The sequence below is a fragment of the Sus scrofa genome, chromosome 17, assembly GCF_054392235.1.
Source record: "Sus scrofa isolate SSC_HxYL_T2T_F1_AM1 chromosome 17, Sscrofa_HxYL_maternal_Yorkshire_Landrace_v2.0, whole genome shotgun sequence".
NCBI lineage: Eukaryota > Metazoa > Chordata > Mammalia > Artiodactyla > Suidae > Sus > Sus scrofa.
The window spans coordinates 21,793,815-21,917,523 of record NC_139399.1 but is presented as its reverse complement, the minus strand read 5'-3'; the positions used below and the strand labels follow the sequence as shown (position 1 = coordinate 21,917,523).

General features: G+C 42.9%; 1 protein-coding gene and 3 long non-coding RNA genes across 10 annotated transcripts; 1 reads left to right on the top strand and 3 right to left on the bottom strand.

The window, feature by feature from the left end:
• Positions 1 to 27,654: 27,654 nt before the first annotated feature.
• On the bottom strand, positions 27,655 to 123,225 carry SHLD1 (shieldin complex subunit 1). Of its 7 annotated transcripts, none has more exons than XM_085004465.1 (3): positions 122,112 to 123,225; positions 114,463 to 114,644; positions 27,655 to 28,550 (listed from the first exon to the last, which is right to left on the bottom strand). In XM_085004465.1, coding segments are annotated over exons 1-3 (633 nt in total). In that variant the 5' UTR covers positions 122,114 to 123,225; the 3' UTR covers positions 27,655 to 28,101. The 7 variants fall into 7 exon arrangements, with proteins under 7 accessions (XP_084860591.1, XP_084860592.1, XP_084860593.1 ...); XM_085004466.1 differs by having other exon boundaries at positions 123,119 to 123,225; XM_085004467.1 differs by having other exon boundaries at positions 123,165 to 123,225.
• LOC146395171 (uncharacterized) lies at positions 74,005 to 79,439 on the bottom strand. Its single transcript, XR_014832796.1, has 2 exons — positions 78,016 to 79,439; positions 74,005 to 76,487 (listed from the first exon to the last, which is right to left on the bottom strand). It is a non-coding gene; the product is annotated as an uncharacterized LOC146395171 (long non-coding RNA).
• Positions 82,826 to 88,171, bottom strand: LOC146395170 (uncharacterized). Its single transcript, XR_014832790.1, has 2 exons — positions 85,522 to 88,171; positions 82,826 to 82,948 (listed from the first exon to the last, which is right to left on the bottom strand). It is a non-coding gene; the product is annotated as an uncharacterized LOC146395170 (long non-coding RNA).
• Positions 108,216 to 116,487, top strand: LOC146395169 (uncharacterized). Its single transcript, XR_014832792.1, has 3 exons — positions 108,216 to 112,558; positions 113,974 to 115,239; positions 116,081 to 116,487. It is a non-coding gene; the product is annotated as an uncharacterized LOC146395169 (long non-coding RNA).
• Positions 123,226 to 123,709: the final 484 nt, after the last annotated feature.

Below are 123,709 nucleotides of genomic sequence, written 5' to 3'. Positions count from 1 at the left end.
CTCCTTCCCTCCCCCCAACTTGAACTGGTTCCTCAGAATCTTTTGGCCATAGGAGGGGAGAATTGAACTTATATTTTAATTTTAGGTTAAGTAGACAGCTCCTTTTGATGTAATAAACATACTCTGAGCTGCTAATTAGACGTACAGGTAGATGTAGACATAAAAGATGTAGCTTATGTAGATGTAGATGCTATTATAGATGATATGGTTTATATAGATATTGTAGATGTTGCTGTCATGACATAGATGTAAATGCTAATGTAGATATATAACAAAAATACAGGTGTAGATAGATATCAACATAGATGCAGATGTGCTTGGCAGAGCTGTAAACATGGATGTAGACGATATTGATGATATAGCTAAAGTTTTCCAACCTCAGCAGTGATCTTTTGGGCTGGATAATTCTTTGCTGTCAGAGGCTGTCCTGTACATTGTCCTAGATGCCAGGGGCACTCTTTCCCCCACCCTCAAGCTGTGACAATCAAAAATGTTTCTGGATGTTACCAAATGCCTCTTGGGTGTAAGAGTTGCCTGGGTTGAGAACTAATGACATAGATGATGTAGATATTGATGTAGATAGAAGCATAGATGTATTTTTTTTTTTTACTCTTTTTAGGCACACCTGCGGCATATGAAAGTTCTCTTCCACCTGCGGCATATGGAAGTACCTGGGCTAGGGGTCAAATTGGAGCTGTAGCTGCTGGCCTAGGCCACAGCCACACAGCTATAGCCGCAGCAATGCCAGATCTGAGCCACATCTGAAATCTTGTGTTGCAGCTTATGGCAATGGTAGATCCTTAACTTCTCATCAAGGCTGGAGATCAAACCTGCATCCTCACGGACACTATGTCAAGTTCATAACCTGCTGAGCCACAGTGGGAACTCTAAGCATAGATGTAGATGATGCTGAAGATGAACATGAAAATGTAGTTGTGGATGATAAAGATGCAACATAGATGTAGGTAAAGTGTATGTAAATATAGCGATAGATGGTGATATAAGAATACATATAAATATACATACATGTAGATGACTTTTTATTTTGTTTAATTTATTTATTTTTGGGGGGGTCTTTTTGCCATTTCTTGGGCTGCTCCTGCGGCATATGGAGGTTCCTGGGATAGGGGTCAAATCGGAGCTGTAGCCACCAGCCTACACCAGAGCCATAGCAACTTGGGATCCGAGTCTCGTCTGCAACCTACACCACAGCTCACAGCAATGCCAGATCCTTAACCCACTGAGCAAGGCCAGGGATCGAACCTGCAACCTCATGGTTCCTAGTTTGATTTGTTAACCACTGAGCCACGACGGGAACCCCTAGATGACTTATTTAATGTAGATAATGTAGATGGTACAAATATAAATTTTTTGATCTGGGTAGAAAAATGTAAATGTTAATGATGAAGATATGGGAGTTCCTGTCCTGGCTCAGTGGTTAACGAACTCGACTAGGATCTGTGAGGATGCAGGTTCGATCCCTGGCCTCGCTCAGTGGGTTAAGGATCCGCTGTTGCCATGAGCTGTGGTGTAGGTTGCAGACACGGCTCTGATTCCGTGTTGCTGTGGCTCTGGCGTAGGCTGGCAGCTGTAGCTGCAATTTGACCTCCAGCCGGGGAACTTCCATATGCCGTGGGTGCGGCCATAAAAAGCAATAAAATAAAATAAAATAAAATGATGTGGATGACATAGATTAGGTATAGGTGATGTGATAGCTACCTAGATATATCAATATAAAAATAAATTTCCCAACTTGAATTTAAGTTCTTTGAAATTTGCATATTTTCATATCTTCCAGAGTAATTTGGAGGTGTTCATTAATGACCTGTTGATTGTTTAATTAGTCCTACCACTTAAGAGCTAATAAACTTCTCTTTGATATTTCAAATATGTTTTCTATGAAGAAAAGAGATTATCTTCAGGAAAGTTTGTGATAATTTAAAACTCCAAGTTATAAATAAATGCTTGTGGATATACGTTTAATACACTTAAAAATATCCTGCACATATTTTCCCAACATTCTCTTATGAAAAATTGCAAATATGCAGAAAACTTGATAAAAATTTACAAATAAAGACATATATTGGAGATCCCGTTGTGGCGAAGCAGAAATGAATCCGACTAGGAACCATGAGGTTTCGGATTCGATCCCTGGCCTCGATCAGTGGGTTAAGAATCTGGCGTTGTCATGAGCTGTGGTGTAGGTCAAAGATGCAGCTCAGATCCTGCGTTGCTGTGGCTGTGGCGTAGGCTGACAGCTGTAACTCCGATTAGACCGGTAGCCTAGGAACCTCCATATGCTGCGGGTTTGGCCCTAAAAAGCAAAAAACAAACAAACAAACAAGACATATATACACACCACTTAGATTTAACATTTACTAATCTATATCTTGCCATCTATCCACCATTTATCCATCCATTACCCCGTATTACTTACTGATGTATTTCAAAGCCTAAATACATTTTTAATTGATTTCCTGGAAGCCTAAATTCCTGAAAAGCTACTTTTGACTTTATATAATTATATACGATTACCTTACATATGATAGTCATAGGATACGTGGGGTGTTCTGCAGAACAAGTCCTTGCAGTGTTTAGGAAGTCAGCCGGACATTTGTTAAAAGTTTGGAACTGAAATTCAAGCAAGGATAAGCCCAGAGCTTATTAAGGAGAAACACTGAGAACAGAGAGGCCATGGCATTTTTCTCGCCTCTCTTTTGGGAGAGTTTTCAGACCATGACTAAGCAGCTTCCTGTCAGGAATGGTTTAGCGTAGTGTTGCCTGAAGGCAAAGACGCTTCCCTGATGATCTATTAAGGTCCTTTTCAATGGAGCCAGCCGATTCTGAGATCTCCCAGGCTCTACCAAAGGCTAATGATTGGGGTGAAAGAAGAAAAAAAAATGATCAAAACCGGAAAGACGTCAGACTTTAAGCTATCCCTTCATTAATAAGAGGTCACATCAGGCTCAGATGGCCTTTCAACTCCTTCGGTGAATCTTGGTAGGATGTTCATACACCAGACAACTGAGTAAATGTTTCTGCTTTCACCCAGGTCCCAGCCTTTCTTCGCAGGCATCATTAAGTTGCCAGCTCACAGCTGACTGACTCACAGCTTGTGCTGCGGCCATTCATAGTCCTAAAGGAATTTGACCTTTTCCTTGGAGATGAGAAATACTATATTTCATCAAGATCACAGAGAGACACCAGTGAGTGATGGCGTGGAGTGAGATCTTAATTTTCTGCTCAGGAATTGAACCTAGGCAGCCTGGTTGAAAACCAGGAATCCTAGCCACTACACCAGCTAGAGGCTGGAAGCAGAATTGCCCTGACTTTTGCCCCCCGTTGAAAGCAAGATGGTTTCAAGGAGGCAAAGACTGAAAATGGGTATAAAGTTTGTTGTTGGAGACACAGTACAATGTGTGGGAGAGCACACAGAGAAGTAGTTTAATTCAGAATTAAAGAGTAATATGCACCCTAACGAAGAGGGTGGGTGGGAGTCCCCCCCCTCAATGAGGAGCGCACCAGAGAGGTGATTTAAATTATTGATATAAGACAGTTCCTCTGGGAGTTCCCGTCTGGCGCAGTGGTTAACGAATCTGACTAGGAACCATGAGGTTGCAGGTTCGATCCCTGGCCTTGCTCAGTGGGTTAACGATCCGGCGTTGCCGTGAGCTGTGGTGTAGGTCGCAGACTCGGTTTGCATCCTGAGTTGCTGTGGCTCTGGTGTAGGCTGGTGGCTACAGCTCCGATTAGACCCCTAGCCTGGGAACCTCCATATGCCACAGGAGTGGCCCTAGAAAAGGCAAAAAGACAAAAAAAAAAAAAAAAAAAAAAAAAAAAGACAGTTCTTCTGGGTCTTTGTTTACCTTTAGCCAATTATCTTGTTTTATTTCTCACATCTGACTAGACACAGGCCCCTCCCTAATATGTGTGCACATCTTTTGGCAAAGATGGATTCCAGAGCAAAGGGTGCCAGGACGGTATCAGGACTTATTATGGCCTGGCACCCCCTCCCTTTCTGACCCCTAGGAGTCTTATTGTGCCTGTGTAATTGGGGAGATCTCCTTGACCCCAGGAATGATAGAAGTGGTCACCTTATCTTTCCACCCCAGCAGAGTTCATCTCCTGCAATTAACTTTCTCCTTGAAGTGTCAAAGAGAAACAAGGCCCCATTTGCTTGGCCTAACAAGTCCCAGCTGTTCTCAGTCCAGGGGCCCATCTACCTCCTACCTCATCTACAAGCCCCAAACTCATCATGTTTAGCAAATTGAAAATCTCTCCAAAATAAGGACCTGTCTAAATTGGAGTTGCCAAGTATCTAGAATGCTTGCCGAGTGCATGGAAATGACAGTCCTTCAGTCAGTGAGATTTATTCAGTTATTCCAAGGCTGTGGTCAGGGTCTGAGCTGCTAACATGTTACCAGGCAGGGCTGAAAGAGGTTTGCACCACAGAATGACCCCATAACTCTGGAGAGAAGAGCTACTGAACAATAAATAGTGAAATTCAGTTTGGGGGAGGCAAAGGACATACAGCTCCTGGTTGATTCTGGGAAGATTTACCCTGGGCCTTGAAGGGCTGGGGAACAGAAAGTTTGTCCACAGGTCTGGAGGATGAGAGAACACTGTGCAGCAGAGGCTCAGGAGCCCCTGCCTGTATCACCCTGGGCCTTGACATTTTGTACACACCAGCCTGACTGTCAACTGCCAGCATCTGCCTATTTGTCTAGGCTTTGTCTGGTGGTTTGGGTCTGCTCTGCCCAGACACACAGCAAGCCAGAAGTGCTGGAGATTTAGTGCCTTCCTAGCTATAGCCTTTGACCACAGACAGGGAAATGCTGCTTTTATACCCTAGTTCCCTAACTCTTTGTACCAGACAACTGCACTGGCCCCCCGAGTTTCTCCAATAGGGTCATGTTCTAGTGACCACAGTGGCAACTTCCTTAAGAATGCACCTCCTAGGAGTTGCTGGTGGCTTGACAGGTTAAGGATCCCGTGTTGTCACTGCTGTGGCTTGGGTCACTGCTGTGGCTCGGATTTGATCCCTGGCCAGGAACTTCTGCATGTTGCAGTTATAGCCAAAAAAAAGAATGCACCTCCTATTGGCTTCCTTCTCTCCCCTCTCTCAGTTCTCCACTCCCTTACTGCAATAAACCATTCAAACTTGAATTTGTGCCTCAGAGTCTGCTTCTGAGAGAACCTAAAGTAAGACACACAGGGATTTCCCATCGTGGCTCAGTGGTTAACGAATCCGACTAGGAACCATGAGGTTGCAGCTTCGATCCCTGGTCTTGCTTAGTGGGTTAAGGATCCGGTGATGCTGTGAGCTGTGGTGTAGGTTGCAGATCCCGAGTTGCTGTGGCTGTGGTGTAGACCAGTGGCTACAGCTCTGATTCGACCCCTAGCCTGGGAACCTCCATATGCCAAGGGTGCGGCCATAGAAAAGGCAAAAAAACAAAAAATAAAAATAAATAAAGTAAGACACACAGGCAGTGGACAAATGCTCTGAAGGTCCCTCTGGCTCATTATTTTCTATCTTGTAATCCCTTAAGGCAATCAGAAAGCAGAGAAGACAGGCCCTCCAAAATATCCCAACACTTTTACCTTAGCCCAGAAAACTCAAGGACATCTTTCCCTGGGTACAAAAAAATTCTGTGCCTTTGGGAACAGTGACAGCTCTGGTTTCATATTCCTTAACCCCGCAATACCACCTCCCTTCATAGACTCTGAGAGCCATCAGAAATACACTGAGAGAGAGCAGTGGCAGAACCCTAGCTGTTGCCTCAACAAATCTTCTTCAGTCTAGCTCATCTCTGCCCCAATGTGATATTGATATATAGCAACATGAAATAATTTCAAGTGCAAGTCCAATCACTAATGGAATCCTTGTCGAAGTTTTCATGCCTTGGAAGCCACTGGGCTCACACTGAACGTCTGAGAGAAAGTCAGGTGGACAGACTGATCTTTGGTTGTCCCCCCTGCCCCCCGAGAAATTAAGCCAGGAGACAAGCACTGAACCATTAGGACACAGAAGACCCTGTTTCCCCTTCAAGAGGGTTAAAGCTTTCCAAAACAGCACTTGGAATAGTGCTGTTTGTCTGGGGATGTAATCCATTTTTGAAGACAGTAGGAAATAGCTCCATGTTTTCTAGACATAAAATAACCACCATTGTCTATGTCTATACACTAACAGAGGTTCAACCCAGGAGGGGTCGTTTGCCATTGTGGGAAGATAATTAGCATCCTAAGGCCTTTTTGTCTGTGATGTGGGTCATGGAGGGAAGAAGGTTCACTTCCTGCTTAGACGTTCAGTGTGAGCCCAGTGGCTTCCAAGGCATGAAAACTTCGACAAGGATTCCATTAGTGATTGGACTTGCACTTGAAATTATTTCATGTTGCTATATATCAATATCACATTGGGGCTTAGCAAATCAGATGTTCCCACCCAGGATTTTTAATTTAGACTCAGGGACAGCTTAGAATTCCACGGCAGCAGAGGCATCAGGGGAATTGTATGACTGTCCCCTGGACAGCTTAGAATTCCATGGCAGCAGAGGCATCTCAGGTCCTGGCCTCTGCTGTGGTGATGTCCATCAGCCAGAGTGACAGCAGGGCCAGAATTGGGACATTCAAGTCAGACTGTCTCTGCAGAATGACTTTAGCTGTTTTTCTACTGCCCACCCTCTCTCTGATTCTGCCTGTTTTAAAACCTGGTTATCCAGCCTTCTGGTCAATTCTGTCAGCCACTCATTATCCTTCCTCTAGAGTCAGCCCGAGACTACTTCTGTTATATGCAATCCAGAGCCCTGAGGTTCACAGAAAGTGATATCCCCTAGTGTACAGAGTCTCTCCAGTAGGTCAGAAACCTGGCTTGGGTCCAGGGGCAACTGGCTATCCACATAACTAATCAAGGGGGCTTTACCTCCTTCCCTGCAAAATGCTTGATTGCATAATTGTTAAGTTTCCTTTCCCGTTCTAAGACTATGATTCTCCTTGAAGTATTAGACTGCAAACCCTCAAAAATGCTTGAGTTTCTGCATTCGTAGTGGTAAGGAGAAGGTTTTTTTGGGGGAGGGGGATGCCTTTATTGAAGCCCACAGGTGGATCTGGTTCAAATCAAATAATTAAAGAATATCTCAAGTCTCTATGTATGCATATGTCCCCAAAGAGGTGATTGTATTTGGTAAAGTTTATTTGGGGCATGTCAAGGCCAAGGAAATCCATGGTTCATCTAACAACGTTCATAGGTGTCTGCTATATAAATGGTCCCACCGGACACAAAGAATCGGAGATGATAATCCATCTCAGTACTCAGTACTGAACAGTTTTGTACTCAGTAATCTGAACAATTTTGTAGCCATGAAAACAGTCCAGGGAGTTGGAAATGTGGTCATAGCATGCATAGATCACTGGGTTTGGTGGAGAGAGTAGAAGTCATCTGTTTTTAAGCCCTTCCCATGGTCACCCTATAAAAAATTCAGAGAAAACCCAATTGAAATATCACTGGTCAGGGAAACGCTTGCAGTTAATGGTAAACAAACCTATTTGGAGAACGGTTCAAAACAGGTTTTAAAGGAGAGGGAGACTCTAATAGGTTGAAAGAGGCTTGAGGTATGTCACCCCAAAGCAAAGGTAGATCCTTGTTTAAATCCTGATTCAAATAAAACTGAGAACATGGGCTGTGTATTAGAGGGTATTAAGGAGATAAGGATCATTATCTTAGGGGTATTAATGTTACTGTCATGTTTTTTTCCCCCCAAGTCTTCATCCATTAGAGATACATGCTGAATTTATGGGTGAAAGAAAAGAATGTCTTGGATTTGATTTAAAATACTCTAGCACAGTACCACTCAAAGTTGGCCTGCAGATCAATGCCAGTTTGCAAATTGTGTGTTGTCTGCGTTAAGTGCAGACGTTGGCAATGAGTGTTTACACATTGTTATAACACATTGCATTGTCATGGTATCCAAGCATGGACCAGGGTAGAGCCCAGTTTGGTTATTGTTGAACTTGCCTGGTGAACTGCACATGGCATGAGCAGGAGCTTCAGGCACTGGTGCATGACAGATTGGAAATTAAATGGAAGCGTTCTCACCACTGATAGCTTAGGGAGAAGTGCTTTAAGCGATCCCATCATGGCTCAGCAGAAACGAATCCAACTAGGAACCATGACGTTTTGGGCTGGATCCCTGGCCTTGCTCAGTGGGTTAAGGATCTGGTGTCCCTGTGAGCTGTGGTGTGGGCCAGCAGCTGTAGCTCCAATTAGACCCCTAGTCTGGGAAACCTCCATTTGCCGTGAGTGTAGCCCTAAAAAAGCAAAAACAAACAAATAAAAAGTGCTTTAACTCACACACAAAGGGGGCAGGGTGGATAGAGATAGATGAAAAAGAACCACAGAAAGTTGATGACTCTAAAATTAGGTAATGGGCACATAGCACAATTCTCTTTACTTTTGTGCAAGTTTGAAAATTTACATAATTTGATTGATTAAAAAGTTTTAAAACATCCAGCCTGTTAATGGAGATATTTTAAATCTGTACATTTTCAGTGCGTATATTTATACATAAACATAAATATATATGTATAATATGTATGTATTTCAAATAAAATGATATAGAAATGACAGAGAATACATAGCTCAAATAGCTTATATAACACATGTAACTTTATTTCACAGAAGTCTTAGGCAAACAGTAATTTGCTAGATCACAAGCTTGGTGAGCTTTTATTGCATAATTATAATAAAGTGATTATATAATAAATGCCTTGAGGCCAAGGATCCTTTGAGATACCACTTCTGTGTCTCTACATTTACGGCAGAGTAAATGGTCCTTAATGAACACTGGCTGATAGGCTAAACTCAGGAAATGAATTGTTAGGAGTAGTTTAATTCTCCATGCAATCACAACACACCACCCAATCAATCTGAAAATCAGTTTCCTGAATCCACCCTCACGGAGATTTGTCATGGAACATTTGAGACTGAGTGGGACTTGGAGCTTTGCTAATGTCCTCATTTTGCAAAAGGAAATGAAGGCCAGAGAAGTTATATGAGCCTCGCTGGATATCCTGATTGTTAATGGCAGTGTTGTCGCCTTTGATGCCTACAATTGGACTGTTTCTTCTGCCATGATGTTTCTCAGAAGGTACAAATCTACTTCCCATTCCCTGATTCTTGCTCCTGGTTTAAAATTATCTTGCTCCTGGTTTAAAATGATATAGAAATGACAGAGAATACATACGGTTTCATAATGCCATTTGCAGCAACATGGATGAAACTAGACAGTCTCATACTAAGTGAAGTAAGTCAGAAAAAGAAAGACAAATACCATATAATATCACTTATATGTGGAATCTAAAATATGGCACAAATGAACCTGTCTACAAAACAGCAAGAGACCCACAGACATGGAGAACAGACTTGTGGTTGCCAAGGGGATAGGGAAGGGAGTGGGATGGATGGGGAGTTTGGGGTTAATAGATGCAAACTATTACATTTAAAATGGATAAGCAATGAGGTCCTACTGTATAGCACAGGGAACTATGTGCTAAAACATGATGGAAGATAATATGAGAAAAAGAATGTATATAAATGTATGACTGGGTCACTTTGCTGTATTGTACAGCAGAAATTGTAAATCAACTATACTTTAATAAAAACAAAAAATTATATGGTTTCAGTTGTAGGAAAGAGAAGGATGCTGTCAGCCTGGTTCTGTTACTGACCAGGGTTCTTGACCTCCTTAATCAATAGAAATGATTGATTTCTAATGGCCTCCTTAGTCAATAGGCCAGACAAGAAATTCAGGCAAGCTTTACTGGGGCTCTTGCTGTAGCAGAGGGGAAGCAAAAACAAGTAACAGATTCCCTTGCTCACTCCTTGGTGGGGAGGAGGTGAGCTTGTTCCTTATATAGAGTGAGGGTAGTGGCGAGTCCAGAGGTCAGGCTGGAGTGGTGGCTTAGATGGTCTGCCCATCCCCATGGTGGTGCTGAATGCAGGGATCATGAGCAGTACCCTGCTTTTGCTCCCAGCTGCTCAGAAGTGGCAATTGGCTTTTTGGTCTTTGTGTACCTTGCTGTTCATATTTTGCCCCAACTGCTCATGCATGTAGTTATTTTTCATCCCTTATAGTTTCTTTGTATTTTGTTGTTAGAGGAGATGTTTGTCCAGGTGCAAGCACTGCAGCAAAGTGTCCCAGGTCCCAGGTTTCAGCCTGTTTCAGCTCCACGAGGAGGCTAAATAGGAGAAGTGACTACAGGACAAGTTCGTGGCATGATCAGTATTTATCCAGCACGGATCTGTGCCTCTGGCCTTCTCTTTGGGGAAGGAAGATGTACACATGTTAATAGTCAGAAGATGGTCCTGCTGTGTAGGATTAAAGCATAAATGGGTGGCTTTTTCAGAGCCGTGCAGCTGTAGAAGGGATGGAATGCTTTGGAGGCCATAGCACTTGGATGTGAGGTCTGAGAACTGAGGAGAGGGCAGAACACCTGGGGTACAATAGCACAGACCTGGGTTCGTGCTTCACCCTGTTGGTTTTGAAGAACTTAGAGGTTTCTCTGGGGAACAGGACAGCATCCAGTACTGACTGGACTTAGAATGACCAGTATGGTAGCAATAGTGTGTGGGAGGAGGTGGCAGCAGGGAGAACCCTGAGGAGAGCCTACGGAGATGAAAGTGTGGAGCAGGTGATGGCAGTGGGAAGAGAGAAAAGGCAGATGTGAGAATATTTTCTTTCTTTTTAGTGCTGCACCTGCGGTATATGGAAATTCCCACGCTGGGGTCAAATTAGAGCTGCAGCTGCCAGCTTACACCATAGCCACAGCAACACCAGTTCCTGAGCCGCAGCTGCGACCTATACCACAGCTCAAGACAATGCCGGGTCTTTAACCCAGGGATTGAACCTGCATCCTCATGGATACTAGTCAGGTTTGTTTCTGATGAGCCACAACGGGAAGTCCCAGATGTGGGAATTTTGATTTTCAAGTTAAAAGAACAAAACAAAACAAAACTCTAAACCCAACACCCCCCCACCCCCGCCAAGAAGATTTTGTAATATACCGGGTGCTTTCCTAACTCCAGGCAAATCTGAAGGCATCTGAGCATCCTGAATTAGGTATTATTATTATTTCTGTTTTACAGATGAAGAAATTGAGGCAAAGCAAGATAACATACTGATACATGCTGATAAAGGGTCAAATCAAGGTTCACACCCAAGCAGTCTGGCTGCTTGTCTCAGCTCTTCACCATGATTCAGGCTATAGTGAATTAAAGACATTGAGAGGTAAAAGTCATGACCAAGCCACACTTTAACAAGCCCAGGTGATTTAGAAAATGTTAACGCCATTGACAAGTTAGATACATTCAATGAGAATATTAGCCTGGGGGAAAGCGGGGTCTGTACACTTGGTTTTAAATACATTTTGTTTTAAGTTGGAAGGCCACGTCTGAGTAGAATGGCCTCTGGGAAACTGCAGCTATAGGACGGGAGCTCGGGAGAGATGTGGTTGTCAATTTCTTTCTGTCAGCACTTGAAAATGTTCATTCTGACCTCTGTGATTTCAGATGAGAAATCTGCTGTGGTTTGAATTGGCATTTGCCTGTAAGAAATGCATCATCTCTCTCTGGTTGCTCTTAAGATGTTTTTCTTTACTTTTCAGAAGTTTAACTATAATTCTCATTTTGGCTGCGTCTGGCATGAGAAAGTTGCTGGGCCAGGGATTGAACTTGTGCTACAACAGTGACCAGAGCTACAACAGTGACAACACCAGATCCTTAACCTGTTGTGCCACCAGGAAACTCCAATTATGATGTATTTTGATAAGGCTTTTTTTAGATTTGTTCCATTTCAGGTTCACTTAGCTCTGGAATCTGTAGGTTTCTGTCTTTCTCCATTATTTCAGCCATTGTTTCTTTTCTTTTTTCTTTTTCTTTTGTTTTTGTTTTTTAGGGTCGTACCTGTACCATATGTAAGTTCCCAGGCTAGGGCTAGGGGTCGAACTGGAGCTACAGATGCTGGCCTACGCCACAGCAATGCCATATCCAAGCCTTGTCTGTGACCTACACCACAGCTCATGGCAACGCTGGATCCCCAACCCACTAAGCAAGACCAGGGATGGAACCTGAGTCCTCATGGATACTAGTTGGATTCTTTTCCATTGCACCACAACGGGAACTCCCACAATTTTTCTTGTCTCCTGCTGGGATTATGATGATATAGATGTTAGAGCTTTTGTTACTGTCTCACAGCCCACACCTTGCTCCCAGTTCTTTTAGCTGTTTTCCAGATTGAGAAAATATGAATTGTCCTCAAGTCCAATAATTCCATCTTTTGCCATCTTCACTCTACCAATAAGCTCATCCCATGAGTTTTTTTTGTTTGTTTTGTTTTGTTTTTGTCTTTTTGTCTATTGAGGGCCGCAACCCACGGCATATGGAGATTCCCAGGCTAGGGGTCTAATCGGAGCTATAGCTGCCGCCTACGCCACAGTCACAGCAACGCCAGATCTGAGCCGCATCTGTGATCTACAACCACAGTTCACAGCGCTGGATCCTGAACCCACTAAGTGAGGTCAGGGATCAAACCCAAAACCTCATGGTTCCTAGTCGGATTCGTTTCTGCTGTGCCATGACGGGAACTCCCTTTTTTTTTTTTTTTTTGAGTTTTTTATGTTAGTGGTTGTACTTTTCAGTTCTGTAATTTTCACTTCGTTCTTTTTGTAAATTCTATTTCTTTGCTGAGGTTTTCTATTTTTTTCATGTTTCTAGGGATTTCATAATTACTTGCTGAAACCATTCTACGGTGTCTGCTTTAAAATCATTGCCAGATAATTCCAACATCTGATTCATCTCACTATTGATGTCAGTTGAATATCTCTTCTCACTCGAGTTGTGATTTTTCTGGTTCTTGGTGTGACAAGTGACTTTTTAATAGTATTCTGGACATTTTGCACACAATGTTAGGAGACTCGATCTTATATAAATCTTCTATTTTAGTAGGCAGCCATTCCATTTAGTTTCTTTGTTTTTAAGTCTTGCTTTTTTTTTTTTTCTTTCTTGGATGCGCCTATGGCATACGGAATTTCCCAGGCCAGGGATCAAATCTGAGCCACATGTGCAACCTATGCCACAGGTGCAGCAATGCTGGATCCTTAACCCACCATGCAGTGTGGGATGGCGGGGAGGGATGGAACCCACAACACCACAGAGACAAGCTGGATCATTAACCCACTCTGCTACAGCAGGAACTCCAAGGCTTACTTTTGTAGGCTATCATTTCAATGGCAGTTTAGTTTCCTGAGCCCTTGCAATGTTGTTATGGTCCACTCTGTTCTTCTGGCTCTGCTTGAGCTCCCACTAGATCCCTACATGTGATGCTTACATAGGCAAAGGTGCTTCCCTGGGCTGCTGGGTATCATTAGGCAGATGTAGGGAGATGCCCTGGGTCATGTTCTGTCACTACATGGAGGGCTGGAGCCTACTGGCACTACTGGTGCAGGTGGAGCAGCCTGCCTGCTGTCACCTGCTGTGGGGCAGTGGATGAGCTTGGTACCTGGTTTCTGGTTCCACTGATGTAGGCAGACTGAGTGCACTGCTGCTGGGGGTGGGGTTGGGCATGGGGATTGGTTGGCCCTCCTGCATTTTGCTGTTGCCACTGCTATGGGCAGATCAGTCTGATGCTGTCTGTGACTGTGGGATGGGAGAGAACTCGGAAACTCATTTTCAATTCCTGCTGCTGCTGTGAGCGGGTTGGGTCTATTGTTGCCACTGGGTGTGAGTCTCCACACTTAAGTCCTTGCTATGGTTCTCTTTTCCTGGTCCCTGCTCCAGGGAGAGAAGACTTTTCTTCTTTCCTCCTTTCCTTCCTTCCTTCCATCTCTTTCTTTCTTGGTTATTTGCTTTCTCTTATTTTTTCTTCCTCTCTCTCACTTTCTTTTTTGTCTATTATTTGGGGGTCTGTCACCTGTTGTTGGTTTCAGGTTGCAGGCTGGCTGGTGTCCGGGTTCTATGGAAAATAAAAGAACACGCAGAGAATTCACCGTGTGTTATGCTTAAGTCATGACATCCTCAGCCAGCCCACTCTCTTCGTTCCACCTTTAAGAGTTCTTGTGTGACTGTTGAATGTTCTCCATGGCTTTTAGTTATATTTAGAGGGGAAGAGCCAGGAAAAATGAGTCCATGTCATCTTCTCCTGGAACTGGAAGTTGCCTCAGGATGTTGAGCATATGTTTGTTAGTTTAAGGCACTGCTGCCTGCTGCTGTAAAAAATCGCCACAACCTTAGTGGCATAAAACAACACGAATCTATTATCTTTTGTTCTGGCGGTCAGAAGTCCCATAATGAGTCTGTGGGAAAAATCAACATATTGGCAGAGCTGCATTCCTTTGGAGGCTCTGCAAAGAACCCGTTCTTTGCTTTTCCAAGGAATGCTTTCTGAAACCCCTTCCAGCAATGGCATCACTCTGACCTCTGATTCCATCGTCACATCTTCTCTGACTCTGATACTCCTGCCTCCCCCTTATAAGGACCCTTGGGGTTTTATCAGGTTCACCTGGATAATGCAGGATGGCCTTTCCATTTCGAGATCCTTAACTTAAACCTACAAAGTACTTTTTGCCACAGAAGGTAACATATTCTCAGGTTTCAGGGATTAGGACGTGGACATCTTTAGGGGCAAGTCATCTGCGGACCACTGTCACGATATTTTTGGGTTGGCTTGTTACAAAGCTAATGGATACGCCTTTGCTCCCAGCCCCCCCAACTCTCTTCCACAGAAGCAGCTAGAGTTACGTTTCTTCTGCATGTCTCCAAGGACATTTTATGCATCTGTCGCTGAAATTCAGCCTCTCTCTGTCGGTGCCAAATTGAAACACAGGGAGAGTTTTGGGCAGAGGAGGAAAAAGATTTATTGCTTTGCCAGGCAAAGCGGGGTTTGCACTAGGCTAACACCTTAAAGACTCTGCACCCCTCTTGGAAAGAATTTCAAGGAGTTTTATAGTAAAAAGGAGAAAAACAGGTTTTCAGATAGGAATCAGGGCTGAGATAAGCATGCACTCTTCTTTCATTGGGGGAACCTTAGTCATGAAAGCTGGAGTCAGGACATCTCAGCGTGATCCTGATGGTAGCCTTCTGGGTTATTGCCTAGAAATAGAATACTTGCCAAAAAGGCATATTGATCAGAGAGTAGAACAAACCAGGAAAGTTCCTGAAAAACATCACATGCTAATAATCTTTAACCCACAGGCAACTGTGCTCAGAGTGTCTAATCTTTAGTTTACAGGTAATTGTGCTTAGGGTGCAATTAAGTCAGGGAGAACGACAAGGAAAGCCACTAAGGTGTTCCATTTTAAAGTATTCATTTCTAAAAGAAGCCCAAGGAATATAACTTTTTTCTCTTAGGTGTCTAAGACGCCTATATTATTATGTGTATCCCTTGAGAGGGAATCAGGATCCTGCCCCAAGGCTGAACTATTGCTTCTGGACTGTTCCTTCCTTGTCTTTGCATCCCCTTCCTTCTCAGATCAGCAACTGTCTGAATCTGCCCCTAGGAACTCAGGGAAGACCTTGGTGGTTGAATGAGGCCCATTTCCTAAGAACAAGAAGTATGGGACCCAGAAAGGCTTTTGTGCCCAGGAGCCCCCGGGGACCCTGCTCAGTTACACATCCACACACACTTCTCTTCTGCCTCCATTTCCTCCCACACAAATGGTAATTTACTACATAGGCTCTTTCTCCCAATTAATAAGAGCGTTCGGAGATATTTCCACATTAGAATAAAAATAGCTTCCTAAATCTTTTTATAGCTCGATGGTAGTCTGTGATGTGGATACGCCATAAATTCATTTACCCATTCCTTCCTGTGGGACATGAAAGGACCTGCTGGAATTTGGGACAGTGGTGGCTGACAATGGCCTTATTTTCAAGGGAGGTGGGTGCTAGTCACAGTCATGGCTGAGCGGGGCTTCAGCTGAGCAGCAGTGATGTAGAGACCCGATTAGAAAGGGATAACAAACTGGTGAGCATCTCACAATTTCACTGTGCTTGTAATTTACACAGTGCTTTCAGACATATTTTATATTCATACATATTGAATATAAAAAGATCACTAACGGAGTTCCCGTAGTGGCGCAGTGGTTAACGAATCCGACTAGGAACCATGAGGTTGTGGGTTCGGTCCCTGCCCTTGCTCAGTGGGTTAAGGATCCGGTGTTGCCGTGAGCTGTGGTGTAGGTCGCAGACGTGGCTCGGATCCCGCGTTGCTGTGGCTCCGGTGTAGGCTGGTGGCTACAGCTCCGATTCGACCCCTAGCCTGGGAACCTCCATATGCCGTGGGAGCAGCCCAAGAAATAGCAAAAAGACAAAAAAAAAAAAAAAAAAAAAAGATCATTAACTTATGAGAACCTCATAAAGACTGTGAGACATAACAATCACCTGTTATTTGGACTTGGAGAGTAGATGTATTGTTGCCAAGGGGGAGGGGAAGGGAGTGAGATGGATGGGGTGCTTGGGGTTAATAGATGTAGACTATTGCCTTTGGAACAGATTAGCTATGAGATCCTGCTTTGTAGCACTGGGAACTGTGTGTGATCACTTATGATGGAGCATGATAATGTGAGAAAAAAGAATGTATACATGTATGTGTAACTGTACAGCAGAAAACTGACAGAACACTGTAAACCAGTTATAATGGAAAAAAATAAAAATCATTAAAAAAAAAAATCCCCTGTTATCTACAATTTGGAGATAAGTAAATTTAGGCCCAGAGAGGTTGAGTGACATGTTTGGGGACGCACAGCAGCAGAGCCATCTCAGGGTCTTCTGCTTCCAAATTCTAGCATCGTGTGTCTTAGCTATTTCCTAGGCCCAGAAGATGGGAGCAAAGGAAGAGGAGGAGCTAGACAGAAGGTAAACAATTAAATAAAGGGTTCTGAGTTGTATGCATGGGTATATGTATATATGTGTGTAACTTTTTTTTTTTTAAGATAAAGGAAAGCTGTAAATACATGATGGAAGTGGGAGAGGGCTGAGGATACAAGACAGTGGGAAGAGAATGGGAAAAATCAGAGGAGGGTTATCCTTGCTACCAGGGTGCTTAAACCAGAGCATCTGAGACTTCCACACCTTATGTCTAAATGGGCCACACATTTTTTTTTTTTTTTTCCAGAGCTGCACCCACAGCATATGAAGGTTCCCAGGCTAGGGGTCGAATCCAAGCAGTAGCTGCCGGCCTATGCCATAGCCACAGCAATGCCAGATCCGAGCTGCGTCTGTGACCTACACCACAGCTCATGGCAACGCTAGGTCCTTAACCCACTGATCTAGGCCGGGGATCCAACCTGAAACCTCATGATTACTAGTTGGGTTCGTTAACCACTGAGCTACAATGGGAGGTTGATGCATCAAGCATCAATCAGGATCCCCGGGGCATCTTACAGGGGTAACTAGAATGCTTTCACAGCTTGAAACACAGGAATTACATTCCCATGAAATAACAAAGTGTGCTTAGGGCATCTGACATTAAGCTGCAAATGCTGAAGGAAATAAAGGAAAAAACAACAGAGGAAGGATCCTAAATCTTGTTCCATGTGAATGCACCACCTGGTGAGGCAGCAGTTGGAAAAGAGTCTCTTGGGTGGATTTGCAAAATTCTTGTTTCAGCTGCTCATAAAACCGCTTTCTCCAGTGCACAGCTTTCAGGTACTTAAGAAAAAAGCAATGAAAGAAAAAGGCCAGTGGGTTGCAAAGAGATAAAGAGAACTGACTCTGGTCCACAAGCTATTTGCTTAGAGAACAATTTATTCCCAAAGGGCTGTCATTCAGGTCTCCTTCACACGGTTTCTCTGAACTGAACTTGCTCATGGAGGTTGTGCTCTCTGACCTGTAGGGAACGTGAGTAGAAAGAAAGTGGAGTCTGAGAGAGTCGCCCCCCTGCAAAGTGACCTAGGAGAATGGGAATAGACAGGAAAGGAATTTAAAAAATATTTTGTGGCATTCCCGTCATAGCTAAGTTGTAATGAACTTGACTAGTATCTTTGAGGATGTGGGTTCAATCCCTGGTCTTGCTCAGTGGGTTAAGGATCTGGTGTTGCCATAAGCTGTGGTGTAGGTTGCAGATGCAGCTCTGATTCGACCCCTAGCCTGGGAACTTCTATATACAGCCCTAAAAAAAAAAAAAAAAAAAAAAAATTGCGTCAAAGTGCAGACAAAAGACAGCTGGTTTGTCATTTATTTGGATGTACACAAACCAACATGCAAATAGCTGCTCTGTCTTGCTTCCATTGAAGTACTTTATTTTTATTTACTTATTTTTTCTTTTTGGCCATGCCTGCTGCATGCGGAAGTGACCCGAGCTGCTGTAGTGACATCAGATCCTTAACCCACTGAACCACAGAGGAACTCCTGAAGTATTTTGAAGTTAATTACAACCATTAAGACATTACACTGCTGAATCCTTCAGTGCACAGCTCTAAACAATATGGGCATTGTCCTGCATTTTTTGTTTTATAAATATGTGAGCGCCCATGATTGCTAGCCTGGACGTGAGCCAGATAGAGCTCATGTTCCTTTGGTGGGGGTGGGAGATGGAGAAGTGCTGGTGCGGTAGGACTTTATGGAAGGTAGCCCCCCCCAACAGGTGGAGGAGGGGTGGGAGGGAGCGGTCCCAAAGCCTCTCAGAGGAAGGCCCACTGTGGGTGGCCCTGGGGTAGGAAGAAGGACAGCTTTCTGGAGCAGAGAATGAGAAGGCTCACTTGGGATTAAGTATGGGCTCTGGCACCACCTCCACTACCTGTTGGCTCTCTGCGACTCCATTTCCCCATCTGTAAAGTGGGGCCAATAATAGGGGTGTTCAAAACGATGGTTGACACTTAGGAAGAAATCCACAGTCCTACCCCAAAACCTGTTGGTTAAGAAGGTGGCATGTTGAGCAACTGAGATGCCACTGTGGCTTCAGCAAAGAGAGTAAGGGTGAAGCAACGGGATGGCCAAGACCAGCTACTAGACGGAGGGCAGCGAGATGCATGGAGAGGGTCTGTGGCAAGGTTGGGTCTATATTTTTAATTTTTCAGTTACTTATTTAATTGCAAAGGTGATACTTGCTTTTATTTTGGACTGCCCATGGCCCCACATCTTTGTTAACACTGAACAGGATTGATCTTTGCAATTTCCTGCCAATCCTATAGATTCTAAAATGGCAACACATTTTAAAACCTGCATTTCTGTGATGGCTTACATCAAGTGGCTATTCATTCATATTGTCAACTGAAAAAAAAAAATGCACAGTCTAAAAGTTGCGAGTTATGTTTGTTTTTTTCTTTTTAGGGCCACACCTGTAGCATATGGAGGTTCCCAGGCTAGGGGTCTAATCGGAGCTATAGTTGCTGGCCTACGCCACAGCCACAACCAACGCCAGATCTAAGCCGCCTCTGCGACCTACACCACAGCTCACGGCAATGCCTGATCCTTAATCCACTGAGAGAGGCCAGGGATCAAACCTGCAACCTCATGGTTCCTAGTTGGATTCATTTCTGCGGCGCCACGATGGGAATTCCTCGGTTATGTTTTATTCAGGGAACCTGCTGAGGATTATAGCCTGGGAAATAGTCTCTCAGCTCTGAGGAACTGCTCCAAAAAGGTAAGGGAGGAACAGAGATATCTAGATATAGATATAGATACAGATATAGACGTAGATATAGATATAGGCGTTTTGCTGAAAAAAATCCTTAACATGTACGAAGTTCCTGTGTGGCTGAAAACAACAACAGCAACAAACAAACAAACATGTTGAATATCAAAAGATTACTGCTAATCACAAAAAATAGGCATCTCAATGATGTTAGTGCTTTGGTACAGGAAGATGCAAGAGTCTCGGCTCATCTCTTTTGATATGCACCTTAACAATCTAGGGAGAGTATCCTGTTTTTCTCTGTTCTGAATCCCCTCAGGGCTTACTCTCAGGCTGGCTGCAGTGGCTGAGGGCTTGGCGACTGCAATAGTCATTGTTTACTAAAATGCCAGGCAGCAGGTTTTGTCCACAATATGCATTCTTCTTTTTATCTTCAATATTTATTGAAATATTTATTTGCATTTTTTCCATGAAGTACTTATTCATGTTCATAGTTCATTTTTCTGTTTGCCATTTTAGCATTTGTTTACAGAAACTCGTCATATATTAATTATGACATTAAACTCTTGTTTTTTTTTTCTTGTTTCTTATTGTCTGAGAAATTTTCTTCTCCAAGTCTGTCTCTTGTCTTTCAAGATTGTTTTTTCTTCTTTTTAAAATAAAATTCTATTATTACTATTAAGATTTCAGGAGTTCCTGTCGTGGCTCAGTGGTTAATGAACCCGAATAGTAACCATGAGGTGGCAGGTTTGATCCCCAGCCTCACTCAGTGGGTTAAGGATCTGGTGATGCTGTGAGCTGTGGTGTAGGTCACAGACTTGGCTCAGATCCCACATTGCTGTGGCTGTGGTGCAGGCTGGTGGCTACAGCTTGGCTTTGATCCCTAGCCTGGGAACCTCCATATGCTTCTGGTGTTGCCTGAGAAAAGACAAAAAAAGAAAAAAAAAATTTCATACATAGAGGAGTTCCTGCTATAGCACAGTGGGTTAAGAATCCAGCTGCAGCAGCTTGGGTTGCCGAGGAGGCAAGAGTTTGATCCCTGGCCTGGCTCGATGGGTTAAAAATCCAGTGTTGCTGCAGCTGTGGCTTAGGTTTCAGCTGTGGCTTGGATTCACTCCCTGGCCTGGGAACTTCCTTATACCATGGGTACGGTGATAAAGTTAAAGAAAATAAAATTTCATACATAGAAAAGTAGAAAGACTAGTGAATCTCCATAAATTCATTACACAGATGTGGTAACTGGTCTTTTTTTTGTTTTGTTTTGTTTTATTAGGGCCGCACCTGAAGCATGTGGGGGTTCCCAGTCTAGGGGTTGAATCGGAGCTGTAGCTGCTGGCCTACACCACAGCCATAGCAACATAGGATCTGAGCTGCATCTTCGACCTACACCACAGTTCACAGCAACGCCAGATCCTCAACCCAATGAGCGAGGCCAGGGATCGAACCTATATCCTCATTGATGCTAATCAGATTCGTTTCTGCTGAGCCATGATGGAAACTCCAAGATGCGGTAGCTGTTAACATTAGGTCATATTTGTTTTATCTTGTTTCTGTTGAAGTATTTTAAGTATTATAATTTTTTAAATTTAATTAAAAATTATAGATGTTAAGACATTTACCCCAAATTCTTCAGGATATATCTCTAAATATAAGGACTTTTTCTTATAAAACCACAAGACCCATTGTCACCTATTTATGATTTTTTTCACTCAAATTTTTTTAAATTTTTTTGTAGTCAAAGCTGTCAGTATTTTACTGTTTTGCTTTGCTATTTATTTTAGGAAAAGCTTTCTCATGCAAGATTATAAAAACACCTTTATTGTTACCTTGAGGAGCCAAATACTCTAAGACCACTTGCTAAAAACTCTAGCTTTTCCTTATGGATTTGAAATGCTACCTTCATCATATATTCAGTTTCCATCTGCATCTATATCTATATATGGGCTGAAATCTTTTTGTCTGTTTTTGTTTTCTAGTTGCTTTAAGCACTGTGGAGTTAAATTTTTTTCACATTTGACAAGGCTAGTTCTTTTTCTTTCATTTGCTGGCTATTCATGCTTATTTGGCTTTTTAAAAGGATTTGCACTATGACTGCAGGGTAAAGAGAACAGAAAAGGTAGATGTGGGTTGTCTTGATGGAAATTTCTTGCAGTATTCTAGGAGAGAGAGGGTAGAATAGAGAATAGAACGTGGAAGATACCAGAGATTGTATTCCAAATTTCAGTCTTTTTCCAGTAAGCTACTTCTATAATTACTGACACAGTTATATGCTATCTACACTATTATTAAACTTTTTCACTAATTCAATTCACTTTTTTTTTTTTTTGTCTTTTTAAGGCTGCACCCACAGCATGTGGAAGTTCCCAGGTTAGAGGTCAAATTGGAGCTACAACTGCCAGCCTATGCCACAGCCACAGCAATGCAGCATCTGAGCCATGTCTGCCACCTGATCCAGCTCATGGCAGCACCAGATCCTTAACCCACTGAGTAGGGCCAAGGATTGAACCCTCATCCTCATGGATACTAGTAGTGTTCATTACTGCTGAGCCACAACAGGAACGCCTCAATTCACTTTTAAATTTTATTTTTTTCATTTTTTAAAGTTTTATTGAAATACAGTTGATTTACTGTGTTGTGATAATTTCTGCTGTATAACAAAGTGATTCAGTTATACATATACACATATCCATTCTTTTTCAGATTCTTTTCCCATATAGATTATCACAGAATATTGGGTAGAGTTCCCTGTGCTATAGGGCAGGTCCCCATTGGCCAGTCATTCCACAGACCACACTGTGCATATGCCAGTCCCAAACCCCCAGTCCATCCCTCCTCTCCACCTGTCTCCTTTGGTAACCATAAGTTTGTTTTCTAAGTCTGTGAGTCTGTTTCTGTTCTGCAAAGAAGTTCATTTGTATCCTTTTTTAAGATTCTGCATATAAGTGACATCATTTGATGTTTGTCTTTCACTGTCCGATTAACTTCACTTAGTATGATAATCTCTTAAATTTTAAATATTTATATCAGGTGTATCCAATAATATCTGTAAAAGCATAGATCAATCAGATACAGTAGTTTTGTTTTTCTAAAATATTAAGCTGAATAGATAACAACAAAGATAAATATTGTTTGCTCAAGTAGCACCTAAAATTTTTTCATGTACTACCAGTAGTTTGAGAAATGCTGGTCTGAGCAAACCAGATCTTCATTCTTTGAACCAAATCAGTTCTTTGCAGATGCAAATCTCCACTCAGCCTGGGCTGGCTTGTAATATGTTGGATGCTGGTTGACAGGTGGGGTTCAGTTTATAAAAAACTTCCAGATGTTCATTTATAAACACTTTTCTGTGTGATCCAATCAAAAGTTTAAAAAGTAATGTCAACCAGCTATGACAGAAAAAATAAAAATCATTATAAAGAAATAAATAAAAATTAAAAGTTTGAAAAGTAAGCTTTTAAAAAGTTTTTAAAGCATTGGAGTTCCCACTGTGGCTCAGTGGATTAAGAACTTGACATAGTGTCCATGAAGATGGGGTTCAATTCCCGGCCTTGCTCAGTGGATTAAGGATCTAGAGTTGCTGCAAGCCGCGGCGTAGGTTGCTGATGTGGCTTGGATCTGGCCTTGCTGAGGCTGTGGTGTAGGCTGGCAGCTGCAGCTCTGATTCAGCGCCTAGCCTGGGAACCTCCATATGCTGCAGGTGCGGTGGTTAAAAAGGAAAAAAAAGTTTTTAAAGCATCACTACATTATTTTGTGCTAATGACTGATAATAAGATCTCTTATATGTGCCCTTACATATGTATGTAGGTCATGCAAAGAAACAGACTAATGGAGTGAACAAACTTAAACCACGGGTAGCATTTCTCTTCCTTATGGTTCTGAGGGGCCTGCAGGCAAGTCCATCCTCATGCAGACCTCTGAAAAGGGCTGCAGATGATATCCTAGATAGAATGTCCATAGGATGGTAAGATGTCGGTAAAGTGACCTGTAGGGCAGAATTAGACAATAATACCAGAGACCAGAGCCTTAATTTGTATTCCTTCGTTTTTATTAAAGGTAAACAGAGATAAACGGAAAATGCCACCCTAACCTTATGAAGATCAAATTAAAGAGTGAGATTGCAGAGAATCAAATATTTTGTACTGACCTGTCACGAGCACTTACTCAGATACAAGCAAACACATACCACACTCTTTTTTTTTTTTTTTTAAACCCTAAGGTGGTTTTGGCTTTTAGACTTCTAAATTCTCTGCTTTCAGGGTTTACCTTTTTTTCTGAGCACCCATAGCACTGATATTAACAAGAGTTACAAAGTCACAGATACTAAAATCTCACTGCCAAATGCAAGCTGCTGCTCCCCAGCATGGAGATTCAAATAACTTGTGTCTTTTGTCCACTAAAAACAGTATAAAATAATCCAGTTCCCTTCTGCTGGTAGCCATGGAAACTAATTTCTAATATTTCAGTGACTGAATAATGATAAAAACTAAAGCGTTCCAAGGGCAGTTATGGATTTGCTTCACATCAAAAAACAATAAAGTTTGGAGTTTCTGCTGTGCCACAGAGGCTCTGGTCTCTGCTGAGCTGTGGGTTCCATCCCTGGCCCAGCACCGTGGGTTAAAGGACCTGTTGTTGCTGCAGCTATGGCATAGTTTGCAGCTGCGGCTCAGATTCAGTCCCTGGCCCAGGAACCTCCATATGCCATGGGTACCGCCGTAAAACAAAAACAAAAACCCCAAACCAAAAAACAATAGACTAGCAACTTCAAAATTCAACTTTCACGTTTTCAATTATTTCACTATTATTTAGGGGCCACGTGAATAAGAGAAAGATGCAGATGACTGCTTCTCAGAGGAAGATCTTGAGTTTTGTTTTCTCTTAGGCCTGTTCATTTCCTGCTTCCTTCTATTTAGGTCTCCTTCCAGAGCCTGCATTTTGAGGTGGAAACTGTTCCTGCCTCCGAATGTCCTACAACTAGAATCCTTATTATGTAAGTCCTTTTTTTTTTTTTTTTTTTTTTGCTTTTTAGGGCTGAGCCCGAAGCATATGGAAGTTCCGAGGCTAGGGGTCAAATGGGAGCTGCAGCTGCCCGTCTACACCACAGCCATAGCAACTCGGGATCTGACCCACATCTGCAACCTATACCACAGCTCAGGGCAACACCGTATCCTTAACCCACTGAGTGAGGCCAGGGATTGAACCTGCATTCTTATAGATTATAGATACTAGTCAGGTTCATTACCACTGAGCCACAATGGGAACTCCTAATTCCTGACTTTTTTTTTTTTTTTTTTTTTTGTCTTTTTGCTATTTCTTGGGCCGCTCCCACGGCATATGGAGGTTCCCAGGCTAGGGGTCTAATTGGAGCTGTAGCCGCCGGCGTACACCAGAGCCACAGCAACGCGGGATCCGAGCCGCGTCTGCAACCTACACCACAGCTCACGGCAACGCCGGATCGTTAACCCACTGAGCAAAGCCAGGGATCGAACGCACAACCTCATGGTTTCTAGTCGGATTCGTTAACCACTGAACCACGACGGGAACTCCTGGAAATCTTATATGGAGTCTTATGCCAATTATATTTCACCTAGAGTTTCTCAAAATCTAACTGCTCAGTACTGGTCAGCTTCTCTCGCTTTCCTCCCACTCAAGCAATATAACCCTTTCCGACGTCGTGTAGTTCTGTTTGAAGGAGCTTTGAGGGAGGGATTAGCACAAGGCTTCCGATTACATTTTCAGGGAGCTCAGGGCCAGGTGATGTCCCTCCACCAGCTGAATCTCAAAAGAATGTTCAGGACACGGCCCTGGAGTAAAGCCCCCGCCAGCGCAGACCTGCGGGAGCGATTTAAAGCTGCTCACTTGGGAAGCAAGGAGAGGACAGGGTGAGGGGCCAGCTCAGAGGGTAACAGAGGGTGCTGGCAGGCAGGAGGCAAAACTAGTGAGGGGACGGAGTCTGCCTGGGCAAAGGATTCCCTTTTCTTTTCTATCACAGATTGACAGGGCCACATCTGTCGGCATAGCGAACGTAACTGAGTGTATGGAACACTTTGCGGGTGGAGTATGTTTGTATTTCCTGACCTTTCACATTTACAATCTGGTGCAGATAAATGACAAAAAAAATTGCAAATCTCTGATGTTATTTTAGATGGTTCAAATGTTCCTTCTTCACCCAGTTAGTGGTATAAAACAGGAAACTCTGGCTTTGGAAAGGCAAGGGTATGATTAAAATGTGATGCACTTTTTTTTTTTTTTTGGTTTTAGGGCTGCACTTGCAGCATATCTAAGTTCCCAGGCTAGGGGTCGAATCAGAGCTACAGATGCCAGCTTACACCACAGTCACAGCATCGTGGGATCTGAGCAGCTTCTTTGATCTACACCACAGCTGATGGCCAGATCCTCAACCCGGTGAGCGAGACCAGGGATCAAACTCTTGTCTTCATGGATGTTAGTCGGGTTCATTACCCTTGAGCCACAACGGGAACTCCCATGATGCACTTTTTGGAACCATATTTATTCATTTTTCCATTTTAAAAAAAATGGAGCATAGTTATTTACTATATTGTGTTAGTTTTAGGTGTACAGCAAAGTGTTTCAATTATAAATACATACATATGTATTTTTTTCAGATTCTTTTCCTTTGTACTCAAATACTGAGTATAGTTCCCTGTGCTATGCATTAGGTCCTTGTTGGTTATCTATTTTACATTTAGTGGTTTATATATGTTAATCCTAAACTCCTAATTTATTCCTCCCTCCTTTCCCTTTGGTAACCGTAAGTTTGTTTTCTATGCTTATGGGTCTGTTTTGAATATAAATTCATTTGTATCATTTTTTTTAGATCCCACATATAAGGAATATCATATATTTGTCTTTGTCTGGCTTACTTCACTTAGTATGATAATCTTTTTTTTTAAATTAATTTTAATATTTCTGAAGGTAAACATACAGGAGCACTAGGAGGTTTTTTTTTTTTGTCTTTTTGCCATTTCTTTGGGGCCGCTCCCACGGCATATGGAGGTTCCCAGGCTAGGGGTCCAATCGGAGCTGTAGCCACCGGCCCACGCCAGAGCCACAGCAACACGGGATCTGAGCCACATCTTCAACCTACACCACAGCTCATGGCAACGCCGGACCCGTTAACCCACTGAGCAAGGGCAGGGACCGAACTCGCAACCTCATGGTTCCTAGTCAGATTCGTTAACCACTGCGCCACGACGGGAACTCCAGTATGATAATCTTTAGGTCCATCCATGTTGCTGCAAATGGCATTATTTCATCCTTTTTATGGCTGAGTAATATTCCATTGTGTATATGTGCCACATCTTCTTTATACACTCATTTATTGATGGACATTCAGGTTGCTTCCATGTCTTAGCTGTTATAAATAGTGCTGCAGTGAACACCGGAGTGCATATATCTTTTTGAATTATAGTTTTCTCTGAATATATGCCAAGAGTGGGAGGCTAGGTCATATGGCAACTCTATTTTTCATTTTTAAAGCAACCTCCACACTGTTCTCCATAATGGCTCTACCAATTTACATTCCCACCAACAATGTAGGAGGTGGAGCCATATTTAAACCTTCGCATTATTTTGGGACATACATTCTCTCTCTCTCTCTCTCTTTTTTTTTTTTTTGTTTTTGTTTTTTTGACTTTTCTTGGGCTGCTCCCACGGCATATGGAGGTTCCCAGGCTAGGGTTCTAATCGGAGCTGTAGCTGTCAGCCTACGCCAGAGCCACAGCAACACAGGATCCGAGCCATGTCTGCAACCTACACCACAGCTCACGGCAACGCCAGATCCTTAACCCACTGAGCAAGGCCAGGGACCGAACCCACAAACCTCATGGTTCCTAGTCAGATTCGTTAATCACTGCGCCATGACAGGAACTCCGGGACATACATTCTCAATCACATGGTCACAGTTTTACAACTTGATAAAATTCTTATACTTGCTTCAGTCTAGGGCTTTATATTCCTCAAAAAAATGCATCAAACAGGAAGCCTGTTCTTTTAAGTCAGGTGCTTCCAGAAGTAGACTCTGCATCAATAGATTTATTAAGGAAAGGCTCCCAGAAGACGCAAGTAGGAGAAGGAAGACAAGGAAAGGGAAGGAGCCAGGCAAGAGTGAGGTTTCATGTGAAGCCCCAGCCCTGGTCTCATCAGGAGGGGAGATTTTGAACTTGAATTATGCCTCAGAGCTTGCCTGTCCTGGAGGCAAGGCAGCCAGGCTTTTGGACTCCCAAACTAGTCGGTCACTGGCCTTAGGTCATAGGGTGGGTGGGAGGTAGGGTGGCCATGGAGGCAACAGAATCCCAGACACTGCTGGTTCTCCATTTGGGCTGAACTTGCTCCTGGACCAGATCGCAGATGCCAGCCTTCTCTTGCAAAGCATTTACTTGGCCTGAGAACTGGGTGGAGCACCAACAGTATCCGCCTCTGGGCTCCCCTCCAAGTGCCTGCTCTCACCACCAGGCACCAGTTATAGGTCTTTCATCACGTTCTGCTGCAAGAGAAAGTGAATGATATCTTTGGAAAGTCCTGGGGTCAGTTTTCCATCCTCCAGAGATGCACTTTCTTCTCCTTCTCCTGGTGGGCAGAAGTGAGCGTCCCTGGAATGCCTCTGTAGGACGGAGCAGCCATCCCGGTTGAAGATGACCCGGGCCAGTTGAAAACTACGGAGGGTGTACTCTTGGTTCCCCTGGCTCTTCAGTTCGCTGATTTTCTGAGACAGGCACTGGCAGACAGATGTGGAGAGTGGATTTCCAGAGGCTGGCTGAGAATGGCCAAACACTTCATAGAATCTATCCAGAGATTCCCGAAGTCCATCATCCTCTGTCTGGGTCTCTGGCCAGCCCTTCACAGGATGGTTAAGCCAGAAGTTCTCAGAGGTCCAGGAATCACTCTGTTCAGTATTTAGGTTACTGGTGTCTGCAGGACAGAACACATTCCAACACTCAAACACATATTTCAAACTATCAGAAAGCAAAGCAAGAGCAGAAGCCGTTTCTTTTCAGTTTAACCCACTTAGTGTTCCTGAGTAACTGGCAATGGGCAGAATCAGCTGATTTCGGAATCTGTTCCCTCTATCCTGGGCTTGTCACTTGTTTGCTCAAAATAAGAACATCCTACTTGTATGTATCAGGGGCACTTCACGTGGGAGTCATATGGAAATTCAGGGCAGCTGTGAACTAGGCTGAAAAAAAATTATCTCTTATTTTCATTAACCTCTGCCTGAAATTAAGCATTTCACTCCATGATGAATGTAGGCAACAAACATGAGCAGCAAAACCTGTGGCTCTGTTATCAATAGTTCACAGCTGTTTTCATTCCATATTAAATTTTGTTGAAGATGTTTTAAAATACCATTTATGCTTATCACTGTGCTATGGCCCAAACTGTCTCCCTCCAAAATTCCTATGTTGAAACCCTAGACCCTAAATGTGACTCTAAATGGAGATGGGATTTTTAGGAGGTTATTAAGATTTAATGAGGAGAGGTCCCATCGTGGCTCAGTGATAACAAAACCGACTAGTATCCATGAGGATGCAGGTTTGATTCCTGGCCTCGCTCAGTGGGTTAAAGATCCGGCGTTGCTGTGAGCTGTGGTGTAGGTTGCAGACATGGCTTGTTTCTGGTGTTGCTGTGGCTGTGGTGTAGGCCAGCAGCTGTAGCTCTGATTTGACTCCTAGCCTGGGATCTTCCATATGCCGTGGCTGTGGCCCTAAAAAGCAAAAAAAAAAAAAAAAAAAAAAAAAGGTGAAATGAGGTCATAAGGGTGTGGCCCTAATCAGAAAGGACTGATGGCCTTATAAGAAGAGGAAGAGACTTGTGCCCACCTCACATATGCAGAAACCAAGGAAAGGGCCCAGGAGCATGTGAGACACAATGAACAGGTGGCCTTCTGCAAGCCAAAAAGACAGTTCTCACCCCAACCTGATCTCGGACTTCCAGCCTCCAAACTGTGAGGAAATACGTTTCTGCATGAGTCTCCAGTTTACAGTACTGCATTACAGCAGCCTGAACAGTCTAAGACACTCCACTCTGAAACTACCCGAGTTATTAGTTGTGACACGATCGTGTTGTGTAAGCATTAGCAAAAACATTCATTACAATATCAGACGCTTGATCTTTAAATATTTCATAACTACATTTCAATGTTGTCCCTTAGTAAACCTATGTATTTTACTTCATGCATTTAAAAGCATTATTCTGAGAAAGGGTTGAGAGGCTCCACCAGAGGCCAAAGGGATCCATGGCACAAACACTGCAAAGACCCGTAATGTAGGTGGTTCTGGGCATTTACATGGTTCAGACATTTTCTGCTCCCTATGGTAATCCCAGAGACCCCTTCCTCTAAACTGAAATGACTACCTTTGTGCTTCTTATTTTTTCTTATATTTCATTTCATCATGATTAAGATCAAATCATTAACTTACTTCAAAAAGAAAATTAAAAAACAAAATAACTGCTTTATGGTAAATATAATTGCTAAATCTTATATAACTACTTCATAAACAAAATCTACCTAGAGGGAGTTCCTGTCGAGGGAGCTCCCATCATGGCTCAGTGGTTATCGAATCCGACTAGGAACCATGTGGTTTCGGGTTTGATCCCTGGCTTCGCTCAGTGGGTTAAGGATCCAGCATTGTCGTGAGCTATGGTGTAGGTCGCAGACACAGCTTGGATCTGGCGTTGCTATGGCTCTGGCGTAGGCCGGCGGCTACAGCTCTGATTAGATGCCCTAGCCTGGGAACCTCCATATGCTGTGGGTGCAGCCCCTTTGTGCTTTTTAAAAGAGGAGTAACAAATAAACTCAGTGATTTAATAATAGACAACAAGAAACCAGAAATGAAGACAAGTCTAGTTCCCGATCAAACCTTCTGTACCTCTTTTGGCACCCTAATTTTTTGTTGTTGTTGCCTTTCTAGGGCCATACCCACGGCATATGGAGGTTCCCAGGCTAAGGGGTCTCTGTTGCTTGTCTCACCATAGCAAGTTATAGGAGAGAGACTGTTTAGTAAAACTCATGTTTTGTAAATGAGAAAACTGAAGCTCAGAGAGGTAACATTATCTACCTAGAGCCCAAACCCCCACATCATCCTGCCTCCTTTTCTAAAACTCCACCCACTGCATCATTCCATTTCCTTTGTCATTAGCAAGTACAAATATTTTTATTGTAACTACTAATTGAGTTAGCAAAGTTGAGAGTGTGTAGAATTAAAGCTGGTAATTTACTAAAACTTACAGCAGAATGAAAAAAGGAAAATACATTTTGATTGAAAGTATGAAATTTTAAAGAATTAAACTGGTAGCTGTATAAGGAATTCTGCAACTTGCAAATTAATTTTTTTTGTATAAAGTCTTTCCTAGAGCATATCAATAGAAACGTTCTTTATTTCAAAAGACCTAAGAGATTCTGATTCCTTAAGAATTAGGGTGCCCAGGAGTTCCTGTCGTGACTCAGCGGAAATGAATCCGACTGGTATCCATGAGGATGTCGGTTCGATCCCTGGCCTCGCTTACTGGGTCACAGACCCGACGTTGCCTTGAGCTGTGGTATAGGTCACAGATGCGGCTCAGATCCCGAGCTGCGGTGGTTGTGGCGTAGGCTGGTAGCTGTAGCTCTGATTCAACCCCTAACCTGGGAACTTCCATGTTCCCCGGGGCACGGCCCTAAAAAGAAAAAAAAAAAAAATGTTGCTACAAGATACGGAGAGGATATTGAAGACCATGGTCGTCTTTTTCTTTTCCTCCAAAGTCAAGGAGGAGCAGAGGCCAGCTCAAAGTGGATCCCCTGGCCAAATCTGGAACAACGTGAGCATCAGTATAAATAATGAGAGTTAACGGACTATTAATCCATTTATTAAAACAGAAAACTACACAACCAATAAATAATTGAAAGTTTTTTTTTGTGTGTGTGTGTGTGTGTGTGTGTCCTTTTAGGGCCACAAGTGTGGCGTATGGAAGTTCCCAGGCTAGGGGTTGAATTGGAGCTGTAGCTGCTGGTCTACACCACAGCCATGGCAACAGCGGGATCTGAGCTGCATCTGTGACCTACAGCACAGTTCATGGCAATGTTGGATCCTTTAACCCACTGAGCAAGGCCAGGGATGGAACTCGAGTCCTCATGGATATTAGTTAGGTTTGTTACTGCTGAGCCACAACGGGAACTCCATTGAAAGTTTTTTTGTTTTTGTCTTTGTCTTTTTAGGGCTGTACCCATGGCATATGGAAGTTCCTAGAATAATTAAAAGTTCAATGAGGAACAGGATATTTACAGTCTCAGAGTACCTCCCCATTGAACTTATTAGTTTAATGGGAAAAAGAATAACTTTATATACAGTGGAGAAGCGTGGCAAATGTCACCTTACACAAGTGATCTAAGTGAGACAAATCAAAGTCACATGCCACCTAAGCAGGTGCAACAGGAAGACCCAGCATCACTTCTCAGATAGTCCTGCTAAAGATGCATCACCCGAACCAAGTAGGAGAAAATGACGGACCAAACCAAATCTAGAGCCGTTCGACAAAACGACTGGCCCCGACTCTTCAGAAGTGCCAAGTTCATGAAAACCAAGACTGCTAACTGTTTCAGACTGAAGGAGACTACAGACAGGATACCTAAATGCAGCACATGAGTTCCTATGGCTCCTTCTGCTCTGCAGAGCATTCTTGGGCCTTTTGAATGGAGTCTAAGGATTAGACGGTAAAAATGCATTAATGCTAATTTCCTGATTTCAATGGTTTCATTGAGGTTATGTAGGAGAATGTCCTTGTTTGTAGGAAAATCAGGGATGGTGGGCATCAGGTTGGCAGCTTACTCAAATAATTCATGAAAAAAAGTCACTTTTGTCGTACTTGCAAGTTTTCTATGAGTTTGAGATTGTTTTGAGAAAAAAAAAAAATCAAAACAAATCCCTGAAGGGATAATTGTTAAAATTTCTTTAGGTGGCCTACTTGAATATTCAAAAAACAGCCTAAGTCCAGTTCTTGCAAATGTAGTTGCCTAACAAACGGTAGTGCTATGAGAGGGGCAGGGGGAGGAGGGAGGGGAGAGGCCCACAGGACAGGATCATCTTCTCCACAGATGATCTGGTCCTGGGGTGTAAGGCAGGAAGCCAGGGGCTGGGAAAGGTCAATGGGAAGTGTGGGAGAGAGAAGGAGAGCCCAGTGGTGACACTGGGAAAGGTGGAGAGTTCCTGAAACTGCACATCTGGGGCAGCATTTTTTTTTTTTTTTGGTCACATCTGGGGCAGGTGGAATTTCCTGGGACAGGGACTGGATCCAAGCCACAGCTGTAACCTCCGCAACAGCTGTGGCAACAATGGACTCAATGCACTGTGCTGAGCTGGGGATTGAACCCGGGTTGCCACAGAGACAATACCACCAGATGCAGCAGGAACTCCCTAGGGTGACCTTTTTTTTTTTTTAGCATATTTGGAATTTTATTTTATTTTAATTTTTTATTACTCAAATGAATTTATCACATCTGTAGTTGTAAGGGTGACCATTTTATAGAGAACGATCCAAGTAGCAGAGCATGCACTTACTGACCAGTCAATAACTTTGATATGCAGATTTACAATTTTTCATCTGTGTTTCATTTTTACATTACACCTATTTTTTTTTCTTTTTTCTTTTTTTCTTTTTAGGGCCACATCCCCAGCATATAGAAGTTCCTAGGCTAGGGGTCAAATCAGAGCTGTAGTTGCTGGCCTAAACCACAGCCATAGGAACGCCAGATCCAAGGTGCATCTGTGATCTACACCACAAACCATGGTAATGCCGGATCCCCAACCCACTAAGCAAGGCTAGGGATTGAACCTGTATTCTCATGGATACTAGTTGGATTCGTTTCTATGGAGCCACGACGGGAACTCCCTATTTCACTTAATTTTTGAAACTCAGTGTCCATCACAGAACCTAAACTAGCCTGTCTCTAGTTTTCATGCAAATGTTAAGCAGATGACAACTCATCTTCAAAGAAACCCTCCTTCCCCTTCCGAGAAGAGCAATGACAGGTAGAGTTGTGTTATTTACTACATCAGTTCTTGTGAACACTGTCTCCAGTTTGTTTCATGCTTTGATTTTCTTTTAAAATTTCCTTTACTGTACAGCATGGTGACCCAGTTACACATACATGTATATATAGTAAAGGAAATTTTAAAAGAAAATCAAAGAATGAAAGAAACCGGAGACAGTGTTCACAAGAACTGATGTAGTAAATAACACAACTCCACAGTAGAAAGCCATCTGTCTAATTCTGTGGCTATTGTGGCCATGTGGATATATCACCCTGTCTTCACCAGTATACTGAGCCGATCACTTCTCTTCCTCATGTACCTATAGGTGGACAGAATGATGGATCTTTGATAACTTAGTTCCTGCTCAGTGGTGCATCCTCACAGCTGTAATCAAACCTGTTGATAGGGCTCAGGTTTGTAGGTCTCTCAACTGAGGACAATATGTCTACTTTAGGGACAAACTGAAGATATTTTTGTGTCAGTAATAGGTAAGCGGTCCTTGCATTTAGTGAGTGGGGTCAAGGATATAAACATCCTACAATGCACAGGGCAGTCCCAGGTATCAAAGAATCACCCTTCCCTCAAATGCCAATAATGCCCTTTATCCTCAGAGAACAACACTTGCTCAAAGGATTCCAGAAGGAGTGGGGAAGGAAATGCAGAATCCCACTGCACTGTGATAGATCAGTTTGTCTCAAGCTCCCTGAGGCACCTTTGCAATTGATCCCTGTGCAGCGAATGCCCTTCTTGCTGGCACTGATTTGCACCATGCATTCCTTCCCTCTAGACCTGGAGGTGGCTTCCCCCCCCACAGTCCTAAAGGTTTTGGCATTATCTAAATTGGGTGGAATTTTCCTTTTAATTTCAATATGCTTTCTATCATGAGTAGATTTCTTTAGGCTTTGTAAGAAGAAAGTGAGAAGTAAGGGGCTTGATACCACAATGTTTCTGCATGCCTTGCTTCAGGGTACCTATCCATCAGGACATCTGTTTGTTAAATTTTCTTTTGACCAAAGAGAGACGAGATAACATATAGGATGTTTGAGATTCACATAAACCTAAAACTATTTTTAGGCTCAGCAGTAACAAACTCGATTAGTAACCATGAAGGTGCGGGTTTGATCCCTGGCCCCACTCAGTGGATTAAGGATCCGGCATTGCCGTGAGCTGTGGTGTACGTCGAAGATGCAGCTCAGATCCTGTGTTGCTGTGAGATGTGGTGTAGGCCGGCAGCTGCAGCTCTGATTCAACCCCTAGCCTGGGAACCTCCATATGCTGCAGGTGCAGCCCTAAAAAGACAAAACAAAACCAAAAAAAACTATTTTTATATCTTTAGGAATCACAGATTCCTAAATCACGCTAATTTGAGTTCAGTAATCCAAAACAATCAATTGGCCTGGAGCATTTGAGATTAATAGTTGCATTCTGCGAGATGCCATTAGCCTTCAGAAACTCAGATGTATAATGGGGGTTTCTTCCAGTAAATCTTTCATGGCTACTTCTGTGGTTGAGAAATTTCGATAAAACATTTTAGCCTTCAACTTTAACAAGTTTCCTTTAAATGGACTTGGTATTTAGAACTGTGTCTCCTTCATGCCTCAGCATCATAGCTGCCCACTCTGTCTTGTTTGTCCAGAGTTTCTTTTACCAGCAACTGCTAATTGGGAGGATGTGTGGTTTCAAGGCTGTACAGAGCAGAAAGAGATTTAAGACTTGATAAAAATATGGAGAATTATCAGGACTTAAGGACAGAAGGAATATGTGGTGTGCATAGTCTACACTGCTTGGAGGGGAAGCTGCCCCTTTCTCAAGGCGTTGCCCAGTACACTCCTAAATGTGGCCTTGCTGCCTTGGTGTGTCTGTCGGAGGCTCCCTGTGTTCTGTGTGGCTCTAAGAAAAAGTCACAGGCATGAGAGGAAGGTGAATGGGAGGCGGGGGGCATGTCCTGGTCAGCAGTGGTCACTTACTAGCACACTTTGGAGGCACTGACTCATCTCCTCATGACAGCAGTCGGAGGCCACCCAGGTCTTGAAATGGTGACACTGCCAATTTTAGCATATCCTTTGTGGCCCAAGGATCTGGGGCACCCCTCTGCTAGGCTGCCTCTTCCTACTCTGGATCTTTCTTTTCCTTCAAACCCTCTTCTCTTCCTCTCCATCCTGCCACCCCACTCCATACTCTGTGGAGGAAAAGAAGCGTAAACAGGATCACTGGACAAACAAGAATAAGTCCTACCTCCAGCCCTTTGGGCTGCAGGGAAGTCTGGAGCTGACGCGTCTGCATCCTTGCCTTAAGAAGTCTGGCTTCTGGAGTTCCCGTCGTGGCGCAGTGGTTAACGAATCCAACTAGGAACCATGAGGTTGCGGGTTCGGTCCCTGCCCTTGCTCAGTGGGTTAACGATCCGGCGTTGCCGTGAGCTGTGGTGTAGGTTGCAGACGCGGCTCGGATCCTGCGTTGCTGTGGCTCTGGCGTAGGCCAGTGGCTATAGCTCCGATTCGATCCCTAGCCTGGGAACCTCCATATGCTGTGGGAGCAGCCCAAAGAAATAGCAAAAAGACAAAAAAAAAAAAAAAAAAAGAAAGAAATCTGGCTTCTTTCCTGACCATTGACTGCATCAAGAACATTCCCTCTTCAGAAGCTTTGCACCTGCTGTTCTTCCACGTGGAACATGCTTTTTCCACATAATTACATGACTGGTTTAGGTCTCTGCTCAGGTTTTACCTTCTCAGGGAGGCCTTCTGTATTAGTCAGGACCAGCTAGGTTATGTTATGTAACAAAAAAGGCCCAAATCTCAAGGGGGCATAAAACAACAAAGAATTCTTTCTTTCTTTCCTTCCTTTTTTTTTTTTTTTTTTTTTTTTTTTTTTGTCTTTTTAGGGCTGCTCCGGTGGCATATGGAGTTTCCAAGGCTAGAGGTTGAACTGGAGCTGTAGCTGCTGGCCTACACCACAGCCACAGCAATGTGGGATCCTGAACCCACTGAAAAAGGCCAGGGATTGAACCTGTGTCCTCATGGATGCTAGTCAGTTCCTTCCCCCTGAGCCATGACGGGAACTCCACAAAGGGTTATTTCTTAGTACATGCATGCTGTGTCCTACGACAAGTAGATCTGTATCATCCTTGCATTTACCTTGAACCCAGGCCAGTGGGGCAGCCACTCAACCTTGCTTAGTGAGTACAGCAGGGGGAAAAGAGCATGGTGAAGCAGACAGTCACCAGGAGAGCTCTGTCATTTCTGTTCACATATCATTGCCAATGTTAAGGTGTATGGCCAAACCCTGATTTCAAAAGAATAAGGAAGAAAAATTCTCGTGTAGGGGGAGGTGGAGATTACTGGTGAACAAGAATTCAGTCTGCCATCCTTGAGCACACTATTTAAAACTGCATTTCCTTTACTCCTTAGACCCTGGCAGTCCCTATTTCCCTTATCTGCCTTACACTTTCTATAGAAAACTAATAGCACCTAGAAGCTCCCATTGTGGTCCAGTGGTAATGAACCCAACTAGTATCCATGAGGATGTGGGTTTGATACTTGGCCTCACTCAGTGGGTTAAGGATCTGGCATTGTTGTGAGCTGTGGTGTAGGTTGCAGATATGGCTCGGATCTTGTGTTGCTGTGGCTGTGGCGCAGGCCCGTAGCTGCAGTTCCAATTCAACCCCTAGCCTGGGTATGGCCCTAAAAAGAAGGAAAAAAAAAAAAAAAGCACCCCCCCCCCAAAAAAAAACACAACCTAATAGTATCTAATACAGGATTTGTTTATGGCCTATCTTCCCCCACTCAAGGTTTTTTGTCTCTCTTGTTACCTATTGCATCCCCAGGGCCTAGCACATCTAGATAAACTTTTAAAATTTCTGGGGTTTTGTTTTACTTGGTGAGTTTTATTTTCAGAGGAACATGTAAATGTGTATTATTACTAAGGTGACCAGTATTCACTAGGGTGACTGGGATGTTTGCCCAGGACAGACCCAGTTATCTCAATGAATTATTAACAGCACCCCTTCTCACTCTCAAAAGGGCCCTGGCTTACACACTCCATTACGTGAATACATGCATCATGATACACTGCACATATAAACTGATGCTGGAGGAGGGGGCAATAGAGATACACACATGTCTGGGTCAAGAGAGATACACACATATCGGGGTGGGGGGACTGAGTTCTGATGACAGAAATAACCCCGGTCTGTGGCATAAATAACATGTCTATGGAATTTTGTTTTGTTATTTTGCCAAACCATCTGCGGATCTGTTCTGCTGTGCTCCAAGACACTCCTCTTTCCCTTTCCCTTCTATTTCATACTTGGCATTTTTCCTACCCCTGTGCTGTCCAAGACATTCTGGATGACCATCCTGCAAGTGAAGGACCTCAGTTCACTCTATCCCATGAGCAGCCCCCACCCCAGGAATAACAGCCGCACCGGAAGCAACTTACTTCCTATCTTTTTTTTTTTCTTTTTTGGCCGCCCCAAGGCCTATGGAGTTCATCAGCCAGGGATCAGATCTGAGCCATAGTCACAAACTATTCTACAGCTGGGGCAACACTGGATCCTTAACCCACAGTGCGGGGGCAGGGATTGAACCTGTGTCTCAGTGCTCCAGAGATGCTGCTGATCCCACTGTGCCACAGTGGGAACTCCACTTCCTATCATACCCATGACAAAAGATCAGTCAGCTTCAGCCTCATTTTGCCTGAGTGCAACGTGGACAGTTTACACATTTTAGAATTTGCAACGGTTACTTTAAAGGACAAAAACCACATACTCAGAAGGGTTGTAGGGTATAGACATCAAGATATTTAACCCAAATTAATACTTCAAAGGATGGATGGTCAGGTGTTTTTGAAACCATAGTCTAGGTCTGTACTTATTTACATCTGAAAGTAAAAAACTGGGTGACTCAGCCATGCTGTCACCTTTCATCCTAATGAACAGATGCAATGGGCAGAGGACAGAAGCCTCTAAAAGGAAACAGTTGAGAAATAAAATGAGAGCTGGAAAAATACAAATATCTGCGTGATGGGTGAAGAGCCCTAAAATTAGGTGCCCAGGGCAATTAATAAAGTCAATTTCCTCTGTCTCATTTGTAAGCTGTCTTACTTTTACCTTGGCATTTGATCTTTTTTCTTTTTTGCTTTTTAAGGCTGCACTCCCAGCATATGGAAGTTCCCAGGCTAGGAATTGAATCGGAACTACAGCTGCCAGCCTATGGGATCCAAGCTGTGTCTGTGACCTACACCATAGCTTACAGCAACACTGGATCCTTAACCCCCTGAGCAAGGCCAGGGATCGAACCTGCAACCTCATAGTTTCTAGTTGGATTCATTAACCACTGTGCCACGATGGGAACTCCTGGGGTGTCTTTTCTTAAAAAATTAAAATGTTCTGGAGTTCTCGTTGTGGTGCAGTGGTTAATGAATCTGACTAGGAACCATGAGGTTTCGGGTTCGGTCCCTGGCTTTCATCAGTGGGTTAAGGATCCGGCGTTGCCGTGAGCTGTGGTGTAGGTCGCAGACGCGGTTCAGATCCCGAGTTGCTGTGGCTCTGGGTAGGCCGGTGGCTACAGCTCCGATTCAACCCTTAGCCTGGGAACCTCCATATGCCATGGGAGTGGCCCTAGAAAAGGCAAAAAGACCAAAGGGAAAAAAAAATTAAAATGTTCTGAAAATTACAGGGTGCTGTAATACCCAAGTTCACACCACTCCAAACTGACAATTAACATATTGCCATATTCGCTTCAAGTCTTTTTTCTTATTAAAGAATTAAACAATTCAATTAAAGCTGGCCACTTCTACATAGAAGTGGATTTCTTCCAGCCCATCATATACCTTACATATTTAAGTATCCAAAAGCAAGACAGCATCTTTGTGTATGATGGCTGTTTTATTTTCCATATACAAAGTTTGGCTTTTTTTCATTCAACCTTAAGATTTTTTTTACTTCTCGTTGATATATTCATACACACACACATATACATATGAATCTGCTTTATAGTAAGGATTCTAATATAGGGACCTATTGCATTGTTTTTCATCCATTCTCTTGCTGAAGGACACATAGGTTATGTCTAATTTTCCACTATCGCAAACAAGGTCTCAGTGAGCCCTTGTGCTCATAGCCCTTCTGGAAACACATCTAGAAGTGGAATTGCTGAGTTGAAGGAAACGAGAGTGAGAGTGTCCGGTTTCACCAGATCCTGCCAAATCACTCTCTAAAGTGGTTGTAGCATTTACAGTCCCACCAGCAGTGTCTAGGTTTTCCTGCTTCTCCACAGCTTTGCCAAACCCTGATACTGTTTCAAGTGGTATCTACTTTAATAGGGTCACATTTCCCTGATTACTTGTTTGGCTGAACTTCTCTTCAGAGACTTATTGGCCATTCGGGTTTCCTCACTTTGAACTGCCTGTTCATATTCTGTACCATTTTTCTTTTGGGTTTTTATCACTTTTCCATTTTCTTAATGGTGTACAAAATGCATAGCAAAGGGTATGGAGAAAAGGGAACCCTCTTATACTGTTGGTGGGAATGCAAATTAGTTCAGCCACCATGGAAAACAGTATGGAGGGTCCTCAAAACAACTAAAACTAGAATTACTATTTGATCCAGCAATTCCACTCCTGGAAATCTATCTGGAGAGAACCATGACTCGAAAATACACATGTATTCCAATGTTCATTGCAGCACTATATACAATAGCCAAGATATGGAAACAACCTAAATGTCTGACAGAGGAGTGGATAAAGAAGATGTGGTATATATACACAATGGAATATTATTCAGCCACAAAAAAGGTCTGAAATAATGGCATTTGCAGCAACATGGATGGACCTAGAAATTATCATGTTAAGTGAAGTTAGATAGTAAGACACAAATGTCATATGCTATCACTTATTTGTGGAATCTAAAAAAAAGGATATACTGAATTTGTTTGCAGAACAGATACTGACTCACAGACTTTGAAAAAATTATGGTTTCCAAAGAAGACAGGTTGGGGAGGATGGGCTGGGGGTTTGGGATGGAAATGTTGGGTTGTGATGATTGTTGTACAACTATTAATATAATAAAATTCGTTGAGTTAAAAAAAGAATTGATCTCATGATTAGATTATTCCAGTCTGAAGTGATTTTTTTTTTTTTTAATGTAAGGGTTTAAAAAAAAGACTTCATGAGAAGCTTCAAGGTCTTTTTTTGTTTGTTTGTCTGGCCATGCAGGCAGCATGCAGAAGTTCCCTGGCCAGGGATCAAACCTGGGCCACAGCAGTGACAATGCTGGATCCTTAACCACTAGGGCACCAGGGAACTCCCCTATTTTTAAGGGCAAACCTTCTCAATCAAAACAACCCTCATGGTGTCACTTATCACTACCAAAAAGTGATGCTGTTTTTCTGCTCTATTTAATAAAAAAGTCATAAACCGCGCCTGGTCCAGGGGCAGGGAACACATCTGGCTAACCAAGAATCTGAGCTAAGGACCAAGTCTCCAGAGTCACTTAATGAAGGGATTGGCAAATAGAACACAGAAAAGGCTAATCTGCTCATTAATTTTGTTAATTAAAATCATCTTCAAATGGCTATCATTTGCCATAATGAACACCAGTGATAGATAGTTTTGCATGTTGATGATAATGGGCCAGGCAGGGCCTCCCTAGATGACTGGGAACCACAGGCTTAGATCCTAAAAATGCTTAACAATTCTCTTCTTACTATGAGACTGAGGCTTTGCCTGAGGCTTGATTTAAAACGTCTCAGTTTTGGGAGTTCCTACTGTGGCTCAGCAGAAACAAATCCGACTAGTATCCCTGAGGATGCGGGCTCAATCCCTGGCCTTGCTCAGTGGGTTAAGGGATCCAGCCTTTCCACAAGCTGCAGTATAGGTCGCAGACATGGCTTGGATCTGGCATTGCTGTGGCTGTGGCGCAGGCCAGCAGCTATAGCTCCAATTCAACCCATAGCCTCAGAACTTCCACACACTGCAGGTTCGGCCCTAAAAAAGCAAACAAACAAAAAAACTCGGCTTTGCATTTTGTAAAGTAGTAACCAAGTTAATGGAACAGAACCTGACCCTTTCACAGCTAGAGAAGCTGAACCTAGTTCAATTCTCTCTTTCTGAACCAGGACTTTTAGCTAGGGCTGGAACAAGAACTGCAAGCCCTCAACCCCTGGCCATGTTCTGGGGACACAGGGCCCTAAGAAGGGACAGCGAGGGCATCAGACAGGAACCTGAGAGACAAGCTCCTTCTGGCGCCAGTGGGAATTAGGTGCTTCATGGTAACATTTAAAGCAATCAAGTGTTTTCCCCCCAAATGGTTTTAAAATCTCATTTACACGGGATGTTTCAGGAGATTTGTTTCATATCCTGGCCTAGATAGTAAGGAACAATTGTGAGCAGAAAGGAAAAGCAAATGACTGGGATTTAGGTTGCTATGGCAACACTGCTATTTTTGAATACGGCTGTTTACTGCAGCAGAGTTAAGTTAAATGTGAGCAGCTAATTAAGATGATGCTTGAAACTTTAACCTTAACCTTCACTGTAAGAAAAAAGCAGCACTTTAAAAACGAAGCTTGAAGTGTTGCTAGAGACATATTTAGCAAGATCACTCCTCTTTGCTGGGGAAGCAGAAACCTAATCCTTTTTCCTTGGAGAGAAATGAGGGCCTACTCACAGTCTGTCCAAACCTACAAGTATTTCCTAATTTTAAGATTTAGGAGTTCCCTGGTGGGTCAGTGGGTTAAGGATCTGGCATTGTCACTGCTGTGGCACGGGTTCGATTCCTGGCCTTAGAACTTCCACATGCCACAGATGTGGCAAAAAAACATTAAATATAATATGAAGATCTAAAGGAGTTCCCATTGTGGCTCAGCAGTAACAAACCTGACTAGTACCCATGATGATGCAGGTTCTATTCTTGGCCTTGATGAGTGCGTGAAGTACCTGGCATTGCGGTGAGCTGTGGTGTAGGTCCCAGACATGTCTCCAATCCCGTGTTGATGTGGCTGTGGTGTAGGCCGACAGCTACAGCTCCGATTTGACCCCTAGCCTATGATCTTTCATATGCACATGTGTGGCCTTAAAAAGCAAAAAAAAAAAAAAAAAAAATTTATAGAGAAACAGAACAGAATGCCTATCAAGACAAAGCCAGTTCTACCAGCAGTGAGTTGACACCAGCAGTAAGACTTGCTGAGTGAGACATGATAGATAGGAAAGTCTGATGTTTTTCTACACCAGCAGTATTTTTGTTAGAGGCATATTTGTGTAAACAGATTTCACTCCACATCAAATCAAAGTTATCTATGTAATAACATATTGAATTGTAAACAAATACACCAGAATGTAAATACATGGCTGAATGTTCCTCCTTCAACATAATCACCCCGGGGGAGCCAAACTCATTATTTTTAAAATCCGAACATACTAGAGCCTCTTAGAAATTGTCTTCACTGGCTCTGGAAGCTTCTTCAGGGTGTCCTCACTGGGGACAAATCTCCATCCTCAGAGGGCAGAATTACCCTTTTGGAAAATGTTAAGAGGATTAGGAATGAAATCTGATAAATAATGTGGGTGCTCATGCAGAATAACATGGCATGGGTTAAAAAGCAAGGTTTAGCTCCAAAAAGAGATTTTTATGTTTTTACATTTTATGCTTTTATGTTTCACACACTGCATCTGAAAGGGGTTCTCTCAAAGGAATTCCAAAGTCAGGTCTAAGTGATGGCAGGCAGCCTGGTTTCCATGTACATATATTTTCAAATTTGTTACCTTAAAGGACAAACTAATGCAGATTTAAGCTCTGGCCTTTGTGAAAAAGCTTAGTCATAGATGATCAGAAATCTGATTTTTTGTGTGTGTGTGTCTTTTTTAAGGCTGTACCTGGGGCATATGGAGGTTCCCAGGCTAGGGGCTGAATCGGAGCTACGGCTGTCAGCCTACACCACACCACAGCAACGTAGGATCCGAGCCACATCTTTGACCTACACCACAGCTCACAGCAATGTTGGATCCTTAACCCACTAAGCGAGGCCAGGGATCAAACCTGCATCCTCATGGCTCTTAGATTCATTTCCGATGAGCCACAACAGGAACTCCAGAAATCTGAATGTTTTTGTCCCGACAGATTAGATGCTGGTGAGTGTGGACTTGGTGTTTAGAAGACTTGAGTTCAAGTCCTACCATGGCCCATTACTGGCTCTGTGGTCTTGGGCAATTTACTGAACCTCTCTGAATCTCAATGTCCCCATCTGTTAAATGGGGATGATGGTAGCTCCTGCCCCCTAGGACTATTGTAAGAATTAAATGATTTATTAGTATAAAGGCTAGCAATGCAGTAAGTGCTCAAAAAATATAAGCTACTTTTAATTATCATAGTGACAAGAGTAGTGCCCCCAGCAGAGGTGTTACAAGTAAGTATTACAGTATTTGTCATCTAGCATCTGGGATTTTAAAGAGTGAACTGTAGGAATTCCCATTGTGGTGCAGAAGAAATGAACCCAATTAGTATCTATGAAGACATGGGTTTGAACCCTGACCTTGTCAGTGGGTTAGGGATCTGGTGTTGCTGTGAGCTGTGGTGTAGGTCACAGATTGGCTCAGACCTGCTGTTGCTGTGGCTATGGTGTAGGCCAGCAGCTGCAGCTCTGCTTTGACCCCTAGCCTAGGAGCTTCCATATGCCATGGGTGTAGCCCTAAAAAAGTAAAAAAAAAAAGAAAGATTGAACTGTAAATGCTCCTATATGTCTACTCTGCAGTGATACATGCTTATCATAAGCAAAGTCCAGACAAACAAGCATTTGTTCCTGACTGGAAGGAACAGCACCTTTACCCACAGTCCCATCTTAGTGTCAGCATTAATGGGATGAATCATAGTGAACATCACCATCCCACAGCAGTAGGACAACGACTGCAGAGAGGTCCCAAGTGCATGCTCTACAAAGCAAATATGATCCCAATGTGGGTGGAAACAGCAGGTGCCTCAGTGTGTGGGCATGACAAACCCAGAAGCCTGGGCTGGTGGAGCCCTCCAGCTGTCCCCCAGCATGTCCCCCCAAGGAGGAGCAGCACTAGAGTGTGGGTGGCAATGAAATGACTCAACCTCCAGGGAGCCGTGGTGGTGGAGGTGGTTTTGGAAGTAGATGGAAATCAAGTGAAGAGCTTCAGGGGAAGGTTTTAGCTAATAAATACATTGGAAAGAAAGGAAGCAGACTATATTAAAAAAAAAAAAAGGTTGAGAAATTAGGAAGAAAATATCTAGGGTTCACAGAATGACTGCTGGCTGAGTCAGAATTGTAGTGCTGAGTTCAGTTCTAAATGGCAAGATAAGAGTGGGAAACAGAATGAGAACAGTTATAGGAGATAATTCTCCATCTCCTTCCCTCTCCCCCCTTCTCTCACTGCACTGACTGATGAATCTGAAAAAGGTCAACACTTTGAACCTCCTCTGCTATAGCAAATAACTCCAGAGAACATGGAAAACTCAGAGGAAGTGACAAAAAAGCCATTAACACAATTTTAAAATAGCATAATATACAAGCTACGCAGAAAAGGCCTATAGACAGCAGAGAAGTCAAAGTTGGGGCTGACTAGATGACAGAAAACATGGGATATGAGGGGTTTGGGATGTATTTGTGTTGAAAATGTTTCTAACATGGGAGTTCCCATTGTGGCTCAGTGGTTAATGAATCTGACTAGGAACCATGAGGTTGTGGGTTTGATGCTTTTGTTAAAGAGAGAAAATAGGGACAAGAAAGTCTGAATAACGAACAGGAGACACCAAAAAATAAACAGGTAAACTAGAAAAGAAACAAAAAAGTTTAGAAAAAAGTAAAATTGTAATAATTGGTATTTATACCTCACTAGATGGGTAAAACATGATTAGATGCTATGGGACAGAGAATTAAAAAATGGAAATTAGATTTGAAGACATTACACAGAATTAAATGCAGAGAGGCAAAGAGGTGGAGAAAAAAATCAAGAGATGTGTAGGTCAAAATGAGATGTTATAACATGCATCTATTTGGAATTTCAGCAAGAGATCACAGAATGTGAGAAGAGCAATGCACAGTGAGTTAACGAGTGAGAATTCCTTAGAACTGATAAAAGCATGAATTCTCAAATTTAGCAATCACAATGTTTTGCAAGTGGGATAAATAAAAATAATTCTACGGCTAAACACAAGATAAAACTGTAGATTATTAGAGGCAAAAACAGAAATCCCAAACCACTCATAAAGAAAAGAGAGATTACCCATAAATGAATGATAATTAACCTGATTGTTGATGTCTCAGTAGCAGCAACACAAGCAAAGGCTGTGGAATAATATTTTCAAAGTTCTAAGAGAAAATAACTGTCAGCTGAGGGCCACCCAGGAAATGGTGAGGAAATTAAAGCAGCAGTCTCTTAACTGGCCATTTAACAAAATGATACATATGATAGCCAGACTGTCCTCATAGCCAAGGCTCATTCTCTAAGTGCTTATTAAAATGGACAATATTCCTATCACTTCAGTCCATTTCTGGAGATTGTATCTGAAGGCAGAGGAATGAGCTACATGGAATTTTCATGTTTTCTATTCCTTTGATGATTCATTAATACGGTCCAGCTATCCTTGAAACAGTATTCCAGTGCTAGATGTTGATCCCTTAAAAATACACCTTAAAGGTATAGCTCATGTCCACTCCATATTTTGTTTCCAAAAAGTTTCATTCTGTAGTGAGTTAATTACACAAAAATCATTCAACTTCAAAGTTGTTCTATGGTTTTATTAAAAAATGCAGATGCTCTTAAGATTCTGTAGATGCTATTTTCTTCTCTCTTAACCACCTGTTTCCAATTGTTTTTGAAAAAAGACATATATTTTATAAAAATTGTATCTCAATTTTTAAAAATATCTACATATACATATTCTCTGTCTTCAACAAGTCTTTAATGTGACATACAGACATTAAATTTTTTATTTTGTTTGTTTTTTTTTTTAGCCTTGCCTGATTCCTGAGCCAGGGATTGTGCCTGTACCACAACAATGACCCAAGCCACAGAAGTGACAATGCTGGATCCTATTTTTTTTTTTTTTTTTTTTTTTTTTTGGTCTTTTTAGGGCCGTGCCTGCAGCATGGAGGTTCCCAGGCTAGGGGATGAATTGGAGCTGTAGCAGGTGGCCACAGCCACAGTCACCTGGTATCCGAGCCATGTCTGCGACCTACACCACAGCTCATGGCAACGCTGGGTCCTTAACCCACTGAGCAAGGCCAGGGATTGAACCTGCATCCTCATGGATTTTAGTCAGATTTGTTTCTGCTGAGCCATGATGGGAACTCCAATGCTGAATATTTAACCACTAGGCCACCAGGGGACTCCAGACATTAAGTTGCTGGGTTTTTTTTTTTTTTTTTTTTTTGTCTTTTTGCCATTTCTTGGGCTGCTCCCACGGCATATGGAGGTTCCCAGGCTAGGGGTCGATTCGGAGCGATAGCCACTGGCCTATGCCAGAGCCACAGCAACGCGGGATCCGAGCCGCGTCTGCAACCTACACCACAGCTCACGGCAACGCCGGATCCTTAACCCACTGAGTAAGGTCAGGGATTGAACCTGCAACCTCATGGTTCCAAGTCGGATTCGTTAATCACTAAGCCACGATGGGAACTCCCAGATATTAAGTTTTTTCAAAAAAAATTCTCAAATGGTTTTAATGTTTATCTAGCATCTAAAATTCAGTTAGGTTCAGCTGCCCTAAAATAGTTGGAACATAACTTGATTATAATGGTTATTAAGCAAGTTTTTTTTTTTTTTTTTTGTCTTTTTTTGCTATTTCTTGGGCCACTCCCGCGGCATGTGGAGGTTCCCAGGCTAGGGGTCCAATCGGAGCTGTAGCCACTGGCCTACGCCAGAGCCACAGCAACGCTGGATCCGAGCCGCGTCTGCAACCTACACCACAGCTCATGGCAACGCCGGATCGTTAACCCACAAGCAAGGGCAGGGACCGAACCCGCAACCTCATGGTTCCTAGTCGGATTCGTTAACCACTGCGCCACGACGGGAACTCCCGCAAGTATTTGTTTTAATGAATGAATGAATGAACCAGCAAACTAATAAATATCTATGTTATTTATGGTTGTAGGTATACCGTCGACTAAGGCCAGAAGTATAAAAAAAGTTATAAGAATTATATAAAAAAAAACATGCCGGATGTTTTAAGCATTTTAAATGCCTTATCTTACCTCACAACTCTGTGACGTTAAGTTGACTGTTCTTGATCTTTAGTTGTAGCCAACATAACTCACTTTGGCTGGGTTAAACAGAAAGAGAGGTATTGAGAAGTACAAGACAGTTCATATCGTTGTTGGGAGAGCTGTAGAAAGAGATTCTAAGACGAACTCCTCAAATCACCCAGCAGAACTGGCCAAAGGAGCTAGGAGATACTGCTACCGATGCTGCTCCAAACTCAGTTTCTGCTTCTGTTTGGGAGCTTCTCAATCAGGAAGCTGCTGGCTGAGTAAGGAAGCTCTTACTGCAGCTGCCAGTTCTAGAACTTTGCTGCCTCTGCCCTTAACCACACCAAAGAGAAACGAATGTCTCAGGCCCCACCTTTCTTCCCAACTAATCTAGGTCTGAATTCAGAGGCTTATGGGAATGCATTTGATTGGCATGTCGAACGCATATCCAGAACATGAGATGCAAGAGATCACAGAATGAGAACTTCCACCCTCTGTAAGGTAAGAAATCATGCTAAGAGGAGGTTGAAATCAGCATTATGTGAGCTAATTGACAGACTCACAGATAATGAAACTGAGGAACAGGGATTAAGAACTTGGTCAAGGAGTTCCCTTCGTGGCTCAGCGGTTCGTTCACCAACTAGGATCCATAAGGATGTGGGTTTGATCCCTGGCCCTGCTCTGTGGGTAAAGATCTGATGTTGTCTTGAGCTGTGGTGTAGGTCACAGATGAGGCGCGGATCCCGCGTTACTGAGGTTGTGGCATAGTCTGGCGTCTGTAGTTCCGATTCAGCCCCTAGCCTGGGAACTTCTATATGTTGTGGGTTCGGCCCTAAAAGGCAAAAAAAAAGAAGAAGAAAGTATCTTGAAGGGCATATCCTGAGTTGCAGCTCAGCAGTTTAAGAATTTGACTAGAATATCTGTCAAGATGTGGGTTTGATCCCTGGTCTCATTTGGTGGGTTAAGGATAGAGCATTGCCGCAAGCTGCAGTGTAGGTCACAGGTGCAGCTTGGATGTGGCATTGCTGTGGCTGTGGCATAGGCTGGCAGCTGTAGCTCAGATTCAGTCCATAGCCTGTGAACTTCTATATGCCGTAGATACAGCCCTAAAAAGAAAAAAAAAATCCTGAAGTTATTTTAAGACTTTCTAATGGAACATCTTCCTGAGTCTACTTTCATCATAAAGTTTGAGATACACTCTTGGATGCAACAGAATGATGGTTATTTGGTCTCTGCTTAGAAGGCTGACCATTATATAGCTCTTATGGCCTGGAAACCTTAAAATTAAAACCTGTGGTGTATTCTCTGTTATCTGAAACTGGATTTTCACACATCCTTAGCACAGTTTGATCTATCAGTCAGTTTGTCTGTCTGTCTATCTGTGTATCTATCTATCTAACCATTTCTGTCCATCCACGCACTCACTCATCCATCTCTCTATGACAATGACCTAGATAGCAGAATTAAAACATTAAACTGCATCGAAAATAAATGTATCAGTAAGTACAGACTAAGGCTGAGAGGAGTGAGAAGGGTCATTTCCAAATCATAGGATGGAAATGTTGAAAGTTTCCCACAAGGGAGAATGTGTCAGCTATTTTTTAAAGACTATAATTTGGAACAGAGATGCTTCTGTGGGAGAAGAGAGAAAATGCTTCATTTGACATGACAAGTTATAAATCACCAATCTGTCAGTTTGGGAAGGGTAAATATTTGCTGAAGGTTAAGTACATGACAAAGGTACTCATTAAATCTAAAGTAATTAAAAAGCTCAATTTATCATCACATATATCTACTCTAGCTTTAATGAGCATTCAGCTTCAACCACCATGAGCCATAGTCCAATCTACCTGCTCAGTACAGAAGGAAATGATAAATGTCTTCAGCATGACTTCCAACAAAATGAGTCTGAATTAATTATTCTGTGTGCAAGTAAAAATGGATTTGGTTAAACACATGAGCCTGCCTGCCAAGGACATCAGCCAGATGCTGGACTGAATTTCATCTTAATTAAATCTATATCAGACTGAATCAGTGACATGTGCACAGAAGTGGCACTGCTTAATACTTATTTAAAATTAAAAATTTTTTTTTTGCCTTTTAGGGCTGCCACCCCCAGCATATGGAGGTTCTCAGGCTAGGGGTTGAATTGGAGCTGTAGTTGCCAGCCTATGCCACAGCCACAGCCACAGCAACGCAGGATCTGAGCCACATCTGCAACCTGCACCACAGCTCATGGCAACGCCAGATCCTTAACCCACTGATTGAAGCCGGGGATTGAAGCCACATCCTCCTGATCCTAGTCGGGTTCCTTAACTGCTGAGCCATAAAGGGAACTCCCTAAAACTTATGTTTTAATTTTTACGTATTTTTCATATTTATTAAAGTAACATGCTCAGAGATTTTATTTTTCATTTTTTTGTCTTTTCTAGGGCTGCACCCATGGCATATGGAGGCTCCCAGGCCAGGGGTCGAATTGGAGCTGTAGCCGCCAGACCACGCCAAAGCCACAGCAACGCATGATCCGAGCCACGTCCGCCACCTACACCACAGCTCAGGGCAACGGTGGATCCCCAACCCACTGAGCGAGGCCAGGGATCAAACCCAAAACCCCATGGTTTCTAGTCGGATTCGTTAACCACTGAGCCATGACGGGAACTCCGGTATGCTCTGAGATTTTAAAGTCAGGTGAGGTTAAAAGTCTGACAATGAGCAACAACAATTCTCTGCCTTCTCCCCAGTCCTCAGGGTCTACATTCCAACTTACTGTTCCTCCTGTTTTTTTTTAAACCTTTTTATGCCCAGTGGCCATGGTCTTGTATGATAATTTATCTTAGACACTATATGTTGATATCATTAAGCCTCATCACACATATATATATATATATGCTCATGTGCACAGAGGCTTATCTTCCCCTGTTCTCTAAATATAAGTATGATGATTTTTTATTAAATCAACATGCACTGTTTAAGTTATTATAACTACACAAAGTTGACCGCTGCTAAATGTACCCAGAGTATGTTTCCTTTACTGTATAGTATTATTGTTTCTGTGCTAAATAGTTATTTCTCTTTTGCATTTGCTTGCTTCACTTTGTAACTATCCCTGCCTCTACCCACACCCTCTGAGAGCCTCTCAGAGCAATTTCCATATGTCAACCTGGCAGAAGAGCCTTTCAGTTCCCCAGCCCTCCTGGGCCCTTGCCTCTGTGAACTCTCCTCCCTGCTCCATGGCTGTTGGCCTCATCTCTCCTCTGCTGCTCTCCTAAATTTTTGGTATTACTTCTATGATGATTTCCTCTACCCCATTTGCTGTTTTGCTTTTTGCAGATTTCTTCTGCTCCATCATTGTCTCTGTTTCTTCTGAGTTCTTTATTTCTTTATGGGGGATTTCCACAAATACATAGTCATCTCTGGCTATGAGTCCATAATTTAAGGGTGAGGCATTAAAACGCTAATTGGAACCTCTTGCCATGGGTTGGGCTTGTTGACTGGGTGGACTTCATATCGGGCAATTGACAGTCATTCAGGTTTTCCAGAGATGGATCTTCTCATCTCTGAACTGAAAGAGAGTGATGGATGAGGATGCTGTTTTGGACAGGAAGGTCCAGATGGTCCTCTTTGAGAAGATGGCATTTAACTGGAGCCCTGAATGCACTGAGGGAGGAAGCAGTGTGAATATCTGGGACAGATGGGTTCCAGATAGAGGAAAGGGCAAATGCAGAGTCCCTGAGACAGAAACAGGTTTAGGATGAAGACCAGCCAGGAGGCAAGGGCAGAGAAAGCAACGAGGAGACAGAAGGAGTCATGTGCGTTTACAATTTACGGAGACAATTTTCACATAGACCTTGTCAGAGACATTAAAAGCCTAATATCAAAATATTTAGTGATATTTTATAAAAATGAATCTGGATCATTTCTTACAGTATTTGACATCAGACCAAAAAAAAAAAAGAAATCACTGACTTGCCTTTGTTTAATCAGATAGGCTAACAGTTAAGTGACATTATTTATCCCTCTTCAGTCTTGTGAAGACTGTGAAAGCTGAAAAATCTATATACCTCATACACACTTACACTAGAGACTCTGAATAAGATATAAATCTGGTCACAAATCTGGGTGCAATCAAAGAAAGCAGCTCATGTTGTTGAGAAAAATTGAAAGCTTAAAAAAAAAACAGTTGCCAAGGCAACGAGAAAAAAAATTAGACAGAAAATATATTTTCCATCTCAAGCACTATTACATTCAGAAGCTAAGTATCTTCCAGCCCTGCTTTCAAAGGTTTATTTAACCTTTATTCAGTCATTCCTGGAGATGGAGCAAGAATTGAGACTCCATAGAACCCGGGCCTTTATCAAAGCTGGGCCATGGCGCGGTGCCATAGTAAAAATCACTTTAAGAGAGGAGGATAAACCCTCTGGTTCACAAGCTGAGGCAGAAGAACAACTTTCTTCACTTGAAATTATCCTGTGACTTTTCCTGTATGACACAGGTTTACAGAGAACTTCTACTTATGAGCTAGACACCAAATGATTATTGAGAGACTGGAAGGTCAAATAATGTGCTGGAGGAGTTCCAGATCCTTCCCCTCGAAGTTCTGTAATTTCAAAGGGTGACTCAGAGCTGACATTAAACACCATCTGTGCTCCCACCAGCTATTGCACTGAAAGCCCTGCTGCCTGCAGACTGCTAAGCACTGCCTGCTTCTCCCCTCCCAGAGACCCCGCTGCTCCTCGGGCACCTGGTGCCCCAGTTCTAAGGAGCCCCTGCAGGTCCCTGGGCAGAGCTGACCACCCCAGCCCAGGGCTACCTTATTCAGTGCAAGGCACCCAGCAGCTCCACCCCATCCTACTGAAAGCCTGCGCCTGGCTATTTTCTTTTCTGACTGTGGCTTCCTAGGGACCCTGTCTTATCCATAGTGCGCTGCTAGGACCAGCACCAGCCTGGGGAAAATGATTTCAGCGAATGGGACAGAATGAATTAGTACACTGCTCTAGATTTCAGTGATAAAGAACAATCCCCAAATACTATCAAAATAAGTAGCAGGAAAAATCTGGAAAGCTGGTGGTGGGTAGAGGGAGGCAACTGAATCTGGCCCCAGCTCAGGCCCTGGCCCGCCTCAGGACTACTGAACCTCTTCCGTTTTTCAAACTGTGTCTGCAGAAAGCCACCTGTGTCCTGAGAGATGGTAGCAGGGGTTCCACACAAAAGGAGGCTTGATTTTCCAATATGTTCAAGATGGTGGGGTTAACAGCATCAGAAAGGTCTCTTTTTTTTTTTTTTTCTTTTGGTTGTGCCTGTGGCATGTGGAAGTTCCCAGGCCAGAGATCAAACCCAAGCCACAGCAGCTGTCTGAACTGCTGCAGTGACACCACCAGATCCTTAACCCGTTGCGCCATGAGAGATCTTCAGGCAGGTCTTTTTTCCATAGACCTTTACACAAAATTGTCTCACCTGGAGAGGATCAAAGGAGATGATGCAGGCCAAGAGCCAGATAAATGCTGACTGTGGTTTCCATTATTGTTGCTCTTCTCATCCATCTACACTCCGCAGATTTTATTTTTAAAAATTTTTGATTATAGTTAATTTACAATGTTCTCTCAATTTTGATGTACAGCAAAGGGACCCAGTTATACATATATATATATACATTCTTTTTCTCCTATTATCCTTCATCATGTTCCAACACAAGTGACTGGATATAGTTCCCTGTGCTATACAGCAGGATCTCCTTGCTTATCCACTCCAAATGCAATAGTTTGCATCTACTAACCCCAAACTCCCAGTCCATCCCACTCCCTCTTCTTCCCCTTTGGCAACCATAAGTCTGCTCTCCAAGTCCATGAGTTTGTTTCTTTTCTATGGACAGGTTCATTTGTGCCATATTTTAGATTCCAGATATAAGTGATATCATATGGCATTTGTCTTTCTCTTTTTTACTTCACTTAGTATGAGAATCTCTAGTTGCATCTATGTTGCTGCTAATGGCATTATATGGTTCTTTTTAATGGCTGAGTAGTATTCCATTATACATATATATCACATCTTCCTAATACATTAATCTGTCAATGGCCATTTAGGTTGTTTCCATGTCCTGGCTATTGTGAATAGTGCTGCAATGAACATAGGGGTGCATGTATCTTTTTCAATGAAAGTTTTTCCTGGATATATGCCCAGGAGTAGGATTGCTGGATCATGTGGTAGTTTTATATTTAGTTTTCTGAGGTACCTCCATACAGTTTCCATAGTGGTTGTACCAATTTACATTCCACCAATAGTGTAGGAGGGTTCCCTTTTTTCCACACCCTCTCCAGCATTTGTTATTTGTAGACTTACTAATGATGGCCATTCTAACCAGTGTAAGGTGGTACCTCAATGTAGTTTTGATTTGTATTTCTCTAATAACTAGTGATATGGAGCATTTTTTCATGTGCCTGTTAGCCATCCATATGTCTTCTTTGGAGAAATGTCCATTCAGGTCTTCTGCCCATTTTTCTTTTTTTTTTTTTTTTTTTTTGTCTTTTTGCTATTTCTTTTTTTTTTTTTTATTTTTTTTTTATTTTTTATTTTTTTTTTATATTTTTTTTATTTTTATTTTTTTTTTGTCTTTTGTTGTTGTTGTTGTTGCTATTTCTTGAGCCGCTCCCCCGGCATATGGAGGTTCCCAGGCTAGGGGTCCAATCGGAGCTGTAGTCTCCGGCCTACGCCAGAGCCACAGCAAGGCGGGATCCGAGCCGCGTCTGCGACCCACGCACAACGCCGGATCATTAACCCACTGAGCAAGGGCAGGGACCGAACCCGCAACCTCATGGTTCCTAGTCGGATTCGTTAACCACTGCGCCTTGATGGGAACTCCCTTCTGCCCATGTTTCAATTAGGTTGTTTGTTTTTGTTGAGTTGTATGAGTTGTTTGTATATTTTATTTTGTAGATTAAGCCCTTGTCAGTAAGCCCTTGTCAGTTGCACTGTTTGCAACTATTTTCTCCCAGCCCTTTTGTGGTCTTTTTTTTTTTTTTTTTTTTTTTAAACGTTTCCTTTTCTGTGCAAAAACTTGTAAGTCTGATTAGGTCCCATTGGTTTATTTTTGTTTTTATTATATTGCTTTGGGAGATTGACCTAAGAAAACATTTGTAGGGTTGATGTCAGAGAATGTTTTGCCTATGTTCTCTTCTAGGAGTTTTGTGGTATCTTGTCTTAAGTCTTTAAGCCATTTTGAGTTTATTTCTGTGCATGGTGTAGGGTTGTGTTCTAGTTTCACTGATTTATATGCAGCTGTCCAGTGTTGCCAGCACCACTTGCTAAAGAGACTGTCTTTTTCCCATTTTATATTCGTGCCTCCTTTGTCAAAGGTTAATTGACCAGAGTGTCTGGGTTTATTTCTGGGTTCTCAACACTCTGTAGATTTTCTTTTCTCATAATGAGTATAGATTACTTTTAATTAAAAATTAAAGCTATTTTACTAAAAGAAAGTCAAACTAAAACATAACCTAGTTGGATGAGTTTGTATTTTTCCCCTGTGTTATTATAGAAATGGTCTCCTCCCTAGTTCTTCCTCTGCATAAAGTTACACACTATTAGGTTCTCTATCAAAAAAAAATTTTTTTGGATGTCCCGTGTGGCTCAGAGGTAATGAACCCAACTAGTATCCATGAGGACTCAGGCTCAATCCCTGGCCTTGCTCAGTCAGTTAAGGGTTTGGTGTCACTGTAAGCTTTGGTGTAGGTCGCAGATGCAGCTTGGATTCTGTGTTGCTGTGGCTGTGGTGTAGGCCAGCAGATGGAGCTCTGATTTGACCCCTGGCCTGGGAACTTCCATATGCCTTGGGTGTGGCCCTAAAAAGAAAAAAAAATTAACTTTAGAAAGCTATTATTTGAAGAAAAGGACTCAGAGAATAGGAGAACCACTCACCCTTGGGGTGGGAAGGCTCTATGACCCTCCTGCCCTCCATACCCTCCGACCCCACCCCAACTCCGGCAGACAGCACTATTCTAGCCTCCAGGAGAAGACTGGGTTTGAAGGGCGACTCCCAGTCTGCTTTCCCCAAAGTTGAGCACTGACTTTCCAACCATGGGGGCACAGATACCACATCTGCGAACTCACCCCTAAGCAGATATCTGATTTCCTCAGGTCAAAAAAGATAAATGGAATCAAATGTAAACACACATGAAATTTTGTCTCCTCAATGCCAAGGACAGCAGGCACATCTGAGATGAAGGGAGTTTCAGGCAAGAGAATGATAGGGCCACCACGGTAACTGAGCATAGGCCAAGGGTTAGAATAAAGGAAATGATAAAGATGCAAATCCAAACTTTATCCTCTTTCTCTTTTCTATAACTATTTCTACACTAGCTTTTCTATAGCTATTCTGTGTGTGTGTGTGTCGTGTTTGTGTGTGTGTTTGTCTCTCACACAGGCACACAGCACAGGACTCACATTAGATAGACTCTGTTCAGGACAATCATTTATAATAACACAGTTAAGCAGAGGCTCAGAGATAATACAAATGTCACGAGGCCTCCAACCGGAGGTGAGCTGAACAAACAATACTCCCATTAAGGTATTTTAAAAGGTCAAGAGAAACTGCCTGTCAGTGTTACGGGCATGATTTTTCTTCCTACCAATGAATAATCTCATTTAAATGAATATCATTGAAACACTTTAAGAGTCTAAGGAGAAACTAGGGACAAAACTCAGAGGAGTGTGGAGCAAAAAACTAAAAAAAGTCAGGAAAGAGAGGAGAGGAGTTTGTTTTAGGACCATTTTAAGAGGAAGAAGCAAAAGTTCAACACTGTATGGCATGTGCACCCAGGAGCCTGACAGATGGGGAGCTCTGAGTTGTGACAAGGACAGATAAGTCAGTGACACAGCACTGGCGCAGGGAAGGCAATTACCACCTGGTTCTAGAAACATAAAGAACAGCACAGCCTTGGACAACTGCCCAGAAACCTCTATCTAGAGAGGCAGATCTTCTGTAAGATTCCCAAGTAGAGAACTAGAATTAAAAAGATTTTAATGTCTGAAAGATGTTAAAGTCTAAAAGAGCTGAAAGATCTCATCCTGGAGTTTCCTGGTGGCTCAGTGGGTTAAGGATCTGGCATTATCACAGTTGTGGACAGGTTTGATCCCTGGCCTGGGAATTTCTGCATGACACAGGTGTTGACAGAAAAACAAAACAAAACCCCTCAAAACAAACTCATCCTGCTTTCAGGATGAGCTTGAGGACAATACCATTAGTAAACAGAATGGTTCTATTCTGGAAGGACTCTCATCTTTTCAGTGATTTGGAGTACAATGTATCCACCACACATGCTAATTTCAGAAATTTAAGAGAAGCTTGAGTTAAATATCATGACATACAGCAAGGCATGAAGGCCCAGCTCTTCATCTACGTTACCCCCTCACTCACAGAGAGTAAAGAAAACCAAGGCAGTTTCTACTCTACCCAAGAATCCTTTAAAAATGTGGAGAAGCCTCTCCTAGACTTACTTCCATTGCTCTTAAGAAATGAAAAAAAAAAAAAAATGGGGGAGACACAGATAGGGAACATGAAAGCGATGGCATTATAAGAAAAGCAAAAGAGGAGTTCCCATTGTGCCTCAGAGGTAACTAACTTGACTAGTATCCATGAGGATGTGGGTTTGATCCCTGACCTCACTCAGTGGGTCAAGGATCTGGCATTGCTGTGGCTGTAGCGTAAGCCTGCAGCTGCAGCTCTGATTCGACCCCTAGCCTGGGAACTTCCATAGGCTGGAGGTGTGGCCCTATAAAGACCAAAAAAAAAAAAAAAAAAAAAAAAGAGAGAGAGAGAAAGAAAAAAGAAAGAAAAGCAAAAGAAAATACAGCAACATAGAGTTTCTCTTTGAGTGGGAGGATTATGGATTACTCTTTTTCTTCTTTGTGCTTTTTTAATATTTCCTAATCTACAATAAACATGTAAGCAAGGAAATTTTTAAAGAGAGAGATCAAAGGGATTAGAGAAATCAAATTGAAACTACTCAGAGGAAGCAATACAACTACTGCCACTTAAAAGCAAATGCTTATTCTGCTTCAGGCAAGGTCTCTGTTCATTCTCCTATTTCTTCAAGGGCAATGGTCATTTGTCAAATATTTATTAAATGTGCACCAAGTGCCTGACCCTGGATGGAGAAACGAAAGGTGGGACTGTTGTCCTGTACAAACTTGTAGTCAAGAAAGTATCAAAAGAAATAAAACACCTAGTGGAGAAATAGGAACCCTTCTCCACTGTTGGTGAGAACATAAGTTGGTGCAGCCACTATGGAAAACTGTATGGAGGCTCCTAAAAAACTAAAAATGGAACTACCATATGATCCAGCAATCCTACTCCTGGGCGCATATTCAGACAAAACTACAATTCAAAAGGATTCATGCACGCCTATGTTCATAGCAGCACTATTCACAATAGCCAAGACATGGAAGAAACCTACAAGACCACCGACAGAGGAACAGATAAAGAATATGTGGTATATGTAATGGAATATCACTCAGCCATAAAAAAGAATCACATAACGCCATTAGTAGCAACATCAATGCAACTAGAGATTATCACACTAAGTGAAGTAAATCAGAAAGACAAATACCATATGGTATCACCTATATGGGGAATCCAAAATATAGCAAAAATGAACCTATCTACAAATCAGAAACAGGCTCACAGACATAGAGCACAGACTCGTGGTTGCCAAGGGGGAGAGAAGGTGGGTGAGAGATAGACTGGGAGTTTAGGGTTAGCAGACGCAAACTATTACATATAGAATGGATAGACAATAAGGTCCTACTTTATAATACAGGGAACCATACTCAATATCCTGAAATAAACCATAATGGAAAAGAATATAAAAAAGAATATATATATATTAAATATATATATTATATATATATATATACTTGAATCACTTTGCTGTACCTCAGAAATTAATCAATATTGTAAATCAATATGCTTCAGTTAAAAAAAAGAAATAAAACACGTAGAGCAATGGCTGTAATAAGAGCTTATTAGAGAACAGAGTCAGAAGTGCCATAAGAGTTCACTGAACGGGAAACCAGAGCTGGCTCCTCAAGGAAATGCAGATTTGGATTAATTCCCACAGTTCTCCACAAAATGATCACAGCAAGGTGAAGTGTCTCAGTGGTTTCTCTTGGTATTTAGTACGGTTCTGTTTAAAGACAACAGAGAACTTGCGTGCCCTTGAACCTTTCGTCAAAATCTAACTGTAAACATCTACCTTCTCTCATGAGTTGGCACAAAAATTATAGCAATATCCTATTTTCAAAGTGATACATTTTTGGAGTTCATGCTGTAGCTTAGCTGGTTAAGGACCTGACACTGTCTTTGTGAGGATACAGGTTTGATTCCTGGCCTCGCTCAGTGGGTTAAGGATCCAGTGTTGTCACAAACTGTGGCACAGTTTGCAGATGCTGCTCAGATCCGCTGTTGCCATGACTGTGGTATAGGCCTGCAGGTGCACCTCTGATTCAACTCCTAGCCTGGGAATTTCCATATGCTGCAGGTATGGCTGTAAAAAGAAAAAAAAAAAAAAAGGATACATTTTAAGCCTTTTATTAAATTTTGGAGTTCCCGTTGTGGCTCAGAGGAAACGAATCTGACTAGCATCCATGAGGATGCAAATTTGATCTCTGGCCTCGCCCAGTGGGTTAAGGATTCGGTGCTGTCATGAGCTGTGGGGTAGGCCGGCAACTACAGCTCTGATTTGACCCCTAGCCTGTGAACTTCCTTTTGCCATGGGTGCGACCCCCAAAAGATAAAAAAATAATAACAATAATTAAACTTTTTATTAAATTCTAACATATATATATATATATATATATATATACACACACACACACACACATAGTAAAGTGCCTAAATTAGAGTTCAATTTTCACAAACTGAACACATTCACGATAACAAGAGCTCAGATTACGAAACGGAAGAGCACCAGAACCCCAGAAGCCCTTCTTGTGACCCTTCTAAGGGTTACTGTCCCTCTGACCTCTAACACCTAGACTTCATCATCTTTTTCATACTGTGTACGGATGGAATGACATGGTACATACACTTGGTACCTGGCTCCTTCCACTCAGCCTTCTGTTTGTGATACTCATCCATGGTGTTGTGCAGAGTAACAGCAGCCAGTTCATCTTCAGTGAGGTACATGTTGCACTGTATGACCACACTACCATTTAACTGTCCATCTATGATGATGGACATTTGAGTAGTTTCTAGTTAGGGTGGTTACAATTAGTGCTGCTATGACTATTTCAGTGCATGCCTTTCCACCAACATAGGGATGCCTTTCTGTTAGGTCTGTATCTGGGAGTGAAACTGCTGGGATGCAGGGTATACAAAGGTTCAGTTTCTAGAAATACTGCAAGTAGGTGTCATAGCTTATCTGAGAATTAAGGGCCCATCTCTGCTTTTGCTTGTTTCTGGCTTTAATGATGAAGGCCTACACCATGCCTGGTCCAAATCTGATCTATTGCTGGAGATGGAGAGCCCCCAACCATTCTATTTTCATCTCCCTTAAAAGTATTGTCTTCATGGATTTCTCGTTGCGGCGCAGTGGAAACAAATCCAACTAGGAACCATAAGGTTGCGGGTTTGATCCCTGGCCTTGCTCAGTGGGTTAAGGTTCCAGTGTTGCCATGACCTGTGGTATAGGTCGCAGATGTGGCTTGGATCTGATATTGCTGTGGCTGTGGTGTAGGCCAGCAGCTGTAGCTCTGAATGGACCCCTAGCATGGGAACCTCCATATGCCGACAGTACTGCCCTAAAAAAAAAAAAAAAAAAAAAAAAAAAAGTATTGTCTTCATAGATGTTGCCTACACTAATTTTTTTTCCTAAAAAAGGGCTATTAACTAAGAAGTGCATAAGAAATTATACTGTTGTTAAGGGAAAATTATATTATAAAGGACAAGCTGTCTGGTAAAACACAACTTACAATTACAATTATCTTCAAAATAAATCAAATTATCCATACAAACCTAACCACTCACTGGTAAATTAATGTAAAATATGGCAATGTTGAGCTTTTAATTACTTCTATTGCAAAATCCCCAAACCTAAACTTCGGTTATCAGGCAGAAAAGAGGCAATTAGTTTGCAACAGATGCATCAGTAAAAACCTGTTATAATGTAACCCCAGAGTTAATAGTTTCCAAGTTTATGAAGTCCATCTGTCCAATTTTTTTCAGGTTTTCACTTTAGATCCTACTAAGATAGTCCCTCCAAACTAATTGCTTTTTGTTTTGCTCTTGATCAGGGCCTTCTTCTAATATTTCCAGCATATAAGCTTCATAAGAGCCCTGTGATCTCACATCCCAATTTTAATTTCTTTTCCAGAACATTTTTTTTTCCAGAATATTAAACCTAAAACCAAAACAAAACCAAACAAAACCCAGCAGATGAAGAGATGATTGAGCATGGTAGGGCTTAAATAAATTAAGCCTTCCGGGCTGTGTTGCTACTTCCTATTTCCAAAAAGTAATATTTTTCAGGTTATCGAACATCATTTGTGACCTTTAAAAAGAACTCCCTGAAGCTATTCATTCATAATAAAATCTAGTTAAACTATTACAATGGTGAATAATGTAAAATGATGCCAGTTTTCAATTATAAGACCTGATAAAGCTTATGCATTTTCAATATCACTGAAGAGGTTTGAAATGGTCCAAATAATAATCAAATATATTCTGCTTGGCACCATCAGGTAAAGAAAATGTTTATTTGTTTTTACAAATAAACACAATAAGATGAGAAATGAGAAACAGAATAATTTGAAAAATTCCTCCAATATTATATTCCCTATGGAGATTGGGAGAAAAGGGAATTTTTTCTTGGTACAAGACCTGCTCCCATTCAAGTAGAAAGGGGGGGGGGGTCACTGTACTGATGGGAGGGTGGGGTCAGAAAGAAAGGACCCCTTAAAAGAGTAAGGAATGACTTGGGCCCTCATGGCACATAGAATCCCCACTTCGCCAGCCTCCCGAGGTTATGACATGTCACAGAATATTGTGATCAATATGCTTATTCATTCAATAGGCATTTATGAAGGATCAATTATACACCAAACACTGTTCTACAGTCTAGAGATTCTGTGATGAAGAACACAGACAGAGCTAAAGATCTAGAAGAGGATGAAAAACAAGGAAAAATAACTCCACAGATAAATTCTAGTAAGTGACATAGAGTGCCTGCCCCCAGAGAATATGACAACAACTAAATCTGGATACTACAGGGAGAAGGGAGGGGGGTGATACATGTGATAGAATTAACAAGTGTAAAATATGCTGACTCCATTATTCATAACCAACATCATCTGTAGCCAGGTAGGTGATATTTATTGCATCTTTCCATTAGTCATTTTGACACAACTAATTTTTTTGAGTACTTGTTTTTATACCAACCACTTGGAGACACCATAAAGGAATGCAGAGTTGAGTAGAGTGTGCTCTCTCTTCAAAGAGTGGATGATCAAGTCTACAGAGGAAGCAGTAGTCCCACAAATAACCCTCCAGACCACAAAATGAAATGCCCGGCAGTGAAGCTGTAAGGAAATCTAACTGGAGGTGGGGAAAACTGCCGAGAGCGAGGGTATCCAGGCTGGATCCTGTGAAGACTCAGCACTTCTCCAGGCACAGAAGGAGGGAAGGGCATTCATGGGAAAGGGAATAGACGTGAAGAGCTGAAAAGAGGTGCAAAGTTCATGGCTTTTTTTTTTTTTTTTTTGTCTTTTTAGGGCCACACCTGCAGCACATGGAAGTTCCCAGGCTAGGAACTGAATTAGAGCTACAGCTGCCAGCCTACACCACGGCTACAGCAACATCAGATCTGAGCCATGTCTGTGACCTACATCACAGCTCACAGCAATGCTGGATCCTTAACCCACTGAGCAAGGCCAGGGATCAAACCTGCGTCCTCATGGATGCTAGTCAGATTCGTTTCCGCTGAGCTATGAAGAGAACTCCGGTCATGGCATTTTTGATGAGCAGCCTGGAGACTGACTAAGCAGCAGTGGAGGGTACCATAGCGATGGGCATGAGGGCCTAGGGGTGGAGAGATGGGTGTGGACCAGACCGCAACAGGCTGTGACTCAAGGCCGAGTGGGGGCTGCAGATCAGGGGTACCTCGGGGCATTATGCAGACATTTTCTGTCTATTCTCTTGTCTAGATCCACTTTTTCCTGGCTCTATCCTGCTCTGCCCTGGGAGGCTGACCACCGCACAGATGGGCACCCTTGCCCTCTGTCTTGGAATTGGGAACCAAAGAGAGGCCTGGCAGGAGATCAAGGATGGAGAAGGGTGAGGTGGGACTGCATCCCTGGCTCCCTTCCTGGGTGGTTGCCATGGCAGGCAGCATCCTTCCTCCAAGCTCGTAACTCCCATCAGGCAGCCCACTCAAGACAGTTCCTATGAGCACACTTGCTCAGGCCCCAGCCCTGCTTTCCCTCCTGGTTTCCTCACACCTGCTCACACCTTTGTACATAATCTCTTTATTAGGCTTTCCTCAAATTATCTGGTTGGACTGTGTTATCTGTTCCCAACCAGGACCTGAGCTGATGCAGTCATGCAGCAAGGAAATTGGGCATTGGTTGACGAAGGCATTAGTGGCAAATGTAGAGAGGGAGATACTTGTGGGAGAAGGAGGGGACGAGGGACAGGTCATGACAACAGTGAGGAATGGGGTGGAGGGAGGTGCACTGCCAGACTAGTCATAGCCCGAAGCATTTACATGAAACCTGCCCTCTGCCAGGCACTATTCCACAGACTCTGTTAACTCTGTAAACTCACTTAACTCTCACAGCTTCCTTATGAGGCATCCATTTAATGGATGAGGAAACTGAGGCACACAGAGGCTGAGTGACTTGCTCAAGGTCCCAGGCTAGTAGGTGGTGAAGCTTGGATTTAAACCCAGGGACGGCTAGTACCAGAGCCATGTTCTCAACCTCTGTGTTAGACTGACGGCTCTGGCTGGGGCAAAGAAGGGAACTTTAGAATTCATGATCTTGGAGGAGGAAAGGCAGTGGGGAGAACAACTCTCAGGTAGGCCATCTGTGTAGACTGCTGAAGGAAAGCTACTTGAAGAAAACCTATACAAACTGCTTCAGAGAAAAATGCAGAATCTTGTATCAGATGGTATCAGGCAGCAGAAATCTAATAAATAAATCAATCAATTAATTAAAAGACCATGTCCAAATAAATTGTAGTCAAGTCCTCCATAAAACTGTAATTATTTTATGTTCCTAAGAAACCTCCCATTATCAAAAGACTTCACATGATTATTTCAGTATGGGAAAAGGAGGACTGTGGTTAGAGCAGATAAGACTAGATAGGTCTTTTCCTTTTCCGGTAGGAGCTTCCGCAATGAAGAGCTTAATTATATTTTGTTACCATCTAAAAAGAAGAAATGACTTACTGGATCACAGACTAACTAAAAGCAAAACCTGAACAGCACAAAAAAATAGTCTTCAGGCAGGTTCGCAACCAAGGAAGATAAAGAAAAGTTCTGGATGTCTGGTGGCCGCAGGCTACTCACATAGTGCAACCCGGTGACCTGTGCTCCCTGGGCAGCCGCTTCCTTCCTCCAGGCCCAGGGCTCCCTCCCCCGGCGCTCACATCAAAATGCCCAGTGGTCCAGGAAACGCAAACCATGCTTCCCACACACTCAGATGCATAATAACCAGAAACTGAATTCAGTAAGAACAAAAACTTATACTGAAAGGAAAATACTGATCAATAATGTTTGTTTAGGGTCTCCTGCAGCAGCAAAGATAATGAAATCAGCAGTGCTCTGGCAATCAGGAGTGTTGTGATATGTAACTATAGCCTGGTGTGTCCCTGACTTCTTTTCAACGGTATCTCATCATCTTAACTCACTATCTTAATTTATTTTTTAAAATCTTTTTTACTGCCGCACCTGCGGCTTAGGAAAGTTCCCGGGTCAGGGGTCGAATCTGAGCTGCAGCTGCAGGCCTAAGCCATAGCCCAGCAACACCAGATCCTTAACCCACTGAGCGAGGCCAGGGATCGAACCCCCATCCTCACAGAGACAACGTTGGGTCCTTAACTGGCTGGGCCACAACAGGAACTTTTTAACTCATAATCTTAAATAACTCCAACAGCAATGAATTCCTTTCCTTAGGGAGGAAGAGAGGAAGGGAAAATCCTCCTTAGTCAGACTCGCCTATTTTTCATTTGCACGGTGGGCTTAGAGGTTGTAATGAGGAATCCAGTAAGGAGCTCTTAGAAACGTTGCCAGGGGCCTGCGGCCACACAGTGGGTGTCCAGTGAGAGTGGCTCACTGCATGCCTCTGCCTATCCTGTTCTTCCTGCACATCCTCAGGTGGGGTTTCATGCACAGTAAAGATGGGGCTGCAGAGAACCCTCCTGAGCAGGGGAGCTGACTATACAAGTCTGAGGCTCAGGGAGAGCGGGCACCAGAGGAGCTAAAAGATCACCGAGGGATTGGGCAGAGGGTGAGCTCAAAGAGGCCCGAGGGCTGAGCCTGAGGTGCTCCAGGGGTTGGAGGTCAGTTACAGAAGCCAGAACCCAACGAAAGAAGCTGAGCAAGAGAAGCCAGTGAGGTGTGAGGAAAAGCAAGGGGAAGGGGCATCCTGGAAGCCTGTTCTTCACTTGGCTTCCAGGAAGGGGGCGATCAGTTGTGTCAAACGTTGCTGTTTGGTTAAATACGAAGCAATAGCAGTATTTAACTATTGCGGGGTGTGGGGTGGGGTGTGGAGGGAGGGGAGGCAGAGTGGGTTGGAGAGAAACCAGGAAGAATGGAGAGAGCGGGTCAGACAAGCTAGACTCATCTTTCACAGCCCTTTGCTATAAAAAGGAGCAGAGAAATGGGGCAGTAGCGGAAGAGCAATACCCAGTCAAGGAAGGATTTCTTTTCTTTTCTTTTCTTTTTTTTTTTTTTTTTTTTTTTTTAAAGATGAGAGATTTTGTGCTGCAAAGAATGAGCCAGTCAGGAGGGGAAAAATCAATGGTGTAGGAGAGAGGAGATAATTGGAGGTGAGATGTTCGTGACTAGGAGAGAGATGGGAATTGCACAAAGTGGAGGCAACGACCTTAAATAGGAGCACAGACAATTACTCACTGTAACAGACAGGGCCATCTGGGGACAGAGGCAGGTGGCAGGGAGATGAGAAAATTCTTTTCCTGTTGTATGAATTTTCTCAGTAAAATGAGGAGCAAGAAGGAAGGTTAATGGTTCATAGGGTGATCCTTAATGCGGGCAGAAAGGACCCTGCTTCCTCTAGACTCTGAAAACAAGCAGCCTCAGGCTGGACGGATGGGGGCGCCTAAGACCCCTGGGCAGCCCAGCTCCCGAGTGAGAACTGCCGAACCCATTTTGGTGATTGATTCCCACTGTGGAGTTGACTCTTGTTGTAAACTGAGCTACAATTTAGTTTCAGCAAAACAATATAATGCATAACATTTAAATTAATGCTGATAATTTTTTTTCTTTTTTAATGGCTGAACTTGTGCCATATGGAAGTCCCTAGGCTAGGGGTTGAATCAGAACTGCAGCTGTGACCTACACTGCAGCTTGGGGCAATGCCAGACACTTAACCCACTGAGTGAGGCCAGGAACCAAACCCACATCCTTGCAGGGACGATGTTGGGTCCCTAACCCACTGAGCTACAGTGGGAGTTCCAATGCTCTTAATTTTTTACTTTTGTTATTTATTGCTTTGGTTTTATAACTGTATAATTATAACTGCACAATAAGCCTAAGGCTTTTTTTTTTTAAATTTTAAGCAATCTTTTTTTTTTAATTTTTTTTTTTGCTATTTCTTGGGCCGCTCCCGCGGCATATAGAGGTTCCCAGGCTAGAGGTTGAATCGGAGCTGTAGCCACTGGCCTATGCCAGAGCCACAGCAAGGTGGGATCCGAGCCGCGTCTGCAACCTACACCACAGCTCATGGCAACGCCGGATCCTTAACCCACTGAGCAAGGGCAGGGACCGAACCCACAACCTCATGGTTCCTAGTCGGATTTGTTAACCACTGCGCCACAATGGGAACTCCCTATTTTAAGCACTCTTAACCATACACACACAACTTAAATCTGTGATGTGGTGAATATGTTAATTATTTTAATCTTGGTAATCATTTCACAATATATATCAAATCATTACATTGGACACTTTAATATACACAATTATATTACTGTCGCTTATTCTTCAATAAGGCTGTAAAAAAAAAAATGCCGAGTCCATTTCTAAGGAGAGGAAATAGTTGGGAGAACCTGACTGAGCATCCAAGAGAGGTCAAAAAAGGCAAATCTCTAAGGAATCAAGACCAGGCAGAGAAAAACTACTAATCCTTCAACAACACTTAAAAAATTAAAAACTCTTGGTTTATTTGCTCTCAATTTCCCTAGTGAACCTTTCCTACTCAGTGAGAAAAACACAAATGTTCTAATAAGGAAAATAAGCTAAGGATATTTACAAAGAAATCATAGGTAAAAAATGTGAATGGCCAATCCATATGAAAAAAATGTTGCATTTTATCTATAGAGGCAGAAAGCAGAATGGTGGTTGCCAGGGCTGGGGTGAGGGAAATAGGGAGTTAGTGTTTAGTGAATATAGCGTTTCAGTTTGGGGAGATGGAAAATGTTCTGGAGATGGATGGCGGTGATGAAACAACAGTGTGAATGAATGTATGTATTGCCATTTTTATTTTATTTATGTATAAATAAATACATTTGCTGTATTGTACATTTTTATTTTATGTATGTATGTATGTATGTATTTTTGGTCTGTTTAGGACTGCGCCATGGCATATGGAGGTTTCCAGGCTAGGGGTCCAATCAGAGCTGTAGCCACCGACCTACACTACAGCTCACAGCAACGCCGGATCCTTAACCCGCTGAGTAAGGCCAGGGATCGAACCCACAACCTCATGGTTCCTAGGTGGATTCATTAACTACTGAGCCATGATGGGAACTCCAGCTGTACATTTTTTTAAAAAATGGTTATTATGGTAAATTTTATGTTATGTGTATTTTACCACAAATTAAAAAAAAACTGCATTTCATGGCAAAGAAATGTGAATTAAAACAATGAGATGATACTTTGTGCCTATAATGTATCCTTGGTGATGCCACTGGGTGGGCACATATAGCTGTGAAACAGGAGAGTGTTATCCAGAATGCAGGAAGAACAGCCGCCTCCCAGCTTGCTGGATGGAGGATAAGCTGTCATTTTTTCAGAGGGTCATGGGACTCATATGCTTTTGACATTGTAATTTAATTGTCAAAAGTCTATTCCAAAGAAAGAGCAGCCAGGCTCAGATTATCTAAGTGCATAGTATCCAGCCACTGCAGGCTGAAAGGCCAGGAGGGATCACCAACAGGCAACAACTGGGAGGTGTGTCCAGAAGATACACAGCTCAATGAATGGGCAAAATAAAGCATAAAACTCAAAGGTGCTAGAAAATGGCATGCAATAGAGAGTTTCCTGGGAAGTTCCCATTGTGGCTCAGTGGTAATGAGCCCAGCTAGTATCCATGAGGATACTACCTGATTCGACCCTTAGCCTGGGAAGGTCCATATGCCAAAAGTGTGGCCCTAAAAAAAAAGAAAAAAAAAGTGAGTTTCCTAGCAGAAATCAGAAATGATTCTACAATCAGAAACAGGAGGAGCTGGAAGGAGAAAACGTGGGGGAGAGGATGGAAGAGGTCAGTCTGGATATCATTTTTTTTTTTTTTTTTTTTTTGTCTTTTTGAGGGCCGCACCCACGGCATATGGAGGTTCCCAGGCTGGGGGTCTAATTGGAGCTGCAGCTGCTGGCCTATGCCAAAGCCACAGCCACAGCCACACCAGATCCGAGCCATGTCTGTGAGCTACACCACAGCTCACGGCAATGCCGGATCCTTACCCCACTGAGTGAGACTAGGGATCGAACCCGAAACCTCATGGTTCCTAGTTGGATTCATTTCCGCTGCACCACGATGGGAACTCTGTCAGTCTGGATATCATTTAAAGGGATCGGTACAGTTGAGCTGCATCTCCCCCAGCACACACCATAAACATGCTCATTCTCAGAGCTGCTACTGCTGGTGTGTCAGCCAGATGCAACACAAAGCACGTGGAACACTGATGTTCACAGTGGCATTATTGGTAGTAAAAATAATATTAGGCAGCAAAAAATGGTTAATAAATTATGACATGTCTATATAACGAAATGTTTCTCAGCCATTTAGAATGATATTTTTGAACTTAAATGATATCAGAAAAGGCTCAGAGTATAATGTCTATAAATAGACAACTTGCAAAATTGAATCAGGCTGGAGTTTCCTTGTAGTGCAGGGAGTTAAGGATCTGACATTGTCACTATAGCAGCTCAGGTCACTGCTGTGATACAAGTTCAGACCCTGGCCCAGGAATTTCCACATGCCTCAGGTGTGGCTAAAAAAAAAAAAAAAAAAAAAGAATCAGTTCTATGGACTAGACAATAGCCCTGTATAAATGTTGATTTTTCTTATTGATAGTTGTACTGTAGTTATATAAGAGAATGCCCCCACAACCCCAAAAGAGTATGGAGGTTCCTCAGAAAACTAAATACAGAACTACAATATGATCAAGTAATCCCACTCCTGGGGATATATCCAGACATAACTACAATTCAAAAAGATACATGCACCCATATGTTCATGGCAGCACTATTCACAATAGCCAAGACATGGAAACAACCTAAATGTCCATCAATGGAGGAATAGATAAAGAAGATGTGGTACATAACACACAATGGAATACTACTCAGCCATAAAAAGAATGAAATAATGCCATTTGTAGCAACATGGATGAAACTAGAGATTCTCATACTAAGTGAAGTAAGTCAGAAAGACAAATACCATATGATATCACTTATACGTGGAATCTAAAATATGGCACAAATGACTTATCTGCAAAACAGAAACAGACTCACAGACATGGAGAACAGACTTGTGGCTGCCAAGGGGGAGGGAGAGGGAGTGAGTGGGATGGACTGGGAGTTTGGGGATAGTAGATGCAAACTATCACATTTAGAATGGATAAGCAATGAGGTCCTGCCATATAGCACAAGGAACTCATATCCAGTCACTTGTGATAGACATGATGGAAGATAATATGAGAGAAAGGATACTATATGTATGTATGACTGGGTCACTTTGATGTATGGCAGAAATTGACAGAACATTGTAAATCAACTATATTTTAAATTTTTAAAAAATTAAAAAAATAAAATAGGTAAACAACAAGGTCATACTATATAGCACAGGAAACTTAAAAAAAAAAAAAGAATGTCTCTTTTTAGGAAACACACACTGGCCTAAAGTATTTATGTGTAAAGGACCAACATATATTCACTTACTCTCAAATGACTAAGAGAAATATATATATATAGAGAGAATGGTGAAGCAAATGTGGTAGAATATTTTCAATAGGAAAATATGGGGGGAGGGTATATTTTTTTAGAAAAGCAAATAACCCAATAAAAAAGATGCAATGATTATATGCACACAAATGTATATGGAATGGATGGTCAACAGGAACCTGCTGCATAGCCCAGGGAGCTCTACTCAATATTCTATGATAACCTACATGGGCAATGAATCTGAAAAAGAATGTATATGTGTGTGTGTATGAATTGCTTTACTAAACAGCAGAAATTAACAGAACATTGCAAATCCACTATACTTCCATAAATTTCTAAAAATGAAAAAAGAGAGCCAATGATATGGACAGATAATTCACAGGAGAATAAATTAAAATGTCTAAGAAAATTACACAGGGTGATGCCCAAACCTTACTAATAATCAAATGCAAATTAGAGCAATGAGTTATTTGGAATCCTGTCAGCAAGGATGTGGGAAAACAGATATTCTCAGACATTTCTGGTACAGCCTGTTGGAGTGTTATCAGCACTTATGCAACAAATTTGGAAATGTAGATGCCCTTTGATGCAGCAATTCCACCTTCTAGGCATCTATTCAACACAGTTAAAAAAAAAAAAGGTACGAAAACTTATACATAGAAAATGATCCTTATTTGCTTAAAAAAAAAAAGCTACAAGTAAATCACGAAAATGGTAATGATACTAAGGATTATCTCCAGATTTTAAAAAGGAGACTGTCTTCTTCTCAGCACTGCTTTAAAAAAAATGCTTTTTAGACAAGCATTGCTTTAAAAATTTTTTAAAACACTGCTTTTTAAAAAATTGCTTTTACACATGAAAAAATGTTCAACATCTCTGATTATAAGAGAAATGCAAATCAAAACTACCATGAGATACCACCTCACACCAGTCAGAATGGCCATCATTACTAAGTCCACAAATAACAAGTGCTGCAGGGGGTGTGGAGAAAAGGGAATGATCCTGCACTGCTGGTGGAAATGGAAGCTGGTACAGCCACTATGGAGAACAGTCTGGAGATACCTTAGAAATCTATACATAGAACTTCCACATGACCCCGCAATCCCACTCTTGGGCATCTATCCGGACAAAACTCTACTTAAAAGAGACACAGGCACCCGCATGTTCACTGCAGAACTATTCACAATAGCCAAGACATGGAAACAACCCAAACGTCCATCAACAGATGATTGGATTAGGAAGATGTGGTATATATACACAATGGAATACTATTCAGCCATAAAAAGAATGACATAATGCCATTTACAGCAACATGGATGGAACTAGAGACTCTCATCCTGAGTGAAATGAGTCAGAAAGACAAAGACAAATACCATATGATATCACTTAGAACTGGAATCTAATATACAGCACAAATGAACATTTCCACAGAAAAGAAAATCATGGACTTGGAGAATAGACTTGTGGATGCCCAGGGGGAGAGGGAGGGAGTGGGAGGGATGGGGAGCTTGGGGTATCAGATGCAAACTATTGTTCTTGGAATGGATTTACAATGAGATTCTGCTGAGTAGCATTGAGAACTATGTCTAGATACTTATATTGCAACAGAACAAAGGGTGGGAAAAAAATGTATACATGTTAAGTGTAACTTGGTTCCCATGCTGTACAGCAGAAAAAAAATAAAATAAATGCTTTTAAAAAATATTTGAAATATTCAAACGAACAGTAAACATGCAAAAGTGAAAACAGCAAACCCCCATGTACAGCAACCATAATTGATGGTAACAAGTTATAAGAAAATAAGTCATTAAATGTATTTGAAGACCATCCTAACTTCTTTCTACCCTTTTCAGCCTAGAATTTCTTCTTTCTAAGCTTTCTTCTTTAAGCTTGTCTACATTTTACAATGATAACATATTACCCTAGTAACAAGCACAAGCATCTTGAGAAGCAGCATTGAATGGAAACAAAATCATTTGCACACACTCAGAATAGCTGGGGGCTTTGGTAATACCATCTATTTATTACTGTAGAAACTGGGGTACTGCCAGACTGGCTGGCTCTTGGTCATTTGGAAACCAGTAGCTTTCATATTTGAATGCCCAGGTAACTTTTCAGTGGATCAATTCCTGGTGAAACAGCAGTGGAAACATGACTGAGCTGGGAGGAAGGCCTGTGCTGATCACCTTTCTTTCTAGTCCACCCTTACCGTTGAGGAATTTAAGTTCTAGAGTAAGTGTGTGACGTGCTCAGGACCAGACCCGGGGTCTCATATGGGGGCGAAGAGAGAAAGGGCTCTACAGCAGCCTGGCACGGGATCTCTCTTCTTCCCCTTTTTGGAAAATGAGGACTAAGAGATGCAGACCACTTTGAGGACGTGTTTCAGGATGTTCTGCTGAAAAAAGGTTCCCTCTTCAGATTTTCTACCTGTTGTGTGTGCCTGGTCAGTGGCCCCTTCAGTGGACACAGGCACTTTTCCCTGATACTGGACCCCTGGTCTTGTAAAGGTTGAGATTTATTCATCCAAACCCAAAAGCCCTCTTAGTGATCAATCCCTGCCTCCTGGGGTCAGCTCTTTGGCCCCGCCATATGATAAGGAACTATACAATTGGCCTCATTGCCTGGATTTAGGGACATACACAGGCACAGCCCCACAGCTCTGAGTTTTCATTTTATATCAATAAAGTAAATGCCAGCAAATATCAGTTCACTGGACCCAACATGACAGACTTTCAGGTGAATTTCACCTGACCAATGTGGTGGCCAAGATTCCAGGAAAACCTCTAAGGATCCCCATCTCCTGGTATTTACACTTTTTTTTTTTTTTTTTTTTTTTTTGCTTTTTAGGGCCACACCCGCAGCATATGGAAGTATCCAGGCCAGGGGTCAAATTAGAGCTACAGCTGCTCTAATAGCCACAGCAACTCAGGATCTGAGCCACATCTTTGACCTACACCACAGCCCACAGAAACACTGGATCCTCAACCCACTGATCGAGGCCAAGGATCAAACCTTGGCTTCCTCATGGATCCTAGTCCGATTCATTAACAGCTGAGCCACAAAGGGAACTCCTAGTATTTACACTCATTTTTTTTTTTTTTTAATCTTTTTGCCATTTCTTGGGCCACCCCTGTAGCATATGGAGGTTCCCAGGCCAGGGGTCCAATCGGAGCTGTAGCCACTGGCCTATGCCAGAGCCACAGCAACGCAGGATCTGAGCCGTGTCTGCGACCTACACCACAGCTCACGGCAACGCCAGATCGTTAACCCACTGAGCAAGGGCAGGGACCGAACCCGCAACCTCATGGTTCCTAGTCGGATTCGTTAACCACTGCGCCACGACGGGAACTCCACTCCTAGTATTTCCACTCTTAAAGAGCCTCCTTTCACACTGTGGCAGGGTGGGCCTGTCCGACCCATAGAGTATGGCAGAAGTGATCGCCCTTTGCTTGAGACTAGGTTATAAAAGGCACCATGGCTTCTATTTTGAGCCTCCACCCCCAATCCCCACTTCTCTCAACTCACTGGAGGGGAAGTCACCTGCCATGTCTGGAGGACACTCAGCAGCCCTGCGGAGGAGCCACCTGGAACCTGAAAACTCCAGCCAGGAGCCACATGAGTGGATCTTCTCAGCAGATTCTCCACCTCCAGTCAAGGCTGTGGCTTAACTGCAACTTCATGAAAGACCCTGAGCCAGAGGCCCCCAACCAAGCTACTCCCAGATTTTTGACCCCTGGAAACTGTGAGATAATGTTTAGTGTTTTAAGCCATTAAGTTTTGGGGTAATTTGTTACCAATCCTAACAGGGAACTGAACTTGCCATCCTCAATGCCAGTACGCTGCAACACAGGTTGTACCAAAATGTATTTTAGAGGTTAAAAAAATCTTGGTCAGGGACTTCCACATAATGTTAATGCCCCTTACTGACTAGATTTATAATTGATGGATCCATAATTTTTTTATTTTCCCAGTTGATTAAACTCAGATAGAAAAAGATGATTCAAAGGACTACAGATTGTTGCCAGAATGTCTGATACCCGAGCTAACTGTGTGTTTCAAAGTAGGTCTGGGAAATGCTTTATTTTATGGGGCATTTGGGGTGCTGCCTCCCAGCAGGCTCCCCCTAACCCAGCCGCTGAAATCCTCTGTGCAGCTCTCAGACAGCTGGCTTTGTCATCCCTGGGCTCTTTGTCCAGAACGCTGTAAATCAAATGCCCAGGCTAAAGCTTATACATCAAACCTGGAGATGAAAAGACAAGACAAAAGAGACATAAATAAAACCTTTCCCCTATGAGACGGTATGGTAGCAGGCTAAGTGGCCATTTAATATCAGCCCAGAGTCACATTTTCCCTTCTTTATCTTATGAACTTTACCTGGACTTCCACAACCATTCTTTTTTAAACCTATCCATGACCAATAACTCTGAGTCGGCTGATAGAAATACCACTGTGGAAAAATGGCCTCTCATCTGAACATTTCAGAGGCTGGTTTCTTGGGTTTTCAGTCACTGAAGGGTAAATTCCAAGACAGCAGAGCCTGTCTAGATCACACGTTTCCCCAGTAGCTAGCACAGTGCCTGCTCACTCAAGAGCTGGTGAATAAATGCAGTGGATTTACCTGCCCTCTCTGAAAGCCTGTGGGTCAAAGGGTATCTGTTGAGTGCCTATGGGTATAACGTGGTACAAGGAGCTATGAGGGCCATGAAAATTAACATGGTATAGACCTGCAGCTCTGAAAAAGACTATCAAGTCCCCATGTGTGTCCACTGGAATCCAGTAATTCTTTTTTTGTTGTTGCTGGTTTTTGTTTTTGTCTTTTTAGGGCCACATATGGAGATTCCTAGGCTAGCGGTTGAATCCAAGCTACAGCAGCTGGCCAACACCACAGCCACAGCAACTCGGAATCTGAGCCACGTCTTCGACCTACAGCACAGGTCACGGCAACCGAGGATCCTTAACTCTCTGAGAGAAGTCAAGGATCAAACCTGCGTCCTCATGGATATTAGTCAGATTCGTTTCCGCTGAGCCACGACAGGAACTCCTCCAGTAATTCTTGAGGCATAAACATAAATGTGTAACGTTCTTAGCAAATTATGTACTGTTTTAAACATTCTATTGAGTTCCTAGGGTGTCTGAAATCAATAAGCATTCACTGAGTACTTATTACACGTGATGAAAGCACATGTACGAAGCTGTTACAAAGATGAGCATTAGAGTTAATCAGCAAAGTTTGGGACTGAAAATTATGGATAAGGGTAAGAGTATAAATAATGGATAAGGGTAAGAGTATAGACACTTTTTTTCCTTCCAATGTTCCATATTTTCAAATTCTCCTAAAATGAGCATGTATTGCTTTTAAAATTGGGAGAAAATAAATGGGACTCCTAAAGGCGTGGAATGAGGTGAAAGGGGGAAAAATATGAGGCAGGTCAACGAAAGAAAAAGAGTCAGGGAAAGGCACCCTCTGCGGGTGACGAGGGAGAGCACATGCTTTGGAGCCTGCAGGTTCAGGTTCAAATCTCAGCCCTGCTGCAATATTAGCTGTATCTCTGGGCAGGTTATTTTGTCTTTCTGAGCCTCAGTTTCCTAATCTACAAAACAGGGATCATAGTGTCCTCTTTAGGTAGAGAATGAAGGTTAAGTGAGATAAATCGCTGAAGGCTATCAGCACGGTAAGGGCAGGGGAAATGGTGGCTATTATTTCCAGATTATTACGGGTGACAGTGAGTGCTATCTGATACAACTTTTAGGATTACCACAGCAGCCTCCAATTTCTCTCCTGATAACACAGTTGAAGAGCTCTTTCCTACTCCATTCTTCTACCACCTTCCTTTTTTACTCTGCCTTTTTTCCATTGCTTTTGTCTCTGCCCGTTGGAACCAGTAATGCCCACTGGTGTGCTTAGATCTGCAGGTGGGATTGAGTTTAGTGAGGCAGGGCCAGGCCATGTGAGCCAAGGTTCCTGCAATCCTACCAGCTCAGTATGTGATCTCAAGCTTCTTAATCACTCTTGGCAACCCCGTGTCATCTAACCTATAAAATGGGGACAACATCTCTGTTTTTACTTACCACAGAACAATCATAGAAAAAAAAAATCTAAGTCAACATCTCTGGCAATGACAGAATAACTGGTACCAGGCTTGCCCTTCTGCTGTAAACAACTAGAAAAACAGGACGAAATGTCTAGAACAGGGAGTTCCCATTGTGGTACAGCAGAAACGAATCCGACTAGTATCCATGAGGATATAGGTTTGACCCCTGGCCTTGCTCAGTGGGTTAAGGATCCAGAATTGCTGTGAGCTGTGGTGTAGGTCTCAGATGCAGCTTGATCCCATGTTGCTGTGGCTGTGGTGCAGGCTGGCAGCTATAGCTCTGATTCGACCCCTAGCCTGGGAACTTCCATTAAAAAAGAAGAAAAGGAAAGAAAGAAAGAAAGAAAGGAAGGAAGGAAAGAAATAGATCTTGACAGTGTCAGGGTGGTTGAAGTGGCTCGCTCACTTAAGATGAGACTTCTGAAGTTCCCTGGTAGCCTAGCAGTTAAGGATCTAGCATTGTCACTGCTGTGGTGTAGGTTCACTCCCTGGCCCAGGAATTTCTGAAAGCCTTGAGCACTGCCGAGAGAGAGAGAGAGAGAGAGAGAGAGAGAGACAGAGACAGAGACAGAGACAGAGACAGAGAGACAGAGAGAGAGAGACAGAGAGAGACAGAGAGACAGAGAGAGAGACAGAGAGAGAGAGAGAGAGAGAGACAGAGAGAGAGACAGAGAGAGAGACAGAGAGAGACCTTCTGCTACTTCTCCTGATGGCAGTGGCAGTGTCAGCAGTTGTCTGGAAGGAGGTTTTGGCCAACCTGGGCAGTGTGCCTAGCAAGAGATTAAAGATGCAGTGTGCCACAGGGCTGCTGCTCAAGTTCTAGGTTTGTGTTTCCTGAGGTTAGAGGTGGGTGTCTGAGGAATATGTGCAGGTCACCAGCCAGCGGTACCCAGATATCTGCATTGAAGGAGAATTATTTCTCAACCAATATAAAGACACAGCATTTTCCCTGCCAGTTTTCAAGCTAGTGTTAATAGGTTTAATAATTGTTGGCAAGGATCCTTTTGCTTCTTCTGTAGGCAAGCTCCTAGTATCTGGCAGTACTGGCAGTGGGGCCAAGAAAATAAAGTTGATGCATAGATGATGGTCTCCTTTTTTTTTCCCTCATTTTTTAAGAAAATAAGGTCTATGCATGGATGAGGGTCTCTCTCCCTCTCTCTCTCTCTCTCTTTTTTTTTGCCACAGCTGTGGCATATGGAAGTTTCCAGGCTAGGGGTTGAATGGACCTACAGCTGCTGGCCTACACCACAGTCACAGCAATGCCAGATCTAAGCTGCACCTGCAACCCACACCACAGCTCACAGCAATGCCAGACCCTTAACCCACTGAGCAAGGCCAGGGATCGAACCTGCATCCTCATGGATGCTAGTTGGGTTCTTAACCCTCTGAGCCACAACAGGAACTCTCTCTCTCTCTCTTTTTTTTTGGTCACACTCAAGGCATATGGAAGTTCCTGGGCCAGAGATTGAACTCGTGCCACAACGGCAACCCGAGCCATAGTAGTTTAACCTGCTGCACCAGCAGAAAACTCCCAATGGTCTTCTTGAGCAACATGACTTAGAACCAGTGTAGGTCAACAGACGCATCTGAGATCATTTTGAGTGAGGTACCTGTGTGGTCTAAGCTGGAATCTGGTCACCTTCCATCTATGTACAGCTTGTTCAAATTCTGTTTGTTTTCGTTTAGGGCCGCACCTGCTGGCATATGGAAGTTCCCAGGCTAGGGGTCAAATCGGAGCTGCAGCTGCCAGTCTACGCCACAGCCGCAGCCACTCGGGATCCAAGTTGGGTCTGCAACCTACGCCACAGCTCATGGCAACGCTGGATCCTTAACCCACTGAGCAAGCCAAGGATTGAACCTACATCCTCATGGATACTAGTCGGGTTTGTCACTACAGAGCCACAATAGGAACTTCCTAAATTCTCTCTCTTTTTTTGGCTGCCCTGTGGCAAAGGGAGCTCCCCAGCCAGGGGTCAGATCCGAGCTGCAGTCTCGAACCTAAGCTGCAGCTGGATCCTTAACCCACTGTGCCCAGCTGGGGATTGAACCTGCGTCCCAGAACTCCCAATACACTGCTGATCCTGTTGTGCCACAGTGGGTACTCTGTTCAAATTCTTGACAATAAAATTAAACTCAGCGAGCAGTTGGATTCAATCACACGTATCAGTACTGAAAACTCTTTTACATTAAGGGAATTTTACAAGAGCGTGTAACTGACATTATGAAGGCCTGTACTGAAGACAGCAAACTATGTTAGTACAGACCAGATGCTCTCTTGGCAGGCACACTGAACCTCTTGGAAAACCTCAAGGCAAGACAGTTTTTCATAGCTGGCACATTTTAGAATTCTGCACATTCGTGGAGCACAATAATACTGCATAGCTTTTTTTTTTTTAATTCCCCAAATCCACTCAGTTAATAGTTTGTTTTGTTTTTGTTTTAATGCAGACATTACTACTTCCATCTTTTTTTTCTTGGTCATATGAAAAAGTAGAAAATTTAGTTAAAAGAGTTCTCTTGTAGGGCAGTGGGTTAAGGATCCAGTTCTGTCACTATAGCAGCTTGGGTTTGATCCCTGGCCTGGGTACTTCTATATGTCCCAGGTGTGGCCAAAAAAGAAAAAAAGAAAGAAAGCTGAGTTATAATTTGATTTTTTTTCAAAGATGTCTGTTAAATCTATTGTGACTTTATATGAATTTTTCTTTTTTATAGCTTAACGTTGATCTTTTTGGGAGTGTAACCTGAAGTTCTCAAATACTTTATAAAAGTTTTATCAGATCTCTCTAATTTGGTCATATCCAATTTATATAGTTTTAAAAATACTGCTGATTGTGAACAACACCCTAATACAAGATTATAACCTGGGTACATAATACCCAGATTATGGTACTCTGGGTACAAGGTTAGTACAAATCTTATACCCAGAGTACTCTACCAATTTCTGTGTATGTGCGTGTGATTACCAGAGAACTACTAAAAGGCCAACTGCTTTTTAAATCATGTTTTGTAGTTTCAGGGGTCCTGCTTTGACCAATTTAATGAGTTGATTAACCAGGCTTTCATATTTAGCTCAATAAAAAATGAAGCAGATGGAAGTTTAAAAAAAAAAAAAAAGAAACAGATCTTGAAAGGATAGAGATGATGGAATGAGCAGACAAGAACTTGAAAGCTGCTATTATAAATATCCTCAAAGTTTTAAAGGAAAACATGAACACAATGAGGTAAGAAATAGGAAGATGTGTGATAGTTTGTAAACTGGCCCTTTATGTTGTCAAGCATTTTAGTCATAATATTGGTTCTTGAGTAAAATGTGATACCACAGAAAAAGTATGCACTAGGAATCAAATCAGGAGAATAAGTTCCAGATCCACTTCTGCCACTAACTTGCTATGGTTCTCTTGCATTTTCTGGAGCTTGGGCTCCTCATCTGTGAAATGAAGATGTGGACCTAGTTGATATCAGTGGCTCAATCTTCCTGATTTTATTTATTGATTTGTTTCTGCTTTTTAGGGCCGCACCTGTGGCATATGGATTTCCCAGGCTACAGGGTGGAATTGGAGCTACAGCTGTCAGCCTACACCACAGCTCATGGCAATGCTGGATTCCTGACCCACTGAGCAAGGCTGGGGATCAAACCTGCATCCTCATAGATACTAGCTGGATTTGTTTCCACTGTGCCACAACAGGAACTCCCAATTTTCCTGATTTTAGACTCAGACTGCCTCTTGTTTACCCACAGAAAATGGATCCTTGAAGCACTGACATTCACTTATTCAGCATTTCACTTGAAATCAACCTTTTTTTATCAGTCAGATATTCCAAACCTGGGTTTGCATAGAACTTTACTATTTCTGGGTAGGATCCTCAGTGATTCTTCAATTTAGCTACCCAGGGAATCTTTATTTAAAATAAGAAAATTGTGATTCGAGGAAAATATATCTTTTTGGAGCTACATTTACAATAAAGTAACTTAAGAATTTTTAAAAATTAATGTAGTTAGAGAGTAGAAATTTCTTTTAAAATAATTATATTTGGGAATTCCCATTGTGGCTCTATGGTAATGAACCCGACTAGGATCCATGAGGATATGGGTTCGATCCCTGGCCTCGCTCAGTGGGTTAAGGATCTGACAATGCTGTGAGCTGTGGTTTAGGTCTCAGACTTGGCATGGATTTGGTGTTGCTGTGGCTGTGGCAGAGGCCAGCAACTGCAGCTGATTCAAAGCCTAGTCTATGAGCTTCCATATGCTGCAGGTGTGGCCCAATAAAGAAAAAAAAAAAAAAAAAATATATATATATATGTTTGTAGTCAATTCCATGACCAAATTCTACCAGTTATACCATTATTTTTATTTTTAATTTTCATTCATTAATTTTTTTGGCTGGCCCCATGGCATGTGGAAGTTCCTGGACCAGGGATCGAACTGGTGCCACAACAGCAACCAGAGCTGCTGCAGTGAAAACACCAGATTTTAACCTACTGCGCCACAAGGGAACTCCTGCCATTACTTTAATACAAAAACAAATTCCTAAGTACAGGAATAGAAGGGGCCATGGCATCCCATAAAGTGAGGCAATACTGAGAAGGAATCTGCAATGGTCATAGGTGGTTGATCGAGAGTCTGTCTTCTGGAGTTCCTATTTGTGGCTCAGTGGTTAATGAACCTGACTAATATCCATGAAGATTCGGGTTGGATTCCTGACATTGTTTGATCCCCAGCAATGCCTGCAAGCCGTGGTGTAGGTAGAGGATGCAGCTCGGATCTGGTGTGACTGTGGCATGTAGAGGATGCAGCTTGGATCTGGTGTGGCTGTGGCTATGGTGCAGGCCAGCAGCAGCAGGTCAAATTCAGCCCCTAGTCTGGGAACATCCATATGCTGAGGGTTCGGCCCTAAGAAGCAAAAAACGAAAAAATGTCTGTCTTTTAGAGCAGGAGTTGGCTAACTTTTTCTGTTTGGGACATAAGCCTGTATGAAAGTAGGCCTTGAGTCAGATCTGGTCCATAGGCCAGAGACTGATGACCCTGGCTCTACAGTCTTATCCAGTCTCCACCTCAGACTTTACTGAATTATAATCTGTATTTTAACCCAGATTGTGACTGATATGCACATTTTGAGAAGCACTGCTCTAAGACAGTGGTTTTTAAGCCTGGCTGCATCTTAGAACCACCTGGGAGCTTTTAAAAAATACCAATTCCCTAGGCTACCCTCCACACCAATTACATCAGAGCTTCTGGCAGAGGGTCCTAGGCATCAATAATATCAGTAAAGTTCCCTCCCAGGTGACACTGAAGAGGCTCACTTAGTACAATCGAACCAACCATCAGGCTCATCTGCTAGCAGAGAAAGAAGGCCAAAGCCCCACTAAGCTCACTTTCTCTCAGAGATGAAGGATTCCAGAACTACAGAAACCCTCAGGAGCAGGAGTGGTGTAAAACAACAACAGATAAAATTCTTTTTTTTTTTTTTGGCTGCACCTATGGTATGTGGAAGTTTCTGGGCCAGGGATCAAACCCAAGATACAGCAGCAATGATGATGGATCCTTAATTACTAGGCCACCAGGGAACTCCTAGATCAAATTCTTTTTTTTTTAATTTTCTTTCATTTTGTAGATCAAATTCTTGATGTCTCCGTCCAGTCTTCTAGTGGTGTGTACCATTAGAAAAAGTAATCTTGGAAATACAAAACTTATTGAAAAGGATATTTCCAACTTCAGCCTCAAAAGTTGAACCTTGAGCTAAAAGTAGACAACTCAATAATCTTTTGTGACTTTGGAATTAAGTTAAGGAATTGATTCTATAGGCCTGTGCTCAAAAGCATTTAAAATTCAGGAACATTCAAGAGAAAATATACGGATATTCCTAAATAAACCACCCTCGAGTGCTCAGTGCTTTTCTCCAAGTTTCTTGGTTCCCATACAACAGTTTCACAGATGACAAAAGAAAGAGGAGGTTCACTTAGTACAATCAAATCAATCATCAAGCTCATCTGCTAATGAGGAAGAAGCCCAATGCTGTACTATTTTTTCCAATATTAATAAATACTGAACACCTTGAAAGATGCTTCCTGGGTTGATATCCAGGCTGCCACGGAGGAGAAGCAATAATAGGTATTTTGAAAAAAGCTGCCTCATTTCTTGGTATAAAGTCCAAAACAACCACTTAACTCAGGGTTGGTTTTTTTTGTTTTTTGTTTGTTTGTTTGTTTATTTTTGCTTTGTGCTTTAAAGAAATAGTACTGTAAATATATGACTGTTTCTCCAATTGCTCTTTTCGGATATTTGCATTTTCTTCTCTTCCAAGGAAAAGCATAGAAGAGGCTCTTCATCACAGAATTTACTTCACAACCAAAAGAAAAATGTGTTAATTTACTACATTAATACCAAAATCCTTCTAGCCTCTAGGCACATCACCTATCAGAGGACTTTCCTGGCCATCGTGTTTAAATTGCACCCCCATCTCTTACAATGCATGCCTTTTCTTCAGAGTGCCAGCTGATACATTATTTATTTCTTTGTTTTATTGTGTATCTACACTTTCTGTACTCCCTCCAGCCAGGACCCTGGTAATGAGAAAGAATAAAATTCCTTAAGGAGTTCCCTTCGTGGCACAGTGGAAATGAATCCGACTAGGAATCATGAGGTTGTGGGTTTGATTCCTGGCCTCGCTCAGTGGGTTAAGGATTTCTGTGGTGTAGGTTGCAGATGTGGCTTGGATCTGACCTTGCTGTGGCTGTGATGTAGGCTGGTAGCTGTAGCTCCGACTGGACCCCTAGCCTGGGAACTTTCATATGCCTGGGGCGCAGCCCTAAAAAAAAAAAAAAAAGCTCCTTGAGGGCAGGGTCTTTATTTTGTTCACTATGTATGCACAGGGCCTGGAACATAGTAGATGCTCAAGAAACACTATTTGAAAGGATGAACAACATCGACTACACTTTAAAGAATCCAGTCATCAGGGGTTCTGGTAAACAACTCAATACAATATGGAAAAAACAAAAGACCTCAGTGTGCTGGTGAGGCATCAACACCCTGTGAGTGAGATACACATGGAAAAGTTACTTCCCATTAATCTAAGGATTTGCTCTATAAAGCAGACAGACAATTTAACTGAATCTTGGTATAATCTACTAAAAATATGATTCACAAACTTTCCCAAAATCTCTCCATCAGAGATATAATCGACAGAAAAAATAGCCAGCCACCCACCCATTCACTTGTTCAAACAGAATTTTTTTTTAATGAAGGACTCTTAAATTTCATGCATCATAATCTCTAAGCAATAGTTATTAATATTTATTACCATTTCCAGTGCCTATTAAGTACTAGGGCACAGTAAGCAGTGCCTCATACACTCTATACAACAACATGTCCCACCCAATGGCCTATAGACATAATGCCATGATGAAATTCTCACTAGTCCATGGCCAAATGTGAAAACTGGTGTCTACAGAAGGCTAATCTTTATTTTGGGATTAGGTTTTTCTTCCATTCTATACATTAAAATATTTTTCTATGAGCAATGAGATCCTAGTATAGCTCAGGGAACTATATCTAGTCACTTGTGATGGAACATGATGGAGGATAGTGTGAGAAAAAGAAGGTAGATAGATAGATAGGTATGACTGGGTCGCTTTGCTGTGCAGCAGAAATCGACAGAGCATTGTAAATCAACTATAATAAAAAATAAATAACAAATAAATAAATAAAATATCTTTTCTTTCATGAAATGATGGGAGATTTGTGTAGTGACTGGTACAGGCTTTTTAAAGATCTTTCCATGACAAAATACAAAGTTGAGGCAAACTCTGTTGGTCCTCAAAAAAGAAGGAGGATGAGAAGGAGAGAGAGGTGGAGAACCCACACAGTGCCAAATGTTCCCTGGGGGGCAAAATCATCACTGGTGTAGAGTAAAAACTTGAGTTATCTATGCAAATCAGGGGGGATGGATGAATTTCTATAAGACACTGCATAACAGTAGCTAGGAGAAAATTTGTCCTGGACTATAGCTGGATCTGCTGAGGGCCAACTGTACTGAGCCATTCCTGGTGGTAAAATGACAGTCCCTTAAGGAGCAAGCTGGACTGTGGCACTGGGGACCTGCCTTGGGCAAACAAACAGCTTTTCCAACATGGACCCCAATAATCAAACACCTGACCCTAAGGATGTGCCCAAAAAGAGGAAAAGGGATTTAACTGTAAACTCAGAGCAAATAAATCTAATTCTAAGGATCTATTTAAGGAAAGCCATAGCTGTCAATGCTATCAAGATTTATTCTAGGGAGTTCCCTGGTGGCCCAGCAGTTTAAGGATCCAGTGCTGTCGCTGCTGTGGTGTAGATTCAATCCCTGGCCCAGGAACTTCCACATGCCATGGGTATGGCAAAAAAAAAAAAAAAAATTTTTTTTTACTCTAAACAGTAGTTAGTGTTAACTTCATGGAATTAAAACAGGTTGTCTATTTTTGTGTATATTCAGAAATATATTATGTATATTCAGATCCTTTCTACGATTTAGTCATACATCTAGTTCTTTAGCGATTTTTTAAAAATGCTGTCACTTTAATGACTTATGAACACAGTTTTAGAAAGAAAAAATCCACCCCAACATTTCTCACCTCCTCTTATGAGAAATTCTTTTATAGTTCTACCTCTGGAAGTACATTCCAATGATGTATGTGCCACAGGTCTGTATCTGCCACTTTGGAAACTCATTAAATAATGCCATCCCCTTAAATTTCCCCATGGCATATTAATTTGACATTCTAAAACAAATATTTTACCATGAATTAACTCCCAGCAAATAGTAAGATCAATTTAACTAAACTGGCTTCTATAACACTTCCACCATCTGTAAATGGGTTTTTAAAACATTTTTATTAATTTTTTTTATTTTTTGCTTTTTTTTTTTAGGGCCACATCCATGGCATATGGAGGTTCTCAGGCTAGGGGTCCAATCAGAGCAGCAGCTGCCAGCCTATGCCACAGCCACAGCCACACTGTATCTGAGCTGCATCTGCGACCTACCCCACCACTCACAGCAATGCCAGATCCTTAAGCCACTGAGCGAGGACAGGGTCAAATCCACAACCTCATGGTTCCTAGTCAGATTCACTTCCACTGTGCCATGACAGGAACTCCCTCTTATCCGTTTTTAAAAAGCTGTTTTGGGAATTCCCACTGTATCACAGTGGGTTAAGAATCCGACTGCAGCAGCTCAGGTTGTTGTGGAGGCACAGGTTCAATCCCCAGCCTGGTGCAGTAGGTTAAGAGATCTAGCATTGCCAAAGCTGCTTAGGTCCCAGCTGCAGCTGGGATTCAATTCCTTGCCCAGGAAACTTCGATATGCCACTAATGTGGCCATTACAAAAAATAAATAAAAAAAACACCTCTTTTGTTAGTCACTAGTCTTCATCATAAATATTCTCCTCTAAGGTCTACCAAATCACTAATTAAAATAAAGCAAAAGGAGACAGAGAGACTCAGCACCAGCATGTCACTGCACAATGATGGGAAGTTGGCTTTCCTAGCCATCTCGCCTAATGCACACTGATCAGTTAAGGTATCGACAGTTCTTATTCGTATACCGTGTTTTTGTTTCTTTATACCCAGGGGATATAAACTGAGTAACCCAGGGTGGGAGAGAGTACAGAGTGGCAGGGATGGTTGCCAGCCCTCTGTCACCATTGTCTCCAATAGAATGCCGAACATTGCATCTTTCACTGCAAGACATGCTTTTCAGACCTGAGAGCAAGTGCATGGTCTGGTAACCATCACCTATAATTTTCTGCCTTGAATCCTCATTCTGTTGATGAGCATACTGGCTTAGAAATCAGCTGGAGGGGGGGAGTTCCCTGGTGGCCTAGTGGGTTAAGGATCTAGCGTCACTGCTGTGGCAAGGGTTTGATCCCTGGCCCAGGAACTTCTGCATGCTATGGGCATGGCCAAACCCCACCCCCCAAAACCTGGCTAGTAGCCATGTGCCAGGACAGTGCCCCCCCCCCCTCACCTTCAGCATGAGCCCTGCAAGGCTGTGCTCTCCTTGGTTGGTCTTTACCTTGTGTCCCTTTCCTACACTCAGCCACATTTGACTGTGCTTAAATTGTGATTCAAAACTGGGACAATGCTACCACTTCGGTTTTTTTAAAAAAATTGAAATCCAGAAATATAGTATAAACTTCTAACTTCTGGAAACATTTCTGAAAATATTATCCATCCCTAACATAGGATACTGCATTATTCAAAGCAGTTTCATAAGTTAAAGTCCTATTTCTGTGGGATGTTCCCAATTTGGCAGGCGAGATACCCTAGAACTATGCGAACATTACTGGAAAAGTGGTGACCAGGAGACTTCCTTTTAAAGATAAAGCCTTTCTTGTAGTTCTCACTGTGGCTCAATGGAAATGAATCTGACTATTATCTATGAGGATGCAGGTTTGATCCCTGGCCTCACTCAGTGGGTTAAGGATCCGGCATTGCTGTGAGATGTGGTGTAGGTAGCAGACACAGCTCGGATTTGGCGTAGGCCAGCTGCAGCTCTGATTCCACCCCTAGCCTGGGAATCTCCATATGCTCCAGGTGGGCCCTAAAAAAAAGACATAAGTAAATAAAAGGCTTTATTCACCACCACCACACAACTCTCTTTTCAGTAAATAAACTGCCAAAGAGTCCTTGAATATGTAGCATCTCTTGGGTTATTTGTTGTTTTTTCCTCTGCCTTCAAACACTTCAAGTTTGCCAAGTCAAAAGGAAACACTGCATGCAAAACTGAAGAAGATCCTGCCTCGAAATGTAAATCCCTGTCAGATGCACCAGCACATGTATCCATGTATCCACACCAGTCGCAAAATGTCAAGGGCGCTGTTGTTCACGAACAGGTGCAGATACCCTCCCCTAGGGCAATGTCTGAGACGGAGCTCCTGTTAGGCCCTCACTGAGATGCTCTCGTAGAGATCAGCTCCAAGACAGTGAAGAACCATACAGGATGCTGCAGACCCGAACAAACAAAACTAGCCTGCAGTGACCTTAACATCAAGTGGAGGAGTTCCCGTCGTGGCCCAGCGGAAATGAATCTGACTAGCATCTATGAGGACGCAGGTTGAATCCCTGGCCTCACTCAGTGGGTTAAGGATCTGGTGTTGCCCTGAGCTGTGGTGTAGGTCACAGATGTGGCTCAGATCCCACATTGCTGTGGCTGTGGCGTAGGCTAGCACTACAGCTCTGACTCGACCCCTAGCCTGGGAACTTCCATATGCCTCGGGTGGGGCCCTAAAATGACCAAAAAAAGAAAAAAAAAAAAAATCAAGTGGAAAACACACAGGAGACTGATGGGAAGCTAGATCACTCTTTTCTGGAACTATTCTAATGTTTTGCATTAATTTAATGCTTCAGCCATCAGAAAAGGCAGCTTCCTCTTTATTTTATTTTAATTTAACTTAATTTTAATTTTATTTTATTTTATGGCTACACCCAAGGCATATGGAAATTCTTGAGCCAGGGACTGAATCCAAGCTGCAGGTGTAACCTATACCACAGGTGGGGCAATGCCAGACCCTTTTACCCACTGAGCAGGAACAGGGATTGAACCCACACCTGCACAGTGCATTTGGCTTCTTAACTCACTGCGCCACACCAGGAACTCCAAGTGGCTTCCTCTTTTGATCAAGGAGATGGGAGACAGGCTTCCAACTCCTGCATAGCAAGCCCACCACCACCTCCTCTTGTCATTCTTGCTTTGCTCCTTTAAATGTTAAATTCAAGGCCTAGGCTTCTGGGGGTGTTCTCTGAAACCACATGCTACATTTGAAGCACCCTTTTGTTTTTTCCTGTGGGAAAAAAATTTCCATTTTCTCTATCAGATTCTTGAAAGGACCTTCAGTCAAACAAGGTTGAAGGACAAATGTCCTCAAGGCCTTCTGGTCTTCAAGAATGTCATACTGACACTTCACTGTAACATCCGAAATTGACAGAACATTGTACATCAACTATAATAAAAAACTTAAAAGAATGTCGTATTGAAATTCAGGCCCTCTTGAGTTACAGGTGTTGTGGGCTTACTGAGCACATGCTGGGGGTAAGAGTAAGCCCAGGACAGTGAGAAGGGAAGGCCTGGACTGGTGATGAAGGTGGATGGGAACCAGAGCAAAATGCAACCTATTTCCTTTTGCCCTGGCATGTGTGTGATAGAGAACTAGATGGTATAACCATCAGAAGAAACCTTGAGAAGCCACCACTGCATTATAAGGGGGTAGCCTGAAGTAGCCATTTGGCTAAGGGGTGGCTTGGCGTATCGTGGTCAATGGCAAAGCTCTGGAGTGAGTCTGAGGAATTTCCCCATAGCCCTTGTTAAATAAACTAGCTGGTCCTCAGTTTTCTCAACTCTAAAATGGGGATGAAAACAGCATCTCTCCCCTTGCTTCTTGAAGAATTATCAGCAATGAGTCAAGGAAACAACAAATGTCAGCTACTGTACCTACTATTTGTAGGTGCCTTTATAATGGCTTTGTAAACTTTTTTTTTTTTTTCTTTTTTGGCTTTCCCACAGCATAGGAGGTTCCTGGGCCAGGAATCAGATCCAAGCCACAGCTGTGACCTAAGCCCCAGCTGCAGCACACCAGATCCTTAACCCACTGGACTGGGCTGGGGCTCCAACCTGCGTCCCAGTGCTCCCAAGACGCCACTGATCCCAATGCATGACAGCGGGAACTCCTCCCTTTGTAAACATTTTGTATGTGACCTTTGCAGTAAACTCTTCCTGAGGGTGACAGATGTATTATAATCTTCATGTTAATTCTTCTCTTTAGGAACTTGTGGCCACATGTCCTAAAAGAATATTCTTAGCTCCGCCACTTAACTAATTCAGAGGTTCTATTCTCAAAGGACCAAAGCAAGTTTATCTCCTCCAAGTTTTTCTAATGTCCTATCTTTTGTAGCTATCACATTAAGTCTACAAGGATTTGAACATTTCTAAGCTCAACAGACAAAATGACAAAGTGCATTTTCCAACCTCTGCCACTGGTAACGCTTATTGGCTAAAAATGTCTCTTATGTGTATGACGATTTGAACTTCTGTCAGTGCTTTCATAGCTACTCTATTTTATTTATGTAGTTCTTTATTTATTTATAACCCTAACTTTTCCCATTGAGGATGGAAGGTGGCTTTAAGGACACACAAAATCACAAGACAGCATAAAGTAAAGATGGAGCCGAGGAAGAAAAACAAAGAACATCAAAAGCCTGGGAACTGGGAAGAAAAAGGTATTTTTCCCATTTCACAGAGCAGGAAACCAGGGCACAGAGCCACTAAGTGACTTCTTGAAACCGTGTGGATTAAAAGCTAGAAATACCTGAGATAAAGGCAGTCCTAAAATGATACCCTGGGACTCGGCAGTACGGGAAAATTAAAGCAAAACAAACTAATGTCAAAGAGACCACCAACCAGCTTAGCAAAACTCGGAGAAGTCCTGAGTGTAGATGTGGATGGCACGTGCAGGGGAGGTGGCGCTGACTGCGTGATGATGCTCAGTGACACCATTCTAAGAACTTGCTAAGCATCATCTCACTGAACACTCACCACAGTGCCTAATGATACAGACACACTAGGTTTTCGTTATGTGTTTTTTTGTTTTGTTTTGTTTTTTCCATTTTAGGGCCGCACCCACCGCATTATGGAAGTTCCCAGGCTAGGGGTCAAATCAGAGCTTTAGCCGCTGGCCTACACCACAGCCACAGCAATGCAGAATCTGAGCCGCATCTTCGATCTACACCACAGCTCACGGCAACACCGGATCCCCGGCCCACTGAACGAGGCCAGGGATCGAACCCCCATCCTCATGGATACTGGTTGGATTCCTTTCCCTGCACCACAATGGGAACTCCCAGATGCCAGTATTATTCGGAGTTCGTAAATGAGGAGGATGAGGCCCAGAAAGATAAAGGAACCTGCCCAAAGTCATGGAGTGAATGTGTGGAAGATTTGAACCCCGGCAGTCTGACCAAAGCCCACTCGCAACCTCCAGTGTCTCCAGAGACCAATGCAGACAGAGGCCACCAGCAGGAAGGCGGGGCCTGGAGGACCAAGGACATCCTTCCACAGAGCTGAGACGGTGAGAGGAGCAGGCATGGTGAGGGGGTCGAGAAAGTGCAAGGAAAAATGAGAATTCAGCTAGAAGAGAAAGGAACTCAGAATCTAAAGCCCCATGCTGGACTGTTATTTGTTTGGATCTTAGAGCTCTCTGGGCAAGAGAAATTCCTTCAGGTGACCTCACAAGAAGTCAAGACACTGACTTGTTCCCAGAACGAAACATCTCTGAGATAACAGGATAATGATGATGATAAATAATAATATTAACAATGTTTGCTTTTTTCTGGAGTTCCCGTTGTGGCTCAGCAGTAATGAATTCAACTAGTATCCATGAGGATGTGGGCTCGATCCCTGGCCTCACTTAGTGGGTTGGGGATCCGGCGTTGCTGTCAGCTGTGGTGTAGGTTGCAGATGTGGCTCAGATCTGGTGGTGCTGTGGTATAGGCTGGCAGCTGTAGCTCCGATTTGACCCCTAGTGTGGGAACTTCCATATGCCAAGGGTGTAGCCCTAAAAAAAGGTTAAAAAAAGCTTTGTTTTTTTCCCCTAAGGTAAGTTTAGCACCATCATTTAATCAATTAGTATGTTCTGAGCACATACTAACTACCAGGCATTGCATTAGGCATAATGACTTTGAACACAGGACTTTATACAGCAGGATGTGGGTTTGATCTCTGCCTCACTCAGGGGGTTAAGAATCTGGTATTGCTATGGCACAGGTCAGCAGCTGCAGCCTCAATTCGACCCCTGGCCTAGGCATTTCCATATGCTGCAGGTGTGGCCCTAAAAAGCAAAAAAATAAAATAAAATAAAAAGCGCTCCTATTTCTCTCAACTCTAGGGTACAGGCGGGCATCACCCTCCCAAACTATTCCTATTATGGGACTTGGGTGAATTGTTCTGTTTTTAGTACAGGGCACCTCCTCTTCTTGTGTCTTCAGGAGCCACTCCACTTCCGGTTCTTTCCTGTACACTCTGAGCTGTGGCTTCTTCCTTCTGTCAGAACCCCTCTAATTTGGCCTTTCAGGGATGAGTAAAACTATCTGCCAAATACGTCCAATTCTCTCCTCCCTGGGCCACTGACAGGACTGTACTTCCTGGCTCCTTTGTGGAAATGGGGCCATGTCATTCATTCTGGGCAATGGTGTGAGTAGAATTCTTGGTGCTTGTCAATTCCAAGAGGGATCACTTAATTGCCAGAGCAGGGCTGTTTGGAGTTCTTTTCTCCCTCCACATGACAATGACAACATGTGAGATGGTGGCAAGGTTCCTGTGTGATAAGCCATCCTAATTGCTCAAAGTGAACATGTAACACGAGTGAGAAATAAAACTATGGAGTTTAAAGTCATTCAGATTTGGGGAGTGCCCTGGTGGTCCAGTGGTTAGTTAGGACTTGGTGCTTTCACCCATGTGGCCCAGGTTCAGCACCTGGACTGGAAAACTGAGATCCCATATCGGGACCCTGCATGCTGCAGCCAATAAATAAATAAATAAATTTTAAAATCATTCAGATTTGGGGGTTGCTTGTTATCACAGTATAACTTACTGACACAGCCTTTCTGTGAGGCTCAAACATTCTGGTCCTGAGTTATCACCCCATCTCCTTCTCCAGGAAATAGACAGAGATAGAGATAGAGCCATACATAGACAAAGACATATAAAACTTTTTCTTGTTATTTCTTAGATTTTAAAGTGGGAGGAAGTGGGTGAAATGAATACTCTACCAAGCCACCTCGATCCAATCTCTATACATAAATTATTTAAATACGAAAGTTCCAGCCTTAAGAGCCCGCAGAGAAACTCACTATATGAATCTGGAAATACACAGATAAAAGATTTTTTAAATCTACAAGATAAAAGCACAAAAGACGTCTTGGGATATAAAAAGCAATGTGATGGAGTTCCCGTTGTGGTGCAGTGGTTAACGAATCCGACTAGGAACCATGAGGTTGCAGGTTCCATTCCTGGCCTCACTCAGTGGGTTAACGACCTGGTGTTGCCGTGAGCTGTGGTGTAGGTTGCAGACGAGGCTCGGATCCCGCGTTGCTGTGGCTCTGGCGTAGACCAGTGGCTACAGCTCCGATTAGACCCCTAGCCTGGGAACCTCCATATGCCGCGGGAGCGGACCTAGAAAAGGTAAAAAGACAAAAAATAAAAAATAAATAAAAATAAAAATAAAAAGCAATGTGCTTTATATGAACTTGCAAGATAGGATGGGAGGCATCTTTGCTCTAGCTCAAGGTTTCTCAACCTCTGAACTATTGACATTTGGGGCTGGAAAATTCCTTGTTATGGGGGAAGGGCTATGCATTGCAGGATATTTAGCATCATCTCTGGCCTCTCACCACTAGATTCCAGTGGCACTGCCCCCTATCCATTTCTTTTTTCTCTTTTTAGGGCCGCACCTGCAGCATATGGAAGTTCCCAGGCCAGGGGTGAAGTGAAGCTGCAGCTGCCGGCCTACACCACAGCCACAGCACTGCAGGATCCAAGCTGCATCTGCTACCTATACCACAGCTCATGGCAATGCCAGATCCTTAACTCACTGATGGAGGCCAGAGCTCAAACCCATACTCTCACTGATACTAGTTGGGTTTGTAACCTGCTGAGCCCCAACAGGAACTCTACTCTTCACACAGTTTGAAAGCCATTAATGCCTTTAGGCATTGCCAAATATCCCCTGGGGGACAGAGTCACCTTTAGTTGAGAACTTCTGCACTAGCCGTAATCACAAATAGACTTAAACCTTCTCCTACAGAACTGGACAACAATTTTCTTTCATAAGACATTAGATAGTATCATGTTTATGTACTGATGCAACTGAATCCAAGACAATTAGTCCAGGTTCTCATGTTCAGGCCAATGATGATGTCTCTCCACCTTTTCCAGAATTACTTCTGGGACATGGCCTTGGGCCTGTGACTGTTCTTTTAAGACTTAGACTCAGTTAAGGCAAATTCAAAAGAATGTGGTTTACCCTATAGCAAGATAGCCACTCATCAACCCTTTTCTGCCCCGTGTGTAAGCACCATTCCTGAATCAATTCCACTCCTGGGCATATATCCAGGGAAAACCATAATTCAAAAAGGTACATGAACCCCAATGTTCATTGTAGCACTATTTACAATAGCCAAGACATGGAAGCAACCTAAACGCCCATCAACAGAAGAATATTGGATAAAGAAGATCTTGTAAGTATATGATGGAATATTACTCAGCCATAAAAAAGAACGAAATAATGCCATCTGCAGCAATGTGGATGGACCTATAAATTATCATACTAAGTGAAGTAAGTCAGAAAAAAACAAATATTATATAAGATCACTAATATGTAGAATCTAATAAAAACGATACAAAAGAACTTAAAAAACAGTAACAAATTCAAAGATTTCAAAAACAGACTTACAGTTACCAAAGGGGACATAAGGGGAGAGGAATAAATTAGGGGGTTGGGTTTGATATATACACACTACTATATAATATAAAATAGATGGATAACAAGGACTTAGAGTTTAGCACAGGGGAATCTACTCAATACTGTGTAAAAACCTATATGGAAAAAGAATCTGAAAAGGAATGAATATATATACATGTATAATTGATTTACTTTGCTGTAAATCACTTCTATTTGTTGTGTGTGGCTATGAAACTTGCTCTGCCTGATTTTGTCCCCTCTTATTTTATGTTTGCATATCTTATTTCCCCAACAGGAATCTTGTGTTTCGAGTATTTTATATCACCCCCAATCCTCGTTTGCATGGAGCTTGATGCAAAGACGACAGAGCTTAAAAAATGTTTCATCGGACGAACAGACTCTTGGTCGCCAAAGGGCAGCAGGGTGGGATGGACTAGGAGTTTGGGGTTAGCAGATGCAAATTATTATACATGGAATAGATAAACAATAAGGTCTTACTGTACAGCTCAGGTAACTATATTCAACATCCTTTGACAAATCATAATGGAAAAGTATATATATTTTAAAAAGAATGTATATGTGTGTGTGTATATATACATATATATATATATATATAAAAGAATCACTTTTCTATGCAGCAGAAATTAACCACGACATTGTAAATCAACTTACTTCAATAAAAATAACTAACCTAAATAAATAAATTACTGTTTCATTTCACTAGTTAGCCTTCTAACAAACATGCCATATGATACTTTCTCACAGACCCAGCTCTGCTTAGAGCCACCTCAGATTAACTGAGATTCTTCATCATAAGATCATTTGTAGACACTACTTAGAAGCATCTTCAAATAACAAGTCAAATCACTTTGCAAATGAGAAGGCATCTGTTAATAAATACAACATTTGAGATGAAGAGATTATATGAGATAGGATTAGATAATTTGCCTAAAAATATATCTGAAGTGAGCAGAAATAAAATACACTGTAGCAAATGCTAGGAAGTAATTCTATAGATACTTTGGGTTGATGTTAAAAATAATAACTTCCCTGGGAGCTCCTGTTGTGGCTCAGTGGGTTAAGAACCCAACATAGTGTCTGTGAGGATGCAGGTTCGGCCTTGATCAGTGAGTTAAGAATCTGGTGTTGTCGCAAGCTGCAGCATATGTGGCAGATGCAGCTCGGCTCTGGTGTCGATGTAGCTGTAGCATAGACCATCAGGTGCAGCTCTGATTCAGCCCCTGGCCTGGGAACTTCCATATGCCGTGGGTATAGCCATTAAAAAAAGAGAAGGGGGCTTCCTTTCGTGGCTCAGCAGAAATGAATCTAACTAGCATCCGTGAGGATGCAGGTTCGATCCCTGGCCTCGCTCAGTGGGTTAAAGATCCCGCATTGCCGTGAGTGGTGGTGTAGGTCGAAGACGCAGCTTGCATTTGGTGTTGCTGTGGCTGTGGTGTAAGCCAGCAGCTGTAGCTCTGATTCGACCTCTAGCCTGGGAACCTCCATATGCTGCGGGTGCGGCCCTCAAAAAAAGAATAACTTCTCTGTTAGGGTTCTGTCCCAGTACGAATCACCTTTTTGCCTAGTACTAGCAACATGAAGAAGTAGAAGGAATTCAGTAATGAAGAAATGGGAGTCCAGAAGCATATCCAGAGGTGGCACTGACAGCAGTAATGACACCTCCACTCAGTATCCTGAACTCCAGGTGCCTCTCTCAATTCTCAGGACAACCTAGCAAACAGGCAGTGCTGTCATTCCCCTTCTACAGATGAAGAAACTGAGCAAAGCAAAATGCAGCAACTTGCCTAAGGTCAGAAAGCTTGAAGGATATCTGGACAATTTAAGTTTTTAGCTATTATGAGTAAATCTGCTATGAACACTCATGTTCAGGTTTTTGCACAAATCTAAGTTTTCATTTTTCTCAGATGAATGTCCAAAGTGCAACTGCTGGACCACGTGATAACTGTATGTCTAGTTTTTGGGTCTTTTTTGGCTTTTTAGGGCCACACCCACACCATAAAGAAGTTCCCAGGCTAAGGGTCAAATGGGAGCTGCAGCCACAGCAATGCCAGATCCGAGCTGAGTCTGCGACCTATACCATAGCTCACGGCAAAACTGGATCCTTGACCCACTGAGTGAGGCCAGGGATCGAACTGGCATCCTCAAGGATCCTAGTCAGGGTAGTTAACCACTGAGCCCTGAATGGAACTCCATGAAAGATTTTTAAAATCTCATACCTTTTAATGTGAGTATAATTTCATCAAATAAGGCATATTTAAATTCTTTGTTCTTATCTTTTCAGAAAAAGCACAACTTTTACTTGGCAAATGTGAAAAAAAATCAGATTGTATTCCTTATACTTATATTCTAGCCTGCGATCAAATCAAGCAAGCGAAAAGATGCCCTCAAATTATATAACAATGGGTATAGTAAATAGACCTAACATTTATGGTGTTAAGTTAGATTCTCAGATTTCAAATGAATAAAATAATCTCTAACAGCATTAAATTTAAAGGTGCAAAAGTCTCTTCAAAGAATGAATTACAATGGATTAACAAATCTGGCACATTTAGATTCTTTTTCTAAGGCTCAGGAACAAGAAAAAATTAGCCACTAGAGGGCAGTATACTCATGCTCCATAGCAAGAGCCTGTCAGGCACATCTCTAGTCTCCAGAGCCAGAGCAGCAGCTTAAGCTGCTAATCACTGGCTAAACACATGAGATATTATTTTACCCAATTTACCCTAAACTCTACTTCTAAATGGCATTGGCCCATGGCTAACTTCCCCATCTTTTTTATCTATACTGTGCCTAACATGTCCTAATATTTTCCAAAAAGTTCTTTGTAAAAGAAAATTCTGGACATATAGCTGCTGAATATATTGTGAAGAAATGGGGCTAAAACCCTTTCCTTGTTTGTTTTTAGAATGTACTTAAATTTATATTTGGCTGTATTTTTTTAAGCAGGAAAAAACTCACATTGGTATAAAATATGATAATAGTTTCCTTAAGAAAATAGCTTTAAAAGGCAGTCTTGAAAGGTATCCTTGACACTGTAATCTCATGTACTATAATTAGAGAGTATAATTCGCTGAAAAAATAAATGGAGGAAACAACCTTGCTTAGAACATACTTTCTTCATGATGGGGAAATGTAGTGATAATTAGAAAATTATACCTCCTCACAGATACTTATTTTTCTGCTGTTTTCTTTTCAAGAAAAAAGTTGGGGGCTTTGGATAGGGACCAGTTTGGGCTAGTCTGAACACTTTTCAAGTGAGACTTGAGCAAATCTGCAGGGTTTATGTGAGAGTGCATGCTATTCACTTTGGAAACTTCCCTGTCCTATAGTTAGCACATAAAATCAACCAACCACAGCTTAAATTTGATGGTAGAGTTATAAACTGGTGATCAAGGTACTGTGATACTCTACCTCTATTTTTTAAAATTTCTTTTTAGGGCCGCACCCACGGCATACGGAAGTTCCCAGACTAGGGGTCGAATCAGATCTGCAGCTGCCAGCCTCCACCACAGCCACAGCCACAGCAGACCCGAGCCGAGTCTGCCACCTAGACCACAGCTTGTGGCAACACAGGATCTTTAATCCACTGGGGGGGGAGAGCAGGGATCGAACCCACATCTTCATGGATACTAGTTGGGTTCGCTACCACTGACCCACAACAGGAACTCCTCTACATCTATTTTTAAATCTCACCAAATTTCACTTAAATGTGTTGTTCATGTATTCATTCAACCAGCCTTCACTGAGCATGTACTGTGTGCCAGGCACTGAGCCCTTATTCCCCACTCTAGGGTCTACGTTTAGGAGGCAGCAGCTGCAGGTACTGTGCTTAGACCAGGCAGAGAGCAAAACAAAACCCTGACAAGCAATGAACTAAAAAGCACTCATCCTTAAAATTACGTTCCAATAAATTGAGTTTTTGTAACTTTGAGGATGTTAGAAAACCCAGCTCCATGAAAAACTCCAGGGAGCTTGTGGGTCATGAAAGGGCAGCCACTCAGCAAACAAAGAGCATGATTTACAACTTCAAAGGGCAAGAGCCAAGAATAAGAGGCGTTTGGAGGCCAGATGAGAATGTTTCTTATAGACAGAAAGAGTTATCGAGGGTTCCATCCAGTCCAGCAAAGTTAAAAATCCCGACTTAGTTTCTTTCCTTCAGTGTTTTTGTTTGTTTGTTTGGATAGGTAAGAAGTAGATTTATTGAGAGAGACAAAGTGTGGGCCACTTCAGAAGGAGACAGGCCCTTTCTTTAGTTTTAATATAAGAAGTTGGATCCTGGAGTTCCCACTGTGGCTCAGAGGTAACAAATCCGACTGGTATCCATGAGGACAAGGGTTCAATCCCTGGCCTCGCTCAGTAGGTTAAGGATCTGGCTTTGCTGCGAGCTGTGGTGTAGGTCACAGACTCAGCTCAGATCTGGCGTTGCTGTGGCTGTGGTCTAGGCTGGCAGCTGTAGCTCTGATTCAACTCTTAGCCTGGAACTTCCACATGCTATGGGTGCAAACCTTAAAGCAGCAAGAGAAGAAGAAGAAGTTGGATCCTGCTTTGTGTGAGAAAATTATCTGGAAAGGCAATGGCTTCTTTCCTAATAGTCTGCAGGTTGTTAGAGCCTCTCCAGCAATGGGATGAGAGGTTGAGGGGGGAGCTCAGGGGGCCGTGAGCCAAAGCCAGTCAATGAATCAGAGTCCTGGCCACCCTGAGAGGGTGCTACGACTAGTTTGAAGATACTCTGAGTTAGCAGAAAGAGGCCCTCAGGCACTTTCCCCAACAGGGAACTACAAAGAGTCAAGGCTCATTATTTACTACTCAGCACTGACTCAAACCTTGCTGTTTGCATTTCTTTTAAGTTCTGCCTTGAAGTCAGTGTGTCCCAGATTTGAGTCTCGGTTTTCCACAATTTGGAGGGTGGGTAACAGAAAGACTATACTGTTTACTTCTTGTGGTTGTGAGACTCAGAACAATGCCTGTAAAATGCACAGCACAGTGTCTGTAATGCAAATGTACAATAAATGATAAACCACTCATCTTCCTGTCTTTCCTTCATTGTGCAGTCTTCTCTCTTCTACAATTATATGACAAGGAACGCCACTAGTGACTGTTTTCGCCAAATTGTTTTTTCTTTCTCTCTTTTTTCTTTTTTGGCTGCTTCATGGCATATGGAGTTCTCAGGCCAGGGATCAGATCTGAGCCGCCTATGCCACAGCCTTACCGACTATGCCAGGCTAGGGAATGAACTTGTGGTGCCACAGCAGGAACACCACCAAGTTGTTTCCTCATATTTTAAGAAGCACACAGCTGAGTAACCAGGCATGAATGATGTTCCCTCAGAGAAGCGCCTGATGAGAGCTAGCAGGCCAGACATGGGTCCAGTATACCTGGACTGAAAAGATAAATGCCTGTTGCTGCGGCTCTCACAGGAACACTGCCTGTTTTTAAAAACTTTAACTGCAGGCAGAGTACACAGAAATAAACAACTCTTTTCTCCCATAACAAGTGTCCTTGAAACTCAAAAGTGAAGATGATGAGACAGCACAGATAGCAAATAGCATTCCTCAGCCTTGATCATTAGTCTAGTCTCAAACTATTATCATCTGTACTGACTATATACCATTATCTGCAACTTAGCAATCTAAAATACCCAACTGTACACTTTGGGTTTTGTTTTTTTGTTTTCTGCCTTTTAGGCACACTCGCAACATACTGAAGTTCCCAGGCTAGGGCTTGAATCGGAGCTACAGCTGCCAGCCTACACCAAAGTCACAGCAGCTTGAGATCCAAGCCGCGTCTGCAACCTATACCACAGCTCATGGCAATGCCAGATCCCCAACCCACTGAGCGAGGAGGCCAGGAATCAAACCCACAGCCTCATAAATACCAGTAGGATTTGTTTCCACTGTGCCTCAATGGGAACTCACAGAACTACATTTTTTTATTTAAAAAAAGAAAAGATAGGAATTCCTGCTGCAGTGAAGTGGGTTAAGGATCTGATGTTGCTGCAGCTGTGGTGTAGGTCGCAGCTCTAGCTTGGAATCTTATGCCTGGTCTGGGAACTTCCATATGTCGTGGGGTGGTTGAAAAAGTTAAAAAAAAAAAGGAGGGGGTAGGGTAGAATTCCCTGGTGGTCTAGCAGTTAAGGACTCAGTGTTGTCACTGCTGTGGCTCGGGTTCAGTGGTTCAATCCTGGGACCAGGAAAGGCGAAGGAAGGAAGGGAGGGAGGCAGGGAAGGAAGGATAAAAAAGTCACAGTTAGAGGTAGTCTGTACAGAGAGTCCCCAAGGAAAAAGGAGTTGCTGGGTTACTATGTGACTTTGGGTGGCTTTTCTTCTTTAACCTGGAATTCAACTTCCCCTTACAGAAAATGAGACAACTAGGTGAGCCTGGTGGTTTTCAAACCTTTTTTTGGCCTGGACATACTTTCTTCCAATGAATGCCTATCTGCAAGTGCACAGTGTAAACTAGCTGATATGCATGAGCAAGAGTGGAGAGTCCAGGGACCTGGAAGCTCACTACCTTCTCCCAGTCCTGACCTTGGAGCTCCCAAAGTGCTGCCTGCAGCACAGCTGGAAAACCACTGGCCCAGAAGCTGTACCACTCTTTAACTCTGTGGGCCTTAATCACTTATGGTTTATCCTTCACTCCTTGGGCCATGCAGCTAGGACATATCACTGCCTTCCAACAATAGCAGGCAAAGAGTTCCAAACCCATTTGGAACCTAAAAACGAATCCTAGATGGCTGAATCTGCATAACTCAGTTCAGGAAGTGGTAACAAATGCAGAGATGCAATGCCCTAAAGAATATTCAAACTTTCTAAATAAAACTCATCAACTTGATATGTGATAGGAAGTTCTAGATTTTGTTCTATGATTTCTCAGATAACTGCCTCATCGGGCTCATTCTTCCCTTCCTGACTGGTCCAGATTAGAGAGGGCGTGATCATTAGACTTTAGGTTAGGTACCATTTAATGCAGCTATAAAGAAAATGTCTTGTTCTGGCTTAGCAGAAACGAATCTGACTAGTATCCATGAGGACGCAGGTTCAGGCCCTGGCCTTGCTCAGTGGGTTATGGATCCAGCGTTGCAGTGAGCTGTGGTACAGATCGCAGACACGGCTTTGATCCCATGTGGCTATGGTGTAGTCCAGCAGCTACAGCTCTGATTTGACCCCTAACCTGGGAAATTCCATATGACACAGGTATAACTCCCCCAAAAAAAGGAAAGAAAAGAAGTTTTTAACTTTATTTCCATGTCTGAAATATACCCTGACTCCTTTTTAAAATAATACCACATCCAGAATTCTACAATTATTATGTAAATTCTATTTTGAGATTCTGAATTTAAGAGCTTATAATTTTTTTTTTTTTTTTTTTTTACTTTTTTAGGGCCAAACTCTGGGCATATGGAGGTTCCCAGACTAGGGGTCAAATTGGAGCTATAGCTGTCAGCCTACACCTCAGCCACAGTAATGCCAGATCCGAGCCATGTCTGTGACCTACACCACAGCTCATGGCAATGCCGGATTCTTAACCCATTAAGCGAGACCAGAGATCGAACCCGAAACCTCATGGTTACTAGTCAGATTCATTTCTGCTAAGCCACAATGGGAACTCCAAAGAGCTTATAATTTTTTATGGTAACAAATTTTCTGGAATTACAAAGGAATAGATACCCAGGAATCACAGGAAGGAAAAAATAATATACTTATCTACTCTTTTTTTTTTTTTTTTGTCTTTTAGGGCCGCACCCACGGCATATAGAGGTTCCCAGACTAGGGGTCCAATCGGAACTGTAGCCGCTGGCCTACACCACAGGCACAGAAACTTGGGATCCAAGCTGAGTCTGCCACCTACACCACAGCTCACAGCAACACCAGATCCTCAACCCACTGAGCGAGGCCAGGGATCGAACCTGCACCCTCATGGATCATAGTTGGGTTTGCTAACCACTGAGCCACCATGGGAACACCATACTTATCTACTCTTAAATATTAAATTCCTTGGATGAAATGCATAAATACACAAGTTATACAGTGGCCTCTGAAGACTGGGATGTTGATAGATTCCAAAAGAGTAAAGGGCATCAAATCATTATTTACTTTATACTTAGAGCCACTTGTCAGCAGGAACTTTAATCATCAAAGACACTGTGTTTAATCTTCGATATGCTGTATACATTCAACCGATTTTCCCAACTCTTAGACATTCAAGTTGGAGGACAGGGCTGCTCCACATTACAAGATCAAAGCAACAACTGCAGAAAAGCTGTGTCCTACACTGGAATGCATCTTGGGAACTCTCCAGGACAAAGGTTTGAGAGACTTTGATGAGACACGCCACAGGAGCTACCTAGAGTTTATCAAGCTAGAGCAGCAGCTTCTGTGACTCTGCATTTGAGAGGTTTCTCCAAGGCTATTTGCCACTTCATTCTGTAATTACCTTCTGGGGTTTTTTTGCTTTTTTTTTTTTTTTTTTTTTGCTTTTTAAGGCCTTGCTCCCAGCACATAGAAGTTCCCAGGCTAGGGGTCAAATCAGAGCTACAGCTGCTAGCCTATACCACAGCCATAGCAACACCAGATCAGAGTCGCATCTGTGACCCACACCACAGCTTGTGGCAACGCCAATCCTTAACCCACTACATGAGGCCGGGGATTGAACCTGCATCCTCATGGATACTAGATGGGTTCTTAACCTGCTGAGCCACAAGGGGAGCACTCCCTCCCCCCTTTTTTTTTAATTCTATCGGAGTAGAGTTGATTTACAATGTTGGCTTAGTTTTAGTGTACAGCAAAGTGAATCAATTATACACAGACACTTATCCATTCTTTTTCAGATTCTTTTCCCATATATTACAGAATATTGAGTAGAGTTCCCCGTGCTATACAGTAGGTCCTGGGAGTTCCTGTTGTGGCTCAGCAGTAACGAACCCGACTAGCATCCATGAGGACTTGGGTTTGATCCCTGGCCCCCCTCAGTGGCATTGCCGTGAGCTGTGGTGTAGGTCACAGATGTGGCTAAGAGCTGGCGTTGCTGTGGTGTAGGCCAGCAGTTGCAGTTCCGATTCAAACCTTGGTCTGGGAACTTCATTATGCCGCAGGTGTGGCCCTAAAAAAACAATAAATAAATAAATAAATAAATACGGTAGGTCCTTATTGGTTATCTATCTTATACACAGTAGTGAGTATATGTTAATCCCAAACTCCTAATTTATCCTTCTCCCCCACATTCTCCCCCGCTGTTTTCTATACGATTTCCTTGAGCCCAGGAAGCAAAGAGAAAGGAAACAAGTATCTAAGAGGCAGGGAGTTCAAGTGTATCTATAGGTATGCACTTGGGACTAACTGACAGCTTCAGTTCACTTCTCTGCAGCGGGCTGGAGCTGACCAGGGAGGGGAGCACACCCTTCAAGGAGGGAACCAATGCAGCGGGGGCATGAGGGCTGACTCAGCACAAAAACAGGCCCAACAGGAAGGGCAGGCCTGTGTTAATGAGTAGTTAACACCAGCAGGGAGGGGCCTATACTCAGCTGGCCTGTACCTGCCAGCTGTTAAAATAGAGAAATCCTGGAGGTCCCGTTGTGGCGCAGCAGAGGCGAATCTGACTAGAAACCGTGAGGTTGCGGGTTCCATCCCTGGCCTTGCTCAGTGGGTTAAGGATCCGGCGTTGCCATGAGCTGTGGTGTAGGTTGCAGACACGGCTCGGATCTGGCGTTGCTGTGGCTGTGGCATAGGCTAGCAGCTACAGCTCCGATTAGACCCCTAGCCTGGGAACGTCCGTGTGCCGTGGTTGCAGCCCTAAAAAGACAAAAAGACAAAAAGACAAAAAAAAAAATATATATATATATATATATATATATATATATATATATATATATATGTAGCAATCCTGCTGAATTGGTTGTTAAATACTTTGAAGAAATGCCACAGACATCAGATAACACAGTGTCCTAAAAAGGAAGTGCCAGAGACTTGAGTGGAGTTGGCAGGAAAATGGAAGGGGACCAGGACATTTCAAGGGGACCTCACAGAACGTGAATCAAATTGTGTTTCAGGAGCCCCTCTTGGAGGTGTGTGTGGGCCTTTCTGCCTGACCGCCCCACCACCACCACCACGAAGGGCGGAGGGAGGGAGTCTGGTCATCCTGTGCCTGGCCCAGGTGACAAGTAGTAGTTGTGAGAAGTGGTGAATCGGTCTCTTTTGTCACTTCAGGGTGAGCTCTGTTTATTCAAACAGAGCCCCGCTTCTGCCTTTGGGTAGTGGACAGAGGTGACCAAGGCTTTGAGGTTTTCCTGACTAATGCTCTCGATTCTTATCAACCCAATGGCTTCTTGGAAAGTGCTCTTCAGTCTCCTGGGGCCCAAATCTCCTTCCGCAGGGCATGCACGGTGACAAGAGCAGAGGAGGATACACTCTGCTGAGCTCAGCAGCATCAGTGGGGGTGGGGGTCATGACCCCTGGAGAAGAGACAGCCCTGTGGGAGGTGAAGTACAAGGAAGTGTTGCCGTGTTGGGCTGGGGCTGGGAAGAGCGGGTCAGTGACAGGCCCATAGCAGAGGTCACTGCACAGTCACACAAGGGGTCCTCACAAAAGGAGCCAAGCTGGAGCCCCACAAGCGCTGCCCACAGTGAGTACTGGGGGCGGGGGGGGGGGGGGGGGGTGCCAGTGCTGGATCACCCTGGTGACTGTCAATGCCTAGGAGAGTAATTCCCTAACAACACAGCAGCAAACAAGCAAACCAAACACAGGCTGGCCTGGGAACAGGCTGTGTTCAAAAGCCGAGGAAGAAAGGCAGCCATCAGAACACCAGCAGAAGCGATGTGGAGTTCCCCTTGTGGCGCAGCAGAAACAAATCCGACTAGTATCCATGAGGATTCGGGATCGACCCCTGGGATCGCTCAGTGGGTTAAGGATCCAGCATCGCCATGAGCTGTGGTGTAGGCTGCAGATGTGGCTTGGATCCCATGTTGCTGTGGCTGTGGTGTAGGCTGGCAGCTGTAGCTCCAATTCAACCCCTAGCTTGGGAACTTCCATATGCTGTGCATGTGGCCATAAAAAGCAAAAAAAAAAAAAAAAAAAAAAAAGGAAGAAGCAGCAGCAATGTGGAGATGGCCCATGTCTCCAAGCAAACTACGGATCCAGAGTTACTGGAACTACATTAAAACGTGGACAAGTCTCCTGAAGGACAGTGGGGGAAAGAGCCTGTAACCACAACCACCTAAGGACAGGCAGTAAGGGGAGGAATGGGGACTCGATTTATAAGTAGAAAATGAACCCTGAGGTGGGAGATGGTCAAGAGAGCAAAGCGGGGAGTTCCCACTGTGATGCAACAGGACCAGTGGTGTCTCTGCAGCACCAGGACACAGGTTCGATCCCTGGCATAGTTACTGAGGCTGCAGTATAGGTCCCAACTGGTGCTTGGGTCCAATCTGTGGCCGGGGAACTTCCCTATGCCAAGGAGACAGCCGAAAAGGAAAAAAAACTTAAGAGGGCACATCGGGCTGGGCAGTCCAGGCCGTAACTCCCTCAGAGTTTAGGACTGTCCCCTCAAGTTCATGTCTTGGTAACAGCCAGACTGCCAGCAACAACCTAAGTTTACTTTGTAAAAAATTTCTTTTTCACAAAAGGCAGCTCTGGAAATGTTTACAACAAAATAAATACTTTTCATGCTGGGTGAACATCTGTGATATCAGAAGGAAGTTCCTTTTGATGGATAAACCTGAGCCCAGTTATTTCAGTGTAACATAAACTATCCAATACCACGCTGTTTTAAATAAACAGACGGCTGCCTTCCATTTGATCCCAGCATAATCCTCGCTTCCATCAGGGCTCAAAGAATTTTTTTTTTTCCTTTTTTTGGCCTCCTCAGTACAAATAGAGTTCCCAGGCCAGGGACTGGCTCTAAGTCACAGTTGCGACCTATGCCACAGCTGTGGCAGGGCCGGGGATGGAACCTGCGTCCCAGCAGCCCAAAGATGCTGTGATCCCATTGTGCCACAGCGGGAACTCCATGGCTCAAAGATTTCACGTAGTTCTTGGGAACCTCCAGGTAATCTGGTGTTACTGAGTCATAACAAGTATTGTGAGTAATAAATGGAATAACAGAGAAAAGTACTAAAGAGATACAATGAACTTCTTTGCAGAACAGATACTAGGGAGTTCCCGTCGTGGCGCAGTGGTTAACGAATCCGACTAGGAACCATGAGGTCGCGGGTTCGGTCCTTGCCCTTGCTCAGTGGGTTAACGATCCGGCGTTGCCATGAGCTGTGGTGTAGGTCGCAGACGCGGCTCGGATCCCGTGTTGCTGTGGCTCTGGCGTAGGCCGGTGGCTACAGCTCCGATTCGACCCCTAGCCTGGGAACCTCCATATGCCGCGGGAGCGGCCCAAGAAATAGCAACAACAGCAACAACAACAACAACAGACAAAAAGAGGCAAAAAGACAAAAAAAAAAAAAAAAAAAAAGAACAGATACTGACTCAGAGACTTTGAAAAACTTATGGTTACCAAAGGAATCAGGTTGTGGGGCAGAGGTGGGGAGTGATGAGCTGGGGGTTTGGGATGGAAATGCTATAAAATTGGGCTATGATGATGATCATAGTACAACTATAAATAGAATAAAATTCATTGAGTTAAAAAAAAGTACTGAAGAATGGCCAAATGTACAGCCAAAGAAAATTATTTTTATTTACTTATTTATTTTTGCTTTTTACGGCCGTATCTGAGGCATATGGAGGTTCCCAGGCTAGCGTAGCCACCAGCCTACGCTACAGCCACAGTAACACAGGATCTGAGCTGCGTCTGCAACCTACACCACAGCTCACAGCAATGCCAGATGTTTAACCCACTGATCCAGGCCAGGGATCAAACCTGTATCTGCATGGATCCTAGTTGGGTTCGTTGCCACTTAGCCATGATGGGAACGCCAAAGAAAATTATTTTTAAATATTCAAGTCTGAGTAAAATAGTAGCAAAACCTAATATCTCTCCCTAAAATAACCCCCTCCCAAAATGAGCTGTTTGTTCTATTAAACTAACAAACTTGCCTACATTTATTTCTGGCAGCTTCTTATCTCAAGGGTATTAGCCTCTTGGTTATTTTCTAGGTTAGAAAAAACCAAGTTTTTTTCAATAAAAATATAACTCAAAACACTGTCTTTGGCAGTTCCCATTGTGGCACAGTGGGTTAATGATCCTGCTTGTCTCTGTGGCATTGCTGGTTTGATTCCCGGCCCAGCATAGGCTATAGATGGGGCTCAGATTTGATCCCTGGCCTGAGAACATTCATAAGCTGTGAGCATGGCTGAAAAAGAGAAAAAACAAACAAAAAACACCGCCTTTGGACAGAGAACTATGTCCTATGATAAACCATAAGAGAAAAGAGTATTTACATATTCTTTTATATATAAAGAATATGTGTGTGTTTATATAAAAGAAATAGATCTATTTCTTGCTGTATAGCAGAAATTAACATTGCAAATCAACTACACTTCGAGTTTTAAAAAATTAGATAAAAACAAACAGGAGTTCCCGTCGTGGCTCAGTGGTTAATGAATCCGACTAGGAACCATGAGGTTGCGGGTTCGATCCCTGGTCTTGCTCAGTGGGTTAAGGATCTGGTGTTGCCATGAGCTCCAGTGTAGGCTGCAGACGGATCCGACTAGGAACCATGAGGTCGCGGGTTCGGTCCTTGCCCTTGCTCAGTGGGTTAACGATCCGGCGTTGCCATGAGCTGTGGTGTAGGTCGCAGACGCGGCTCGGATCCCGAGTTGCTGTGGCTCTGGCCACCAGCCTACAGTGGCTATAGCTCCAATTCAACCCCTAGCCTGGGAATCTCCATGTGCCGTGGGAGGGGCCCTAGAAATGGCAAAAAGACAACAAAACAAAACAAAAAAACACTGCCTGTGGATTCACTCTAGCTCTGCTATTTACTAAGTGACACTGGGAAAGTTTCTAACTTCTCCAAACTTCCATGTCCTTATGTATGAAATAGGGCTGATTTCTACTTCTTTGGTTAGTAGTAAAAAATAAAAGTGGCAAATTTGTGAGTCACTTAGTGTGGAGCCAATGACACACAAATCTTCCTAGCAAGTCCTCCCAGATCGGAGCAATCACTGCTCAGGCTTTCTAAGACTTCCGGTACCCCACTGTGCAAAGAGGAACGATCACGCACAGAACCTTCCTGGGGGAGTAATACAGCCAGTGTGAGTGCTGGAGAGGCTCAGGCGGGAGAGGAGACTGGACCCTAAGGATGGTTCTACGTGGAAAGGTCAAGCTTGGGGTCAGGGAGAGGGGGGGTAGTGTGAAAAGGGGTGAGGGTGCGAAGCCTAAACCGGAAGAAATCAAGTTCAGCAAACAGGCACACCTCCAAATCTCTTTCCTACCTGCCCTTGATTCCTTTTTTTTTTTTTTTTTTTTTTGTCTTTTTAGGGTCACACCTGTGGCATGTGGAGACTTCCAGGCTAGGGGTCCAATTGGAGCTGTAGACACTGGCCTAGGCCACAGCCACAGCAACGCAGGACATGAGCCACGTCTTTGATCTACACCACAGCTCATGGCAATGCCGGATCCTTAACCCATGGAGCGAGGCCAGGGATTGAACCTTCATCCTCATGGATGCCAGTCAGATTCGTTTCCGCTGAGCCATGACAGTAACTCCTGCCCTTGATTCTTACCTTGAACCTTTCTTTTAGGTTACACCTGAGCACCCTTAAACAACAACCTCCCTGTAAAAGCTAACATTTGAAGCTGTTTGTTTCTTAGTCTGGGCTACGTTTTTTTTTTTTTTTTTTTCCCACTGTACAGCAAGGTGGGCTACGTTTCAAATTGTTTTTTGAGAGATTCTGATGGTGACACATGAAGACCCTGGATACCTTTTAACTGAGCAGAGCCAAGAGGGCCTTCCCAAGACAGTCCCCTCCCCCACATCCTCTGCCTTAGCTCCTTTCCCAAGTACCTAGATAACAGTATCTGATACACATTTCCTGAGTTGTTGTACAGATGCTAAAATCCCCACCAAATGGAAGAAACTAACTACCTGATCATGAGCAAGTAGCCCGCAGACTTACTGGAGCCTGAGGATTGATAATGCTCACTTCTGTGGCCCTGCCCTGTTACTTCACGATCAATGAATCAGAGAATTATGCACGGGCTCACCACATATCCTGTGACCCCCTCATCCCTCATCTGGCTTTTAAAAATGCTTCCCTGAAACCCATGGGGGAGTGCAGGTGGTTTTGAGCATGAGCTGCCCGTTCTCCTTGCTTTGTACCCTGCAATAAATACTGCACTTTCCTTCACCACAACTCAGTGTCAGTAGATTGGCTTTACTGTGTGTGGGCAAGTAGACCCAGTTTGGTTTAGAAACAATCTGAGGGATAGGGCAGAACCCAAGCAGGGAAGAGAGAAAGTGAGAAGAACCAGGACTCTTCAGACACACGGTGACTCACCCGTGTGTGTGTCTGTCTTGACAGAAGTGGTGCAGAGTTCAGGCTGCTGCACAGTAGTCTCTAACTTTCTTTGCACACATTAAATGGCCGACAGTTCTGCCCTATTTCCATCAGCTACCCATTTTGACTTTTCTTCCAGGAGGCAGGTGAAATCTGACCATCTTCTCCTCCTACAATGACCATGCCATGGAGTTAAATGCAGACTTCACCTAACTCAGTGCTGCCTATGACTCCCAACCCTGACACATGGAACTTTCCAGAGTTATCCATAGCCAGCCTTAAGCTGGGGAGGGGAGGGGAATGGAGATGTTTTATGTTGTGATCAACTTCAGCCCTGAATCCATACAGACCTGTCTCTTAATGAAAGAATAATAATAGCAGTTAACATTTAACTCATTCATTCTTCATATAGTACTTGCTAGCCTGGAATTTATACTCCAGTGCAGGGAGACAAACAAATAAATGAAAAATCAAATACATAAAATGCCCTATGGTACAAGTGCTGGGAAGAATAAAGCCAGGGAAGGATATGATGAGGGCAGGTCAGCCTGAAGGCTCAGCAAGCTGGGCAGTGGCACAGGCCTGGCCCAGTTTGGGGGCAGCGCGGGGGAGGTAAAAGCTGAGGTCAGAGGTGGCAGGCCCAGGGCCCCAAGGGCATGGCACCAGGTAAGGCATTTGACTTCTCCCCTGAGTCAGATAAGAAGCCCTGGCTGGTTTGCACCAAGGGCTAACAAGATCTACATGCAACGTGGAGAGGAAGCTGGAGGAGCATCAGAGCAGATGTGGCAAAAGCTAGTTAGGAGACAGACAGATGACAGTGGCTTGGACCAGGGTGGTGGCAGCAGAGATGGCAACAACTGTTCAGATTCTAGATTTATTCTGAAGGAGAGGTGACAGGATTGGCTCATGGCTGGCTGGATGTGAGATTTAAGAGAAAGAAAGAAGTTGAGGATGACTTTCTGTGTAGGTGAACAGAAGGACAGAAGCAACTTTTTGAGATGAGAAGGCCTCAAAGAACAGGTGTTTATATGTATGTATGAGGAGGAAGTTGGAGAGGTGGTAGAAGATTTGGGGATTTGGTTTAGAATATGTCAAATGGAAGAAGTCCAACAGAAATCTAGGTGATGATGACACGTACATAGATGGTCTAAATGTCACGCCAGAGATCCAAGCTGGACAGAGAAATCTGGGACTGAGCAGGGTGTTGAGGGTATTTAAGGCCTGAGATCAGATAAGCTCACTGAGGAAGTGAGTGATGACAGAGAAGAGAGCTAGGGCTCCCCAACACTGACAGGCTGGAGGAGCAGAGAGCAACCAAGCAAAGGAGACTGAGAACAAATAGAAAAGTAAGAAAAGGACCATGAGATGCTGCTCCCCAGAAGGCCCAGTGAAGAAGGAATTCCAGAAGGAAAAGTCAATGTTGCTAATACATCCAGAAGGAGAAGACTTGAGACGTGACTGCTGGGTTTAACAATATGGCGGTCATGATCTTGACAAGCGTTATTTCCACGCAGTGAATGAGACGGAAGCCAGGTTGGAGGGGTTTAGGAAGAACTGGGGGTAGAGGCACTGGAGACAGCAGAGACAGCTGACTCTTCTGAGGGTTTTCCTGTACAAGAGAACAGAAGAATGAGACTAATTTGACAGGGATTGGGGGTCTAGGCTGGGCATTTTTGGAAGATGGGGGCTATCACAGCATGTTTGTTGGGGGAAATCAGTGAGGCAGGAGATCTCTGGAAATGATAACCTTGAATAGGTGAAAGCAGATGCACAGAAGTGAAAGGCAGGCAAGGATGGGTATCCCACAGAAGCAGGAGGGAAGGAAGCCGACAGATGTGGGTGTGAAGTCATTCCCTTCTGGGGGCTTCTGTTCTCTTGATGAAATAGGAAACTAAGGTTATCAGCTGAGAGAGAGGTTGAAGAAGATAAACAACTTTGCAAAGAGAATAGAAGATATTCCACAGTCATCCAGGAGGGTAGGAGGGTGAACATGCTTGGGAAACAGTGTGTGGTGGATGGGCAGCAAGGAGGTCCACTGGAGGTGGGAGGTCATGAACCTGAGAGGACCTTATCACAAGGATGTGCAGAAAAGGGAACTGTCACACAATGTCTGGAGGAATTAAATTGGTGCAGACACTGGTTTCTCAAAACACTAAAAAGAGAACTACCATATGACCCAGAAGTTCCTCTTCTGGGTATATATCCAGAAAAACAAACAAATAAACAAAACAAAACAAAAACAAAAACACTAATTGGAAAAGACACATGTACCCCAATGTTGACAGCAGCACTACTTACAATTGCCAAGAAACAGAATCAACCTCAGTATCCATTGATTGGTGAATGGATAAAAAAGATGTGGCATATGTATATACATACACAATGGGATATTAGCCACAAAAAGAGAATAAAATTTTGCCGTTTACAACAACATGGATGGACTTGGAGGTTATTATGCTAAGTGAAATAAGTCAGAGAAAGACCAACACTGTATGATATCGCTTATATGTAGAGTTCCAACTCAAAGCTAAAAAATAAAACACACTAGTGAATATAACAACAATGAAAAAAAAAACAGAATCACAGATACAGAGAACAACCTAATGGTTACCACTGGTGAGAGGGAAGGGAAAAAGGTAAGACAGAGAGAAAGGATTAAGACGTACAAACTTACGTACAAAATAAATAAGGATATACTGCACAACACAGGGAATATACTCAATATTTTATGATAACTATAAATGGAATATAACCTTTAAAAATTATGAATCACTATGTTGTACATTTGTACCATATAATATTGTCTATCAACTATACTTCAACAGAAAAATTTAAAACTAAATGGAGTCTGCACAGTGTGGTGGTATGTTAAGAGCACCAGGTGCTGAATTCATGAAGAGCTGGATTTCCAAGAGCCCATCACATGACAAGCATGATGCCTCACTCACTTTCACCCTAATTATGAGCGCCCCCAGCCCACAACAAGGCAGGAGTTACTATCTCCATTTTACTAATGAGGGGACCAACACAGAGAGGCCAGGTGAGGTGCCCAAGGCCAAGCTAGAGAAAGAAGCAGAACCAGATTTCACACCAGTCTAGGCCAGCACCCCCACTGGCAATGCCACACAAATGGTTGTCTCAACATCTGAGCGCTCCTTCCCACATTTAGGCCTTTATAAGGGTTTCCAAAAGAACTTTTTTCTATTTTCATTTTTTGCATGAAGTGTCTAGTTTCTGTTTTTGTCTTTTTGTTTGTTTTTGTCTTTTTCGGGTGCACCCACAGCATATGGAAGTTCCCAGGCTAGGGGTCAAGTTGAAGCTGTAGCCACTGGCCTACACCACAGCCACAGCAATGCCAGATCCAAGCCTCATCTGCAATCTACACCACAGCTCACAGCAACATCGGATCCTTAACCCACTGAGCAAGGCCAGGGATCAAAACTGTGTCCTCATAGATGCTAGTCAGATTCGTTTTCACTGAGCCACAAGGGGAACTCCCAAATGTCTAGATTATAAACAAATACTCCAATATAAATATTTCGATGGTCAACTCAATTCAAATGAATAACAGCTGCTTTTTTAGTAACGGAAACTAGAGCAGAGGTAGCAGGTTGGTAGGGAGAGAAAAGGTAAAATGGACTACTCTTCTGAGCCTAGAAAGAAAAAGGATAAGAAACGATCTAATACTTGGTCAGGAACTAACTTAATAAGAGACTGACTGATCCTGATTTCCCTACATCCTGAAAATCAAAACAGGATCAAGGAAGTTTAAAAAGTATTTTTTTCCCATAGAATTCTTTATTTTATTTTATTTTATTTTTTTGTCTTTTTAGGGCCACACCCATGGCATATGGAGGTTCCCAGCCTAGGATTTGAATCAGAGCTGTAGCCGTTGGCCTAAACCACAGCCATAACAACGCCAGATCTGAGCCGCATCTGCAAACTGCACCACAGCTCTCGGCAACACTGGGTCCCTGACCCACTGGGCAAGGGGTTGAACCTGGGTCCTCATGGATGCTAATCAGATTCATTTCCGCTGATGGGAGCTCCCCATGGAATTCTTAAAGACAATAATAGGACGCACCCTACTTATTGCCAAAGTTGAATTCATCATCATTTAGGCCCACATTTTCTTAGTGTACCTGAGTGTCTTTAAAAATATATATTTGGGTATCTTAATATTGACAAAAACAATAATAATAGCACAGAATAATGACAACTGACTGAGCACCTGTGTACAGCAAACATTGTGAAAAGTCCTTTACCTTGTTCCCTGGGTTAAACCTCACTCCATGAGGCAAGTATTTTAGTCACTACTTTGTAGATTCTGGAACTCAGAGGGCTTGAGAAACATGACCCAAGTCACACACCAGTAAGTGACCTGTGGACCTCCAGGCCTGGATTAGGCAATAAACAGGGAGGAGATGTTCTTTACAACCAGAGATGGTCACAATTACATCACAGAATTATCATTAAACTGAAATCATAGGAGTTCCTATTGCTCAGCGAAAAATGAACCAGACTAGTACCCATGAGGACTCAGGTTTGATTCCCGGCCTCAATCAGTGGATTAAGAATCTGGGGTTGCCTTGAGCTGTGATGTAGGTCGCAGATGTGGCTCAGATCTGGCATTGCTGTGGCTGTGGTATAGGCCAGCAGCTGCAGCTCCTACTTGACCCCCAGCCTGGGAACTTTCATATGCCAAAGTTGTGCTCCTAAAAAAAAAAATACAAAAAAACAACAACCCTTAAATCATAGACTTTCTGGCAATTCAGTCAGGGAATTAAAGAGAAGCTGTTCCCCAAATCCAGACCAGGCTTCATAAGAGGAAGACTAACATCCCTAGTGCTGTTAGCTATGACACAGGGCAAGCCCACGTGGCTCTCTTCTGAAGTTTTCAAAGAACAAAACCGAAAAACAATTCCACTCGTTCCCTATTGAACCAAGTGTTGCCTGTGTCTGAATGAATTCTGGACAGAGATCAGAAAGGGACTCAGACAAAAGGGCCTCCAGGAAACAGCTCCCTGTCGCAGTTACACCAGGGAGGCTGCCTTTGAAGTCTCTTCCAACGGTTTTGCTTACAGAAGATGTTTTTCTTCCCAAGACAGTGGACCCAGCCATTGGACGAGAGAAACAAAGGATCCCATACCTGCCTATGTTAGGATTTTTGCGTTTGTTTTAAACTCTGCTTCTTACCTGGATCCACATCAGAAGAGCAAGGAAATGAAAGGGCTTCCTCAGAACTGAAAGCCTCGCTGCTGGCCTCCTGGCTGGGTCTCTGCAACACGTAATCCCTTATGTCACAAGCGGATGGCAGGTCCAAAGCATTGCTTCCCTCCCACTGGCTACTTGGGGTGGCATCCTGGGTGGCCATCGCCCTGCCATGGCAAAAGAGAACAATTCAATACAGAAGGCATCGCCTAAGAGGAACCCCCAGCACAGTCATGGCTCAAAGCACCTCAAAGCCCCAATAACAGGAGAACCAGAATAATTTACTTTCCTGTCATTAATGGTCCTCCTTGTCTTCACTTTAGACCCAGTATTTGCTTATCCTGTTTCTTCATCAAGAGAAACAAATACTCACAGCACAGAAAGAAACCATGAATAACTTCAGCTGGAAGATGAGCCGCCTATCTGATAAGGATGAACTACTGCATGGCACTATAATCCAAGGACTGTATGAATAGCTAATGAAAAGGGGAACACCCCACATTTTAAATGGGACAACATTTTTAAACCATAGGTAGGGTCTGATCCAGATTTCATAAAGTAAAATACTCTGTGTGGGATGTGCATGTATGAAATATATACAGACCTGTAGTGATAAAACAAAACAAAAAAAGTCTGGAGGGTAGGCGTTCCTGTTGTGCCTCAGTGGAAACAAATCCGACTAGGAACCATGAGGTTGCGGGTTCCATCCCTGGCCTCGCTCAATGGGTTAAGGATCCGGCGTTGCTGTGAGCTGTGGTGTAGGTTGCAGACGCGGCTTGGGTCTTGCGTTGCTGTGGTTCTGGCACAGGCTGGCAGCAACAGCTCCAATTAGACCCCTAGCCTGGAAATCTCCATATGTCGTGGGTGTGGCCCTAAAACGACAAAAAGATAAAAAAAAAGTCTGGAGGGTATATCCCAGATTAATTTCAGTGGCAATTAATTCAGTGGTTTAATTTCTGGGTAGTGAGATTACAGCTGATTTGCATTTCCTTCTGTGGCCTTCAATTGCTGACACACTGGGACTGGGGAGCAAAGGTGAATGTGACAGAGGCCTCCTTCGAGTTACACAGGGACGATCCCAAACATAGGGACAGTGTTAACACGATGGTAAGATGGAGAGGAGGAGGTAGGCTTTTTGCAGGAAGGTGTCCCCACACATGGGGCAGGCTGGGCCATGGTGGGGGTTGGGGGGGGTGGGGCCAGCATGAGCCCCAGAAGAATCAGCTTGGGCAACGACAAGTGGCATGGGGTGTCAGGAGTTGAAAGTGAGAGAAGCAAGGACAGTTTACACACTGGGTGACTGGGGAAGGACAAACCCTGTGGTTTTGGATGGATGGTCATGGGGCCTCTGCCAGCTCTGGGAAGGGCAGCAGGGCCGGGGTGTGATCATGAACTTGGATACACACACTCTCTAGCTGAACTCTGGAGACCTTGAAGGTGGCTTATTGGGTTCAGCATTGGGACACTTCTTGTTAAAAATTAGGGAGTTCCCGTCGTGGCTCAGTGGTTAACAACTCCCACTAGGAACCATGAGGTTGCGGGTTCGATCCCAGGCCTTGCTCAGTGGGTTAAGGATCCGGCGTTGCCGTGAGCTGTGGTGTAGGTTGCAGACGCGGCTTGGGTCTTGTGTTGCTGTGGTTCTGGCACAGGCTGGCAGCAACAGCTCCGATTAGACCTGGGAACCTCCATATGCCACAGAAGCAGCCCTAGAAAAGGCAAAAAAACAAACAAACAAACAAAAAAAAGGTATTCCTGGAGTCCCTGTTTTGGCTGAGCAATAGTGAACCCGACTAGTATCCACGAGGATGCGGGTTCAATCCCTGGCCTCGCTCAGTGGGTTAAGGATCTGGTGTTGCCGTGAGCTATGGTGTAGGTCACAAATGTGGCTCAGATCTGGTGTTGCTGTGGCTGTGGCATGAGCTGGCAGCTGCAGCTCCGATTCGATCCCTAGCTTGGGAGCTCCATATGCTGCAGCAGCTCTAAAAAGACAAAAAAAAAAAAAAAAAAAAATTAGTTGTTTACCCTCCCTGGTTGATATCTACCTGTGGGTGCTGGGTTCTCTACTGGAGGGCTCTTAGCAGGGCATCCAGCCCTGCCCACGTCTCTGTAAAATAATTATGGGTCTGGGGAGATCTTGGACACTCTGCTACTCTGTCTCATGAGTTGTCATCAGTAAATCTTTTTTTCTTTTTCTTTTGTAGAAGGGGAGGGGTGAGTGCATGGGGCATGGCATGCACAATCTCTCCAGCCAGGGATAAAACCCGCGATACAGTAGTAACCCTAGCTACACCAGTGACAATGTCAGATCCTTAACCACTAGGCCACCAGGGAACTCCAGCAATAAATCTTGTTATATTTATTTAGGAACAGAAATAAGAGTCAAACTTAATACCTACATGGATCAAGGGGCTAAAGAGGTACCAAGAGTCAACAAAGAGTGGCAGCTTTGGTGACTGGGTTGCATCATCAACTGCATTAAAGCAGACAGGAGAAGGAACAGGTTTGGGAGGAGGCAGTATTCCAAATTATGGAATACTATCCAAATCTTAAAATGACAGTCAGAACTTGAAAGATGTATGTCTGAATGACAAAAGCAATTTCAGAATAACATGAATCATAATAATACGAGTAGTTAACATTTATTGAGTGCTTACTGGATGCCAGATGTTGTGCTAAAAGCTTCATCTACAGGTAATCCTAATTATTACCCTCACTTAGAGTCAGTCCCAAATACAGACAGAAGTGGAGTAACTCACCCCAAAACCCATCTAGAAAGTACCAACCTAGGATGAACCCAACTCCAAGACCTCCCAGCTTTCTGTGTTTGAAGAGCCTCCAAACTGCAACCCAAGCTACCACCTAATTTAGGCAAAGACCAAAGATAGGAGGTATAAAAACAAATCGACAGAGAGACCTGGCCAGATCCTTCTTGTTTGAGGACAACCAGTCACATGTTGTTGTGGACATTCACTCAGGCAGAGAATGAGCCAAGACATCAGCTGATTGCTTCTGAAAGGAGTGAAGTGACCAAGGTTCCCAAAGCAAGAACATCCTGTCTTTGCACATGTGCCACATTAGCCAACCAAGCCCCATGTTTCAGCAAACACCTCTGCTGCAGACATCTGTGGCTCCTCCTTCTGCCCTCATATTACCCAACACTGCTCTGGAGGCTTCTGGAAGGGAACAAACAGGTCAGTGAATGACATCCAAATATCCTGTCTGCCTACAAAACTGCCTTGAAATCAGCCATCAGCAGAAGGGGTCAATAGTGATATGAAATGAAAGGAGTCCAGTTTGCAAACAAATAGCGCCATGATGTGATACCTACTTTTTTTTTGTCTTTTTATGGCTGCACCCACGGCATATGGAGGTTCCCAGGCTAAGGGTTGAATCGGAGCTGTAGCCACCAGCCTACACCACAGCCACAGCAACCTGGGATCCAAGCAACATCTGTGACCTACACCACAACTCACATCAATGCAAGATTCTTAACCCACTGAGTGAGGCCAAGGATCAAACCCACGTCCTCATGGATTCTAGTTGGGTTCGTCAACTGCGGACCCATAACAGGAACTCCTCTACCTTTTCTTTTAGAATAATTTATAAGAAATATCAAGTACAACCCAAACTGGGCACTTGAACAAAAAAGGAAGGAAAGAAGGAAGGGAAGGGACGGAGGAAGGAAGGAAGAAAGAAAACTGCCTACTGAAAAGCAGAATGCTGTTTATTACAAAATAAGTGCCTGTGCATATACATTATTTGGGATTCGATGAATTTGTACAGGAGAAACAAGTAACAGGAACAGAGGAGACCTTTCTGACGGTCTGAAACCACCTAGGCTGGCAAGTAGAATGCAACAATTATCCTTTGCCCCCAAACTTTTAATATGTTGTTTAATTTCCTTCTCCAGAAGTGCTTGTTTTCTTCTCTTAAAACTGCTTTAGCAGTTCCTGCTGTGATGCAATGGGTTAATGATCTGGCTTGTCTCTGTGGCATTGGTGGTTCAATCGCTGGTCCAGTGTAGTGGGTTAAGGATCTGACATTGCTGCAGTTGTGCCATAGGCTGCAGATGCAGATCAGATTCGATCCCTGCCTCAGGAACTTCCATATGCCACAAGTGCAGCCAAAAAAAAAAAAAAGGAAAAAAAAGGGGCTTTAATGCCACAATCTAAATATTCTTTTCCAGGGAGTTCCCTTTGTGGCTCAGTGGTTAACAAACCCGACTAGGATCCATGAGGATAAGAGTTCAATCCCTAACCTTGCTTAGTGGGTAAGGATCCAGCATTGCCGTGAGCTGTGGTGTAGGTCGCAGACGCAGCGCGAATCTGGCATTGCTGTGGCTGTGGCATAGGCTGGCAGCTGCAGCTCCGATTCGACCTCTAGCCTGAGAACCTCCATATGCTGCAGGTGCAGCCCTGAAATAGCAAAAAAAAAAAAAAAAAAAAAAAATATATATATATATATTTATTCTTTTCCAGTACTGGGGAGGATAGGATGCCCCATGACTGTAGACACAAAAGGTTTCACAGTACATTAAACACCTGCTTACCAAGAGAAAGAGGCCGTTGCCCTACAGATTCTTACAGACTTAGAAAACAACTCAGTCAGGATATATGTAAACAAAAAAGTTTAATTTCATTTACTTTTTTTTTTCAATTAAGGCTCTTTCCTCCCAATATTTTACAGGAGAAATTAAAAAAAAAAAAAAAAAAAAAAGAATTAGTGGAAAGGAGTTCCCTGTGGCCCAGCAGGTAAAGAATCCGGTGCAGCAGCTTGGGTTCCTGCTGTGGCGTGGGTTTGATCTCCGGCCCAGAACTTCCAAAAAAACAAATTAAAAAAAAAAAAAAAAAAAAACAGCTGTCAAAAAAAGAAAAAAGGTAAGTGTAAAGAATTTTATACAATGACCATCCATACAACTACTGCCTATATTTCTTTATTCTTATGTAACTTTTTTTTTTTTTTTTTTTTTGCTTTTTTGCACCATACCTGAGGCATATGGAGGTTCCCAGGCTAGGGGTCAAATTGGAGCTGCAGCTGTCAGCCTATGCCACAGCCACAGCAACATGGGATCTAAGCCACATCTGTGACCTACAGCACAGCTCATGGCAGCGCTAGATCCTTAACCCACTGAGCAAGGCCAGGGATCGAACCTGCATCCCCATGATACTAATCAGGTTCATAACCCACTGTGCCATGTCAGACCTCCCATTATGTAACTTATTTAAACAAACAAATTAGTTCACCCATTTCTTTCACCACCACCCCTACTTCTGGCAAAGACCAATCTGTTCTCTGTATCTATAAGCTTCATATAAATATATTTTATATATATAAATTTTTTAGATGCTACAAATGAGTGAGATCATAAAGTATTTGTCTTTCTCTGACTCATTTCACTTATAATGCCCTCTAGATCATTCATGTTGTTGCAAATGGCAAGATTTCATTTTTTTAATGGCTGAGTAATACATATTTATTTATTTACAGATATGTATACATACATATAAAAAGGATTATACTCCATGACCAAGCAGAACTTATCCCAGAAATGCAAAGTTGCTTTAATGTCAGAAAATCAAGCAATGTAATACACTACATTAGTAGAATAAGGGGCAAAAACCACAACAGACAGACACACAAATAATCATTTGACAAAGTCAGAAACCCATTCATGATCAAAACACTCAGCAAACTAGGAATGGAAGGGAACTTCCTCAATCTGATACAGGGCATTTTTAAAAAACCCATAGCTAGCATTGTACTTCATGGTGAAAGATTGAATTCTTTCAGTTCTTTTTTTGTTCCCAAGATCAGGAACAATTCAATATTATCCACTCTCATCGCTTTTATTCAGCATTTTACTGGAGGTTTCAACTGCACGAATAGACGAGAAATGAAATAAAAGCCTTCCAGATTGCAAAGAGATAAGTAAAACTATTTATATTAGCAGAAGACATGATGTTATATATAGGAAGTCCCAAAAAGTCCACTTAAAAAACTATTAGAAAAATTTAAAAAGTTGACAAGGTTGCAGGATATAATATCAACACAGAAAAATCATTTGCATTTATATATACTAGTAGTAATCTGATCATGAAATTAAGAATAACATTAATTTCATTTATAATAGTATCAAAAAGAATACTTAAGTATATACATTTAATAAAAATGTGTAGGGCATGTACACTGAAAACTATCTAAAAATGTTTAAAGAAACTAAAGATCTAAATGAGTGGAAAGACACTCTATATTCACGGAATGGGAGACTTACTATCTCATTTATTTTTAAATTTTATTGAGGTAGAGTTGATTTATAATGTGTTAATTTCTTCTGTATAGCAAAGTAATTCAGTTTATATATATAACTGAATATATACACACACACACTTTTTATTATGGTTTATCACAAGATATTGAAGATAACTCCCTGTGCTATACAGTAGGACCTTGGCTTTTTATCCATCCTATATGCAATAGTTTGCATCTGCTAATTCCCAACTCCCAATCCTTTCTTGCCCCACCCCATCCCCTTGGCAACCACAAGTCTATTCTCTCTATCTGCGAATCTGTTTCTATTTCACAGACATATTCATTTGTGTGTTATTTTGGATTTCACATATAAGCGATATATGATATTTGTCTTTGTCTGACTTACTCTGGTTAATATGATGATCTCTATGTCCATCTATGTTGCTGCAAATGGCATATTACGTCGTTATTTTTCACAGCTGAGTAATAATTCATGGTATACATCACATCTTCCTAATCCATTCATGTGTTGATGGACATTTAGATTGTTTCCATGTCTTGACTATTTTAAATAGTGCTGCTGTTAACATAAGGGTGCATTTATCTTTTTGAATTATGGTTTGTCTGGATATATGCCCAGGAGTGGGACTGCTGGATCATATGGCTACTCTATTTTTAGTTTCTTAAGGAACCTCATACTGTTTTTCATAGTGGCTGCCACCATTTACATTCCCACCAACACTGTAGTAGAATTCCCTTTTCTCCACACCCTCTCCAGCATTTATTTGCAGACTTTCCAACCACGGCCATTCTGACCGGTGTGAGGTGGTACCTCACTGAAGTTGTGATTTGCATTTCTCTAACAATTACCAATGACAAACATCTTTTCATGTGCCTATTAGCTATCCGTAAGTCTTCTTTGGAGAAATATCTATTTAAGTCTTCTGTCCATTTTTTTTTATTGGGTTGTTTTCTTTTTTGCTATTGACTTATATGAGCTGTTGATAAATTTTGGAAATTAAGCCCTTATCAGTCATATCATTTGCAAATATTTTCCCTCAGTCCATAGGTTGGAAGACTTACTATTTTAAATGGTAATATTGCCCAAATCGATGTACAGGCAAATGAAATTCTTGTCAAAATCTAAGTTGGCTTTTTTTTAAAATTGCAGATACTGACAAAACTGCTTAAAAAACTCGTATGGAAATGCAAGGGATCCACACAGACAAAACAATCTTAAAAAAGAAGAACAAAGTTGGAGTACTCATTCTTTCTAATTTCAAAACCAATCACAAGCTTCAGGAATCATGGCTGTGTAGAACTGTAATAAGGATAGACATATAGATTAATGGAATAAAACTGAGAGTCCAAAAGTAAAAGCTTACATTTATGGCCAATTTATTTTCCCCAAGGTGCTGAGATAATTTCACACGGTAAGAATGGTCTTTTCAATGCTGAGACAACTGGATATCCATATGCAAACAGGTAAAATGGCTCAAGTACTTTGGAAAACAGTTTAGCAATTCCTCAAATGGTCAGCGTTACAGCTGGATCTGGCAACTCCTCTCGTAGATATATGTACATGCTCAAGAGAAATAAAAACATGTGTCCACACAAACTTTATACAAATGTTCACAGCAGCCAAAAAGTGGAAACAATCCAAATGTCCATGAACTGATGAATGGCTGAATAAAATGTAGTATATGAAAACCAGGAATATTTTTCAGCAATAAAGGAACTAAGTTCCAATACATGCCACAAGAACTTTTTAAAACATTTTACTTAGTGAAAGAATTTAGTCAAGAAAGACCACTTATTGTAGGATTCCATTTACATCAAATACGCAAACTGACAAATCTATAGAGACAAAAAGTAGACTAATAATTGCCTAGGACTGGGGAGGTCCTCGTTGGGGGGGGGGGAGGTGACTGCTAATGAGTACAGGGTTTTCATCACCTGGAGCTGATGGAAATATTCTAAAATTAGATTTTGGTTATGGAAACACAATTCTGAGGATATACGAAAACCCACTGAATTGACACCTACAGCAAGTGGAAGTTCCAGGCCAGGGATCAAACCCATACTGCAATAGGGACCTTCGACACAGGAGCAGAATGACAGATCCGTAACCCGCTGTGCCACAAGGAACTTCCAATTTTTATACTTTATGCAAATTGTATTATAATATGTGAATTATATCTCAATAAGTTTGTTTTTTAAAAAGAAGAACCAAAGCTCATCTAGACACGGCCCGCAAATTCTGGGACTTCCCCAAAGCGGTGGCTGAGACGCCCCATGTAATGGGAGGGGAGGAGTTTGGGAATGTGCCAAGGAAAGCAGCCATAACTTCCCAGTTTGGAAAGAACGGCTGAAGTCTTGTGGAGAGTCCTACCTTTCCCCCAATTCAAGGCACTCGAGCGTCTGCAACGAAAACTGACCTAGAAAAGTCGCCAGGGCCCACTGACACTCACCACCCCGAAACAGCAGCGGCTTCCAACCGGAAGCGGAGGCCCCATGTTTATTACGGGAAAAGCGAGGTTGAAAGGAAGTCGCTGGAACCATCTTTGCTAAGGGCAGGAAAGACCAAGGGGAGGGAGTTGCGGCCATCTTGACTGAGGGCATGGGTATAGCCAATGATGCGTTCCACGTAGGGCTAGTTTCGGCAGTTTCTAGAGGTTTTATTGATGAGTGTGCTTGGTAGACGCTAAAGGGAACAAGAAAAATATTTTAAATTTTTGAAAACTTCAATATCTACACTTTGAAAAACATGAAAAGTAGAGAGATTTAAAAAGATAATGTTAATATTTCAATATGTTGCAGGCGGGTACTGCTGCACACCGCCAAAATGTCAGGACCACAGATAAGCGAATGAGGGTTACTATTTCCATCTCATCATATTCTTGAAAAAGCACTGTACACCTACAGCCTCCTATAGATGCCTACACTAGTATAGAACCCCATAAGTTAGGAATCTTATGCTCAG

What these genes read in the sequence shown, in the direction of transcription:
- SHLD1 (XM_085004464.1), bottom strand. Translation starts at nt 117,444, where the DNA reads ATGTCCACAACAACATGTGACTGGTTGTCCTCAAACAAGAAGGATCTG. An exon ending in AACAAGAAGGATCTGGCCAG is followed by an intron (nt 114,645 to 117,391) that starts GTCTCTCTGTCG and finishes TTGCCATGGCAG; the next exon opens with GGCGATGGCCACCCAGGATG. An exon ending in CTCTTCTGATGTGGATCCAG is followed by an intron (nt 28,551 to 114,462) that starts GTAAGAAGCAGA and finishes TCTGTCCTGCAG; the next exon opens with ACACCAGTAACCTAAATACT.